A 129,653-nucleotide genomic window follows, 5' to 3' on the forward strand; every position below is an offset into this window, starting at 1 on the left:
TTCGACCAAGAGAAATATTTCTTTTATATGAGTATTAGGATTGTATGCATTTTGCTTTCCTCTTTTATTTATATGTTTAAACTATCTCTGTATCAGAGATTAGTTAAAATCAAATTGTAGGGCACCTGGGTGGCTCATTGAGCGACTGCCTTCTGCTCAGGTCAGGATCCTGGAGTTCCAGGATTGAGTTCTACATCGGACTCCCTGCTCAGCAATGAGTCTGCTTCTCCTACTGACCTCTCTCCTCTCAGGCTCTCTCTCTTTTTCTCTCTCAAATAAATTAAACCTTTAAAAGGAATCAAATTGTATTTTTCTCCCTTTCCTTGCTTATTTAAAATTCTATGTTCACCGAATTATGAATTCATATATATATGTATACACACACACATATACACATACATACATATGTATATAAATGACTCTATTCCCAATTTTTTCTTCTGGTCTCTTGATGTAGCACATGAATTTCATTGTAAATATCTGGGTTTCTTTATTATTATTATTATTATTGACTGCAAATACTTCCCTTGTCATTCTTTGCACTGGGCATGGAGGTGAGCTGCCCAGATTTCACTTCAGAAAAATCGACCGTGAGGTCCAGCACTCAAGAAACAAGAAGAGTCACCATTTTGGAAGGGGCAAATGCTCCTGATTAGCAAAGGGGGGTAGAGCTGTTTGTACACGATGACAGCTGTAAAGAATGTGCGTGGAACTGAGGTGATCCATGTAGGTTCTGCTTCCTACCCCCTTGTCCTCCTGTGACTGTGAATGAATACGTAGGCATCAACCTCAGTCTAATGAGCGTGATCACCAAGAGCTCAGCGACCCTTCCAGAAGGAGAGTTTGGATCACAATTCTAGGTAAGCAATCAAGAGCGGCAGAGCTAAGGGCAAGAGGGATGGAAATCGAACTAATGGTGGAGGAGGGAGATCGGACCATCGGTTGTGTCTAGAAGGCTCACAGCACAGACATGGACCGTAACTTGTCTTTTGCCCTGGTTAAGACTTATCTTCAGAGAGAGGCCCATGAAAACTATGGAGGACAAATTCCCTGAAGATGTGTGGATGTGTGCACAGACCAGGTGTGAGCGGTGACAGGTGCAGAAGTGCCCTGTTCCCATCTCCCTGTAAGAGAAGCTGACCTGAGAGGGGAATAGACAGTCTGCCTATACAGCACTGTTATATCTGTCTCACTGTTGAGGTCAAGGTCTCAATCTCCCTGAGCTGCTCCCTGGGCTGCAATGGGGGGGGGGGGGGCAGGGTCCATTGCCCAGGTTATTCCTCTCCAACGCCAGACTCCTCTGAATCTGTCATTTTGCTCAAGGGCATCTCACAGCCTGGCGGAGACTTTGTCAGAGTTTCACGTGAGAAGAAGCCCCTCTGGCTCAAATTTCCATCCTTTCCTCTCTCCTTTCACAGGTGTCCCCAGAGTCTCATGCTTTGAGGGGAACAGAGTAATCAAAAGGACCAATACATTTTGAGCTTGAACATTTTTATGTAAAAAAAAACAAAACAAAACTACAAGCAGTCAAAATAGAAGACAAATGGCAACTCGGGGAAGGATTTGCAACATTTGAGAAGGAGGCTAATAAAAATATTGAAGGCCAAAGTGCCCTGATTTTCGGGATGAAGCACAAATTTGGCTCAAACTTTTTATCAGCAAATGTGTAAAGCCAACTCACAGTGCCCATAAGATAGTAGCAGATGAACTGTTCAGGAGATGCACAAATATTCCAGTACTGGGGCCAGGATGAAATAACTCTTGAGAGTCCACATAAAGAGACCATTGTGTAACATAATCAACAACATTCTTACAGTTGACACAATGACGAATTTCATGTAACTGTTTTGTAGGGTGTCCTGCAAGGCTGACCAACAGCCTCAAACTAAAGAGAGATTCTAGGTTTACATAGGGAAAATATTGTATAGGTGGTCTTTGCTAGATACTTGCCTGACTTAGCTCTGGGGTACATTTTAAAGGATCTGAGGAGGTGACATAGAGAAAATCCTTAATGTTCCTTTATAAATACTGTGCTTCATACCCATAGCTAACAGATATTAGGTAGCTGGGAGTTCAATGCTGCATATCCCATACGTTAAGTTAGGCTGTTCTAGGGATCTAGGAAAAAAAGTGGTCTCAGTAGGACACTGAACTAGTGTAGGAGTGACATCTTTTGGGGAAATTTAAATCTAATGATCAGGAGTTTCTGAAGGAATACTATAGAGTTTGGCCAAGATTCTCTTTAGGAAAGAAACAACATTGAATATGCACTCTCATGCAGGCAGATGGGCCATTAGGTTCCAAATTTCTACTTAATATAACCTAGTCTTAATTAATATTTGTCTGGAAAATGTGTAAAGAAGGCATAGCTAGACATAGTGGCCATTAAACCCACCCCCTGACTCCCAAAAAGCATCCATAGAAAGCCTAGCTTTGAGTACTGTGATTTCCTGATGTTCTTCCAAGCTAAATTATTTGAGTAATGTACGTCAAGGTAGCTGAATGAAGTGACCTTCTGTATAGAATTAATCAGGAACCAACTGAAACTTGGAAAATATTTTGGTTTTTCTAAATTTCAGAAGCTCTCTATATACCCAAGATATTACTTTTTTGTCAAATACTCATGTTCTAAAAATTTCCAGCCTGTATTTTTCCTATTTATGTTTTTGGGTATATTGGTTTTAAATTTTTATGTAAGGGGATGAAGCAATTCTTCTTTTTATCCTTTGCTTTATTCTTAATGGGTCTTTTCTCATCTTGAGATATTCACTTACACTTTCTACTTATTTTATGTCTCTAAACCCATTACTCATCTTAAATGTCTTCCGGTATATCGAGTAAGAATGAGTGTACTCTTCCCATACCCACGGTTAAGCAATTGTCTTGGGGCTATTTAAAGGCTATTTCTACCTTTCCCCAGAAAGTGAAATCAAACTATTACCTTACCCAAGTATCTCCTGAATTAAAAATCTGTTTCTGTGTTTGCTATTCTGTCCATTAATCTATATATTGTGGCATCTACTATACCACACTGATACAGCTATAAACTTAATCATGTGTCTAAACATCAAATTGTCCGAGTTCTACCCTTCTCATTAGTCTATTTAAATTTTTTTCTTGGCTATTCTTGTCCATGTATTCCTTCTTTATAGGTTCCAAGTTAAATTTTGTAGTCTCTGAGAAAGGGCTCCAGCTCCATGTCCCGTGTGTGTGTGTGTGTGTGTTTTGAAAGTGCTGGGCCCCTCAGACTTCAACTACATGTTTTCTATCACAGGTGGAGATGAGATGGAAGGAGGTAAAGAAAAGAAGAGATGGCTTCTTAGTTCCAGTTTGCTCTTTCTAGACCAGAGCTGGCTGTCACTGCTCTTCTCCTGAATTACACAAGAGAAACATATCTTGCCCCTCCAGACATTAACTATCTTCTGAAACCAACCTCATGTATTCTCACAGAGGAGGATCTACTCCTTTAATTAGCAAGACTTTGATCTGATGACTTGTTAAACAAAACAAAACAAAACAAGAAACATAACTGGCTTGGTTATGAAAAAACTATAGTCAAAAATGAAGTACTTACTGTGATGACAGACAGGGCTATGAAGAGGGCTAAGAATGAAAAAACAAACAAACAAAACCCCATAAAACTGCCAGATACCGAACAGAGCTTTGTTTTTACTGTATGATAAGCCTTTAATAAGACAAACATTTATAATATTGGAGATATTTTAAATTTGAAAATTGTAAAAAGGGGAAATAAATTTAATTAGGACATTTTTCTTGCTTGAGATAAGAATCTTGATACCATCTTTTTACTAAGATGTAAATGTCAGGTTTTTCATTGTGATATTAAGTATAATTTTACCTTTGACTCCTTTAGAGACAAAGGATATGTGATTTCATTCAGTTTTATGGTCTCCCAAATTCTTCATAATTGTTACTTCTGAACATGGATAAAATACCTGCATACTAGTATTTATATTCTAAGGCCACTATTCCTAAAGTCTATGCAGAGTTCAGGTATTCCAATTTTGTCATGTTATTAATTATAACTTGATTCATATTAATATTAGCCTATAGCAAACTTTAAGACTTTTTTTCAAGCAAATTGATCAGCAATGAATCTGACATAGGTATGGTTCTGAATCACTTGGTAACCCTAGAATTTTCTCTGAACATACACATAAATATAGCCAAGTAGGTGGTATTATTGATACCTGGGCTCTCAACTACAATAGAAAATGCCACAAATGAACTTTTCATAAATTTTTCTGTAAGTTCTCTAGTGTACCTTGATATACTGAGGAAGATAAGAGTTTTTCCAGTTATCCTATTTTCAAAAGCTTATTTCTTCTTGGCATGTGATTTCTGCTTATTTCTTTGGGCATGTAATTTTTGCTACATTCAGTAGATATGCTTTTAAATGCTACCATCTGTTAAATGTTTTGATGAAATTTTTTCACTTAATATATATCTGAATTTCACAGCATTATTATTTTTAAATTTTTAATTTAAAATCAAGTCCTGTTGAAATGTCAGGCTCATTTAATTCATTAATCTTATTTTATTTATAATGGCACTCACATATACATTTCTAAGTACTGGCAATGGGTTTTACTTTAGTTTATTTTGCAATGAATTTTTAAGTTGTGTTCTTTGACACAGTTACATTTTGCCTATTAAACACAGAGGAATATTTTTGACTTTCACAAAAAGCACAATCTCTCTCTCTCTTTTTAAAATACATGGCTTTCTTACTTCGAATAGAGATATGAGTCCAAATAAATAATTCTCTACTACAAGAAATAATCATGTAAGTGCAATGGCAAAATGGCGGTTGACATATGGCCCCAGCATAAAGGAAGAAAATGAGGAATGACAGGATGGACCCACAGTGAGTAAAAGACTATATGGTATGGCTGGGCTCAGTTCTGCACGCGGTTGCAATGGAGGGCAGAAAGACCCCTACCTGCTGCCGAGTCACTATTTACCTGGCTGCATGAGTGAGTTACATTTTTTAAAAAAAATAACATTACGTAAATCAACATTCTAACAGCCAAAGGCAGTATATCTTTAGCCTCTTGTCCAAATGGCTAAGGAAAAGCTTTCTTCCCAGCTGCCTCACCCTTGCATGGCTGCCTACCTGCCTTAAGTGGGGTTAGCACTTGACACCATTTCTTGTGGAGTTCACGAATTCACATAGCAAATAAGTAATAGGCATTGTTCTAAGAATTGGGAATACCATGGTGAATAAAACAGAAAAATCTCTGTCCTCACAAAAATCCAGTTCTCACGGGGAGGGATAGAAAATAAAAAAATAGGTAAGCAAAAGGTATAAGTGGGTCATAACCATGGGGCAAAAAAAAGAAGCCATTACAGTATTCCAGGAAAGAGCTGGTGATCACATTGGAGGTGATGAAAAGTGGCTGAATTACTGAATTATGGATGTATTTTTGAAAATGAAGCTGCCAAGATGTACTAAAAGTTATGATGTTAAGGTGTAAGAAAAGAGGAGTTAAAATTGTTTATCTGAACAAGTTGAAGGATGTAGCTCCCATTTACCAAGAAGAGGAAGTTTGTGGTGTTTTTGTGATCAGTATTGGGAAGCTTAGTTTTGGTTTTGACTTGTTATGTTTCATATGTGTTTTAGACATTCAAATGAAGATGTTAAGTAGGCAGTTGGATATTTGAATCTAAATTGTAGAGAAGAGGTTTAGACTGAAAATATAAATTTGGTAGCCCTCAGAGTATAGGTAATAAAGACATGTGACTAGGTGATATCTCTAAGAAGTGAGTGTGGAGGTCTAAGGTCTGAGTTTTGGGGAACTGCAATTTAGAGGTTGAGGGTGTGAAGAGGACCCAGGGAACAAGACTGGAGGAATGGCTACTGAGGGGGGAAGACAACAGGAGAGGATGATGTCCTGGAAGCATAGAGAAGGTGGCTGGTCAGGCATGCAGTAAATCAACTGTGTCAAGTAGGTCAAGTAGGGTGAAGACTGAGAACTGATCATTGGATTTGGCAATATGGAGGTTCTCATTGATTTTGACAAGAGCAACTTGTGTCTGTAAGAGAAAATAAATGAGGCAGTAGCTCTGGGAACACAAGAAATAAAGAGGAGTTTTGTTTTTAAGATGGGAGAAATAAAGCCAGAATCCCGTGGCTGATGGTTAAGCCTCTATATGTCCACTTTGTGTCTAGCTCCTTATTAAACCCATAAGAAATACCCTCTTGACCCTAGAGTTGTAACCTTACCGAAGATTAGTGCTAGAATAGTTTTTTTTAAAAAGTAAGATAATGAAAGTATTGTTTTCACAGAGATGGTGGAGTTCAAATTCTTAATTCTTGAAGTAAGTTGGATTTAGGTAGACGAAAAGAGTGGGAACAAAAGAAGAGTATGATATTTGGGAATAGTAAGACTGTCCTGGCTGGAATTCGTATTAAGAAGAGATGAGGTGATAAACAGAGAGAGCTTTTACCAGTAGTTAATTCCAGCTTTGTTATTTTGGCAATGGAGAGCAAAAGAATTAAGTAATCCATCTGCAGCAGCTTTAGAATTAAAAAATAAAGTCTTGTTAATAGTTTTTTTTAGTGACTTTATTATTTGAAAATTCTCTCAGTGTTTTCTCAATAAGGAGTAAAAGCTAATAAAACTAGCTGAATTTTAAAATATTGTAATAATTACTTTTAAATATGAAGATTTTGCCCTCTGGAAGACAAAAATACCTCTAGGTAACCAAAGATTTCTTTTTAAAATGTTCATCTATCCCATTTTTATGCTCTAGAATGGTATTTTAAAAATAAGAAACAAGTAAGTCATTTCTAATTAAACCATTAGATGTTTTACAGTTCATGATATCAACTCTACTTTTGGAAAACAGTCTCTTGTTTATATAACTTTATAGATCTAACTTTTAAGTGAGTTGGGGGAAATCAGAGGCAGAGACAAACCATGAGAGACTGTGGACTCTGAGAAACAAACTGAAGATTTCTTGGGGGGTTGGGTGAACCTGGTGGTGGGTATTAAGGAGGGCACATATTGCATAGAGCACTGGGTGTGGTGCATAAACACTGAATTTTGGATCACTGAAAAAAAACTTAAATGAAAAAATATATAAAATATTTCTAATCTGCACAAGACACTAGAAGGGATTTCATTAGAAGAAAAACAAATATAGATTTAATGGAGCTTTTCAAACAGGCATATCTTAAGTTTTCACCAATCCTCAAAATCACTCTTAATAAAACCAGACTTAGTTTTTGAAATGTCTGAAGTAGTTGTCAGGATAAGTTCTGAAGATAACTACCTGAGTTATCTTTTACAAAAGAGAAGCAGTGAGGTTGAGCCATATGAAACTGCCATTATTTTATTTTTTAAAGATTTTAAAAATTTATTTACTTGATAGAGATCACAAGTAGGCAGAGAGGCAGGCAGAGAGAGAGGAGGAAGCAGGCTCCCTGCTGAGCAGAGAGCCCGATGCGAGGCTCCATCCCAGGATCCTGGGATCATGACCTGAGCTGAAGGCAGCTTTAACCCACTGAGCCACCCCGGCGCCCTGAAACTGCCATTTTTATAGGCTAAAAAATGACAGCGTTGTAATTAACAGCTCAACATAAAAATTCCAACTTGACTCTCCCAGGGTTTGTTAAAAGTTCCAACCTCAAAGTGGAGGGACAATCTAAAGAAGCCACGCATTGTCCTAGAAACTGCACATTCTTTGGAGAACTGGCTTTTATTGAGTATCTATTACATGAAGGTTCCACCCTTGGTCCTATAGTTTATTTATTTACATTAATTATAATCTAGTAAAAAATTAAATATAAATACAGATACACATATTATTAAATTTTACTATACTTACAAGCTTCCTATGCTAACATTTGAAATAATAAGGCACTTGTGGAGAAAAAAATCACTCACCTTTAAAATTGTAACTGGTTAACTTACCTTACAAGGGAATGGTAGGGTGCAAATGTTATTTTATACCAGCACCTAAAACAAATCATAAGATCTAGCTTAGAGGTACAGTGAATGAATGGTTTTAGGCAAGGCTATGTTGGCTATCCATAGAAATGGGAAGGTCTGGCAAAGGAAAACGGAAGGATCGTGGTAGGTTTGAGTCAAGCAGGTCCCTTCTGGGACCAGATGGTAGATGTCTCAGTGCAATCTATCGTAGGGAGGGAAAATCTGAGTTTAGAGAGTCTCTGTGGCTTTATCTCAATTTTAGTGTGTCAAAATATTCTGCTAAACATCTTTTTCTGAAGAATGGTATGAATGAGCAATGCTAGTTAGAATCTGAATCAATGCAGAAAGGGTATCAAAACCTGTATCATAAAGAGATGCTATCCTTACAGCAACTTCTACCACAATCACCTCTTACCCGTAATACTCATTAAGAAAATTAAATGTAAACAATATACTTTAATTACAAAAGGACTATATTGCAATTATTATATATAATAAAACAGTGGGGCATATTAAATGAGAGCACGTGATGAAGCAAGGGCTTGCTAGTTAAGTTTTAGGATTGAATTTGAATAGGAGAGAAAACATATTATTGGGCATCACTACTGGAAGACATAAGTGCTTCCAAAAAACAGAAATGCTGGTCATCTTTCTTTTTCAATTGTTTCATCACAAAGAATCTTTTTTAGGTGATAAAACTTACAAGCTAAATTAAAATGCACTCTACTCATTGGCAAGCCACACCAGCAAGAATAATGTGATCATGGTACTTGGAAGTTTTTGATTTATAACTATACTATCCTCTACTTATAAGGCTGCAGTCTAGGAGGCAGAGCAATGAATCATTACAATTGTCTATCTGGGAAATGTCAAAAGATTAAGTAAGGGCAGAAAAAGAGAGAAAAAGAAAGAACACACATTTCTGTCTGAGAATTATTCCACAATTAATGGGAAGAGATCACTGGCACATAAATCCAGTGCTAAATAAATAATAATTAAAATTTTAATATCTTCAAGTAAGACTTGAAGATATTTAATAAATAATTACTAATAAACCACAGTGCTTAAACTTCCTGGGTGGAAAGGCAGATTATCCTCTGACACCCTGATAACTAAATCATTCCTTATTCAACTATCACAGTGACCTCTCCCTATGCACAAAGAGTTTGGAAAAGCAAATTCAAGCTGAAGAAATAAATTAGAAATTTGAACCAATCATGAATGGATCCAGATTTTTAAAAAAAGGACACATACAGTTTAATCGATACTTTGCCCATACAAAAATAAGCATCCACAGAACGTTTATTTACTGTTTAAATTACTCCATATATTCATATACCATGAACAGAAAATATATTTTATCCCACACACAATAAGAGCAAACAAGTGCAATCTTTCAAACATTAAACGTTATAATCAAATCTGTACAACAGATAAATAAATTTATACCTCTAACAGCTTGTAACAAAACAAGACAAAAAAACATAAATTGCCCAAAGTCACCGGTTTACTTAAAATTCTACTTATGGTTATACGTCACAGTCAAAACAGCTTGAATCTTTACTACACTGCACCAGTTAGATTGATAAATATATATTTTTTAAAAACGGGGGGAGGGGAGGTAATAGGAAATACCAAAATGATTATAAAGAGCTTTCCAAACACTGGAAGTACTATACAGAAATTAATTAGTTGGAGGAAAACATATTAATTGGATCCACAGGGTAACTGGTATCACACTGGCATAGCTTAAGGAAAGGAAACAAATGGACGAATGTTTCGACTGGAAAGAAAATTTGGCCTTTTTATAAAAAGAAGTGACAACAACATCGAGAGTGACAAAACCCTGTCATGGAGCCTAAAACAACTCTGTGAGACAAAGTGTACAAAGATTTAGGTATACCTGAAAACCACAGTCCGGAAGAAAAACGATGTCAGGAAACAGGTAACATCAGCACGTGAACACATATAAATTAAAGGCATACTGTTCATCGTTCCACACCATTGCACATATGGTAAGAAAACAATACTGCAGCATTCTGGAGTAAGAAAGTTTTCAGAGAAGTAGGAAGTTCCATGATGAATACAGGTGTAGACAATCTAATTACCACAAATTTAGTAAAGATCAAAACACTCAGCGGTGCCACTAAGCTAATTAAATTATGTTTTTACTGGAAAGATAATTATTTCCCTGCCTTCGTGTTAACTTAAAATCATTTATAAATGGAAATACACAGATCCAGTAGAAAAGACGTTTCACATGCAATCCTACACAATGCACTCTGCTTCAACTGGTTTTCAGTATTTCACACTGGAGACGTACATTTCCGATATATACAACCACATATGTTCAACAGACGCCACCGAGCTGTCCTGTGCCACAAGCGTTTTTAATTTACATATACAATTATATCTCCAGATAGACGCTTTTCTCCTCTAGGTAGACATAAAATTAGCCTGAAGAGTTTTAAGTTTCTTAGGATTTTAGGAACCTAATGCCTTGACTTGTCTTGAATCGACGATAAGATGAGGAGTCCACAGAAAAATGCAGCTATACATGCCAACCTTTTCAAGAGAGATGAGTTATCTTTAGGAATAATAATCTGTGCAAGATCATTAGTGATCTGAGAAATTTCGTGCGCCACACAAACAAATATGAAAGTGCTGACAATGATGTTGAGCATAGGGTTTCCGGGTATGAGTACCAAGATGCCTCTGGTGTCGGCGGCCAGCCATATGTGATATTGGCAAATAAAGAGCTGGAAGGAGAGTATTTAAAGTTAGATATATACAGAGGGTCAACGACTACATCACAATTTTGCCTACTTTAAACATTTCCTAGCATAATTATGTTAGAAAGCTTTTTCCAAACCATTTACTTCTGTTCCACTCTTGGTCCTGACTGTAGTCTGCTCTTCAGAACTCCTACTTGCTGAAGCATGGCTTCAAAGTCCCCAAGAAATCACACAGGGATCTTACAACTGGAAAACACACACACACACACACACACACACACACACACACACACAGACACATTTTTAAAATTTTTTTTTCTTTTTTGCATGACATAGAAGACAGCTGACAGAAGGATTTCTGGACTCTGGTCTTTTGACCCCAAATAAAGAGTTACTATGGGTCTGTGCACATATGTGCATACTGCATATTTACACATATTTGTGAATATATTTCTTACGTGGATATATCCAAATGTTTCCAACTACATTTGCCTGTTCCCAAAGTATACTGCAACTTCCACGTGAGTATACATATTAGTTGACACCACTACAACTTTATTTTTCTTTCTTTTGAAGAGTGGTGGGCAGCAAAGCAAAGTTTATTGAGCCATACTACAAAGCTCCCGAAGAGGGAAGGGACCTCAGAGGTTGCCCTACAACTTTCAATGCAGTTACAAATGTGGTTCTTTCATCACATTGTTTCAAAATATCAGAGAGTAGAAAAATGCAAGCTACCTCTCAAATATGACACTATACAATTTTGGTATTTTACTAGAAATACCAAATTATAAATTCATTCATTAAATAAAAATGCTCATGCTCCTATTATTAAGGGGATAGCAAAACAAACATTCTTTTATTACTGAATGACTTGGTAAGTCATTCTTGGTTAATAATTCTAAATTCTATTCAGTCTCACTTATGAGACAAGAAAACAATAGAACATTTATTAAAGAACTCAGAAAAATTTATTTTCCCTATTTTAAGGACAGCTTAATAAATCTTATACTCTAAAATATATCTTTTTTTTTCCATTTTATTTATTTTTTCAGCGTAACAGTATTCATTCTTTTTGCACAACACCCAGTGCTCCATGCAAAACGTGCCCTCCCCATTACCCACCACCTGTTCCCCCAACCTCCCACCCCTGACCCTTCAAAACCCTCAGGTTGCCCCAACCTCCCACCCCTGACCCTTCAAAACCCTCAGGTTGTTTTTCAGAGTCCATAGTCTCTTATGGTTCGCCTCCCCTCCCCAATGTCCATTACTATGCAGCCATCAAAAGAAATGAAATCTTGCCATTTGCGACGACGTGGATGGAACTAGAGCGTATCATGCTTAGTGAAATAAAATATATCTTTTATTAAACAGATTAAAATCTGTTCTGTTTGCTCATTAAAATGTTCTACTTTGAATAATAGAGCTCAGAATATTCAGAATTTTTTTAAACCTACTTTAAGGTTTTAAATAAGTCATAGTATTTCATATAAAATGTAATAAGGTTAAGAAATTTTCCCAAATTTCCAATCATAATGGTGAATTTTATTAGGATAAGTATTGATAAACTAAATTCTAGTAATATTTAATTATGGAAATGAAGGACAAATCAAAATCCCTTCAGCTCAACTTCATTTATATCTATTTATAAATTTCATTTCAATCTATTTAACTTTTTTCTTTTCTGATCTCAGCAATTTAGTGCTTAAAAGCTTAAGACAATATAAAGAATATTTGAAAGTCATCTATATCTAGTTATTTAAATAAGCTTTTAGAAATATACTACTTTATTGCTGTTGAAAGTTGAGTTTCTTCTCTGTATTTCCATAAAGAACATAGCTTTGATTTTGTAAAAAAATGTATTTCAGATTTACACACGCACACACACACACACACGTAACACTTGGCTGTGTAAGGTCAAACAAAATATTAATGTACCAACCTCTAATGAAATTTTTCCAAACCAAGCAAAAAATGAGCTATAAACTGATCGGGCATATCCAGGGATATTCCTTATTAGGATGAAGGCTAAAATCTAAGGAAAAACCACAAAGGCAAAATAAATAAAAAATAAAAGCATTTGCTTTCCTTCAAGTGATAACTTTATTATCTATGTTCTTGAATTTGATATATACACATGTTTGGTTTTTTTTTTTTTTTCAATAGGGAAAATTTTAGCAAGTTATTTTTGTTCTAGACTCTGTCCAAGCTAGATTTCTCAACATGTGGTCTGTATACCGGGTATTAGTGCAGATTTTAGGTAACACACGGCTGAACAATTTTATGTACATTTGAAAAATTATAAATCCACCTGAGGCCCTTTGTGTAGAAAGAAATGATATCATATTTTTTGTAGGCAAATTTTAAAAATCCCATGATACAATTTGGCTTCTTCCATAAAGTATCTGCCTGATTGGCAGCAACATACTCCCCTCTTGCACTCCTCAAAAGCCCCTTCCAGTAACAGCCATGTAAATATGCTCTGAGAAATGGCACGACTTTGAAGGTGTCCTCATGTTTGCAGTATGTGGCCAGGCAGATGACATACTGAACTGCATTCACATGTCATATATTTTGCCCTTTCGATCTCTTCTCCCTAAAGACAACCTCCAGCTTTTGGGCACCTGGCCTTCACCCTTCTCCCACATCCTTTTGTACCAGATGGAACAATCCTGAGTTTTCTAAACCTTTCATTCAGTGTCACATTCAGTAACTAGTTTATCAAGCAAAGAAGTCTCTTTAGAATCTACTGTCCTTATAAAGAAGCAAGAAATTGTAAAGAAAAAACTGTTTTCGCCTTCACAGATACCTTTTAAAAACCTTTTTTCATAAAAAGATTGAAAAATCTATATTTCAGAGAAAAATCCCATATTTGGTGTTGATCACTCTGGGCATCTGGTCAAAGGATCTTGGAATAGGCCTCTGGGATGCATACAGGATGAGCAAGTAGGAGATCTGTGGGTCACTCTATCATTGGGAAAAAGGAAGCAAAGTGAACTACTCAGGTACTGTTAAGTTGAGTGACTTTCATGGGCAGCAGCGTCAAAGAGACTCAAGTTTGAATCTGGCCTTTGCCTTGTATTAGTTCTGGGACTGAAGGTGAGGTGATTTATTTACTCCCTTAGGTCTGTTTCCTCATCCATATGAAGGGATAAGATTTACTTTGAAGGTGGATGGGAACATTAGATGGGAAAACATATATAAGGTACTTATAACATGCATTGTGAGCCATTTAAAGAAACATATTAGGTAATTAACAGCAAAGGGGGTATACATAAATGGTAAAAAATCATAAAGGTGAGACCTAAATAAAGCTCTCACACATGAAACCCTTCAATGAGTTATTATTGTATTAATAATTAAGTATTATATTGTATTAATTAAAGTATTAATAATACTTTATTATTATAATGTATTGTACAAACTGTAAAATGCTAGAAGAATGACACAGATAAATACAAATCACTAGTCTGAGCATCAGAAAATCCAGGAAGAGCCCTAAGCAAATCACTTTCCTTTCTTCTAACTTTAATCTACCCTTTCTCAATGTGTACTTTCTTATATTCCAGTCTGCATTTCGTCATACACTTAGTAAACGATGTGATCAGGGGAATAGAAAAATCAAAGAAATGCTAGCCATGGAGAAGACAACTGGGGCTTAGGGAGTCATCATTATTAGCTTGATAATGAAATAATAACAACACTTAAAATTTGTTTAGCAGTTGTAAGTTGCTAGGTACTATGCTAGCACTTAATATATATTACTTATAGTTAACCACCTGTATGCTGTTCTACAGCAAGCCTTTCTGGAAATTTCTATCCAGACTGATGGGCAAAACTAAAAGGTCAGGATTCAAGGACTGATCTGTAAGAGTGAAACAGATAAAAGGGATTAAGAGTATACTACCTTTTTTTTAAGATTTTATTTATTTATTTGACAGAGAAAGATCACAAGTAGGCAGAGAGGTAGGCAGAGAGAGAGAGAGAGAGAGAGAGAGAGAGAGAGAGAAGCAGGCTCCCTGCTGAGCAAAGAGCCCAATGTGGGGGCTTGATCCCAGGACCCTGAGATCATGACCCGAGCCAAAGGCAGTGGCTTAACCCACTGAGCCAAGAGTACACTATCTTGATGAGCACTGAGAAGTACATAGAATTGTTGAACTATTATATTGCACATCTGAAACTAATATAACACTATTAACTGTACTTTTATTTTTTTAAAAAAAGGATTGATCCATAAGCAGGGCCAGGCTGAGAAAGCACTTTCTTACAAAACACTGGGAATCTTGTGCATGTTAAACTCCTAAGCCCCCTCAGATAAGTATGCTAAGGACATATAATCATATATGAATTTTTAATAATCACATCCATACCTACACTCCCACACCAACCTCACCTGTTGGTGTCTGAGAATAAGAGTGAAACGTGATAAGGATGTAAAATTTGGGGTTCCCTGGATGCCCTGATTTTTACAACAGGGGACAAGCACCCTTGAAAAGAAGTAGCTGCTGATAAAATTAGTGCTTGCTTCAATTTGTGTTCCCAGTCCATTCTTTTATTCTGCAACAGAGGACCTGAAGCCCTCGCTGGAAAAGTACTAAGGAAATAGGAGTGTGCAGAGGGCAGTGACTGGAAAGGAAGGTGATAAGGCTCAAGAGTGCTTGTGAGTTTTTCTGTATAGCCACTCTTTCCCTTAGCTCTCTTTCTATCACTCTGTACTGGTGCACTGTGAATGGTAACACCTCCCTTCCATCAGGAGTAACAGAGATGATATCACATGCATTATGCAAAAAGTTATTGGTGAGCACTACTACTGTCTACAGAAGTCATGAAAACACTACATGAATACAGTACAATGTTTAAAATTTCATTATCAATTGTATTTGAAGAGTCTGTCACATGCTTGGTTCTACGGACTATACAGAGGTTTGAGGGAATAAGAGTTCTGCAGTGCAGAGAACGTGAGACCTCAGAGCAGATCCTCTAGAAATCATCCTTGCTCCTCTTTACTGCTCAGTTTTTAGGTCTTGGCTTAGACACTGCTTACTCCAGGAACCCTGCTCTGACACCAGGGCGGGTTGGAAAGAAGTCCCACCTGTTACCAAAGCACCCGGTACTTAACTATCACCACACTACCACCATGTCCCATAATGAGCCACAACCAGAGGGACCTCTGCAAAATGCCAGGCTGATTCGAGCTGCTCCTTGCCTCTGGCCACCTCCCCAGTCACTAACACAGACTTCTCTAGACTCTGGTTCTCGGAGCTGTAGCCCAAACAGGCCTTCTTCAAATTCCCTCAATGCAAATATGCTCCCTTCCCCCACAGGGCCCGAATTCCTGCTGTCTGCCTTCATCCCTCCATTCTATACTTAATTTTCCCAGGGAAATAATTTCTGACCCCTGACCACACCTTGCTTCAACTCCAACTAGGTCAGATCCCCATATTAGATTCTCTTGTAATATCATGTACTATTAATCATTACACAGTGATTCTATGATTACTACTTATAACAGAAGAATGGAGGCTCTGGGAGGACAGGAACTAGGTCTGATTTGGTTACCACTGTATCCCCCCAGCCTGATATCTAGTGCATAGTAGATATTAAATGTTAAATGAAGAAAAAATGTCCGATGAATGAATGCTGATAGGTCCATATCCCTGTTAGAACGTAAATTCCATGAGGGCAGGAGCTGTACGCATCTTAACAATGACCTTCTTACACATGTATGTACATGTACATACAGCATGGGACTGAATACATTAATAGTTATGATTAAGTAAGTAAATGAAGAAATAGGAGTAAATGAGGACAAACCAAATATGAGCAGAACTAACATTTTCAAAGTGCCTCCTAAGTGACCAATACCAATCATTTCCATACATTCAATATAACAATTCTTTAAAAGAGATTTTAACATCCCTGGACAGTAAAAGAAGGTAGGGCTTAGGAAGATAAAGTAATATACCTACGTCTTATAGTTTGATCTCAAATCTCACTGCCTCTAAAGACTGCATTCTTATCAAGAATTAAGAAAAAATTTATTTTCTAAATCAAGACAATTACCTGCACCACAGACACAGATGGGTGGAGTTCATTGCACTCTGCTTTGTTTTTACAACTGCTAGCCCAGATGGAATAGGTCTAAACCAAAAAAAACATATGGATCAGTTCAAGAAAACAGTTAGGTCTTCATAAGGCAGCTTTCTCAGCATCTTTACATAGTTTTCTCTGCTTGTTACATTATACTCCATGATGCTATTTAAAAACTTCAGTAAAAACTGCCCACACGTTTGGTCATCACTTGGTTTGTTCAACTGCTCAAATTACAGAAAGCAGAGAAAGAGGAGCATAGGTCTGTGCTTTTCTGGAAAGAGTGATCATGACACAGTGATGGCTCATCCTGTCAAATATCTTACATTATATTTTTCCCCAAATTTATTACTACTTTAAAAATTTCTATTTCACTGAATCTTTAGTTATTCTTCATATTTAACTTATACATACATTTTCTTGGCATTTTTGTTCAATTAGAAAACTACGGAGAAAAAGGATCTTTAAAAGTAAAGACTTTCTATATTAAAAAATTGATTAAATTCCTATTTCTTAAAGTTGATTTTCTGTACAATTTAGGACTTTGAAAAATTACCAGATTACATTTTGAAACTTACCAAGAAAGAAACTACTGAAATAAACAATAGAAAATTGGAAATTTTGTTTGAAAAAAGAGGTTCACCCTTTCCTTCGGAAAGTACTTGACGCTTCTGTAAAGCCAGATAGATGAAAGCAAACAACATTCCATGAAAGACTACCTGAAAAATAGGAAGAGAAAATTTGTTTTAAATGGCAACTTTTCAGTAAATGGCATAAATATTTGGTAAATGGGGACAATATGTACAAAAATAAGTAAGTTAAAAGCTTAAAGGCTGAAAGTTTTGTTTTGTGTTTTTTTTAAAGATTTTATTTATTTGACAGAGAGAGAGATCACAAATAGGCAGAGAGTCAGGCCGGGGCGGCGGGGTGGAGGTGGGGGGGAGGTGGGGGGGGAGGAGGGGAGCAGGCTCCCTGCTGAGCAGAGAGCCTCATGCGGGGTTCAATCCCAGGACCCTGAGATCATGACCTGAGCCAAAGGCAGCGGATTAATCCACTGAGCCACCCAGGCACCCTGAGGCTGAAAGTTTCTATGAGAGACTTAAACTTCAAGAAATAACATAAAATCAATGACTTTTGGAAACTATCTGCAATGGGACAGCAAATAGCTCTTGCAACATATGAGATAAGCTGCTTCACTTGAGCAGTCTCAGCAGCAAGTGAAGAAATAAAGATAATTTAAAAAAAATGATAAAAACACAAGAAACAAGTGTTGGGAAGGAAAAGGAGAAAAAGGAACCTTTGTGCACTGCTGGTGGGAAAGCAGACAGCGCAGCTGCAGTGGAAAATAGCATGGAGGTTCCGCAAAAAAATTAAAAGTTGGACTTTCCACTACTGATATCTATCTGCAGAACACAAAAACACTAATTCAAAAAGATACACGCACCCCAATGTTTATAGCAGCATTATCTACAATAGCCAAATTATGGAAACAGTCCAAGTGTCCGTCGACTGATAAATGGATAAAGAAGATATATATATGCACATACATATATGTGTATATATATATACATAATGGAATATTGCTCAGGCATAAAAAATGCACTTGAAACAGCACAGATGGATCTAGAGGGTATAATGCTAAGTGAAATTTAGTCAATCAGAAAAGACAGATACCATATGACTTCACTCATGTGGGTAATTTAAGAAACAAAACAAATGAACAAAGAAAAAAGGAGATAAACCAAAAAACAGACTCTTAACTACAGAGAACAAACTGGTGGTTACCAGAGGGGAGGTGGGTTAGGTGAGACAGATGATGGGGATTAACAGTACACTTATGATGAGCACTGAGCAATGTATAAAAATGTTAACTACTATGTGTCAACTATACTGGAATTAAAATGAATAAAAGAACAATAACAACAACAAAAATAAATAAAACTATTATGGAGATGTATGATAAAATTTAAATGCTAACCCAAAATAAAACACATTTTAGGTTGGTCCTTTCAATCAAATAAATCAATACTACCACCACCAAGATCATGCTTTTAAGAAGGAGCGTACACACAGAAGAATGGAAAAAAAATAAGGTGGGCCAGAAAGTACATAAAGCTTCTTTTCCCTCTTCTTCTTTTTTTAGGATTTATTTATTTTTCGAGGGGCGCATATGCGCATGAGTGTGGTGGGAAGGACAGAGGGAGAGAATCTTCCAGTGGCCTCCCTTCCTCCCGGCCTCCCTGCTGAGTGTGGAGCCCTCCCATGGCCCGAGATCATAACCTGAGCGGAAAACCAAGAGTTGAACGCTTAACTGAAACCAAGAGTCGAACGCTTAACTGACTGAGTCCCCCAGGCACCCCAAACCTTCTTTTTTTTTTTTAAAACAAGGTCGTAAAGCAGACTATCATATCATAGTACAGTGTTCTAATGACAAAGTTGAGAATTTAAAATTATTTGATATCAAGCCTTTAGCAAAAGCTTTTTCTCGTCTGTGGTTTTGAAATGCCCTGTAGTACACTGGCAAGAACACACATATTAGAAACCAGAAATGGCACAGAACAGGCATTAAGGAAACATTTGTTGAATGAAAAAAAGGATGAGTGAAATATGGCAGACGAAGGGGAAAGAGAGAGGAGAGGTAATTAATATTTATTCAGTGTCCATTATTTTCTAAATGCTGTGCTAGATGTTTTACATTTTCTTGGCGAGGTGAATCTTTTTTTTTTTTTTAAGATTTTATTTATTTATTTGACAGACAGAGATCACAAGAAGGCAGAGAGGCAGGCAGAGAGAGAGAAGAGGAAGCAGGCTCCTGGCCAAGCAGGGAGCCCGATGCAGGGCCGATCCCAGGACCTGGGATCATGACCTGAGCCAAAGGCAGAGGCTTTAACCCACTGAGCCACCCAGGTGCCCCCGCCAGGTGAATCTTAACTTCCCTTTAAGATTAAATTCACAGAAACACCTATGACACTGGTCTCTCTTCTTTGCATGTTTCAAAATCCACATTGCATAATTTAGCACCTAATTATAAGTAGTAATCTTGGGTTTTAAAACTGATTGTAAGGCTTAGAAACCTGGTGGTATGTCCTCTTTCTCTACTATATTCCTCACAAAACCAACATTTAGAGCTTATATCAGGGCTCAATAAATATTGTGTTGAATGGCTGAAGCATATACATGAGGGATTTTTTTTTTAAAGTTTACTTATTTAAGTAATCTCTATGCCTGACGTGGGGCTCCAACTCATGACCCGGAGATCACTTCACCAACTGAGCCAGCCAGGCACCCCTATGAGGAATCATTTATAAGTCAAAATTAGGACTCAAACAAAGGCCCATTTATAGACAACATTTTTACAGTATTTTCCTGCTGATATACACACCCATGCACACACTTTCTCTGCTATAAAAAAAGACGGGAGAGCAGGGATGCTTTAATTTACCAAGTCAACATGTCTCCTTATTCTAAAACTAAAAAAAAAATAATAATTTTCCAAATAATTTTTTTAAGTATAATTTGAAATAGCAAAAGATCACAAGGTAAATACATACGTAACGGTCTAACCTCCATCTGAACCACCATTCATATACATTCCCTTTCAGTTCAAAACACTTGGACAATGGCCAAAGAGAAAAGATCTTCTCAAATGCACCCTAGGAAAAGGAATCCAGAACACAGATTAAGATGGTATGAGTTAGTACTTGTTTTCTAAATCTATTATAAATTATAGTTTTCTAAAGTTAGGATTATATGAGAGTCATTCACAATTTAAAAATTCTCTTTCATTTGAAAAGAATTTTATTTTACTAAAGGCTAACAAAGATGACTTAAAACTTTTTGTTAATTTACTTTCACTGCACATGAAAGGCTACTGAGACTGCAAAATAAAAAAAAAAGCAAGCCAGTAACTAGAAAATTCTTCCATTTAAGGTTTTTCATCTAGTATACAAACAGCTAATATTTACTGATCAAAACACCAAAATACAAAAGACCTTAGCCAATATGATATCAATATCCTAGAGAATGATGGTTAAGGTTAAAATAGGGTTTTTTCCCCTCTAAATGTTAATAATCTATAATTAACCATTGAGTTAAAAGAATGCTCTGAATTAGTCACCTTACTCAATCAACCATACCCAAATGCCATTACTAGCCTTTGAAACAAAGTTTACAATTTCACTGTGGTCAAGTTAGTGAATGGTACCCTCTTATTAATCTGACAAGCCTAGAAAATCTGGGAATGAAGGGGCAGAAGTCTCGGGTGCATTCCTGCACATTAATGAAGTCTTTCAAAGAAGAGAACAAAAACCTCAATTTCCAGACTAAAGAATGCAACAAACTCTATTAAGGAGCGCTCCATTATTAGAACTAATGCCACAGCATAAAAAATGTAACAGAACAGTTTTTTTTTAAAAAGGCTACTAAAAACCAAAAAAAAAAAAAAAAAAAAAAAAAAAAAAAAAAAAAAAGAAAGAAAGAAAACAGCATTGTATTTTAGGTAATGCTGAATCCTTAGGTTAGAAGTTTATTATTTTAATGAAATGCAATACTCTCCATTTAACCATTTAAGAATTTAAAATACTTATACCTTATTACATAGAGGTTCTATCAAAATCTATGCCTCAGAAAATGGAGGATGATTCTTCCTAAGAGTTGCAATATAAAGAACTTACAGATCATATATATGATATGTATATGAAATACAGAAATATGAAATATAAAATCAATATGAAACAGAAATATATAGTATCTATTAGAGATATATGGTCTTAATAGATTGAATATATGTGACACACTTATCATTTAAAATATTATTTCTGATTAAAAATTTCTTATGTGATCAATGGACAAGTATTTAGTGAGCACCCATTTTGTGCAAGACACTGGGCTATACCGGGCCATGTCTTTTCTCTCTTTTTCCAGTGATTCAAAGCTGGGGAAACCTTCTTAGTCTCGTTATTGAACCCCTGGTTCACCTTTCCTTCTCTCCCTCAGATGCACCTCAGTGTCTGGAATTTTAATGAGTAAATGTCAAGCAGCTGTTGCAGTTATCTGGCTATTTCTTCATACATTTGTTGTCATTTCCTTATTACTTTATAAATCTCCTGTAAAAAACCTTGGAATTCAGGCTGAAATAAAAATGCTTTATTTCTCAGTATGAAAATAAAGTATGAAAGCCTACAAAACAAACCAACAAAAACCAGCTAATAAAGATCACATATGCGCGCACAGACACACACACACACACACACACACACACACACTCACACACGTGATGCATATGTGGCATTTGCCCGTGACACAGTGAAGCCCAAGACAGGGAATGCTGGGATGGGAGCCAACTGCAGAATATGTCATAACTTAAAGGTATTCAAATGAGAATATTTTATGATAAATATCATGCTGCCCAAATAATCTGTTTGCCTGACGGATTGACCAGCAGGTAGCAGCCAGCCGGCCACCTTGCTTAAGTAGCAGAGAAAAACTCAACCATCATACTAGGGGGATAAAACAGCAGAGATACGAAAATGACCCAAAATTTTATTAAATTAAACATACTACATCTATACCAACCCGTTTGCTTCTAAGCTGGTTTTGCTAACGGCCCAAATTTTACTCTATGCTGTTACAGAAAAATCAAGTAACACTCTGATGCAATGAATAATGCACAAACCAAGCTGCAAATTCTGTCAGGAGAATTTTGATCTCCACTTAGAGTAGTGTCGTATAAGAGGCGTTCAATAAACGTCTGATTGATCAAAGTCAAGTAAAATGGATTCTGAACAATTGCCAGAGGAAGAGCTTTAAATTGCTCTTACAACAAAAACAGTGGTAACAAAAGTAGATAAGTCTCAAAAGAACTACACTGAGTAGTCAACTACAGAGTGACACTTTTATTACAGTCATTAAAAAATGAAGCTCAAAAAAAGCTCTGACTCTTCTCACATACTTTAATAGACTTGAACTTTAAAATAAAATAGAACAAAATATAAACTGAAAAGACTGTACAAACCTGAGAATATGCCAAAAAACATATACATAACAGCAAGAAGGCTAGTTTCAACAGTAAGCCAAAATGCCAGAAACAATTTCCTAAGAGAGAAAATATTTAATTTACTAAAAGGTATAAATTTACATTAGAAAACATATTAAGAGTCTCTGGTTAACATATGAACACCCTGCATAGTTCTTAAAATCATTGAAGGCTGCCCATAGGATACATAAACTATATGTAAGTGGTATAAATTATAAGAAGGGCCAGAAGGAAAAGCTGGAGCCTACTCACTAGGAAGGGGCCACAACCTACGCCTGACACCCTCTGCATCTCCTGTTCATCCACTGTTAGCACATCAGAAAATACCTCCTGGGTTCCACTATACCTATTTATTATTCGAGGGCACAACAAAATTTGGAACAACATGTTCAACATAATTCTAATATTCATGTTGAATATAGCTTAGGTAATATGGCTGAAACAATAGAGTTCCTAGGAGAGAGCTGAAGAACTCCCTAAAGGATCAGGGTTTAACCTTAAGATGTATTTTAACATACGCATATTTTAAGTTATGTGTTCACAGTTCATATGTATTGATTTCATTTGATTCATATGCTAGGTTTGTGTCGAGGGATTCAGTGACAGAGGCTGTTCAAAGATATTCATGGGCTTGATGAAAGGCTGGAATTCAAATCTTACCTGAAAAAGTTATTTGACATTATAATGGAAGTCAGTGGAAAATATTTCTAATATACAATATTTGGCTGAGTTAAGTTAAAAATGAGTAAAAACAACAACTTCTAATTTTTCCAAAAGAGGGAAGCTTTTATTTCAACGATATGATCTTGAGGGAAAGAAGCATTAAGATAAATGCACACGACCTCACTGTGAACATCATCAGTAACTGTCTGTGAGGAGTTTGAAGGTAACGACCTTCCGGGCACTTAGGTTTCCTTGTATGTACAACAGGTTGAGAGTAACTGTGTTAAGGGTGGTCTAGAAGATAAATTATATTAGTGCTCTTTAAACCTGGCTAACACAAAAAGCCTTTTTGTAAATGAATGCTTCTCCAAAATTCCCAATATAGGTAAAAAAATCAAAAAAGCAGAGCTGTCAAAGACTGGGGAAGGATGGAGGGGCCTGGAGCTCTATTTGGCTTGCTCTTCTCTCTTCTAGTGCTCTTCACTCTGGGTCTGTACAAGACAGTGTGAAAACTGTTGCATTAGCTGATATGTAAAATGACTTTGAAAATTTTAGATAAAAAAAAAGAACACACACAGACAGTATACATGCAAACTATTGATCTGCCCTGTTATATCACTTGAATTAGCTAGCTGTAACATTTTAAAAAAGACTGTTTACGAACAAAGTTTCAAATGTCAACACTACACATAAATTTAAATTGTGTCTCAATAAAAAATAGCCTTTAACAACTAAAAAGAAATTCAGTACATTAAAAGAATATTTATTAACAGTAAGAGAGTATATTTACCATTTGCTTTTTTTTGGATTATTTGTGGCCATAGGGCTAAAGTAACATATATGACCATGAACCATACAGTGACCAAGGGGACGAAATAATAGAATTGATAAGGCCGATCCATCACTATGCATAACACCACTACCAGGAAATTGAGACGAAATAAGACCTATTAAAAAGGAGAAGAGAATGGTTTTCATTCCAGGTATGCATGAACAGTAAAGACAGATTCTCTCTGACAGAGTATAAACATTTATTTAAGACTAAAGTAATAACTGTACAAGTATATTTTACTAATCCTTAAAATTACACTTGTTCTACAATCATTGTAAAGAGTTGAATATAAAATATTTATGCATCATTATATTAACTAAATCCAACCAAAGCATCAGCCTGAGCTGTCCTCTGGCTACAACTGCCATCTTGTTAAATGCTGGGGAAGAATCATAAGCCTCCTTCCTAGGGCTACAGTTTATAAGCAGAGATTAGATTACCTCAACAAAAGGGTGTCCATTTCATCTCTGTTTGATGTTGATTTACCCCATTTAGGATTAAATTGAGAGTTGTCATAGATACAAAATAATATTACTCAAATTAAAAAGTGGCTTTGGGACCCCTGTAACAGTTATTTCAGACAGTGTGATGTCATTCAAAGAGCACAGGATTTGAGCAGATTGATATTAGAGCTGTACCATTACTATGTGACCGTAGGCAAATTATTTAGCTTCTCTGAGCCTCAGTGTCCTTTCTGTAAACATGAAAACCACAACTCTGGGTTGTAATGCAGGGTAAATAAAATAATATTCAGACAGTGCCCAGCACAAGGTATAAACTTAATAAATATTAGTCCTCTTCAAAAAGAAAACGTAACATATTATAATAATCCCAGGTAGCTGTATATTTCTACAAAACTGAACCGAATTAGCAATGCTGTCCCTTGTGTACTGGTGCCTTTATTAGGCACTCATCTAAATTACATTTTTCCCTTCCCTCAGTAATAAATTATTTATCTCAAATTATTAACCACAGAACACAGAAATAACACAACTTTAACGTGTAATTTCATAAATTCAAATTAGTCGTGCCCTTATAATGACCATATTTATATTTTCATGCCAAAATGAAAGAAAAAGAGCTGAATACATTCCTACCTGACAGACTCTATGAATTCCAAAGTCTCCTTTGATCCAAAAGTATGAGAAATGCCCGTACCCTGTCTGAAAGAGGTATGCAGCAACCAGGACACGGATGTGCATGTATACAGGCAAAAACTGTTGACAAGAATAAATAGGAAAAGTATGTTGGCACTAACTATACTTTGAATTATCGTAGCCAATACATTTGTTTTTTTTTTTAAAGATTTTATTCATTTATTTGACAGACAGAGATCACAAGTAGGCAGAGAGGCAGGCAGAGAGAGAGGGAAGCAGGCTCCCTACCCGATGCGGGGCTTGATCCCGGAACCCTGGGATCATGACCTGAGCAGAAGGCAGAGGCTTAATCCACTGAGCCACCCAGGCACCCCCGTAGCCAATACATTTAATCAAGACAATGGATCACCGCTACCAGTTGGCATGAGCTCAATGAAAAGATTTATTTTTAAAACTTAGGCAACATAGCAAGAATTTAAAAAAAAATGTAGACTTTTGAATCAGACCTCATTCAAATTCTGGTTCCGCCACTTACTAGCTATGTGACTTTGAGTTTTCTAAACTGCGAAACAAGAAGGTTCTTATGAGGAATGCAAGAGTTAATAAACATGAAACACTCTGTACGTTTCCTCCACTTGGAATTAAATATATGGTATCCATAATTATTAATCACCAGATACGCTGAATACAAGGTAACTACAGATTTCCCATTTTCCCAATGAGAAAATAAAAAAACAAAACAGAAGCCCCACATTTTCGGCCCCCTCAAATACACAGACTTTAGATTTGTAAATTGTCATATAACTACTCACAATATATATTTAGCAAAAAATTTATATTAAAACATATGCAAACATAATTTAGAAATATTATTTCCCTCCCACCCTTAATTTATCAATCAATTTTATTTTACACTCCCACATCAATGTTTCATCATGACCAAGGCCCTTAGAATCATTTATGATGGTTTTTCAGAGCATCCTAGCTCCACTTGTAAAGTTAAACGAAATGTAACACATCTCTGATCTATATTTTATAGGAACCTCTGGCAATATCATCTGATTCATAAATCCTAACTCTCATAGCCCTCGAACATTGTGGTTCACCCTGTCCATCAGCCATTGGTCCTTTATGTGGATATTCATGATCGCCACAATACAACCAGTACTCTGTTTTTTAAAATGATCTTTAAAAGCCTTATTTAGAGACAACCAACCCTTGCAATTGTAAGACCATTCTTTCAGGGATAATCCCCAAGTCCACATAAAGATGTTTTGGCTTCCATTTTATAGACTCATCTGATTACCTCTGTAACCATCCAGCACTGACACTGCTTATGGCCACTTCCAGCTACTGTGTCTTCCCCAAGTGATACTTTGCAGGAAAAAATAACAAAGTAGCACCTAGATAGATTTCACAAGTCCCTGAATGTATGTATCTTTTACATATATCCTTGAATGCACCCTTGAGTGCATCTTTTTTCTTTCTTGAGAAGGCAAAAATCCCTGAATTTAGAATACGTTATCAAGTCTTCACTACTGCATGCATTCTAGCCAAATTCTTAAGATTCTCTGTCTCCCATACTGGCCCTTCTTGTGTCTCCCTGTCACCTTTCCTTTGTTTATCTCTTTCTTCTATCCTGGAATATTCTTCTTGTGATGACATTTTGCTTATTCAAATCCTATTTTTATTTTTATCCTATTTATTCAAATCCTATTTTTCTTTAGAGCCCTGTTCAAAATTCCCTATCTTTACTCTCAGATGAAAGTCATTGTTCCTTCCGTGGAGTTCTTAAAGCACTCACAGTCTCTATACCAAACATAGTTTTTATTTATTACCCTTCATCATTAGTTCTTTTTAAATGTCTAATCTCATCATTAAATCAGAAATTTTTCAGTGAAGGAGTAACATACTAGAATCACAGTGATGATGAAAGTAGCAAATGTCATCTTAAAATAACCTCAGGATTTATCTAATCTAAAACTATTACCTTATTTTTGAAAGTACTCTAAAATATTCCCTTCAAATATCTGAACTATTTTCTTAACTTCTTCTTCTTCTTCTTCTTTTTTAGAAGGTAGGGAAGGATGGAGCAGAGGGATTAGCGGGTTCCATAACCTAGCGTGGAGCCCTACACAAGGCTTGATCTCACAACCCTGAGATCATGACCAAAATCAAGAGTTGGATGCTTAACCAACTGAGCCACCAAGGTGCCCCCTTGAACACTTTTTAATAGCAGAAAACATACAAATTCCCAAGGCAATCCATTCCATTTTTAGCTGATCATTTACTACCAAAAAGGTTTTTTTTCTTTTTTTTTTTTTAAAGACTTTATTTATTTATTTGACAGAGATCACAAGTAGGCAGAGAGACAGGCCGCGGGGTGGGGAAGCAGGCTCCCTGCTGAGCAAAGAGCCCGATGTGATGTGATGCAGGGCTCGACCCCAGGACCCTGGGATTATGACCTGAGCGGAAGGCAGAGGCTTAACCCACTGAGCCACCCAGACGCCCCATAAAGTTCCTTTTCAAGAAAAGTTGAAATCTAACTGCGTAAAAGCCACCAACTTCAGGGGCACCTGGGTGGCTCAGTGGGTTAAAGCCTCTGCCTTCGGCTCAGGTCATGATCCCAGGGTCCTGGGATCAAGCCCCACATCGGGCTCTCTGCTCCTCGGGGAGCCTACTTCCTCCTCTCTCTCTGCCTGCCTCTCTGCCTAGTTGTGATTTCTCTCTGTCAAATAAATAAAATATTAAAAAAAAAAAAAGCCACGAACTTCAGCTCTGTAGGACAGTGCTATGCAACTGAAATAAAATGTGAGCCACATAGTACCTTTTTAATATGGCTACCAGAATATTTAAAAAACTAAAAGAATCAAAACTAATTTTAAAAAATACAATGTATTTAACTAAATATTTTCAAAATATTATCTTTTCAACATGTAATAAGCATGTAATAAGATATTTCATGTTGTTTACACAAAGTTTTTGAACTTAGTGTGCATTTATCACAATGAATCATACTTAATTGATATATCTTTTCACGTTCACAGAACATCTCAATACCAACCAGCTACACTTCAAGTGCTCAAAAACCACATGTGGCTAGTGGTTTCCATAATGGAGAGTCTAGCTCTAGAGCCATTTGTACACAGTCAATCATTTATCTGATTGTTCTGTAAGTATCTGAAAACATCTGTTCAACCTAGGCTAACTAGTCCCAGTTACTTTAACCACTGTCCATAAAACATGTTTTGAAATCCCTTCAGGACTGGGGCTGGGCCTACAGAGTCGAGACTTGGTTATTACATTTAAAACAGTAAACGCTATTCATTTAAATTAAACATAATCACAATAATCTGCCAAGTACTTGCCAATGTCGGATTATTACAAATTTCATGTACTACTTCTCTCAAGTTTTTATTTTAACATATTTTCAGACAACAGGAAAAACTGCAAGAACAGTACAATGGGCACCCATATACCATGCTGACCCATTTTAAAGAATGTTGTAGACTATATGACATTATCCTTTAACATTTTAGCAAGTATCTTTTAAGAAGAAAGAATAGTTTCTTACATGACCATATTATCATTATCATAACCAAGATTTAATATGAATATAGCAGCATCTATTGTACAATCTGCATTCAAATACCTGATTGTCCCAGTAGCACCCTTTATGGTTTTAAAAAAAATTTTTTTAGCAGTCTTGAATCAAGGATCACACATTGCACTTAGTTGTCATTCCTCTTTATTCTATTTTAATCCAAATTATTTTTCTTTTTATCTTTCACGAGTCAAGTATTACAACAAAATTTTAGTATTAAAATATATTTGGAGGGACACCTGGGTGGCTCAGTTGGTTAAGCGGCTGCCATCGGCTCAGGTCATGATCCCAGTGTCCTGGGATCGAGTCCCACATTGGGCTCCTTGCTTGGCAGGGAGCCTGCTTCTCCCTCTGCCTCTACCTGCCACCTATCTGCCTGTGCTCACTCTCTCGCATGCGCTCTCTCTCTCTCTGACAAATAAATAAATAAAAATCTTAAAATATATGTGTGTGTGTGTGTGCGTGTGTGTGTGTGTGTATATATATATATATATATTTGGAATTCCAATGGCATTATAATGAATAGCTAGACTAGCTTCTGATTCTATTCTTTTTCTAGTCCCACAAATTTTTCCTCAAGATCTTTTGTTCAGATTCCTTCATTAAAGTTACTTATACACTCTCAAAGGAAAAAAAAACCCACAGTGGAACACAAAATCTTCTACTGTATAAACCTAACTTGCTGTACTCTCCATATTAAATTCACAGTATTTTATCCATACTTCCTATAAATTATGTCTTAAAGGGATGTTTATACCAACAACTGCAATCTGCCAGACCATCTGGATTATTTTAATAATGCTCTGTAATTTTTTATGGTTTCTATTTTAGTATAAAAACATGGCACAACTAAAGTTTGACATATTTTACTCAAAATAAAAACACTGATTAGCTAATTAAAATAACTGTGGCAGTTAAGAAGAGTTTTTAATGAGGGTAATCCCTCAAATATCCAAAAATCAAGTCCCCAAAATACATTATAACCCATGCTAATAATGCTTTGCCAATGTAGATACAGGTAATTTTTAACCACAAAATCCTATTATATAAAAAAACAGGAATATGTTAATTAATCATAACAAATGGTCTGTTAATGAAAAGTACGTCCTTCCAGAACAGGGATTTTTAAAAATTGTAGTTTAGGATATATTGGGATATAGTCTAAGATATATTAGAATTAGAATGCTAGCTTGGCAAATGACTATAATAGAATGCCAAATTGCCTTCTTTTTATGATCCAAATTCTTTCTGGAATCACTGAATTGAGGAACTTAATCTGTCATTAATTCTTTCTATCTGATATTTTAAAATAGGAGTATCACCCTTTAATATGTCAGCAATTAATTATGTCTCTAAGTGGCATTTTCTTAAAACAAAGCCGTTTTTCCCTCTCCAATTAATCTAATCTTTATTCATATGTCGGAGATATTTCTAGGATTCAATATTCATCTCTACTTACTTTTAAGAGAATTTGACAGATATATCCTGCAAATTCTGAACTGGGCTTATAAACTAAATCTTACTATCCTTATCTCTCCTTGCCTCACATCTCTTCTACTGTCTGGGATCTTCTGTAACCACGTGAACACACATACTAGGTCCCCCTCAGCCGCTGTGTCACAGGAATTTCACTGTTGCCGCAAATACACTTATCAGAGCCATACAATTTCAGTATATACTTCATTCTTTTACCTTCTGCCCTTCAAACAAACCATCCATAAAATCACTGACAATTTTTGAAAATGATGAAAAGACTCGATGAAGAATAATATTACTTTCAAATTGTTAGAGATACCTGTTAGAGAAAAATTTTTAGAGAAAAAATCCTCAGTACTATTTACCTTCTTAACTGCTGCTATGGAAATTTCAAAATATTTCTGTCTAGACAACACTCCCCCTCTTACCTCAATCTATCATTGATTCAAATACTATTTACAGATGTGTGCTTATGTAAGCAATAAAAAACAGTTTGGTAGTTTCCTAATTATGAAAGAGTTTCTTGAATTTTCAAAATCCATTTTATAGACATTAGTTTGGTATCCTCACTATAAAACTTGTGTGAAACGTGGTTATTAGATAGCAGGGTTCACCCTCAAAAGCTTATTTTAACTGCAATGTGGCTGGAATGTTACAACTCAGAATACATTTTTCTACCCCTGACAAATCCAAGGTATTCCAAGACCATGAGAAACCTGTCTTTTAAGACACCTAGAGAAGGAAAAATGATTTTGTTCGGGTATAGAAGGCACTAGGTGAGCAAAGGAAAGGTCCTCCAGCTCGTGGAGGAGGGGATACTCAGAGAGTAGGGCACATTGATGGTGCAAGGGTAGTCCATTAGAACCTGAGTTCTTTGAATACTGCGGCAAAAGGGTTCTAAGGTTTTTAAACTTTAAAGGAGTTAAAACAGTTGGCCAAACTTCCTAAAATGCAAGTAAGGGTAGAATATAGATATAATCATCTAACTTGATTTCTTCTGATCGTAACTTATCTATTTGGAATCCTTTGCATCTATACAGTTTCTTCCTAAGTTAAAATGAGCTGTCCAACAGGGTGGCATGAAATAATGCCCTTAGGTTATCAGCTGTTTCTACTAAATTAAAATCAAGGCCAAGTATTACAAATAAACTATTGCCTTAAAACTATACCTTTTCAAAGAATCAGGTGGTAGGAGAAGAATGGGAAAGCATAAAGGTTGGGCGGGAAATAAAACAGGTCTCTAAATGATAGAGAATATAAAACACAAAACAGGTGATGCCCTGAAAGAAACAGTACAGTCCCACCGTTTCCCCTGTCCTCTGTAAGTAAATTCAAAATACTTACTGTACTTGCTCCAGAGATATGGTAAATCAGAATCACAAGTTGCATCCAGCCTTTCCACTCATCTGTTTGTTCTCTATTTAACACTTTAGTCTGTGGAAAAGAACCAAAATCTGTTTTAAAATTCATTATGAAACTATTATTAAGTAAATTTTTCTTACAGGATATAAAGAACCTGTCAAAAGAACCTGGGGGGAAAAACAATTAAAGACTGGCATTTGATTTGATAAAAGATATAATAAAACTATTTAAAATATGAAATTTGAAAATTTCATAAAATTATGAATTTGAAACTTAATATAAACTAAAAGAGAATTTAAATATTTAAGTTGCTACTCATGTTTTATATTAAGATTACATTTATACTGTGACAGATAAGTTTGTAAAGCTATAAAATGGCATTTTATAATTTTCTTTAAGAAAATCTTAGAGTTTCAGCTAGCAAAGACATTATAGTTCTCTTATACTTTATTGTGAAAAAAGGGTCTATTGGTATAGTTTATTTTCCCAAGGATATTCTTGCTGGAGATGAAAAAATTGATTAGTCATCCTCGTATGAGAGTTATTTCTTACAACAGAGTTTATTAATTCAAATAAATCATGTCTTATAAAGAAGTTGCACTAATACTCTAAGCAATTACAGTAATTCTAAAATAGGAAATTCAGAATATTGTAAGCAGTGCCCACATTATTATGTACATTTGAATTTGTGTGTGTACAGATCTGACTGTATAAATATGTAAATATAAAATGTGCATATAGGCATTTGCTAATTATATTTTTCAGTTACATTTTTTTCATAACAGTATCTCATGTTTGCAGATCATTATAAAATTGAGAGCACCTCCACTTTCTCCATCCCCAAACAGGCAAAATAACACTAAGTTATGACATTTTTTCACAGATCATTATTTACCAACTTTTCAACAATCTTCTCGGGATTTTTTGAACTTTCTCCGAACTGTTTCAAAAAGCAACTGTTTAGAGTCCACCAGGCAAAGTACAACTACAATATCCCTTTGTATTCTATATACATGCTAGAATATTCTGGCATGATAAGTGATACTATTTAATTCAGTGTTTAAAATGAAATAAAAAGGGTAACATTAGCTAAAAAGAAAATGACTCTTACCTCCTTAGCATTTTCATTGTAAAATACTCCCAAAACCAGGATGTAGATAATTGGAATAAAGAAAGTTGAATGTGTATAAAATTTGTTTTCCTTCATAAATAGATTTGCACGGTCACACATATAGAAGTAAGCCATTATCAGGCCAAGTTTGCAGAAAGACTGTAAAAGTATTTCTAACGGAGACACAGGAGTATTGATAATATTTTTCTTTTCCTCTCCACTTTCCAAATCAGTACATGGCTTATTCTTCCGGTGAGCATTACGATGGATTATATAAAAAATTAAATATCCGATAATAGATAAAGTGAAAAAACAAGCAGCTAGCTTCTGTATGAGAGTAAGAGGAGGCCGAGGTTGACAACAGGAACCATCTACAGGCTTCAAAATCTTATTGCAGTACACGTTCATAAGAATCATTGCACTCTGTGAACAAATCAAGTTATTTGGTTATTATCTTGTCAGTAATATATCTCACATTAGATTTTCTCTTGTGAATACTACTGACTTTTCAGCACTGAAACCAAAATGCGTTTGTACTTTTTGCTACCATTTCCCAAACACTCATGCTAATAATGGTATTCCTTCAAGCTGTAATAGCCAGTTCAGGGTTTTTCTAACTTCTTGGACTATGATCCAAAATGAGAGATTCATTTTATAATGTGACCCAGAACACATATATAAGAAACAATACCTCTTCTTACTATTTGGAATGCACACTGACATTTTCCTATTCTATTCTTTTAAAAAAAAAAGAAATAGCCATTTCATGGTGGTTAATGGGCCATGACCTTCGGTGAAAAAAATACTGACAGATATCAAAGTCCAAAGAATTTTAATTAGCAGACTTTTAATATGGAAGATACCAGGATACTTAAGATACAGTCCCTGTCTTTAGATGTAAAAAAAATATATAAAATTACTGGCAGCAAAAAATCACTTATTCCTAGCTAACAATATTTGTAATTTGCTTTTCATTTGGTTTACAGTTTATGGAACACTTAGGATGCTATTGTTTTAAGATTTCTAATGTCAAATAAAATGTGGAATCTTCAACATGATATCATTATAATAAAAATCTTCTAAGACAAGCTGCCAATATTCTGCCTAGTTGAAGTTCGGTCAATCTAGTTTCATAAGAATTTTATAGTTTAGGCAATTTTGGAACTTAAAATAATTATATTTTTTAAGCCTAAGCATTCAAAAAGACTCAACTATTTAGAAAACTCATTCTTTTAGCCCTGTGACTTCAGGAAGTTCTATACGTGGCACTCTTGAAGATACTAGCCTAAAAACTCCAACCTAAGGTTCTTAATCAGTTCCAGGGGGTCCACAAAACCCCTTTAAAGTATATGGAGAACCCAGCGGCTGTATATGCAAAAACACATTTTTCTGCAAGACAGGAACAGAATCATTGCCTTTTATTGAATACTCAGGGTTAAGTGATCCTCAGAAAGATTCTGCTTTATAAGAAAACAATAACTAAATAATATCTGTTGTACTTTGTGTGAAAATTTACAATTATGCTGTTCTCTTTCTTATTTAAACTAAAATCCCCTTCCATCCGTCAATCTGGATTTGTTCAGTAACTACTGTGTACCTTGGATAATACTTAGGGTTTAAGAATTATAAGGAAATAATAAAAATGATTCTATACATTTTTAAAATGTGCTCTTCACAGAAGCTTAATCTTATAAATTTAAGGTTTAAGGCAAAGAGAACATAAAGTAATAGTTTTTAAACATGAGCGTGCTGAGAACTTATAAGCTTCTTAGGAGATAAGGTATATTAAGAATGAATAGCACTCAGTAAATAAAGCTTCATTTCCTTCCTTGCATAACTACTTCCCCTTTGTACTAAAACTCTCACTGATATATTCAGCGAGGTAATGGAGAGCAAAATATGTGTAGATATATGTTTAGACAGAATAACTGCAAGTAATGAAGATTGCAATAAAATAAATTATTTGTTACCATATTATAGTGATGTATAGCTATAACTGATTAGCTATCATAGTCTCTATTTTCTGACAGATACAAGAATTCTTACAGTTTCTCTGCTTGATTCAGGGAGATGTAAGCCATCCAATGATTCCATGATGGTTTCTTGAGCAATTAATTTGGAAACACTAAACATCTTAACATTTGATTTAGAATTTCTGGTGCTACTATTCAAAATACTGACTGCTGCTTCATTGTAGGCATCTATCTTCTCATTAGTGATCATTTTCCTATTTTCACTTAATAGATCTTCATAAACAGGATCTGCACATGAAACACATGTTTTTAAAAACACATTTAAAAAAATCCCTCTTGGTAGAAATTGTGATCATGCAAGTTAGTTGACTGCATTTCATATTTTGTTGTTAAAGTTCAGATGCTTTCAATCAATCAATAACTCCTTCAAATTTAAAGAAGTTTTATCCCTTTTCTCTCTTATGTACACATTTTTTAGGAAACATTTTTATGTTCTAGCGTGTCTTAAGAGTTTAAAATTTGGGGATGCTGAGTTCTACTGGGCAATGGGAATTTAAAACTGGATTGGGGAAGACTCTCTATTTAAGAGTAGCAGTCAATCTTTTTTTTCTCCTGTCACTGCTTTGTTGACACAATTAGGAAGTAATCTAATTGAGGACCAAGGTCCTTATCACTTATCATAAATAATTTTTTCTCATTTTAGTAAGAGAAAGGTTAACAATGAGTCTATCAATAATATAGATTGCAGAACAGATTATTGCCATCCTTGTTGTTCCACTCAACTTGACATTCAATTTGGAAATAATCATAAGAATTTCTGACAAACAAGTTGAACTGCTAAAATATCAAAGGCAATTTCATATTATGCTAGGCATGAAATAATGGACATTCAATAAGCTCCTGAAATGACTTGAACTAATGTCAACGTTCTCTTAAAGAATTTCATTACCAAGTATAAACTAGATGGTATGATTTAAATATATTTTGTCAATTCCAAAATACATTTACTTCCAATGAGTCCAATATTATGAAACAGACTTAATAATTTTTTTCTATATTTCCCAATTATAATAAATATACTCTGTAAGAAATGAAATCAGAGCTAAACATCACATTTGCCTTTGAAAACTTATTCTCTTTGTTATATTCTACAGCCATTTTGTATGTGGAGGCTCCTTGAAGGATATTTTTGTTTATTTATTATTTATTTTTATTTTTAATTAGTCTGTTTGTTCCTTAAGTTCAAAAAGGAAAGCAAATAACTCAAATTATTCTAATTTTACAAACCTTATTTCAAGATTTATTCTCACAAAAGAGTAATTTTGCTTCTTGAAACACGAGACAATAAAAACCATACCTCAAAATATATACAAAATGACATTTGTTCATTACTCATTCCTTACCTTGTAAGACCCAATAAACATCACTAGTCTTTGCCAGTTTTTCTAAAAGTGGTGCTATGGAGGTAATGTTCATTTTATATTGGGAAAGTGCTTCATTGCTACCATTGTGAATCTTGATAGACCACTAAGAAGTAAAAATTAAGCATTAGTTCACTATTTATCATAGAAAAATTGTAATTTACTCTTTTGTAACAGAAGTTATTATTTTAAGAAAATTCCCATTTTTATTCAACATTAGACTAAAGTTTGGTCAAATTATTTCATGAGTTCCATGAAGGCAATTAGAAAAAGGTGATATAAAATTAGACAATGTATAACATTCAAAAAGAATGTAATTTCAGATGTAAAATAATATTGACTTTTAACACCAAGTTTACGAAGTTCACTCAGATTTTTTCATGAAAATTCATCAGCCTCACTGATTATAATAGAAATGGGAACTGAAATATAAGTACAATCAAGAATCCTATTTAACATAAATTAACTTTTTCTTAGCATGTCCTTAAGTATGAAACAAAAATCATTATGTAAGAATATAGATAACAACTTACTGTGGCAGCTCCTGCTACAATCACATGGGGCTTTGCAACAGAATCCTAAGGAAAGAAAATCTTTATAATAGTGTTCTATCCAGTTAAGGGAATTAATACAAGTAACATCACTTACTTTTTGCCTTAAATTTAAGTTTTTTCTTCCAAATGCATTTTAATTTTCTAGAGTTCCTTACTGTATTCTTGTTATATAACAAGATGCAACATCCAATGCATATCACATGGTTATGTGGTTAACAGAATGGCATGAAGCTGATACGTTTAATTCTTTGATGTTCTTAAAAAAACCCAAAACACATCACTAAAATCTAATGTGGCCTAATATTACTCTGAATTCTGAGTAAACTTTAACAGAGTAAAGCTCTAGTAAAAGTATGGCAGCAAATTAAAAAAAAAATTCATGGAAGCTACAGGGTACATGGTGTAAATGTTAATTAAGATACAAGAAATGTCATCTTTGAGAAAAATAAATCCAATATGTATTTAACAAAATAAACTGCTAATTATTATAGATCACAATGTGCAAAAAAAAAAAAAAAAACCATATAGGGAGAAATTTGGTAGAAATCCTCACCAAATGCAAATTGTTGTATTACTAATACCACCAATTATATAGTACTTAGTAATTTATTAAGTTACTTTAAATTAGCTCATTTTAATATAGATTCTTGCCACTTGTGACAAAGGGAAGAAGATACACATATCTTATAAAATTAAGCATACAGACTAGAAAAGTGTATAGGGTATTGCTGAGGCCTGGTACGGACAAAGCCAAAACTTAGGTCTTGTCACTCCTGAAGTGTATTTTCCACAACATCAAAGACCTGATATTATAATCATGTGCACAAGGAACAATTAAAAATAAGCAAGACATTTAATTTAATAAGCAAGAAAAATTTAATAAGCAAGAAAAAAAATCCGACTCATCCATAAAATAAAAACAACAGGTACTGTCTCTTTATAAAGGTAATACATGCTAGTGTAGAAGACTATGAGAGTGGAGAAAGAGTCACAAAATTTCCTTCATAGATATTCTTATTTCAGTCCAGTGTGCTTCATTTTACAGTTATTTTAGTGGAACTTTTCCTTTAGCTCTACATGGCTCCCTTTCTCATTCCTCACACTGGTTATCCCAAATCTTATTTCCCTTCTACAGGTCCCTCTTGCCTTCCTTCTCACTTTCAATATAAAATTTAATTCTCAAACTTCCTAGAAAAAACAGAATTCATCTGGCTTGTGTGCTCTAGCCATCTTTCCTCCATTCTTATAACCTCACCAGCCTATCTTCTTGGACAACAGAATCAAGAAATATCTCCCTATTCCTCCTCATGGCTACTCCTTACTCTGTGTTTCTATAGCCCCCCTCTTTACGCATAGGGCTATACCCATGAATGATCCATGTCCAACTTTCATCAATTTTGTCTTCATTCTCTAGTCTCTTTCATTCCCCCATCTATAAAATGCGAACTCATCTTTATCCTCAAAAACCTGCTCCTTCAACCCTGCCTCCTTCTCAAATCCTTCCCCCATCACACCTTTAACCAACAGATTACACAGAAGAGCATTTTGCCCTCATTATGATAATTTCTTTTATCTCTCATTTATTTCTTAATTGGTCATGTTCTGATTTGGGGCTTGACCTTCCCATTAAGGAACTATGGATTGCCACATTCTGTTAGCTTCATTCTACCCTCTAGTTCCTTGAGTGAGACTTCTGACTGTCCACTTTTTAAAACTCTTTCCTCCTCTGTGTGTTACAATTATTCTTCTGCTTTTCCTCTTTATCCCTTTACTACCCCTTCTCACAAGTTTCTGATCACCCATCATAAGCCTTCTTCTTTAGTCTCTAAACCCGCTGCCTATTCAATACCTTCTATTCAAATAACTTCAAATATGTACCCAGATTCTCCAAATCCACCTGAGTAGCTCAGACTTCTTAATGACTACCACCCACTTACAGTATTAAATCTAAATTGTTCGTTTTTTCCACAGGTGAGCCTAATTTTCCCACAACTACCCCACTATATGTCATTATTTTCTTGTTTAAATCTTTCAGAGGTTCTCCATTACCCTCTAGAAAAATTCAATCCAATATCCTTATTTTTAGTAAATATATCATGAAGTATTTAAAGTAATCAAAAATTGATAGACAGATAAAGTGAATCTATACCACACCAAAGAGAGCTTAGGATATTATTCATGAACTAATATCTGCTTACCTCATTTCTTATCAACTCTCACCCCAGAGAAGGCACATGAAATTAACAGCAAAACCAAACATAATTAAAGGAGCACTTTGAATTCAAGCTCCAGCCAGATTAAAACTGCTGGTAAGGTTCCCTGAATAGGTGGGGCACCTGGGTGGCTCAGTCAGTTGGGCCCCTGCCTTGGCTCAGGTCATGTTCCCAGAGTCCTGGGATCGAGCCACATGCCAGGCTCCCTGCTTACTGGGGAGCCTGCTTCTCCCTCTCTCCCCTGCTTGTGCTCTCTCTCTCAAATAAATTAAAAAAAAAAAAAAAAAAAAAGGATTCCCTGAATAGGCTACACTCTATCTTCAAAATCTTTGGATATAATATTTCCTTTGCATGAAACAACCCTCCTTTATCACACCAGGCCCTTACCCACAACCCCCCCCCCCCATTTTAAAGATTTTATTTATTTATTAGAGAGAGAGAGTGCATAAACAAGTGGAGTGGCAGGCAGGTGTGAGAGGGAGAAGCAAGTTCCCTCCTAAGCGGGGAGCCTGATGTGGGGCACAATCCCAGGACCCCTTGATTAGGACCTGAACCGAAGGCAGATGCTTAACTGACTGAATCACCCAGGCGACCTTGGACCCTCACCCTGAAGATCACTTTACCTGAAAACCAGTTTTGAAAACTTACAGTTAGTGCCTATTCTATATAATTGTCCCGCACTGTATTTTTCCCCTATTCTGGTACTTGTCACATCACTTTCTTAATTAACTCTATCTGCCACTCCTCTGGAAACTCTTTGAGGAAAGGAACTCTACTATGTTAACCAAGGTATCAGCAGTTTTTAGCCCAGTACCTACATAATGGCTGGTGATTAATAAATATCTGTTGAATCATAGTAAAGTTGTCTAAATTCAACCTTGCTTTTACGCCTGTAGGCTTCAATAACCCTATTTTGGTTAATAAGTGTAGCTTTCTGGCCCCACAGTTCTTCTGGAAATATTACCTTCTCTGTAAAGCTTTCTTAAACCATCACCTATATCTAACCAACCCCTGTACTCAGTGCCCCTATCCATGGTGGTTTCATGGTCCTTTGTGCTCAATTCTGTAGTTACTCTTCATATTACCTTATTGTTACTCATCACAAAGTGACTACTAGATACTGCAAATTCTTTGAGGGCGGAGACAAGAAGCTAATTTCTAGCCACACTCTTAATACCCAGTATAAAGCTACCAATACTACATAAATCATAAAAATATGGATCACTGTATTCTTAGGATCTAGCAGCTTACTACAAAAACTGCCAAAATAAATACATTAATACATGCATGCATACATACTCTTCAAATAAATGAAATCACTCAACTAATCAATCTTAGGTAAAGACACTGCCATTTCCCTAAATAAGCTGAATCTTTCCTTTCCCCCAACAGTCACATGGAGTTTTACAAGAGAAGCTAATGTTCCAAAAATCTAGTTTTAGCAAATTATAAGAACTGAAAATCTGGATCTGCAATGTATCTCTACATTAGTAAATTACAAAGGTCTTCTGTTATTTTGTAGGACTTATACATTATACTATGCTGATGTTTATTTAACTGTGAATTTCTACTGCTTTAATGGCTACACTTTAGGTCCAGTACAAATATAAAACATGTTTAAACCATTTGAAATATACAGGTAACACTATTCTATACTTTTGCAATAAATGTATCAACAAAAACAAAATACAATTATGTGAGGCTGCAATTTACCAGAAAGTTTAATTCTAGAAGTTGTTTGCATGTTTTGTTTTTTGAAAACTTAAACACATTTTGTCAAAGACACAAAGTTAGAAATGTTGACTACAAAAGTTTATTCAATGTATGAAGTGCCTGCCGTACTAAACATGTAATGTGAAAAGAAACAAAGAAAAATACCATTGCAGCAGAAGTAATTAAGCAAAACAAGGTCAACAAAATTGAATATTGCTTTACCTATCCCAAATGCAAACACGCGTGGGAAAGAATACAGGTTTAATTAGAGGACAGCCCCAGAGCTACATGGAGACTACTATGGAGATTCAAGAGTGGACTTGTGAGGACTTAGGGGTTTTCGAGGTTAATAGCATGTTGGTCCTTCTATCTAATTTATCTCCGAACATTATGAGCCAAAATACGCCAGGCGCAACTTCTAGGTCACAAGTATAATGATAAAAGGGAAGAAAACAGGCTGTTTAACAAAAAATAAGTTCCTAAAGAACCTGGGCATGAGTCAAGAAGAAAGTGGGAAAACACTCAAAAGAATGTATGTTATGCTGGGAAGAGGCCATGGGTTTGAATGAACTGAGCTAAGCTGTAACAGAAGAGTCTGTCTGGAAAGTGTGGCATCAGCATAATGGCTGTAGGGTCAGAGTGGTAGCAGCAGAGGTCTTGGATCAAAACTCCCTCCTCTCAGTAAAGTGACAGGATCAATCCAACACAATTCAGTTGCTACTAAGAAATCGGTATAGGGGCACCTGGGTGGCTCAGCTGGTTAAGCATCTGCCTTCAGCTCAGGTCATGATCCCAGGGTCCTGGAGTCTAGTCCCACATCAGGCTTCTTACGCAGCGGGGAGCCTGCTTCTCCCACTGCCTGCTGCCCCCTCTGCTTGTGCTCTGTCTCTCCCTCTAATATATAAATAAAATCTTTAAAAAAAAAAAAAAAGTCGGCATAAAGTACAAAAGAGTGGGACAGGTGAATAAGGGGGAGCAAAACAAGCATGTTCATGAGCTTTTAAAATTTGGTTGCTTAAAACCAGAAAGGCCTGTATTTTCAAATACAGACCTCAGTCCACACTTTGATACACTGTTTCATAGAACCATTAACTTCTGGGTGCCACAGAAAATCCTAAAAAAGAAACATGAGAAAAGAAAAAGTTAAAGAAACTTATATCCTCTATTCAAAATAAACACGCACGGGTCTTATAGGATACCTGATGTACACCACCACAGGTCCACAACACCTGCACTCCCCTCAGTTTCCCAAGGGTCTCATGATATTTCTTGTAACCACTTCTGCTTTCCTCTGAATTACTCTCTGTAGTAATCTTTTCAAAATCTAAATCTGGGGGCACCTGGGTGGCTCAGTGGGTTAAGCCGCTGCCTTTGGCTCAGGTCATGATCTTAGGGTCCTGGGATCGAGCCCCACATCAGGCTCTCTGCTCAGCAGAGACCTGCTTCCTCCTCTCTCTCTCTCTGCCTGCCTCTCTGCCTACTTGTGATCTCTCTCTGTCAAATAAATAAATAAAATCTTTAAAAAAAAAAAAATCTAAATCTGATCTTGCCACATTCTTGCTTAAATATTCAAGGACTTTCAATGGCCCTCAGAATAAATTCCAAAGTCCTTAAAACTGCTAAGGAGGTGCAAGATCTGGCCTCTACCAAGACATTCTGCCTGTTCTCCCGCCGCTCTCCCCCTCACACTAAGTACCCTTTTGGTTCTCCTTCAGCTCCTAGAATGCTCTTTGTGCTTCTTTTTCTCCAGGACTTTGCACGTACTGTTCTGTCACGATGCTCATAAAACTCTTCCGCTGAGCCTGACTTGCTCCTATGGATCCTTGAAGCTTCAGTTAAAACATCTCTTTCTCAAGGGAGAAACTTTTTAATTCCTTGTTTTGTACATTCCTAATGCCCCACTTTTTCCCTTTTACCACCTTACTCCACATTTAATGCATGTAGAGAACTATAATGATTTGCAAAATCTATTAGGTCTAGGACATCTTTGTCTTGACCCCCACTGCATTCTCAGTACCTAGAAGTCACTGCACCTAGAAATTCAGAAAATTCACATATATTCTTTTACTGGTATTAATCCTGAATACCTACTGGTTTCAAATTAACATACAAGATTATTTTTTTTTTCTGGATTAAAAAAAAATCTGAGAGACCAAATTTTCCATTTTATTATATATAATAGTGCATCCAAACATTTATTCAATCATTTTAGCTATTCTTATCTACTCTAAATACATTGAGATAAATTTAGTATACACAAAGCATTAGCTGATCTACAAATAAATTAACCAATGAAGTTTCCACACAACATTTAGCTTACTATTACAGGAACTTACCACTTTAACTGCTGCAATCTTGTCTTCAAAAGGAATGTTTCCATGCTGTCATTAAAAAAACACAGAACAGAGAAATAAATATTCATGTATAAATTAGTTTTATGTCAATAATTCTCCCTTTAGCTGCTTTTGTTAATTTATGCACCACATCTCAATTAACTACATTCAACCTGAAGGGAAAAAGATCTGCATAGAATACCAAAAAATAAGTGATACCACATTGTTTCTATGTGATTTTTAACACTTAAGATATAATTCAAAGATAAAACCTCAACTACGAATAAGCAAACAAATATGTAAACATGCCTACATAAATTACCTTTCTGCCAAGGATGCCACATTCCAGTTTAGTCCTTGCATTATTATCTATGACAGGGATGGTTTGCTCCTCTGCATTTCCTAGTCCCATCCCAGTCCCCAAGCCCCATTAGAAAGAGCCACATGACTAGTTCTGGCCAATGTTATGTGCTTAGATGCGATGTGGGTCACTTTCCACTTTCCAGGGCAATTCTCTAGTCTCTGGCTTAACCTAATGCTGAGACTGCAGAGGCAGAATGTTTTAAATGGTAAAACTAGAAGAAAGTACAAATTCCAACAAGCAGGCATCCCTGATTGAGCATATAGAGCAAAGCCTCTTGCCAGCCCACCTACCACATACAGCATTAAGTGAGAAAAGCATTCGTTAAGATTGTAGAGTGGTTTGTTGCTGCAACAACAACTAGTCTGTTCTCACCAGTATACTGGTAGCAGCTCTGTCTGAACAGAAGTACACATCTAGGACTCTAGGTTATTTTGGGTTTCCAGTTGAAGAATGGACATAAGTGGTCCAATTGAAGAAAAAAAATAAGGTTTGGAGACACCTTCTTGTAACCAAGCTGTTCCATATAAAGAACAGAAATTCTGGGGCACCTGGGTGGCTCAGTGGGTCAAAGCCTCTGCCTTCAGCTCAGTTCATGATCCCAGGGTCCTGGGATCGAGCCCCGCATTGGGCTCTCTGCTCTGCTGAGAGCCTGCTTCCTCCTCTCTCTCTGCCTGCCTCTCTGCCTACCTGTGATCTCTGTCTGTCAAATAAATAAATAAATAAATAAATAAATAAATAAATAAAATCTTAAAAAAAAAAAAAAGAATAGAAATTCTTTCAGAGTTAAAAATCCAGGGTGGGGTGGGGTGGAGGTGATAAAATAAAGAAGCCAATTCTCTTCCTAAAACTAAGGTTGAAATGTCTTCATTAATTTAAGCAGACAAATAGAATTTATATTTATATCTCTGTGAACTAAAGCTTGCTTTTATCTGCAGGCTAACATTTAAAATTCAAGCATCATTTCCCAAAAGGACTCTTGGGACCAATGGTACTTTAAGGTGTGTTCTATGAAAGAGCTTCCTTGGTCCCATATATCTTGGAAATACTGGGTCAGACAAAATCAAAATGTTTTCCTCCTACTATCCCATTCCGACCTTGCTGAGGTTTTTCTTCAGAGAACTAATATGTCATGAACTTTCTTTTTCCTCCTTTTGCATAGCTCAGTTAATTCAACTCAATCTCTCATTTTCTGTAACCATTTTAATGGAACATTTGATATATACCAAAAAATATGTCACATATGTAATCACAAAGCACGGTAAACATAAATAAGCACTCATGAGCCCATGGCACAAATCAGAGCATTACCAACACAGAGTGATCTACATGAATCTCTCCTTTTAATTCCTTGTTTCACCCAAGGGAACCACTACTTTGAATTTTATTTATATTTTGCTTTCTCTTTTTTCATATTATTTCGTCACATGGATATACATCCTTAAACGATATATTGTTTCATGTAACTGGCTTGCTCTCCAACTTTTAATTTTGAAAAATGTCAAACCTAAAAATGTCAAACTGAGAGCAAAAGTGACAAAATTATAATGAGCACCCCAATCACCCTTTATCAACTGTTTACATTTTCTATACTAGGTTCTTTGTCTTTCTCTGCACAGACATATACATTGCTTTTCTCTTACTGAACCATATGAAAGTAAACTACAGACATAGCATTTCACCTTTAAAGATTTTTTTAAATTTTAATTTTTATTTATTTCACAGACAGAGATCACAAGTAGGCAGAGAGGCAGGCAGAGAAAGAGAGAGAGAGGAAGGGAAGCAGGCTCCCTGCTGAGCAGAGAGCCCGATGCGGGGCTCGATCCCAGGACCCTGGGATCATGACCTGAGCCAAAGGCAGAGGCTTTAACACACTGAGCCACTCAGGCACCGCAGCATTTCACCTTTAAATACATAAAGCATGCATTTCCTAAGAACATAAATATTCTCTTATATAACCACAATACTATAATCCCACCTAAGAAACTTGACATTGATAAAATATTAATATATGGTCCACATTCAAATTTCCCTAATTTCAGGGGCGCCTGGGTGGCTCAGTGGGTTAAGCCTCTGCCTTCAGCTCAGGTCATGATCTCAGGATCCTGGGATCGAGCCCCGCATTGGGCTCTCTGCTCAGCAGGGAGCCTGCTTCCACCTCTCTCTCTCTCTGCCTCCTTGTGATCTCTGCCTGTCAAATAAATAAATAAAATCTTAAAAAAAAAATTCCCTAATTTCACAATAATGTCCTCTCTACAACTCTTCTATTTTAATCTAGAATTCAATTAAAATAAGGTATTTAGTTATCATGTCTCTTTAATCTTTTATAATCTAGAGCAACTCCTGGCCTTTTAAAACCTTCCTACATTGAGTGGAGGGCAAGCAAGATGGTGGAGGAGTAGGAGACCTAAATTTCGTCTGGTCCCAATTTTTAACTAGATCGTTATCAAACTATTCTGAACACCTACAAACTCAACAGGAGATCAAAGAAAAGAATAGCAGCAATTCTATGAACAGAAAAGCAACCACTTTCTGGAAGGTAGGACATGTGGAGAAGTGGATCTGAGGTGATATATGGGATGAGAGACTGTGGGGAGGGAGTCTCCAGTCAGCTGGCTCCGAGCAGTGGAGCACAAAAGTAGAACTTTTAGAAGTCTGCTCCAGTGAGGGAAGTCACTCTAGTGGCTAAGCTGGGGATGGAAACCTTGTGGGGAAAATATGGTCTCGGGCCCTCAGTGTCACAGAAAGACCAGGGTGCCTAAGTATGGCAGAGCTTCCAGGGATCAGAGCCAGGAAGCCAGCTGCAGATACAGAGCCGAGGAGTGGGCTCTCAGCTCGGAGTTGCCAAAACTGTGATCTGTGGCTCAGTCGGGACACTACTCGTCAAGCAGGGACCCCACAAGTGGCAGATCTGGGAAGACCCCCTCCTTCCTCATCTGGGAGGAGTGGCACAGGAGTGTGCTGCAGGAATCTCCTGGGTTTGGAGATTCCAAACGGGGCTGTGCACCAGAGATAGAAACGCTTGGTCCCAGGCTGGGTGAGCACAGGCACAGCAGGCAGAGACCAGGGAGATAGGAGTGACTGACTGCTTTTCTCTAAGGTTGCACTAAGGAGTGGGGCCCTGAGTTCTCATTCCCTCCAGGGCTAGAGATTGGGAGGCCACTATCTTCATTCTCATCCTCCAACGCTGAGTGGAAAGCCTTCAAGGAACAAAAGCTACCGAGAGCAAACCCGAGCAGATTGCTTAGCCTGGCCCCTGGCAAGTACGATGCAATATTACTATCCATCTAGGCAGTCACTGAAAATAGAAGGAGAGATAAAAAGCTTCTAGGACAAACAGAATCTAAAATAATTTGTGATCACCAAACCAGCTCTACAAAAATTGCTGAAAGGGGTCCTCTAAGCAAAGAGAGAGCCTAAACATAACATAGACCAGAAAGGAACAGAGACAATATACAGTACACACACACAGTCACCTTATAGGGAATACAATGGCACTAAACTCATATATTTCAGTAGTTACCCTGAATGTAAATGGGCTAAATACCCTAATCAGAAGACAAAGGTATCAAGTTGCATAAAAACACAAGACCCATCGATACGGTATCTGCAAGAGACTCATTTTAGACCCAAAGATACCTCCGGATTGAAAGTGAGGGGGGAAGAAAACAATTTACCATGCTAATGGACATCAAAAGAAAGCTGGGATGGCAATCCTTATATCACACAAATTAGATTTTAAATCAAAGACTATAATAAGAGATGAGGAAGGATACTATATAATAATTAAAGGGTCTATCCAACAAGAAGATCTAACAACTGTAAATATTTAGGTCCTTAACATGGAGCAGCCAATTATATAAGCCAATTAATAACAAAATCAAAGAAACACATCAACAATAATATAACAATAGTAGGGGACTTTAACACTGCCCTTCCTGAAATGGACAGATCATTTAAGCAAAAGATCAACAAAGAAATAAGGGCTTTTAATGACACACAGGACCAGATGGACTTCACAGATATATTCAGAATATTCCATCCCAAAGAAACAGAATACACATTCTTCCCTAGTGCATATGGAACATTCTCCAGAGTAGATCACATCCTGGGTCACACATCAGATTTCAACCGGTACCAAAAGATTGGGATCATTCCCTGCGTATTTTCAGACCACAATGCTTTGAAACTTGAACTCAGTCACAAGAGGAAAGTTGGAAAGAACTCAAATACATGGAGGCTAAAGAGCATCCTACTTAAGAATGAATGGGTCTACCAGAAAATTAAAAAAGATTTTTAAAAATTCATGGAAATAAATGAAAACGAAAACAAGTGTTCAAAATCTTTGTGAAGCAGCAAAGGCAGTCCTAAGAGGAAAGTATGTAGCATTACCAGCCTTTCTCAAAAAACAAGGAAGGTCTCAAATAACAACCTAATCCTACACCTAAAGGAGCTGGAGAAAGAACAGCAAATAAAGCCTAAACCCAGCAGGAGAAGGGAAATAAAAAAGATTACAGCAAAAATCAATGAAAGAGAAACCAAAAAAATAGTAGAACAGATCAATGAAACTAGGAGCTGGTTCTTTGAAATTCTTTGAAAGAATTAATAAGATTGATAAACCACTGGCCAGACTTATCAAAAAGAGAAAGGATAAATAAATAAAATCATGAATAAAAGAGGAGAGATCACAACCAACACTGAAGACATACAAACAATATATAAGAACATATTATGAACAACTCTTCACCAACAAATTAGACAATCTGGAAGAAATAGAGATGTATAAACTTCCAAAACTGAACCAGGAAGAAATACCTGAACAGACCCATAACAGCAAGGAAATTAAAGCAGTAATCAAAAATCTCCCAAAAAACAAGACCCCAGGGCCAGGTGGCTTCCCAGGGGAATTCCACCAAACATTTAAAGAAGAATTAATACTTATTCTTCTGCACTTGTTCCAAAAAACAGAAATGGAAGTAAAACTTCCAAACTCATTTTATGAGTTTTTTTTTTTATTTTATGAGGCCAGCATTATCTTGATCCCAAAACCAGACAAAGACTCCCACCAAGAATAATTACACACCAATATCCCTGATGAACATGGATGCAAAAATTCTCACCAAGATACTAGCCAATAGGATCCAACAGTGTATTAAATGGATTATTCACCAAGACCAAGTGGGATTTATTCCTGGGATACAAGGTGGTTCAACACCTGCAAATCAGTGTGATACACTACATTAATAAAAGAAAGGACAAGAACCATATGATCCTCTCAATAGATGCAGTAAAAACATTTGACAAAGTATACTATGCTTTCTTGATTAAAACTTCACAGTGTAGAGATTAAGGGTACATACCTCAATATCATAAAACCCATCTATGAAAAGCACACAATGAATAACCTTCTCAATGGAGAAAAACTGAGAGCTTTTCTCCTAAGGTCAGGAACATGGCAGGGCTGTCCACAATCACCACTGCTCTTCAACATAGTACTATAAGTCCTAGCCTCAGCAATCAGACAACAAAAAGAAATAAAAGGTATCTAAACTGGCAAAGAAGAAAGCAAACTCTCACTCTTTGCAGATGATATGATACTTTATGTGGAAAACCCAAAAGATTCCATCCCCAAACTGCTAGAACTCATACAGGAACTCAGTAAGGTGTCAGGATATAAAATCAATGCACAGAAATCAGTTGCATTTCTATACACTGACAGAGAGACAGAAGAAAGAGAAATTAAGAAGTCAATCCCATTTACAACTGCACTCAAAACCGTAAGATACCTAGGAATAAATCTAACCAAAGAGGCAAAGTATCTGTACCAAGAAAACTATAGAATACTCATGAAAGAACTTGAGGAAGACACAAAGCAATGGAAAAGCGTTCCATGTCCATACATTGGAAGAACAAATATTGTGAAAATGTCTATGCTACCTAGGGCAGTCTACACATTCAATGCAATCCCTATCAAAATACCATCAACTTCTTTCACAGAAATGGAACAAATAATCCCAAAATGTGTATGGAACCAGAAAAGACCCCACATAGCCAGATGAATACTGAAAAATAAAAGCAAAACTGATTGTGTCACAATTCTGTACTTCAAGCTCTATTATAAAGCTGTAATCATCAAGACATTATGGTACCAGCAGAAAAACAGACACATAGATCAATGGAATAGAGAGCCCAGAAATGGACCCTCAACTATATGGTCAACTAATCTTCAACAAGGCAGGAAAAAATGTCCAATGGGGGGGGGGGGGGAACCTGTCTTTTCAACAAATGGTGTTCGGAAAATTGGACAGCACATACAGAAGAATGAAACTGGACCACTTCCTGATACCACACATAAAAACAGACTCAAAATAGATGAAAGACCTAAATGTGAGACCGAAATCCATTAAAATCCTTAAGGAGAACCCAGGCAGCAACATCTTTGACCTCAGCCACAGCAAATTCTTCCTAGAAACATCACCAAAGGCAAGGGAAACAAGGGCAAAAATGAACTACTGGGACTTCATCAAGATCAAAAGCTTTTGCACAGCAAAGGAAACAGTCAACAAAACCAGAAGATAACTGACAGAATGGGAGAAGAATATTTGCAAATGACATATCAGATAAGGGGCTAATATCTAAAATCTATAAAGAACTTATCAAACTCAACACCCAAAGAACAAAGAATCCAGTCAAGAAATGGGCAGAAGACATGAACAGACATTTCTCCAAAGAAGACATCCTAATGGTCAGCAGACACATGAAAAAGTGTTCAACATCACTTGACATCAGGGAAATACAAATCAAAACCACAATGAGATACCGCCTCATACCAGTTAGAATGGCTAAAATTAACAAGTCAGGAAACAACAGATGTTGGCAAAGATGCAGAAAAGGGGAACCCTCCTACACTCTTGGTGGGAAGGCAAGCTGGTGCAGTCACCCTGGAAAACCGTATGGAGGTTCCTCAAAAAGTCAAAAATAGAGCTACCCTATGACCCGGCAATTACACTACTAGGTATTTACCCCAAAGATACAAATGTAGTGATCCGAGGGGGCACATGAACCCCAAAGTTTATAGCAGCAATGTCCACAATAGCCAAACTATGGAAACAGCTTAGATGTCCATTGACAGATGAATGGATAAAGATAAAAATATAATGGAATATTATGCAGCCATAAAAAATGAAATCTTGCTGTTTGCAATGATATGGATGGAATTAGAGGGTATTATGTTAAGCAAAATAAGTCAATCAGAGAAAGACAATTATCATATGATCTCACTGATCTGTGGAGTTTGAGAAACAAGGCAGAGGATCACAGGGGAAGAGAGGAAAAAATGAAACAAGATGGAACCTGAGAGGGAGACAAACCATGAGACTCTTAATCTCAGGAAACTAACTGAGTGTGGCTGGAGTGGAGGGTGGTGGGAGAGGGAGACTGGGTGATGGACATTGGGGAGGGTATGTGCTATGGTGAGTGCTATGACAAGACTGATGAATCAGAGTCCTGTACCCAAAACAAATAATATATTACATGTTAATTAAAAAAAAAAACCTTTGTACGTCAATTTATTATATTTATATATATCAAATATTATGCTTATTATTTTTATAGCGTCTATTATTTTTGGTGCTATAATGCACCAAATCTGATTTTAAACAGCATTGTTTAAAATAGTTACCTTCTTGTATATGTTTCTTAATAAATGAATAATAAGAGTTTCCCTAATAATACTTCTATAGGTTCACAGGCTATATAAATGTACACCCTCAGATGATAATGGACATTATTTTCTGAACTGTTTGTAACAATTTATACTCTCACCAACAGTTTGAGATACAGAATCTTTAATAAATCTTGTCAGACTTTTTTTTGCCACTGTAAAATTTAATTTCTGTCACTAAAGTAGGTATATAATGGTATCTCACTACAGTATTCATTTGAAATTCCCAAATTACAAATGTTTAAACACCTTCCAGATTTACACTAGGATTTATGTTTCCTCTTCTTTGAAAAGCCTGGTCATGCTTTTCTTCTTTTGTTTTCTACTGGACTGTTTTTTTTGTTTTTGTTTTTTTCTTAAATTTCTGAATCCTTGTATCTTTTGGATATACGTTATATCTTCTAGTTTGTAGCTTGCTTTTTCTTCTGTAAGGTATCTTTTTTTTTTTAAGATTTTATTTATTTATTTGACAGACAAATCACAAGTTGGCAGAGAGGCAGGAAGAGAGAGAGATGGGGAAGCAGAGAGCCCGATGCGGGGCTCGATTCCAGGACCCTGGGTTCATGACCTGAGCTGAAAACAGAGGCTTTAACCCACTGAGCCACCCAGGCAACCCTGTAAGGTATCTTTTGATGAACAGATTCTCTTAATCGTAAGGTATGTAAATTTATACATCTTTTATTTTATGGTTAGCCCTTTTTGTTTCTTATGTAAGAAACTTTTCCCTACTCGAAGTAATGAAGATATTCCTGCATATCTTTTTTTTTTTTTTTTTTGCTAAAGGTTTAAAAATTTTAGCTTCCATATTTAAGTCTAAATTCATCTAGATGGGGCGCCTGGGTGGCTCAGTGGGTTAAAGCCTCTGCCTTCGGCTCAGGTCATGATCCCAGGGTCCTGGGATCGAGCCCCACATCGGGCTCTCTGCTCCGCGGGGAGCCTGCTTCCTCCTCTCTCTCTGCCTGCCTCTCTGCCTAGTTGTGATTTCTCTCTGTCGAATAAATAAAATATTAAAAAAAAAAATTCATCTAGAAATTATTTCACTTGACGATGTGAGGTAGGGGTTCCAATTTCACCTTTTTCCATCTACATAACTAATTGCCTCAGCATCATTAAGTGGACAGATTTCTTTTTCTCCAGGGATCTTTAATGGCATCTCTGTTATTTATTAAGTCTTTTTATACTCATGTGTTTATTTTATGTTTTTTAAAGACTTACTTATTTAGTTGGGGGAGGGGGAGAAATCTGAAGCAGACTCCTACTGAGCATAGAGCTTGATGCAGGGCTCAGTCTCAGAACCCTGAGATCACGACCTGAGCTAAAATCAAGAGCCAGACACTTAACTGACTGGGCCACCCAGGTGCCCCGCGCATGTTTATTTTAAAGCTCTAGATCACGTTCCATTAGTTTCTTTGTTTAGCTCTACCAATACCACACTGCCTTAATTACAACAGAGTTAAAATAAATCTTGATATTGGAAAGTAAGTCTTTTCTGCCCTTTTTCTTCAGACCTGTTGTAGTTATTCTTGGTCCACTGCCCTTCCACACAAAATTCAGAATCAACTGGTAAAGTTCCATAACATATCCTATCAGGATTTTATTCAAATATAACATTAGGTCTATAGGTCAATTTAGGAATAATTGGCATCTCTACAATATTGACTCTTCCCATTCCAGAATATAGTACATATTACCCATTTATCATTTTAAATTATGCTAGCATAAAGTTTTATGATAATTCTACATACAGATCTTCCACAATTGCTAGGCTTATTCCTATGTACCATATGGTTTTGTTAATATTGTACACGGTAATTTTTAAATGAGTTTGAACTCTATGTTCCTGGTGTGTAGACAAGCACTTCATTTTTAACAGCTTTATTGAGTTACTACAATTAATTTTTGTAGGCTCATCGTAGTATCAGTTATCTAGTTAAAATTTTTAATTTATCTAGTAATTTTCTATAGATTCTTTGAAGTTTTCTTTGTAGATAATTGTGTCATATGAAATTCTGAGTCTATCTCTTTCCAATCTTTACATCTTTATCTTTCCTCGGGTAAGACCTCTAATACAATTTTGAATAAAAGCAGAAATAATGGACATTCTTGTATTCTCTTTAAATTTAACATAAGTATGTCTAACATTTCACCATTCAGACATTTACAGTGGACTTCTAGAATTTTTATCAGGTTAAGTTATAAAATAAAGGAGCTCATCTAATAGAGAAAGGATGATACCACTTCTCTGATGCTGTTGAGGCTTGGTTAATAGTCCAATATGTTGTCATAAAGATTCCACATGTGCTTTGAAAAAATATACTCTCTGATTTTTTAGTGTATTCTTTAAGTATTGAGCTGTTAAGTTCATAAAATCAGCATGTTACTAGTCAACTATATGCTTAGTAATTTCACTTGTTCTATCATTAAATGCATGAGGAGTGAGCAATTCTCTCACTTTGATGGAGGACTTGTCAACTCTTCACTGTAATCGTATTAATTTTGCTTTATACATTTTAAGGTTAATTTATTTCATGACCACGAGTTTAAAATCTTAGTGATTTGAAACTTTTGTCATTAGAAAGTATCTGTATCCTTAATAACACTTTTGCCTTACAATCTATTGTCTTATATTAATATGCTTTATCTTTCTTTAGTATTTGTCTAGTAAATCTTTTCTCATTTTTAATTAAAACCTCCCATAGCTTTTTGTTTTAGTATGTCTTTTTAAGCAGCTGAAAGTTCTTTTTAAAGCCAATCAGAAAATCTGTGTTTACGTGACAAGTTTAGACTACTTGCACTTATTTTGATTGTTTTTATCATTGTACTTTTTGATTTCTATCTCCCTCACACAGTTTTTTTTAAGTATATGTGGAATATATATATAAAAAGTGATTTTTACATGTACATATATGGTTTTGTATAGGTAGATACAAACGCATGTGTATGAGCATATTCATATGTGTGCATGTTATATATGTGCGGGACATATATTTGGCATTAGAGGAGTTTGGTTTTGTTCAATTTTTTTCTTCTTCTGGTTTGGAATTCATACATCCTAATTCTATCCTTTTAGCCCTTGCTGTTGATATTTTACTATCATCTTTAACTTAAGCTCTAAAGTAAGATAATACCTAAAAGAATAAAGGGAAACTTTAGAAAACTTTGTGATCATATCCCTCTGACTTACATGCTATTATTAGCCAGTTCTTTAATACTGTCTTTTTATAAAGATATTATCATTTTATACAGACACTTTCGATTTACATACTTCCTTAGGATTTTCTTCAACCACTGCTTTTTGTATTTCAGATCATTTTTTTCTGAATTATTTCCCTTCTTCCGTTTACGCTTTAGAAAATTCTTTATTATAAATCCATCCAGCAGTAAACCCTTACTGCTTTTGTTTATCTGAAAATGTTCTAAATTTTGAGAATAGACATTTGTATGCTAGGTACACAATTCCAGATTGAAATTTCCTTTGTCTTAGAAGTTTAAAGTTACTATTCTAATGTCCTCTGGCTTCCAATATTACCACTGAGAAATCTGCTGGCCCAAAGCTTCACCTTCTACATACAAAGCATTGCAGCCTTTGGCATCTGTCTTCAGGCCAGCCTGAACCTCCACTGAGTGCCTGCTATTATTGTTCCCATCTCTGGTTTTCACTCATGGTTCGTTCCTTTTCTGGGGAGTGTCTCCCATTTCCTCAAAGTCTAGAAATACATCAACAAGTATATATTTTTTAATATAGGATCTAGCTGGTCTGAGGTCAAAGGGGCCCCCAGAGTATCTAGTTTGCCCTCTGGCTGAAAGCAACACAAACAGGGCTTTTTTTGTTTGTTTGTTTTACTGCAAGACTTCTCAAGTTTTTAATATCCCAGCCTTAAGTAAAACCATCTAAAAGAGAGACATGATGTCCAGCTCTGCCCAAATTTATTGACCAGAGCTTTTTGCAGAACTAGTCTTCTACAAAATGGAATTTGAGAAAAGAGTCCTGTTCTACAGCTTAATTTTTTTTTTTTTTTTTTTGCCTCAACACGGAGAAGAAAAATTCAAATAAAGAATTATCCTCAATACTCCAACTCTTCCCAAGGAAACCCATACCAAGGCTAAAATAATAATAATCAGCCTCTACAATATGCCAGGTTGTGCAAGACACAAGAAATGTATTTTAAAAATAATAATGATAATACACAATCTCTGTCTTCAAGGTGTTTAGACAATGGAACTAAGTAAAATACATTTTGGCAAATGTTCCATCAGCAGTTTGAACTAGTTTCTCAGCAACTGTCTCTCTTAGACTATGACAAACTGTCTTTGTTTCTTTTTTAAATGCACATAAATTTAAATGTATCTTGTTTGATAATTGTGGGTTAACTGAGCACCTCTAGAAAATAAAGACTGGAAACCTAGTGTTATAACCAAGGCTCTGAAACAATGTACCATATTGTACCTACTTTTGGCTGTAAACTAAATCATAGTTTTTTTTAACTAACTGCTGCCAAATCCATTATTCCAATTTTCAGAAATTCATACTAGCCTAGAAATATTAAAACTGCTTCTTTGAAGTTAGAAATCTCTCTACTTCTTACAAGTTCACCGAAAGTATTTTACTTTGAAACTGTGATAATCTCATATCATTAAACAGTTTCAACCCTTCTGTATAGTTTTTTGTATATAAATACAAAATGAAAAATACAATTACAGATATCAAAATAAATGAATAGTGGACTTTATCATCTACCTTTGTTCAAATTTAAAATCTATACTAGCCTTTCCTAGTGGACAGAATCTGGAATAGCCAACAGACTCTTCTCACAGGAATAGTTCCCAAGGATGTAGTGACTATGTTGACTAGATACATACTTAGCTGGGAAGTCCCTCATTTTTCAACTCCTTACCACAGGGCAAACTGAGGGGAACAAGCAGATTTTCATCAAAAAAATCATTACCTATTCCCCGTACAATTCTAAACTTTCTTGTATTTTACATTTCTCTCCCTGCTATCACCCACTCCCAATCATCTACAGTTGAAGACAGGGACTGGAATTTTGGATCACTTTAAAATGTATAAAAAGAAAGATAGCATGAGATAATCCACAAAATATTAACCAATCAACAAATTAACAAATATATGTAGAGAGATCCATTCCTGTTAGTTTTCAAAGACAGATACATTTTTAAAATCAGAAATTTTCTATAAAAAGAGCAGAAATTTGTCACATTGTTGTTTTACGTATATAGTATAATTGCCCAGTGCCAGCTAAGCTGCAGAAAATTACGTCCTGATGGACATTGCTAATAGCAGTGTAAATTAAAATAGTTTAGCAATTTAATCAGTAGTTTTTAAAATGTTTGTATTCTTTAACCTAATATTTGCGTTACAGAGATTCAATTCTACAGAAATAATCTAAAAAGCAGAGTTTTCATGCAAAGATGTAATCAAGAATGTCCTTTTTTTTAAATTATAAAATTAAGAAAAAATAGAAAATTGCAAAAAGAAAAGAGAATTATATAAAATTATACATCCATCCACTCAATAACACATTGCCATTATGAAGATACTTACATTGATTATGTAATAATACGGTGAATTATGGTAAGTGGTGGGAAAAGAAGCAAGACATAAAACTGTACATGCTAAAAGATTACAAGATTATTATCACTTTTTTAAGCAACTAAAAAGAAATACGGCAAAATATGAAAAGAAGAATGAGGGATATTTGCTCTTAGTTTTGTTTCTAAGGAATTCTAAAATGTTTTTCTACTGAAAGAATTTACTATTTCTGAAAATTAGTAGTTTACGGTATAAAAGGTTTACTAATACCTTATCCACCACTTCTCTTGTGTTCTCCATTATGTTCCCCATTGTGGTTACCATCCCTTTTTCCCTCCACCTTTCCCAAAACCAAAGTAAAACTTTTATAGTTCTCTTTGTTAATGTGGAGAGGCATATTCCTCCTATAACTACCCAGTTGGTTAGCTTCTAAAACAATACCCTAATGGAGAGAATAGGTAAGTTTTACCTTATTTCCTTCTTCTTTGAATTGGGGATTGATTATTTTTACGAAAGAATAAAACAGCTGACGAATTCTTGAATCGCCAATAAATGCAATATGTTTATCTACAAGACAGTTCTTTGCTTCACTGAAATCAACAAGGAAACATTAATTGCAGTAATAAAATCAGCACGTTGGCATTTCAAAGCACATAGTTTGTGAAGAAAGTAGTACAGGATTATCATACACACACTTACGTTGCTTTAGAGATAGGTGGCCAGGTTTGTTTAACCAAACAGCCCGTGGACGATTAACTCTACAATGATCAATAATTACAACCCTCATTTATTAAGTGTTTAAGAGGCACTCTAAATGTATCAAGTGCTTTATATCTGTCATCTCAGAATAACTCCATGAGATAGATATTCAAGCCCTAAAGCTACAGTCCTTCACTCACAGGCTACTTACTGCCTTGGGCCTGATTCTCTCTCACGGAGTTAAAGAAGCTTGGACAATTTATTTCCCTAATGTTTTTGGCAGGAATCTTCATCTGGGCTTGCCCCCACCTCCACCCCACCCCCCACTCTGTCAGCAATTCTCTACCATCATAGAGAAAAGTACAATATAGTATTTTCTTTGCTTCAGTAACCCCTCTCCACTAGATATTAAGACCCATGCTAGAAAAGAAAACAAGCAATAAAATGAAGAAACCTTACCTGATTTTGTATTTATGCATCATACAACTGTGAGGCTGCCAAACTTTCTCTCCAAGAAATCTGCCACTTGAGAGAAGGTATTCACATGAGTCATTGCCTGTAATGGTTCAACAGTGTGGTAAACAATAGTCATATATTTGTATGTTGATTATCTGACCTCATGTAAGCTTTCTGAGATGAAAAATTACAAAGTTTTCTATGCTTCACTATACCTTCTAGGTGGATATTACTCATCTATGAGAAGCACAGTAAATATCAATACATTAATATTCAAGAGGATAAAAGCCACTGATGACAGATGCTTCACTGTAGAAGGGACTCCTAATTTTTAAATGCTATATTCAGAACTGCCTTCTGCTTCAGGTCTTTTTCCAGGGACATGATCTCAAACTATTCCTTATATCTGTTTACCACTCCTGGTTGAAAAAGAAAAGTTTAAGGAATAAAAAAGAATGGCTTCTTCAATTACTTTATTCAATTACTATAATGTATAATCCATTTGCACAACTGGAAAAGCAGTAATGAAGATATTTTATATAAACCTATTCCCTGATTTTCACAACTTCCCTGTAAGGAAGTATGCTAGCCCTATTCTGTAAATGTGCAAACAGAAGATTTATTTAAGAACTTCCTATTGAGCTTACCAAAATTTCACCCTGTTACAATTTACAAAGATAAGACTTAGAACTATGTCAGCTACATGGTGGCTGAAGGGATATAGTATCGGTATCAATAACAAATATAGATTTCACAGTTATTAATATTCAGCCTCTCTACTTCTCTTGATGCTCTTGCCTTCCTTTCTGCTCATCAGCCAGCCAACTCCTCCTAGTTTGGTTGAGGCTGTCACGGTTTCATACAGAAAGTTCCACACCTGGGAAACCCTTCAGTTTTGTATAAACGGGAGAGATGGTCCCCCTATTTCCTTTGGCCATTTTATTGGGCATTAGTTTACATGACTCAAGGAGTTTAAAAGGGAGTTGGAGGCATTAAAAAAGTCCAAATACATCAAATGGATAATGGAAAAACAAGATACTTAGAAAAGCCATGGGCTTACAATAAAATATACATATTATTTAAATTACTCTTTAGTTCTTTATTAAAAGTCACAAATAGTTAAGGTCAAGAGAGAGGAACACTATGGCACAAAAATGGTACTGAACCATTTAGGGTTGGGACAGAGAACACCCAACAATATTTAAAGTAGAAAAACACTTCTCTTTTCTCAGCTGGTTATCCATTTATCTGGCCAATGTACAGATAAAAGGTGGTACAAATACAAAATAGGTATGCATAAATAATGAACGTGCTGTTATTTCAGTGTCATAAATGTAAGAGAGAACAGGAAGACAAAGTGAAAATACTGCATTGTTGTGTTGGTAGAAAACTGGATAGGGAAAGCAAAAATATAAATTATTAAAATTTCGCAATTATATATATAGCCTGTGCAGGTTTTTTTGGGAGGGGGTATTTCAAAGATTTTTTAATAACATCTCTGTAAGAAAACAATAAATAATCAGTTCTTAATTCTTTCCAATTATTAAAAACTAATTCTAGTTCTAAAAAACAAAATTAAGATACATAAATAATCAAGAAGGAGTAAAGAAAGGACTATAACAACACATAATTAAGTTTTTTTCCTAAGAACATCCTTCTGCTTCATTCTTTTATAATGGTTCTATATTAAAAATCTAGTAAATGTTTAAAATTAGAATGAAAATTCCATACTTATAGCATTTCTAGCTCTTTAAATACATCTACAAACCAAGCAAAAAGTTAGTAATTTGTATTTTCTAAAAAACTTAATAGAAGTTGCAAATAACTAGGCATTAATTCTGTGGACTTTTTCTTCCATCTCCCTTCCTTTTGTTGTTGTTATTTAATTTTTCTTTTTTTAATATAATTTGAAACAGAAGCACACATTCAGTATGTGGAATTCTATTATTTGTTAAGTATCTACAGGGTTTTCAATACGGTTTTATGAAGATGAAAGTACAATACCAACATCTTAAAATAACCAGTCTTTTCTCTACCAGAAAATGTGTTTAAAAATGCAGAGTTCTTTTTTTCCTCACTACTACCACTCGCACATTGTTTTTTAGTAGTTCAGCTAGTGGGGAAAAAAACAGCTCTAGACTGACGAATCCATATTGCACCCACCCCCTAAACAGATCTGTGGAGTTGCCACTAACCAAAAGGCACTAGAAACATCGTATTTTAGAAACCACTGGTCTTGGGACACCTGGGTGGCTCAGTCAGTTAAGCGTCTGCCTTCAGCTCAGGTCATGATCCCCGGGTCCTGGGATTGAGTCCAGCATGGGTCTCCTTGCTCAGGGAGGAGCCTGCTTCTCCCTCCGCCTGCCGCTTCCCTGCTTGTGCTCTCTCTCTCTCAAAATAAATAAAATCTTAAAAACAAAACAAAACAAAACAAAACAAAACTACTGGTATTTCCAGGAAAGAAACTTTTAATTTGCTAATGAATGCTAGCTGATGATGATGCTTCTTAATATATTTTATGATGCAAAGTTTTTTGCTTTTTTTTTTTAGTAACCTTTGTATCTGAAATCGATAGCCTCTGTATAGTATTGATTGAGGTTCTGTCAGAGGACAGAATGTTTATCAGCTATTTTAATAGATAGAATCTAATATAAAGAACTCTTAGAAAAGTAAAAGAACTGCTAACTAGACAACCGAAAAGGCAAGAGACTTTCTTATACTTGTCTGAAAAATAATATAAATAATGGTGATAGTAACTACTATTTAAACTAATTGAAAACAAATTAACCTAATCTAAAAAAGAAAATTCCCACAAAACTCCAGGCTCTGAAACAAGCTCCCTTTTCCTGAGACGTATTTTTGGACCAAATCACTAAATGTAATCTAGATGTTAAAATAAATTTAAGTCCCATATCTTTATCATGTATACTAAGTATACATAAATATCTGCTGGCACATATTTTCCTTTCAAAATCTACCCAGAAAAACTCCAAACAAAAGAAAACAAAAAAATCCCAGTCATTATTTTCATTCGTCTCATATAATTTTGATAGCTAGTTTAAAACAACCAGTATGAGATGCAAGTTGCCAAGTGCTCGGATGAATCAAGCTAGAAACAAAACAAAATAAAATACAAAAAAAACTACACACACATACAACTAAAGGGAGAGAACTATCTACGCCAGCTATCTCCAATACTAAGATTATCTGGATGAATGGCTGTCCTCCTCCTCAGTCTATTATTTTAACCATAAGCATTTTGTTTGTCAATCCAAAGTCTCAGGTTTTTATGTATAACTTTTCTATAATAGAAAGATACTAAAAACAACCCGGACCCGGACCCCAGCAGCAGCTCACTCCAGGCCCAAGTAAGTAAAAAGACAAACACATGTTTTTTAAAAAAGGCTGAAAAACAAAATATAACAACTAAAGAAAACATCTAATGTGTTAAGTAAACCATAGCTTGTTTTTCCCTTTGAATAGAATACCTCTGGCATTCTGCACCTTAGACTGGCTAAATCATCCTACCAAAGCTATCTGTTTCATACTACCAACCATGAAAATGTCAGACCATAAAGTTTTTAACGTGATTTGTGTAATGTTTTGTTTGCCTAAAATTCAGCAAGGTCACACTTTGGTCTATGTTGAAAAATCACCTTTTACATTTTTCTTTTGACAAACTAGGAGTGGCCTCTATTACAGATGCTGTCATATAGATCAGAATCGTTCTGGCAAAGAGAGAAAAGGCTAAGAGACCAAGAGTTGCTTCCTTCTTACTTTAATTTCTGAACTTTGAACTCACTTTTCTCCCAAACATGCAATAATATTTAATATTTGCATTTAATATGCCTGGTGACAGAAAGGAATTAGATCTCAAGAAAATTAAGGCATTTGAGACAAATTTACTTTATCAATTAAAAAATTAAAATTTATCCAGATTGGAACTACACTTAAAGCTATAGCTACTGGCCTCTTGTCACAGAAATGATGTTTTTAATCCGTAATCACAATATTCATGGACATTTTGTGATTTAGTAATGTTAGAGATTGAGAAAATTCAGAAAAACATAGCTAAAAGGATTTTTTTTTTTAGATTATTTATTTATTTATTTGACAGAGAGAGAGATCACAAGTAGGCAAAGAGGCAGGCAGAGAGAGAGGAGGAAGCAGGCTCCCTGCGGAGCAGAGAGCCTGATGTGGGGCTCGATCCCAGGACCCTGAGATCATGACCTGAGCCGAAGGCAGCGGCTTAAACCACTGAGCCACCCAGGCGCCCCTAGCTAATAGGATTATTATTTAAAATGTCATTCTACCACTTTATATGAAAGTAATATTAATAATAAAGAAACCCCTTGGGACATCTGGGTGGCTCAGTGGGTTAAAGCCTCTGCCTTCGGCTCAGGTCATGATCCCAGGGTCGTATGATCAAGCCCCACATAGGGCTCTCTGCTCTGTGGGGAGCCTGCTTCCTCCTCTCTCTCTGCCTCTCTGCCTACTTGTGATCTCTGTCAAATAAATAAATAAATAAAAAGATACCCCTCTATCTTCTAAAGTTGAGATCAGAACATACTATTAGAACATGAAATTCAATGAAAACCAAAAGAACCAAATAAAAGGAGAAAAACAGAAGGAAATAAGGACTTTGAGAATCTACTTATCCAATTATGCTTTATGGAATTCCTTCTGTATGTTAAGCTCAGACGATTTAAAGGTGCATAAAATGCCCTTGGAAGCTCACAGTTTGTGTGGGGAAGATGGATACAAATTACTATGATACAACGGAAGTGTGTACTAATTGTTATAGAAACACTAGATTCCTAATTCTTTTTTCTGTGGTGGTGACATTTGAATCAGACCCTGAAAGAAAAATCTGCACTTCCTTTTAAGGAGAGAGGTCACTGCAGGCAGAGAAAATTAGGTATCTGTGAGATGTGTAAAAAGGCAAAGCATATTGAGACTGTGAGACTGGAGTTTAGAAAGAAGGATAAAGATAAACATAGGTAATAAAAAGTAAGCTGGTCAGATTTTGAAGTTTTACAAATTCAACTTTTAGAAAACCATTTTACTTGAAACGGAAAACTCTTGACTGGTACTGTGAGGCTGAATTAGTGTTTCTAAATGATTTAATTCATGTCCCTCTGGAAAATGCTTTCTCACTCCATCTTCTATACATCACCACTGTCTAAGGAGCTCTGAGAAAGGCAGTCTATAACCTAATGGCATGAGGCGGACTAACTGGGTTGTAAATCCTAGCTCAATCACTGACTAATTGTGTGTCCTTAGGCAAGTTAACCTCTCATGGCTCATCTTTAAAATGTAAATAATACTGTAATTCGCTGGATCTAAGACCACTGATTATAAGACACATCACTATTTTATGTAACACTAGGAAAAAATGTTATCAATTAAACTTTGACATGCAATAAAGTTTTAAGAATTTGTCCTGATTACAGAGATGTCAAAAATGGCGGGGTGGGAAGAAATATGGTAATTTCATCTACCTCACAGAATGGTTGTAAAGACAAAAAGAGTTCCAGCATGTAAAAACCTTAGTAGAGCAGCATCTGGCATATAATAAGTACTCAAAGTTAGCATGTAGTGTTTACCAAGCTTTACTTTCTTTGGTACTTAATTCTTTCTTTCCTTTGGATAGTTTGTAAAGCAAGAGATACTGAAGATGGGTATTCAAGCTGCATTCACTCTACCTTGCCTGAGGCGTCTGCACACCCACACACTGGAGATTTTTTTTTTTTTAAGATTTTATTTATTTATTTGACAGAGAGAGATCAAAGTAGGCAGAAAGGCAGGCAGAGAGAGTGAGAGGGAGCAGGCTCCCTGCCGAGCAGAGAGCCTGATGCGGGACTCGATCCCAGGACCCTGAGATCATGACCTGAGCCCAAGGCAGCGGCTTAAACCACTGAGCCACCCAGGCGCCCCACACACTGGAGATTTTAACATAAAGCATAAACCTCTGTATCTAATGTAAAGTCCTTTCTTATTCTAAAGATTTATGATAATGTGATTCAAGTATAGGGTTATCTTTGTGTGAAGAACATTACATCTCACTCAGTTTGACTCTGCCAAAGCAGGAGGATGTCTAAAAACTTCTTGGTAGGATCATTATTTTTCCCAAACAGTCTCTGGCTCAAGTTCTTGACATTCAGTCTGGGCAAGTACACACACCAGGTGTACTGCTCTGCACTGAAGACACCGAAGCACCTACGGAAGCTGATGACTAGCTTCTGGCGGAGGATTTATAAACAACCCCAGATTGCTACACTGACTCATAAAGTTCCATCTGACATTCTGTTTTCTCTGCTGATGACAGATCTTGAAAGGATGAAATACAGAATCTAACTATAATAATTAGTACCCAAGCTTATCAAAAGACAAAAGCACAATATAAAAAGAAAGGGGGGGGGACCAGATATTTATCTTTAGCACTGTAGCACCACAGTTAGAACATTTACCTTCACATAAACAAATCAAGTTGGGTTACTGTCATCTTATACCAAACTAACATAAAATGATTAATAGTAGTTAGGAAATTTTCTTCAAAACAACCTCGAGTGCAGGGGCACCTGGGTGGCTCGGTGGGCTAAAGCCTCTGCCTTCAGCTCAGGTCATGATCCCAGGGTCCTGGGATCGAGCCCCACTTTGGGCTCTCGGCTCGGCGGGGAGCCTGCTTCCTCCTGTCTCTCTCCCTCTCTCTCTCTCTGCCTACTTGTGATCTCTGTCAAATAAATAAATAAAATCTTAAAAAAAAAAAAAAAAAAACAATCTCGAGTGCATCAACATTGCTAGTTTCACTTTACATGTGAGAGTGTCTGGTTTCTGTTAGATCCACCCAGGATGAACCAAAGCCCAGCCAGATCTATGGCTGTGACCTAGGGGAGGGTGAAAGAGAAAGGCCAAAGGGTATAAAGAATTTAACTTTTAAAATCGATTCAGTGCATTTATATACAGAGATATTCAGCCAGTATGGTACTAAAGATTTTTAATCCTCAAGAATTGCAGGAAAATAAAAAAACAGCAAAACTGCTCAAAATATCCTACACTTTGAAAGATCTCCTGGGATGAGAACAGAGCTCAGATTCCAATACCCCACTTACTGGATATTTTGCCAAAGTGGGTGTGAAGTTTAATGGGAATAGCGTTAAATGTGCACCTGTCCATTACACATTACATCTTGACCAATTAATCTCATAGTCACCCAGAGCTGTCCAGAAAATGGCTTCGATAATACTAAGAGCCAAAAATAAAAGATTCTATCATTATTAATTTCCCTCAGCTTGCTAGCCTCTCTGCTAGTGGCATTTTAACAGAGAAAATTAAAAAAAAAAAAAATCAATCAACAAGGACAAGTAAATATCTCTTGATTACTGAAAGATAATTCGTTTTGAAATAAGGTCATATTTCCTTTTACCCTTCACACCAATTTCAAAACCCACACGAAGGCCTCCTTTCAAACTGCTTCCATCGTAACTTCCTTGCCCACCTCGACTCCTGTCAACCCGTAACTTTTCTATCTGCCCCAGTGCCTTTACTTTGTAAAAAGTGTGCAACCAGAACCCTTTAAACGTTTCTGAATCACAGAGGCTGGGTGATACCTCCTCCATTTGGCCAAGGGCATCTTTTGCCAGCTGTCGCCGGGCGGCAGAGGAAAATGGGGCGGCCCTTGCCGCTGTCCAACAACAGCTCGGCTCTGCAGTACAGGGCAGAAGCCGGATTAAACAAAAGCCAAAAAGAGCCTAACCCCTAGGGCTCAGAATCGACGACCCCAACTCTGGCAAAGGTGCTCCTGGCCTGGCGGCCTCCGCCTTCGGCGTCCCCGGTTGGCCCCCAGGTCCGAGGGTCCGACCTGGTGCACTCGAGGCCCGGGTCTGGCGCGGCTCCCCCGGCCCAGCTGGCGCAGGAGCCCGGACCCCGAGAGCAGCTTGCGCCAGGCCCGGATCTGCTGCCCGGACCGCTGCGCCGGCGGCTCAGGGGCCCCAGGACCACGGGCCCTTTTCTCGGGGCGGCCCGCACTGGGGTCCGCTCAGTCGGCCCAGGGGCGCCCGGCCCGCAGCCAGGGCCACCTGGGGGCACGTGGGGGCACCTCCTCCCCGCCGGCCCAGCGCGCGGGCTGGCGGGCGGGCGGGCGAACGCGTGAGCGTGGGCGTGTGTTGGGCGAGGGGGGCGGCCTCCAGCCGCCGCGTCGCCTCCTCCCCCGGCCAGCCCAGGCAGGGGGAGGGCCCGCTCACCTCGGTAGCGGCGGGAGGCGAGGTGGCACGCTGCGAGGAGCAGCACGGCCACCAGCGCCAGCACCTTGGCGCTCCTCACGCTGAAGTAGTGGTTGATCTCCCGCTTGCCCAGGTTGTAGGCCAGAGCCGCCATCTTGGTTCCTCCATGACAACAGTGCGCGGCGGAGCGGGGAAGGGGCGCCGCACAGGGGCAGCACTGGGGCTGCCGCCGCCGCAGCCAGGCGAGGAGCCGCAGCCAGTCCCCGCGGCCGCCACCCGCGCCTCCCGCCGGGGAGCCTGACCCCACTGCCGCGGCGCCCCGGGCCTCCACCTGCCCCTCCTCGGCCGCGGCCGCCTCGGCGGCTTTACCCCAGCTTCCCCACCCCTGCTCGGCAGTGCCGGTTCCCCAGGCGCCCTGGACGCCTGTCTCCTCCCCTTCCTCCTCCTCCCCTTTAGCCTCCTGCCTTAATAGCGGCTGCGCCTGCGAAGGGGGTCCGGATGCCCAGTGCTCTGGGGTCGCGGGCCGCAGACCGCTCTCCGGGGTCACGGGGTCATGGGCTCTGGCGGGCGGCGGCAGCGGCAGGGACATGAGGATGTGAGTGGAGGGGACAAGGGGTCCAACTTAGCCCAAAAGCGAGCCCTGGGGCTTTCTCCTGTCTTTCTGGCCACTACCTGAGCCCAGGTTGGAGGAAACAGAACTACGGGTCACGTTATTCTACTCCCCTCTTCCCCAAGAGATCCTTTTCCTTATCTTTCTACGCCCCCCCGCCCCCCCCCCGAACTTAACCAGGTGGATGTGATATTCCTGGCGTCTGGTCAGTCTGGCTGATCCTACACGCTTGCCAGGTGTTGAAATTGCTGATAGCCCGAGCACCCAACCCACGAAGAAGACTAGTGAACTCTTAAACTTACTTTCTTGGCCCATTTCTCTTGAAACTTAAAAAAAGAAAAATTGCCCAGTTCCAGTGGGCGAAGGTACACCAAAGTGCAGAGTAGAAGGTACGGAATGAGCCTAGTTTGGTGTTGGTGTTGAGGGGAAAAGATCTTCGGTCTTCATTTGTATTTATGTCAGGGTTGGCTAGGTGGATGCGCCAAACATTAAAAAGTGTGCTCATGACAATCATTCCTGCTCCTAAAGTTGGTTAATGTTTTGTGGTTATCCATAAAGCAAGCATGCCTTTGCTTTTATTAAGCATTAGCCCTCACCCAATTTTTTTTTTTTTTTTTTTTTTTGGTCTCTCCTGTGCTGCCCTCCAGATGGAAATGGTTATTTACATAGCTTTCCTATCTATTTGCCTTGTTTAAAGTGAGTCACTGGTTAGGTGGGGTGTTTTCAAGTATTCTTGACAACTTTCCCATTTAGCCATTCCTGAACTTGTGTTTATGAACCCCTCTTAAAATTATAGAATGTAAGATTTGAAGGGACTATTGAGTTCTTGTCATCCCAACTCTTTTCATCCAAGAACTCCTTTTATTATGTTTTCATCCGTGGACCCCATATCTTGAAAGATTTTGTCACTTAAATGAAATCACATACATCACTGTCATGGATGTAATGCTAATAAGCAATAAAGTTAAATAAGTGTACAAACACTAGGCACTGTTCCCTGGAAATGGTCGCTTAATTTTGGCTGTCACTCTTCTGATCCAAGGTTGATCACATGCTGGAGGAATTAAATCAGATATTGTAAAAACCAGATAAATAACTCTGCTAACAGCATATGGTCCGCCAATAACATCCTAGCAATTTCTATGATGTCATCAACAGCAAATTAGAATTTCTGATCAGCGTGTGATAACCAGTGTTGGCCCGCAGGATTGATTTAATGCCTGCCAAAAGTAAAGAAACTTGACATTTTATTTAATTGCAATTTCCAGAAGGCTTTCTGAAATATTGTAAATAGCTTGTGGACTTCGTTCTTCCTTACCCCTAGTTTAAAGCTAATCCCTCTCCTCTGCTCTAAATCTCTTCCCATCCCTTTTCTTGGGGTGTTGATGACTCCCATCAGTCATCCCTATGTCAATCATCCTTCTCTGTGTCTTCTTTAAGTCTCCCTCTCTCCTGGCTGTTTCCCTTCTACCAATACGTTTCTCCTTTTAATGAAATATATTCATGGACTATTTCTGTGTGTTTACTGCTACATTTCTCTTTCTTCTCTGACAAGTATCTAGAAAGAGTAATTGACTTTGAGGTCTCCACTGGCTCCACTCCCTTTCCCCCTTCTAAATAACTCTCAAATATGAGGTCTGTGCTCTAGCCTCTTGCTGTTGCCTTGGTTAAGGCATAATTTCTTGCCTGAATTTCCTATTCCTTTCACTCATCTTCCCAATTCTGGCTCAAAAATCCAATCTCACTGCTTCTCTGCCATATCTCTAACCAGACTGAACTTTTCAAAGCTCAAATCTGATGATGTTAAAAACTCGATAGTGGTTCCATGTTCATTTGCCTACCCCTAAACCATCCAGAACGCTTACTAATGCTCTGCAGGTTACCTCACCCCCTAATAATCTGATAAAAAGAGAAATCATCTCATAGGAACACTTACAGATGTGCATTACTTAAACACAAAACCAGAAACAACTACTACATTTATCCCTCTTCTTCTAACCAAATATCTATTTCTCAATTTACCACAGGAGGTCATGATAAAGAGGACAAGAAAAGGAGACGAAATGGAGCAGCCAGAACGTTAGGAGGAGCACAATTTTGAGGTGAGACTCTTCTGGCATAAACTGTTTCTGTTTCAATATATCCATTCATTAGTTTATATTGATCTACTTTTTTATTATGGTATAATTGACATCTAACATATTAATCTTAGGTGTGCAATGTAATGATTTGACATATATATTTATATATGAAGTATTACACAATGATCTAGTTAATATCAGTCACGATACATAATTAAAAGATTTTTTTCTTGTGATGAAAACTTTTAAGATCTACTCTCAGCAACTTTGAAGTACCCAATACAGTATTATTAACTATTCTTCTTTTCAGATTTGAAAAATTCCTTTCTCTTCCTAAAGCTGCCTCTTTCATCTGTGTCTTGGTATATCCCTGTTTGAGAACTTGGTCTCTTAAGTTTCCCTTCTTTATTTCTATCTTCTATTTATTCCTCTTCACTGTTTGCCCTACAGATAAGCTCAAATGTTTCCAATTTAAAACACTTTTCTTAATTCACTACACAATCTCTCTTCTCCCTATCGAACTTCTTTTTTTAAATTATTATTATTTTTAAAGATTTTATTTATTTATTTGACAGATAGAGATCACAAGTAGGCAGAGAGGCAGGCAGAGAGAAAGAGGAGGAAGCAGGCTCCCTGCTGAGCAGAGAGCCTATGCAGGGCTTGATCCCAGGACCCTGAAATCATGACCTGAGCCGCTGAAGGCAGAGGCTTTAACCCACTGAGCCACCCAAGTGCCCCCCTATTGAACTTCTTGAAGGAACAATCTGTGATTACCCTCTTTTCCTTTCATTCTTTTCTTCTCTTTCCTTCCTTCCTTCCCTTCTTTCTTTCCTTCCTTCCTTCTTTCTTTTCTTTTTTCTTTTCCTTTTCTTTCTTTCCTTTCTTCCTTTCTTTCACTGCTTAATTGATTTTTAAGAACTTGAAAACTGACTTCTCCTCCTATTACTTTACTTAAACCACTTGTTCAAATGTCATCCACATCCTAAATGACCAAATCCAATATCTTTATCATAGCTTTATCCTCCTTCCCTAAGCAGCGTTGTTGGAATATTTGCTTTCTTAAAATCTCTTTTTTTTTTACTTCTATGACACTACAGCCTTCTCTCTCTCCTTTCTCACACGTCTCCAAGAAAAATCCTCTTGCTTTTTCAAATCCTTATATGTAAGTACTTTTCAGAGTTTGCTTGTTTGCTTACTTTTCTTCTTGGGAAACCTATGTTACAAGTTGGCTTCAACTATCACTTTGGATCCATGCATGCAACTTCGATTCCTCTCATGTGCTCTAGACTTCGTTCATATATCTCAGGGATAGCTTCACTGAGTATCTCCTGGTACCTTAGATTCAATGTGTTGGAAACCAGTTTTATATAACTTTGAAACCCATTCATTCTATTATGTTTACCATTTAGTTTACTGATACTACTGTCTTCAAGTCATGCCTCCTAATTTTTGACTCATCTTTCTCCTCTGCCTCAGCAAGTATGGGTTTTTAGTTGGGTGTGTGATCACAGATTAGCCATTGGAGAGTCAGAACAAAGTATAAAACTTTTATTTCTAGTGAATTCCTGTTAAAAATGATTTTAAAAGATAATTTAGGTGATAAAAACAAACTTCACTTTACACCTTATGAAATGGATAGCTCCTTTCACAGAACTGCAAAATGTGGTGGAAGGCAAGGAATTTTTATTGGATAAAAAAATAAAGAACCAAGGAAGAGAAAAAGAGACAATATCTAATTGGCTGGCGTCACATAGTCAATTTGGGAATGAAAAGAAACAAAATAAGTATACAGTCCAGAGCTAGCTTGGCGTTTACATATTGGCTCACTGCATTTCTGGTTAAGTGGGGGCATTTACAGAGACACAAAACTTAGACAGTTTTTGATTTGCTGATGTGGCATGTCTGGGCAGGAATGGCTTATCATAGATCTAGGAAGTTATTTCAATATTCCTAACCACAATAAAATAAGGTTTTATTACTATTTCATGTAAATGCTTCCCTGGTACTCTAACTTGTTCTGTAAGTAGAGTCATGTCAAGTGCACATGGAGAGGAATCCTGAGGGGAGTGTGGGAATTCACATTTGTGAAGAGATCAGCAATAGCTCACTTATTTGTTGACTTTAAGCATATTGTACCTACAAGCCTAGCAAATGGATTGACAGATTGTATTATCTACTTTTATTTAAACTCACAGAATAGAAGATGACTTAAAAATCCCTATGGTAAATGTGAACTGAAGATGATTCTAATTATAAAAGCACTAGTGGGGCACCTGGGTGGCTCAGTGGGTTAAAGCCTCTGCCTTTGGCTCAGGTCATGATCCCAGGGTCCTGGGATCGAGCCCCGCATCAGGCTCTCTGCTCAGCAGGGAGCCTGCTTCCTCCTCTCTCTCTGCCTGCCTCTCCGCCTACTTGTAATTTCTGTCTTTCAAATAAATAAATCTTAAAAAAAAAAAAAGCACTAGCAAACAAGAATGTATAGAATGGAATCTTCTGCTAATAACAAGCTCTTCATCAACTATATTACTTGTTTTAAAAAAAAGTCTGTTTATCATATACATACATATATCATATACACGTACATATATACATACATATATATGATATATATGTATGTATCATATACATACATATATATATACATATATACATACATATATGATAAACAGACTTTTTTTTAAAACAACTAATGTAGTTGATGAAGAGCTTGTATGTCAGATATATACATAGATTATGTATCATCCATGACATACATAGACATGGATAACTTAAATCTATAAGAAATAAAAAAAAATTTTGAAATTATCCTGATTATTTGAAATGAAAATTTACATTTGCTCATTGTAAACCATAGATCTTGCTATAAATCTGTGGTGCTTGGAGGTGAGTTACTACTAATATGAAGCCATGGAAATTAACAAGACATTTAGAAGTTAAGCATCCAAACACAAATTAAACCACTTTCTTTAAGACCAAAAAAAGTTTGTGAGCACGTATGAATGTTTCAAATTACATGTATTATATTAGTTTATTAATAGACCAGTACATTTTTTATGACTAAATAAATATGCATTAGTTGGAGGGGTGTATGCTCAAATTTTAACTAATATTGAGTGCACAGTCAAAACCCCAAATCACTTAATTAGTGAATTACCGTATGCTGCTTATTCTGGCTTCCTTAGGCTCCTTCCTTTTTCCAGAATGCTCTGGTTCAGGCTCCAACTTGACCATTGCAATAGGTTCCTACTGCTCCTTTTTCTTTTCTTTTTTTTTTTTTTATTTTATTTTATTTATTTGACAGAGAGAAATCACAACTAGGCAGAGAGGCAGGCAGAAAGAGAGGAGGAAGCAGGCTCCCTGCGGAGCAGAGAGCCCAATGTGGGGCTCGATCCCAGGACCCTGGGATCATGACCTGAGCCAAAGGCAGAGGCTTTAGCCACTGAGCCACCCAGGCGCACCCCCCCCTTTTTTTATATATATACTGCTCCTTTTTCTAATAGCTCACTTTTTTTAATTTTTTTTTTTTTTTTTTTTTATTTACTTGACAGAGAGAGAGATCACAAGCAGGCAGAGAGGCAGGCAGAGAGAGGAGGAAGCAGGCTCCCCGCGGAGCAGAGAGCCCGACACGGGGCTCGATCCCAAGACCCTGAGATCATGACCTGAGCCGAAGGCAGCGGCTTAATTCACTGAGCCACCCAGGTGCCCCTTTTTTTTTAATTAGTCAGAGAGAGAGAGTGAGTGAGCACAGGCAGACAGAGTAGCAGGCAGAGTCAGAGGGAAAAGCAGGCTCCCCGCCGAGCAAGGAGCCGGATGTGGGACTCGATCGGAGGATGCTGGGATCATGACCTGAGCTGAAGGCAGCCGCTTAACCAACTGAGCCACCCAGGCGTCCCTAATAGCTCACTTTTTCAGTCTCTCTCTCTCTCTTTTTTTCTTTTGCCAATTGCTGCTAGAGTTATTTGTCTGAGGCTTCTGTTTGCTCTTGTCATTTCCCCGCTTAAAACTTTGGGGGTTCCCTGTCAGTACACACAGAATTCCCAGCCTCTTATATTGAGGGTTGTCTGTGATTTGGCCTAAACCACCATGTCTTCTGTTTAGCCTTCATTTCCTTCAACCATGCTAACCTACAAGCCAGGAACATTATATATCTATCACGTTGCTCCTCCTCTAACCTTTGCTTAAAATACTTTTTTTCCCTGCACCTCACATTCTGCTTTTTTAAAACCTGTTTTCTTTTTTCCCTACTTCAGCTCTATTGAGGAGTGATTGACAGAGACAGTTGTTTATATTTCTAGTGTTCAATGTGATGATTTGACCTATACAGTCTGTGAAATGATTACCACAATCAGAAGAATTTTCTCCTTTAAAGACTGCCCCATTTTGCCTCTTCCATGAAGTAAGCTCATGGCTCCTATAACTCTTTCCTTTCTCGGATTTCTCATGGTACTTTGTTTCTGTCTGTGCTTAAGTATGCACCCAGCACAGGCACCCTCCAATCAGAACAGATATCTTCTGTGCTTGTGCAGATTGTGTGTATTGGGAAATTATCAGCTCAGTCTTTTGGGATACATCCCACTGTGCTTTATAATCCATTCAGTTATTATGTTTATCTTTGTCTTCTTCATTCCCCTCCTTCTAGATTTTATGCACTGGAGCACAGGGAGTTAGTACTTTTTGTATTTTGTAGAGAAAACTGGTGAAAGACTTAGAAACGGTCCAAGATATTGTGGTTGTCTTCAATGGGAAAGTGGGCATTGTCCAGATTATCTGATTCTATCGGGTCTCTGAATCTCTTATTGTGTTTGAGTTATTTTACATTGCTCTAAGTTATATAATACTTATAGTAATGCAAATGATTTTTGTCCATAGAAATGCAAATTGTATCTCATTGGGATTCAGTTGATTATTGCTCTGTGGATATTGAGCAGTTTTGAAGTTTTACATTTGTTAAGCAAATTTATTTCACCATTCCTAATGCCATATACGTGTGGTTCTTTTAATTCTCCTTTGAACCAATTGTAATATCTTCTGGTTCCTTCATTAATTAATGAATTAAATAAAAACAGACACATGTTCATTTTATATCTGTATGAAAGTCATGCTGTATCCTCTTCTAAAAATTCTTTTGATACATGAATATGCCTTGAACTTAATAAATAATGCTTTTTAAATCTAAATTAAAGGTCATTTAATGAAGAACACTGGAGAAAATTGATACACTTTTCTTCTAAAAATTTTTGAGACTATGGGATAGATAAATATTTTCCAAACTGAATTTTGGCATGTCTGGTCAAGTGAATAATTTCCTATGGTAGATTTAAAACTTACTTTTATTACAGTGAATTCGAATATTGGCATTTGGATTCTGTGATTAAGTTGAGTGGACCCAAAACAAAACCCAAATATCCAGTCTGTGTTTACTCAAGTATTCAAAAACTGATACAAAACTGAATAAGAAATTCTAAACTATTCCTCAGTTACCTTATCATATATTTTTAGTTGCATTTTTTTTTAATCTGGAAGATTTCATCTTGAAAAAAATTATACAGAAATCTCAGTAATCATTTGGAAGTTGTATAAGGTAAAAGTTTCAAACATGATATAATAGTCTTAAATATAACAAACACCTCGTGAATGCACCTTACGTTTACATCTATCCTTGTTTTCAGACTGGGAAATGTGTGAGAGGCAACCTCAGGTTTCTGGGCGCATTTTTGTCTAAATTCTCCACATACCCCAGTTGTGTTATCTTTCTCCTACTTTTCCAGCTTCTATCTTCTTTCCTTCTGCTCCAATTGTAGTGTTTCCAAATGTCTGTACTTATGAGAAAGCGCTTTACTACTTGTCCTTGGATTCTCATTTACTTTCCTGGTTTCAACAAGGGTAAAATCAGAGGAAATGAGAAAAAGGTGGACAGATTAGAGACAAACTTTAGAGGTAAAATAAACAACATTTGCTGATGGTTTGTATGTGGAAGATGAGGAGGAAGAACCAAGTGTGACTTCTGTTTCTGGCTTGAGCAACTAAGTGGTGGCTTCAGGGATCATTCCCAACATGGGGGAAACTGAAGTGGCAACAAGCTTAGGAAAGATTATCATAACATTGTTTTCAATGTCTTCTTGTTTACACTGAAGTATGTTTAAAAATTGAAACCCAGAAAATACAGTACATACTAAATTTTCATGTGTGAAATTCTGCTGCAGCCACCACTCTCAACACCCTTTCTCTGGGGCACAAAAAAATGCATCTCCCACTCCATTCCAAGTTGCACACTTTTTTTTTTCAGGTGAAATCAACATTTTTTGTGTAAACAGTTTTTAAAGATAAAGGGGGGAGAGGGATGGTAGTGTAACAATTATTTTGCCCTAGGTCTTCCTCAAAGGCTAATACAAATTCTCCTTTCTGTAGAAGAGTAGTTTAAATTAGCTGGAAATTCACAGTTTACTGCTTTTTAAAAGGCACCCTGTCCCTTAGGGAAGGAGAATATGAATATGTCCCACTGTTTCTAAAGTGACGGATGTTAACCATTGATCAGATCAGAATGGAGCAGCTTGATGGGGAGAAAAAAATACTAACCGACCTGCCTGGTTTCACAGCCTTCTGGCCCAAATGGTACTGACATTTTCATTAAGCAGGTTAAGGAAAACAATAGAGGTTAATTAACTTAGTGGTGTTTCAGCTGAAATGGCCAAAACTGCCCTAGGCCTCAGGTAAGTCTAATGTTGTTAGTAGCATCCTGGCCTTCCACTTTACACTGTATCACCTTTGAAGGTCTGTAAACAAATTAGAATCGCTTTTTGTGTGGGGCTGTGTAGCTCACAGGGATGTGTGAAAATGTATTAGGTAACGTCTGTAAAGCACTTTAAATGATTTATTCTTGAGCCAGTTTTTCCCAAGGGATACTTTGTCTCACACGCTTCTAATTGCCATCTAGCTAGATGATGAAGAGCAATCTTCAACGAAACACTTAGTGGGTTGCAGGAGATGACTCATAGATCTTTTACTCTATGCACACAGAACATATACTTACATTTCCCATCATGAAATTCTGCCTTTTTAACTATCATATTTTTCTTTTTGGTGACATTTAGATATCGTTTTTGGTTTGCAGAAGTGGCAGGTCTAACTTTGTGGTCGCTTGGAAAAAAGTTTTTACTACGGGGGTAGAATAATGTAAAAGAGCGTAGGTTTTGAAAGAATGTTCAGGGCTTGACACCTGGCTTACCATTTACTAGCTAAATAATGTGGCAAATCATTTGCCTATTGAACTTCAGCTTTCTTACTTGTAAAATGAAGATAATAATACCTATCACTCAAGATTGTTTTTATGAGTAATGAGTAATGTATAGTTTTTGACACTTAGGTGATGCTCAGTAAAAGATTCTTTCTTCTTTCAAAGTTCATTGTCACTGGTAAATTCACAAGCCATTGTTCTTCAGTTTGCACTCTACCAGTCAATATCTACCACTTAAGGTGTATGTCACAGAGACCAAGTGTTTAATAGAAAATAGTCAAGCACAGATACCTTCCTTTAGATGATAATTAAATAATACTTGATTTGATCTGTTAAGTGGTACCCCAGTACATTATTGAAAGGTCCTGCCACCCACCTTTTTGCTTTATTTCCAAGTTTTAAATTATTTTGCTTAATAATGTACTCTTTTGATCATAAATAACCTTTAGAGGCTGTTTTTCATCACACACAAACACACACACGTCTGGTTTCGTTATGTTTGTTTACATAGTTCAGCAAAAGGTATTAACTACCCATATGTGCCTCCTTGAGCATTCACTATTGAGCAGCTATACAGGGCAAAGAACTAAATTCTGCTGAATAATTTCATTAAGGGATATAGGATTCAGTCATTTAAAAGCATCTTTTTTTTTTTTCCCTCCTGTCCCAAGATTTCATCTTCATTCTTATAGATTCCAGAGAACTCCTTTCTATTTGAAGTCCCAAATACTGTAGTTCCTGGCCAGCCAGTGAGTGATGCTGCCCATGATCTGTGAAGCTTTAACCAAAACACAGGTATCAGACCAGTGTTCTTGGGTGGTACCTGGTTTATGGTTTCTTGCTTTTACACATAAAGTACACTTGCTCCTTAATGATGGAATTTTCATAACTGATAAAATGTCACCTATTTTCATATATGACTCTCCGGTTAGGACCTGGTGTGATGGTGTCACAACTGAAGGCAGTAAAACTCTCTGTTGGGGTAACACATAATTTTTTTTATAAGAATTTGATACTGGTGAAAGGAAAACAGTTTCTTATTAACCCTATGCAGGTAACTTTATTTTGATGTAAAATATAGAGGCTCAGTATACATAATTGGTTTTAAATTCTGAAGGAGGCACTAAGTCTTAGAAGCTATTTTTAAAATATTTAACTTGATGTTGAGAGAGAGTTAGAGGTAAGTAAAAGAAGTAAAAGAAAGGTAAAGGAAAGTAAAAGTAAAAGAAAGGACTTCTTGGGGCGCCTGGGTGGCTCAGTGGGTTAAGCTGCTGCCTTCGGCTCAGGTCATGATCTTGGGGTCCTGGGATCGAGTTCCGCATGGGGCTCTCTGCTCAGCAGGGAGCCTGCTTCTCTCTCTCTCTCTCTCTCTGCCTGCCTCTCTATCTACTTGTGATCTCTCTTTGTCAAATAAATAAATAAAATCTTAAAAAAAAAAAAAGAAAGGACTTCTTCATACAAGTGTCAGAAAATAGATAACAAATAACTACCATCAGTATTCCAAACCAAGGATCTATGATTAAATTTAGTTTGTTTTGTTCATTTACATATTTATTACTTGTTCTGCTACATGGTGGGTCATCAGGCTGCTTTCGTGATGTCATCTGCTTCTGAAGTAGAACAGGTCTTGGAGATCCCAACCATTCCCACATATACCTGATAACTGTGCAGGCAGTGTTATCTTTACGCTCTGGAGTCGAAACTCCTGAGCCAATTGTTGAAATCTCAACAGTTAAAAGAACACAGTACAGCCCTTTCTGTGAAATTCCGAGATTGTCTTTCTTTGGTGAAGATACAAATGTTAACTTCCATGCCTTTTGGCAAGTTTCAGAAGATAACAGGAATCACGAGACTAAGGGATTACGGTTATTTTACTGTGGTAATGAACAATGCCAAAATTGAAACGCGTACAATCTGTATTGAGTGCAGGACATAATTTTTTGTAATAATATGATTAGTATTTTTCCCAGGAATAAGATTGTATTATGAACAGTGAGAGCTCTGACAGATCTCTAGGACCTTTTAATTCATTCTGTTATATGTACAATCTCAGAAACATGTATATGAGTCTTATTTTATCTATAAAACTTACCCTTTAATTTGACCGCGATTTTGACTAGTTCTTACAATAGTGTTGAGCTAATCAAGGAAATACAGAACATGTCAAGAAAACAACTATTTGGGGCATCACTTCTTTTATAAGGCAAAACAACAAATCTTCATGAACTTCTAGGATGCTTATGGGAAATTTTCAAAGAAGTTTTACAACTAAAGAAAAATCCTGAAATTTTAATTTTTCCGGGATATGATCATGGGAAAGCAAAATCAAAAGAGTTATCAGAGCACTTTAGATCACCGATTATGACAGGATCAGGTGTGCCTGAGAAACCATAAGTTGGCTACCTCTTATTCAAAGTGACAATATAGTATTCTAAATGACAAGAAGGTAACACAATTGAAAGGAATCTTAGATTTTTCAGAAATGAGGAACTTTATGTTCTTGTTGCTTAATAATCAAGGGCTTAACAAAGTCAGCACAAAATACAGAAAACTGTTTTGATGGGATATGGAATTTCTGCCATGCAGACAGATCACAGAGAATGTGAAAGAATAAGTATTTACTATCCCTTGTTAAGAGAAGGACAAATAGTTCAAGATAAACTGTCATTTTAATATTTAGAAAACCAAATTCTAGTTTAGCATTAATATTCTATTTAGCAGTAAAGGATTCATTAATTCCCTGCTCTACTTTTTAAATTATCTTACAAATAAATCCACCAAAACTGAGTGAACTTTGTCAAGCTTGAATACATTTTATTTTTTTCAAACTCCTAGCTTGCAATTCGAGACAAATAGTTTGTTTTTTTTTTCTGCCAACTATAACTTTCTATATCAAATGTTTGTATCACACAATCCTCTTTTACATTCTGGAATTTTTTTTTTAAGATTTTATTTATTTATTTGACAGAGAGATCACAAGTAGGCAGAGAGACAGGCAGAAAGAGAAGGGGAAGCAGGCTCCCTGCTGAGTAGAGAGCCGGATGTGGGACTCGATCCCAGGACCCTGAGATTATGACCTGAGCCGAAGGAGAGGCTTAACCCACGAAGCCACCCAGGAGCCCTGGAAGAACCAAATTTTTTAAGACAAAGCTACTCTCCTTTCCTCAAATACAAAAACACCTTCCATTGCCTTGTTTTTGGTTGTTTGTTTGTTTGTTTAGGATCTTTTTTTTTCCCCCCAGTGTTCCAAGATTCATTGTTTAGGATGTGGAGAAAGGGGAACCCTGTTAAACTGTTGGTGGGAATGCAAGTTGGTGCAGCCACTTTGGAAAACAGTGTGAAGATTCCTCAAAAAATTAAAAATAGAGCTACCCTATGACCCTGCAATTGCACTACTGGGTATTTACCCCAAAGATAGAGATGTAGTGAAAAGGGCCACATGTGCCCTTCCGTTGCCTTGTATTCATAGTTGTAGTTTTCTGTGACAATTGCTTTGGTCTGGTCTTTGATTACCTATATGGATGATAACTTTCAGTCAAACTAGCTAACTTATATTTTGTAGAGAAAACTGGAAGGGAAATGTAGAAGTATCTATCATATACTTTAGCAAATTGGCAAAACTCCTGAAGGCACACATAAAACTCTCTAGAGTCACATACACTTATTTTTACATTTTAAATTAGCAAAATCAACGCAAGCATTAACATGACCAACAAATATACCCACTGTAAGAAACAAAAGCATATATATTAAAAATACGTTGACTGACCACATTTCAGTATTATAGTTCACCTAGAAATTGTCCGAGTTTCTAAGGTTAGGTATTAAATAACTTCATTTAAGAGTAGCCCAGGATTTTAAACTTAAATAAGTATCTTGCTTAAGTGGACATGCTACAACTTAGAGAATCATTTATCAGAATTAAAATTTAAGAATTTAGGCCCTTTATATTCACAGAGCTTGTGAGTGAGAGCTGAGATTCCCTGTATCAATTTGACTTAATAATACTTGTTCCAGGAAATTTTTGCTCAGGAAGATAAAGATATAAACCAATAAACAATTTTACTATTTGCTTTAGGAAATTCCTGAAAAGCAATTTATCCATATGATTTGTTCATCTGGCCAAACAGCTCTGTCTCCTATCAGGATAATAAATTGCTCACTTGGCCAAATAGGTAGCTTATAAAAAAAAACATTTACTTATTAAGACTCATGTCAAGAAGCAGACCTTGCTATATTTCTCAATCCTAAACTATTATGTCAAGGACTGTCCCGGTGTCAATTAGTTTTCTGTCTTGACAAACTTGCCTTCAACCACTTAAGTCCAGATCCCCGAGCCCTATAATTATCCTCCCCTAATTTCCCCATTTTGAGACATTACTGGGATCTCTCAAGGTGGTGTTATCCCTTCCTGCAGTAGGCCTAATGAACTTAGCTTTGATTGATCAACAGAAACTGTGAGTTAATAAATGTGTATTGCTTTAAGCCTAGAAGTTTGTGATAATATTGTGATGCAGCAATAGCAAACGAATACAATTGCACTGATAAAACCAGTGGAGAATCAGATAGCTATTTTCAAACCAAAAGTTATCAAACTCACCTAGATTTTAGTAAAAGATGCAACTTTATTACATGAGCTTGTGACAAAACTGCTTCTAACCTTGAGGTTCCTGTGAAAAATTTTTAAGGCTAGTTTTTTGTGTCCATTTTTTAAAAAAATTTTCTGAGAAACTTGGGAATATTAGACTTACATGAGTGTTTATTTTCCCTTATGAACCAATTAGAATGGAGCAGTTTGGATTTGAGAGACCTTATTATTTATTTACATGCACCAGAGGTAGGAGAACATCAAACACACAGTGAGAGGTAAAAGTTTTTCTCGGTTAGAGGCCCGGACTTGCTGGGAGCTTGCAGCTCGAGCTCTTCCACCTCAGTCCTAGGTTAATAATAAACACAGAACCACAACAACCCACAAGTGCAGATCTCAAAGGGATGTTCTACTTTCAGTGAGAATAAAATGTTTTCTTGACTGACTGAGTTCACACATAAGAAACACAAACCAAAAAAAAAAAAAAGGGTTAACAAAACAGATTTTTTATCATCTCTCACCTAAGAGATCCCCATTATGTCCAGACAGAATCACCTAGCAGTTAGATCATAAAACCAGATTCCCAAATACTGCTATTATCAGTGAGGAATAACGTGTTGGCTGTACAGCAACCGGACTTACATATACACAGGGGACTTTCTTAACCATGAAATTAAGACTGGCCCAGTGGTCCAATGCACCCAGTGGTCCTTGGGTCTAGCTGTGGAGGTAGGCAAGACCTGAACAGATGAATAGTCTTGGCCAAGAACCAGCAAAAGGAAACAGAAACTCCCACCATGTACTCATAATGATTTAGGCTATTTTAGTATTGATGAGTTTACATGGGGAGTAGGATGGCTAAAGGGACCATATTACTGATGACCTTGAATGTTAAGAAGTGACAGTGTATCATTGTTTGTTGTAAAAGAAATATACTTTTTATTTTTTAAAATATTTTATTTATTTGACAGACAAATCACAAGTGGGCAGAGAGGCAGGCAGAGAGAAAGGGGGAATCAGACTCTCTGCTGAGCAGAGAGCCTGATGTGGGGCTTGATCCCAGGACCCCGAGACCATCACCTGAGCTGAAGCCAGAGGCTTTAACCCACTGAGCCATCCAGGTGCCCCAAAATATACTTCTTTTTAAAAAGGTAAAATCATAACATCATATAGATATAAAACTGAGTAGATGTTAAAGATTTTATTTAACTTATTAATGAAACTGGTGCGTCATAAGTTCAAGGGGGAATTATTTAAAAAAGGACATATTCATGAATCAAGAATATTGAAAAAAAAAAAGTAAAAATGGAGGTAAAACTGGCCTCATGGTGGGGGGGGGGGGGGTGGAAATTGACTCGCACCAGACAGAATTTACACAAGTATGGATGGTAATTATTATGCATTGTTCTTGGTTATTTATATCTTACAAAATTGTAAAGTAACTCAAGAACTAGAATCAGATACTTGGAACAGCATGACTAAATAGTTTGGGGTTTTTTGTTTTGTTTTGTTTTTTGTACTGAAGCATAATATCCCCCTACAATGAGACTGACTGACTTGATAATAGGAAGTGGGCCAGACCTGAGACATGCCTTAGGAATAGAAACTATACAATTTGGTAGTTGCTTAGATGTAGTGAGAGGGAAGGAAGATTCAAAGATCATTCATTTTAAGTGTGGCAGCTGCCAAAGTGGTTAGTGGTTGCTTCATGTGGGCTAGGATAATGACCAGCGTGGCACTGGGGACGCAAAGGGAAAATTGAGGAAATATTTTAATAAGAGATCATTTTAGAAACTCTAAAATGGGAGGGACGGTTGCCATCCACTCCCACTATCATTAGACCCTGCTTTTTAATGGTTCCCTCAAGTAGTTCCGCAATCTAAGTAAAGTAGTATGCTTGCTTGGCCTGATAGCCCCTGGATAAGTCCTTTGGCTTTGCATTTTGGAATTGACTTAAAATATATCACCTTTTCTGATGCACTTGATTAGGAATCATTTGTGAACCTGCAGATAAAAATCAGGAGGGAATTTAGGAAAGTCCTGAAAGTCAGTATTCTTCTTTCCAGTGTGAATTTGATTAGAGAATATTCTGAGTAAAAAGAAAGAGGGAGAGAAAGAAAAAAATAGGTGTAGAAATTAGAGAAATATTATCCTCTATTCTAAAAGTTTGGGTGAAAAGGCATTAACATAACCAGGGATCTTTTTCAAATTAAAGATATGAAAAAGAGGGGCACCTGGGTGGCTCAGTGGGTTAAAGCCTCTGCCTTTGGCTCAGGTCATGGTCCCCGGGTCTTGGGATGGAGCCCTGCGTCAGGCTCTCTGCTCAACAGGGAGCCTGCTTCCCTTCCTCTCTCTCTGCCTACTCTCTGCCTATTTGTGATCTGTTTGTCAAATAAATAAATAAAATCTTAAAAAAAAGATATGAAAAACATGGTATTTCTTGTCTATAGACATGTTACTGTTTGCTTAGCTTAAGGTCCTTTGAAATTCAGTCCTATGTCAAATTTCTGCTCTAAATTAGTTAGCTTGCTGTTCTGGCTTTTCAAAATTTCACCTTAATATATCTCCTCTGTTTATCCATATGTGGAAATGAGGTAGTCTATTGCTTTGTTCCTTGCTTATGAAAGAAGAGACCGAGGAAAGGAGGAAAGGAAAGAGGAAAGGAGAAAAGGACAAGGGACAACAGGAATGGAGGAATAAGGAAGAGAAAGGGAGAGAAAGAAAAGGAAAATGGGGGGACCCCTAATTCTAGTTATAGTTTGGTCACTAGCTTGTTATAGCAGTTAGTCTGGTTACTATTGTATTTTTTTTTATTTAATTTTTTTCAGTGTTCCAAAATTCATTGTTTATGCACCACACCCAGTGCTCCATGCAATACATGCTCTCCTTAATACCCACCACCAGACTCACCCAACCCCCCAACCCCACCCCTCCAAAACCCTCAGTTTGTTTCTCAGAGTCTACAGTCTCTCATGGTTCGTCTGCCTCTCCGATTTCCCCCAACTCACTTCTCCTCTCCATCTCCCAATGTCCTCCATGTTATTACTTATGCTCCACAAGTAAGTGAAACCATATGATAATTGACTCTCTTTGCTTGACTTATTTCAGTCAGCATAATCTCTTCCAATCCTGTCCATGTTGATACAAAAGTTGGGTATTCATCCTTTCTGATGGAGGCATAATACTCCATTGTATATGTGGACCGTATCTTCTTTATCCATTCATCCCTTGAAGGGCATCTTGGTTCTTTCCACAGTTGGGTGACTGTGGCCATTGCTGCTATGAACATTGAAGATGGCTCTTCTTTTCATATATCTGTATCATTGGGGTAAATACCCAGCAGTGCAATTGCAGGGTCATAGGGAAGCTGTATTTTTAATTTCTTAAGGAACCTCCATACTATTTTCCAAAGTGACTACACCAACTTGCATTCCCACCAACAGTGTAAGAGGTTCCCCTTTCTCCACGTCCTCTCTAATACTTGTTGTTTACTGTCTTGTTGATTTCGCCATTCTGACTGGTGTAAGGTGGTATCTCAATGTGGTTTTGATTTGAATTTCCCTGATGGCTGATGATGATGAACATTTTTTCATGTGTCTGTTAGCTGTTTGTATGTCTTTTTTGGAGAAGTGTCTGTACATGTCTTCTGCCCATTTTTTGACATGATTATCTGTTTTGTGTGTGTTGAGTTTGAGGAGTTCTTTATAGATCTTGGATATCAGCCCTTTGTCTGTAGTGTCATTTGCAAATATCTTCTCCCATTCCATGGGTTGCCTCTTTGTTTTGTTGACTGTTTCCTTTGCTGTGCAGAAGCTTTTGATCTTGATGATGTCCCAAAAGTTCATTTTAGTTTTGTTTCCTTTACCTTTGGAGACATGTCTTAAAAGAAGTTGCTGTGGCCAATGTTGAAGAGGTTACTGCCTATGTTCTCCTCTAGGATGTTGATATATTTCTGCCTCACATTGATGTCTTTTATCCACTTCGAGTTTATCTTTGTGTATTGTGTAAGAGAATGGTCGAGTTTCATTCTTCTACACATAGCTGTCCAATTTTCCCCGCACCATTTACTGAAGAGACTGTCTTTTTTCCACTGTATATTTTTTCCTGATTTGTCAAAGATTAGTTGACCATAAAGCTGTCACTATTGTAAACTTGGGATGTCTTTTCTTATTCTGTGCATGGGATAGTAATAAAACCCCCAAACTACAACTTTCCTTAGACTCCCGTTATTCTCTCATTATACTGTCAATCACTCAATAATCAGCCCCTCACATGTGCCAAACCCTATACTAGAGGCTGGAGATATGGTAATGAATTAGGGCATTCTTGCCCTCTTTGAACTTTTCCTCGGGTGGGAGGGCTAAAAATGTACACACATAAGTAAAATATGATTTAATACAGGATCCTTATAAGGACCTTTTTCGCTGGTTAGAAACTCCTAGATTGATGGCAATAACCAAATCTGAGGTTAAAACATGTGCTTAGTATTCCAGATTCTGAAGACAACAGCAAAGAAGTGGGACAGACATCCCCGAAAGGCTGTGGTTGCTTAAGTTAATTCTCCCAAGTGTCTGGCCATCTCCTCTTTCCATTTTCATTCCACTTCTCTTAGAGAGGGAACAGAGAAAGAAAGAATCAATTGCCTGTAGTGAGAGTGCTTGGCTTTTCCTCTACTCCATTTGTTTCTACTGTACTTAGCAGAGTTGGGGAGACATCCCCTAAAAGTCAAGTGAATGTTTGTTTAACCCCAAAAGCCAAGAGAGGGGAACTTCAAGATAGCCATCTGGAGAGATTGGGGGTATCTGCAAGAAAGCAAGACTGCATCTGGTTTTCTGTTGGGTCAGATGTTTGTGTATGTCCTCTCTGATCTGCCTCTCTGCTGTTTCTACATTGTGGAAAAAAATCAGCAACAAATGGCAGAATAGAGAAAGTGGCCTGTCCTCTCACCTTGGCATGAAAAATATATATATTCCCCAGCTCACATTGACACTATAACTGTAGATGGACTCAAGTTGTCCTCCCGGTGACCTTACCTGGGGAATAGATCTTGACAACCAAGAACTTTGTGGCATACCTCCAGGGTAGCTGCTTTGGGAAAGTTGGAAGAAGTGAGCCAGAATGGGACTGCCTATGCCAGGGATCACTCAGAGTTTTCTGAGGAACCAGCCTATGGAGGCTTGCTGGAGGGAGAACATCAAAGGCTAGATGGTGTTACCTAGAGAAGCCTCTGTGACTGAGAGAGAACCAACAACAAACAGACAGTTATGTAAGATCTTGGCTGTATTTTCTTCCTTTTCATCCCCAATTCCAGAAGCCCTAATACCAGAAGAATTGGAGAGGAATAGTGAAGGAAGATGCTGGGAAGAGATATCCTGAGAAGGAGGATGAGACTTGAGGTTTATAAATGAGCGGGTCTAGATTTTTAATAACTGAAAGTGACCCAACAGCTTTGAGAGCTGCCTGAGTTATTGTTAAAAGGCACGAAAGGAAAATTGAACAGTGCAAGGTTGAAGGCAATGGTTAGAAAAAAATAATGTGTTTTCATTTGTTTTTGTTCATGTTTTTCCCCCATAGAGTACTAACTATAAGTGAACGGGTTACAAATGGGTGGGATAATTGTATTTGGGTCAGTGCCACGAAGCCAGTGGAGGACTGAGTAGAAAGTAACTCTGAAGAAGGCGGGGAATAGGAGGCTCCCTTAGCTGTGGTGGTCTGGGAAGCTCTTTGGGTTGAAAACTTTCATGAGAAAGAGGCACTCATTCCAAATTCTGGGATAAAAGTTCTAAGATAAGATGAAGAAAGAAGGTCAGTGTAGATGGAGTTTAGCGAGTGAGGCTGGAGGTGATAGAAGATACTTTGGGCAAAGGGCAGAGGCCAACTAACAAAGGGCCTTGTAGGCCTTGGTGAAATATTTTGATGGTGGCTTTGCTTTTCTCAAAAAAATTTCAAACATTTTTTTGGCCCTAACCTCCTATAGATATGTTGACCTAATTTAACTTAATGGATTGCATATACCATATAATTGTAAGTAATTCTGGTCTCAGAGGTAAGAAACTACTAAGATATCTTCCATCTGTTCTCATAACCTCAGTGCTACTACTATATCAAGACAGTTATGAAAAGTTCCTTTGTGTTATTCCAGGTTTTCTGTCACTCAGCTCTTCATACCCAGGGATTAAATCCTTGCCCATCAGGGGAATGCCCGTACTTAAGTAGTTGTAATTGACATCTAGATTCTAGATGATATATCTGCTTGTTATAAGATCAAAGTTATAGATTTAAGTGTTGTTATTAATAGTTTATATTAAGGGGCACCTGGGTGGCTCAGTGGATTAAGCCGCTGCCTTCGGCTCAGGTCATGATCTCAGGGTCCTGGGATCGAACCCCGCATCGGGCTCTCTGCTCAGCAGGGAGCCTGCTTCTCTCTCTCTCTCTCTGCCTGCCTCTCTACTTTGTGATCTCTCTCTCTGTCAAATGAATAAATAAAATCTTAAAAAAAAAAATTAAAAAAAAATAGTTTATATTAATCATGCCAAAAGAAAGAACAAACTATTAATTTTTTTTAATTTATTTTATTTATTTATTTATTTATTTATTTATTTACAGCATAACAGTGTTCATTGTTTTGGCATCACACCCAGTGCTCCATGCAGTACGTGCCCTCCCTATTACCCACCACCTGGTTCCTCAACCTCCAACCCCCCCCCCGCCCCCCCCGCCGCCCCTTCAAAACCCTCTGGTTGTTTTTCAGAGTCCATAGTCTCTCATGGTTCATCTCCCCTTCCAGTTTCCCTCAACTCCCTCTCCTCTCCATCTCCCCATGTCCTCCATGTTATTTGTTATGCTCCACAAATAAGTGAGACCATAAGATACTTGACTCTCTCTGCTTGACTTATTTCGCTCAGCATAATCTCTTCCAGTCCCGTCCATGTTGCTACAAAAGTTGGGTATTCATCCTTTCTGATGGAGGCATAATACTCCATTGTGTATATGGACCACATCTTCCTTATCCATTCATCCGTTGAAGGGCATCTTGGTTCTTTCCACAGTTTGGCGACCGTAGCCATTGCTGCAATAAACATTGGGGTACAGATGGCCCTTCTTTTCACTACATCTGTATCTTTGGGGTAAATACCCAGCAGTGCAATTGCAGGGTCATAGGGTAGCTCTATTCTTAATTTTTTCAGGAGTCTCCACACTGTTCTCCAAAGTGGCTGCACTAACTTGCATTCCCACCAACAGTGTAAGAGGGTTCCCCTTTCTTCACATCCTCTCCAACACACGTTGTTTCCTGTCTTGCTAATTTTGGCCATTCTATCTGGTGTCAGGTGGTATCTCAATGTAGTTTTAATTTGAATCTCCCTGATGGCTAATGATGATGAACATTTTTTCATAGAACAAACTATTAATTTGTTAGCATAGAAAACATATGCAAAGCAATGAAAACATGGCAGCTAAAGGTTCTGCTCTATGATATTTATGATTTAAACCCCAGAACAGGAAATCTTTCCTCTTGGACTGAACTTTAAACTCCAGAGATGGAAATCTCTGGCAGGAGCAGTATGCATTGTGTCTCACTAGAGTGCAGCTTTTCTGTAACCACATTAAAGAATGCACAGACAGCAAGAGACGTGTGTTCGGCCTTCTTACAGCAATGTTCCTGGCTTCTTCTCTAATGTGAATTACAGACCTCTCAGCACAATTCTTAAACTTCTCCCTGCGACACTTATGCAAATAGTCATTCCGAATCCAACATGATACCTTTTGGTTAATCCTGGAACGTTAAGTATTGCAGCTGTCTCATGGAAGAAACTGAGAGAAAAATTTCTGTTCAGTATGGAAATAATTCTATAAAGCTCATGATAGATGAAGGCTTATGAATAGTATATCAGTTATTGCAGTCATCATTATAGGAGTATATTTCCTTGGGTTCTTATGGGAAATTACTTTCTTTGGCACATTCTTGGGAATTATTTCCTGTGTTCCATTAGCTCCGCGGGATGACATCCTAAAATGACGGATGCAGTTCTATTGTTTTGTTAGAGTGCTCTGTAACTGCTCTTGGGGCTCCTTGTTTGAATGCACGTTACATTCTCTTTGAATATTATCTGAGAATATGATTCATAGTTTAGTCTTAATGTTTCCAAAAAAATGACTTAATGAACAAGAAGGAAGCCCATTCTGGTGGAAAGAGTAATAAACAGCAGAGCAGGTAATCCTTGCTCTAGTCCTGATCCCACTGCTGAGCATGTGAACTATGGCAAATTGCTTTAGCCATAGGGTCTGTTTCTTTATCTACAACTTCTTCTTTAAAATCCCCTTCAGCTTATGTTTTCTGCTCTACTAACATTTTCAGCACTTAGTAAATATTAACTCTGTGACTAAAATCCTGCTGGGGAGACAAAACTGAAGTACAAAAATTATGGGAAAACGTACAATTGAGTACTGACTTCTATAATATGTTCGTAAGGGATATCAGTTGCACACAACAGAAGTTCACTGACGAAGCACAATTGAACTTACTTCAGAAAGTATCAGGGAGCTCTCAAAATTAGTTGGAGGTTAGGTGGAGGGCCAGGCTTGGGAATGGAGAATATTCCAGAGAGTTCTGTAGAGCAGAGAAGCGGGAAGTACAGCCAGCATAGCACGGCTGAAACAGTCTGGTCAGGATTCTGTTAGAGGGACACTGCTGCATATGACTGTCACCCATTCATTTTGTCCTTGCCTCACTTGCTAGCTTCAGAGTGTAGGATGAAAACATTCAATGGATGACCCTAGGTCATGTGCCCACCCTCCAGCTGTCCTTAGAGTTGGGAACCCAGCAGGGCAGGCACCTGTAGTTACCGTCCAACAACGATCCAACAACGATTGTACACCAAAAGGGGAAATCGATCCCTAAAAGGACATTAGAGTGCCTTGAAGTAGAATGGTTAATGATAATTGTCCTCACGTATATTCAATCACAGAGACTGGAGCAGCTAGCTTAGTTTATACTGAAATTATTGAGAAACTTTATGAATAAATAGAAGTTGAGGTCTGTGGAGAGAGATTAAAAATGCTACACCAGGGGCACCTGGGTGGCTCAGTTGGTTGAGTGGCTGTCTTCGGCTCAGGTCATGATTCCAGGATCCTGGGATCGAGCCTGCATAGGGCTCCCTGCTCATCGGGGAGCCTGCTTCTCCCTCTCCCTCTGCCTGCCACTCTACCTACTTAAACTCCCTTTCTGTCAAATAAATAAATGAAATCTTTAAAAAAAAATGGTACACCAAAGGAAGAAAGAAGCAACAACAGCAAACACACACATATACACACACACATACATACACACAAGCAAAATTTATCTAAGCCACCAAAATTCAATCTATGGAACTTTCAGTATTCTAGTCAGCAATATTGCACCTTTTAGTTCTCAGAGACTTTATGTTCACTCCTGGGAAAGAGAACAGTGTAACTCTTAGCACAGTTTATTCACCAAAACCTTGCAAAATTCCATCTGCTCATGGGAGAGCACACTCCTTCTTTTTCCAAAGGCATCCTGAAAATGCATTCCCGGGACATTGTCCCAAGCCACTGAGACACTGAGGTTCCTCAGTCTCCCTAACGCATTCAGAAAATACCTCATTTTCTACATTACAAAAACAGTAAGCACAAAAATGTATTTAAAAAGAGCTAATACAAAAGATAAGAAATAATATACGTTTGTTACGGTTATCATTAATTACTTGTGGGATGTTTTTCCATCTCCCATTACACCGGCATTTTTTTTTTTTTTAAGGAGAGAGAATCTTTTTTTTTTTTTTTTTTTAGATTTTATTCATTTATTTGACAGACAGATTACAAGTAGGCAGAAAGACAGGCAGAGAGAGAGGAGGAAGCAGTCTCCCAAGGAGAAGAGAGCCCGATGCAGGGCTCAATCCCAGGACCCTGAGATCATGACCTGAGCGGAAGGCAGAGGCTTTAACCCACTGAGTCACCCAGGCGCCCCTTTCACCGGCATTTTATTGATGAATGGAAATAGGATTGTTTATATGTTGATGGCGCTGAGAGTTTCTAGCAGCGAAGTGTCCTCTCTTCCGACAGGACTGTGTGGCTGTGGGGGGCAATAGCCATCCCTGTTTACCGAGTTTCAAAGGCTACTTATGATCTGTGGACTACACCTAGACTTCTGTGGCTGAGATGTCCAAGTTAAATTTTAATTCCCCTTCACCCATAATAGAGTGAGAACTGAGGCTTATAGATCTTATTTCACTTTTCACAGGAAGAGGAAAACACACTTTTTATGGTAGCAACAAGAGTGAAAAAATGAAGACCCCCACCTGTCTCTTTCTCAATCTCAACACAATTTCAAATAAACACATAAAACCTCCCTCAAATATAGCATTTTCATGAATATAAACTTGGGGATTTCTCTGTGCTGAGCATGCATATTAGGAACTCAATAAATATTGGTTGATTTAACTCAAAATACATCTAGAAACTGATGGAGAAGTGCTTCTTCATGTTGGCTGTCATGAAATTACATTACTGTTGTTTGTGGTAGTCCTGTGAAGTAGAGCTCTCACTTTTCCCCAGAAACAGTAGGAAAGCAAACAACTCTCTAGATAACATGGGTAAACATGAATAAAATATATTTACAGTATCCTACCTTGATGATGGATTTGCAAATCTGTCTGCTTTCAGATGTTCAAGACAGAGAAAAATTGCACAGGAAAAAAATCATGTATTTCCTTATCAAAACCAGTGAAAGTAAACATGTATAGTAAATTGGAAAAAGCCTGTAAGTCCAGAATATTTTTTAAGTGTTATCTTTTGTGCATTAGCTTGGTGCTCTTGGTGGTGAGATGAGGGCAACGATTATCGACTTTCCCTTCTTTAATTTCGTTTTTTTTTTCTAAAAGTGAAATCAACCATTGACACAAGTGGGACGAGACAACAATTGAAGTGTATTTTCCCCTCAGTGAGTTGTAAGGAATGTGTTCCGTTTGTGGTGCATTCCTGCACATAAGGCTGACGAGGATGCCAGCAATTGATGGGTTGCTATGGTTAACATCAGTGCACAAAAGTAATAGAAATGTGAAGACAGGCCCCGTCTGTGAGAGGTACGTTGTCAGGGCCAAGCTAGGGGCTGGCTTTCTAGACACCTTACAGAACCCTATAAGAAGGCTTTATTTTGGTGAATTTATCACAGTAAGTGATCTGGCCCTGAGCTTGTCTAGGCTTGAAGCCCTGAAGTTTTAGTCAAATCAACGAGAATGGATGCATTTCTCAGTGACACATCGATGTAAGCCAAGCTCGCAGGTTGATATCTAAAATTGAATGCCAATTTATTAATTTTTAATGGGAAGTATAGTTGTCCCACCAACCAGAGAACTCTAGTCTATGACCAGTCCATTCTATCTCTGTAGATAATTATGTGATGCGTATGAAATCAGAACACAGACAACAGGTTAAACAAACATTCTTTAACTGTTAGCACACTCAGGACACAGTCAGCTATTCTTTTCTCCTTCATATCTTCAATTATTAGTCATAACGGGCTAAGCTTAACCATTTTAGGGCCGTCTTCCCTCATTTCCCAGCCTTAAGGAGAACTTTAATCCTTCATGTACTGAGTTCAGGAGAATTCTATTTTCAACTTTTCCTCTAGTTGGGGTGTCATTTATAAGGCAAAAATTAAGATTACAGGTGCAGTTTTTAAAAATGTGTATATGGACAGCACATAGAAGTCACAAGTATTCTCAGAAGGCTGAGGAAAAATTGAGGAATACCGAATCTCTGAAACAATGCATTCGTTGTTACCCATTGCTAAAGCAAGCCAGGAAGGTGTGTCCAGTTGTGGACCAGGAGAGAGGCCTGAATCTGAAGATCTTACAAATTCCTGTCTCTAAAGAAGTGTTCTATGGTGAGAAGACTTCATCATGCCTCCTCATAAACTGGACAAAATATCCATAAACACCGTGCAGGTAATTCTCCTTGGGGTCCAGGCCCTCACATACCTTGGTAGCAGCAAAAGAGGTATCCTAAACTGTGCAAACTGTGGTAGGAGAAATTGAACTCTGCTGGGGGTTGTGCCTGATGGGCTTCTGACTGTTAGAAAAGTTCTATTTCATACGTGTACCCCATCCTCACTTTAATTTTCCCTTACGTGTTCAGCAAAGACTGGCATGAAGGCAGAGAAAGAATGTGAAGAACTTGAGGATGTTCAGTGTCTGTTTCCACATTTCCTGTCCCCAGAGGCACAGATCCTTGTGGCACCGCATGCGCAGAGGAGGCCTGCAGTCTAGGTGTTCTAAGTCACTCTGGATACTTGGCCACACCCGGGTCATTTTGAGGGGTGCTCTAGGTCCTAGACCTAAACCCAAACTGCCAGGTTGCACTGGTATTACTAACAAAAACAGTGTCTATCCCTTCCATTTCAAAATCACATTTTAAAAGAATTTTTGTCTTTTTGTCCTGGCTTTGCTGCTTCCCAGTCCCAAGTGTTTTTGTAGATGGGATTCCCTGAAGATATTCGAGGGGAAACAGTTGATTGAAGAGGAGTCTCTGTCTGAGAGGAAATAGTTTCTGTTCCAGTTCAAAGAATTCTTGCCTCAGGTGAGGGAGAAGAGAGCAAGTTAATATATTTCCAAGAAGAGCAAGAGCAAGAAGGAGGGAACCTATTTGTTGAGAGGGAAACTTCCAAATGTGGAAAGACCTCGTGCTTTTAAGTCCCACAACCCTGTGTTTGAATCCCAGATGATCACTTACTGCTTGAGTGATTGTGGACGAGTTACCCAGTGTCTCTGCTGTAGTCTCCTGGGTCTCATGAGGGAGAAAGACATCTACGTCACAAGTAAGATCACAGGAACAAAGTACGCATCAAGGTGCGTTGGCCACTGTGTGTTCAAATGCCATTTACTTTCTTCTTAACCCATGATGTTTAACAGTGACCAGGTGAAAAAAAAGAGTACTTCCCGGATAATAACCTTTTCTTCCTAGTTGATTGAAAGTTTCTCTTCCCATAATGTGATTGCCCTGGTAAGACCCAGAGAAGCGCTCTTTCACGCCTTGTCTGCAGACATCCCCGCCAGCAATCTCTTTTCCTGATTCACTTAGTGTACTTACCCTTGCTGTGATCACCCATAAGAGAGGAGATTGGTTCAATTCAGCAATGAAGAGAATATGTCACTGTCCCACAGCGGCAGTAATGGCCCTTCTGCCCTTGGGGAGAGAGATAATAGGCACTACTAAGTTATTTGAAACTTTCATCTATATAGTTTTGTCCTTTTTCACTTTTGCCCATTTGATCTTACGCTTTTTTTTTTTTTTTTTTTTTTTTGGAATACTTGATACCATTCAGTGCTGGGGTTTGGAAGTAGTTCATTGATTGTTATATTCTCATTTGTTTTTTGGATTTTTCAAGATGTGTTCGGCTATCTTAGCTTTTTCATTTTTTTCAAAATTAAGTAACTTCCTGGACCCTTTGATTCTTAGAGTTCTTCACCTTCTGTATGTGCCTCAAATGCCAAAACTACAATATTACAGTAAGCCAACATTTTCACCAAGGAGAATCAAATCTAATCTCACTAAACTTGTTTTTCAAATATAAGAGCCAACACTGTGATTACCTGGGGGGTCCAAGGCATGAAATGGGAATAAGAAAACAAGAGTATAAAATAGGGCAGATTGTTTTCCAACAGGAATATAGACATATAATTAAAAGGATTTTCAACCTACAGACACAGCCTAGATTTGACTCTACATGGGATGGCCAGGGACACAATGAATACCTTGTTTCTTTGACTAAGGTTGAAAACATCTCATTAAAAAAACATTTTTTCAACAGTTATATCCTAGGCTGCAGAGCCAATCATCTAAACAGAGGATATTTGGACAGAGTATGGTTACTATGTGTCTATAAAGAAATCTAATTTGGAAAATGCTGGTTATCTGATTTAAATAGAAAAGCTAGTAACTTGCTAAAGTTGCTACAGAGACCTCAAAGAAGCCATTGTATTTTTGCAGTTGAATTTAAGTTATAGAAAATTCTGGTAAAGCTTTTTTTTTTTTTTTAAAGATTTCATTGGGGCGCCTGGGTGGCTCAGTGGGTAAGCCGCTGCCTTCGGCTCAGGTCATGATCTCAGGGTCGTGGGATCGAGTCCCGCATCGGGCTCTCTGCTCAGCAGGGAGCCTGCTTCCCTCTCTCTCTCTCTGCCTACCTCTCTATCTACTTGTGATCTCTCTCTGTCAAATAAATAAATAAAATATAAAGAAAAAAGATTTTATTTACTTTTTTGACAGAGATTGCAAGTAGGCAGAGAGAGGGGAAGGGAATCAGGCTCCCTGCTGAGCAGAGAGCCTAATGCGGGGCTCGATCCCAGGACCCTGGGATCATGATCCCAGGACCCTGGGATCATGATCCCAGGACCCTGGGATCATGATCCCAGGACCCTGGGATCATGATCCCAGGACCCTGGGATCATGACCTGAGCCAAAGGCAGAGGCTTTACCCCACTGAGCCACCCAGGCACCCCTCTGGTAAAGCTTTTCAAGTTGTATTTACTACATTGAGTGAATCAGAGGTAAGAAATGTTCTAAATCAATAACCAGCATTCTAACGTGACTTTTATAGAATTCTTCAAGAGGACATCTAGGATACCCAATGCAATGTGACTTCTAGCCAAGCCCAGACAACTTGCTGCCCTGTTCTCTCAAGAGAAGGATGAACATGTGGGGATGACAAAAGGCTACCCACTTCGGATCCTATTGATTTTCATATGTTATTTTCCTTTCTGCTTGCCTCCCCCACCAATTTCTCACTCCCTGATATTTCTTTCACTGCCTGCATGGCAAGGAAAAAAAAACTGTGGTTATTGGTACATGTTGGTGGATATTGTACATATTGGTACTTTGAATAAGATTTTCTATTTCTGTTCACAGTGCAAGAATGCACGCAGAGCAGGGGAGTTTTCCTACAGTCCTAATGGTCCCTTTGGTCAGAAACTGACTGATATCCAGATGGATTTAGAAATTGTTATTTCGAGTGGCCTTTAAATGTTGCTTTATAGGTAATTAGGACTTAAATTAGATTTCAGAGAACCACCATAGCAAGTTGATTAAGGAATAAGCTCTGGAACAGAATCCCGATTCTACATCTCAGTAGGTAACAACTTGGGCAAATTACTTAACTTCTTTGTGCCTCAGTGTCCTCCTTTGTAACATGACACTAATCATAGTGCTTGCTGGGATAAAATATTTTGATATATAAAGCACTTAGAACATTCCTGGCTTATGATAAATGCAATTTGGCTGTTTGCTATCACAGATCCACAATCCTTTATTTGCCATTCTAAAATTGAAAAGTGGGGGAAAAAGAGTTATAGAAAACTCCTTAAGTGGTTAAGATCTGCCAGCTGATCTGTGGCAATTTATAGATTTTATTTATCCCACTTTATGTGAATATTCATGTGTATGATTAAAGAATTATTAATATGTTGATTGCAAGCTAACTACCCCCCCCCCCGCCCGGGTTGTTACATTAAATACTATCTGCAGCTTTTTAAAATTGAAGGTGTCCAAAAGACATTATCCCAAGAGTTTTTCGAGGCTCTGTAAAGCAAGTACAATAAAACAAGGTATGCCTCTGTGATAGTGTACTTTTGAATTGACTGTTTAAAAATTATATTTCTATGTCTCTATTTCTAGTTATGACTTTTTGCCTTAAAGATTACTTAATTGGATCTCAGTGTTTTTTTTTTATGGTTAGTGTTTGCATTTTACTACTTTTTCCGTATATTTCCTCCAACTTTTGTTGGAGCATACAGATTTTTTAAACCTCTTGAACAACTTTGCCCTTTAATTGTAGTGGTTAGTCACATATTTGTGTTTAAATTTACTATATTAGGCTCGATTTTATTCCTTTTGCTTTGGGTCCTTCTTTTGCTTTTTCCCTAACTTTAATTTGAATTAATAAGCATATTTTATTATTTTCTTTCTATTTTGTAGCAGTGCATTGTTTTGGGGGCGCCTGGGTGGCTCAGTAGGTTAAAGCCTCTGCCTTCAGCTCAGGTCATGATCCTAGGGTCCTGGGATCAAGGCCCTCATCGGGCTCTCTGCTTGGCGGGGAACCTGCTTCTTCCTCGCTCTCTGCCTGCTTCTCTGCCTACTTGTGATCTCTGTCAAATAAATAAATAAAATCTTAAAAATATATATATTGTTTTGGGGTGCCTGGGTGACTCAGTCGGTTACACGTCCAACTCCTGATTTCGGCTCAGGTCATGATTTTGAGCACCAGGTGCTTACTGGTCATTTGTATGACCTTTGGAGAAATATTGTACTTTGTATTGGAAGTATTGAAAACCTTGACCCATTTTACTGTTGTGTTATTTTCTTAATTGTTGAGTTGTAAGAGTTCTTTACATATTTAGGATGCATCTCTTATTAGATATATGACTTGCTAATATTTTCTTCCATTCTGGGAGGGTTTTTTAATTTTCTTGATGAGATCCTTTAAAGTTTGTACTTTAAACATTTGTACTAAAATGTGCTAAAACATTTTAATTTGATAATCTGATGAAGTCCAATTTATCTGTTTTCTTTTGTCACTTGTGCTGTGGTGACTTATCTAAAAAACCATTGCCAAGTCTGAGGTCTTCAAGATTTATACCTGTGTTTTCTTCTGAAAGTTTTATGGCTTTAGGGTCACACAATCCATTTTGAGTTAGTTTTGAGATAGAGGTTGAACTTTATTCTTTTGCAGGTAGATATGAGGTTGTCTCAGTGCCACCTTAAAAGGACTATTCTTTTCCCATTGAATTGTCGCCATTGAATTTCCTTTCTGACTTTTTTTTTTTTTTAAAGATTTTACTTATTTATTCGACAGATCACAAGTGGGCAGAGAGGCAGGTGGGGGAGTGGGGAGCAGGCTCCCCGCTGAGCAGAGAGCCCGATGCAGGGCTTGATCCCAGGACCCTGGGATCATGACCTGAACTGAAGGCAGAGGCTTTAACCCACTGTGCCACCCAGGCGCCCCCCTTTCTGACTTTCATGTAGAAGTCTTCTAGTTCCTCTCTTCCAGTTTATTAATCTTTACTTTTGCCTTATCTGCTTTTAAACGTATGCATTGAATCTTTAATTTCAGTTATCTTTTTCAGTTATATAATTTCAGTTATCTTTTTCAGTTTTACAATTTCTGCTTTATTTTTGGTAGATTTCTTTTTGTAAATTCTTTGTTTTCTCTACTTTCATGAATATATCGAACATTGTTATTTTATTTTTAAAATTTTACTCAAGTATAATTAACATACAGTGTTACTTTAGTTTCAGGGGTACAATATAGTGATTCAACAGTTCTGTGCATTATTCTGTGCCTAACATGATCACTGTACTCTTAATCGCCTTATCTATTTCACTCATCCACACTCACCTCCCTTCTCTCAACCTCCAGTTTATTTTCTGTATTTAAGAGTCTGGGGTTTTTTTGTTTGTCTCTTTTTACTTTGTTTTGTTTCCTAAATTCCACATGTGAGTGGAATCATGTTATTTGTCTTTCTCTGACTGATTTATTTCACTTAGCATAATACCCCCATGTCAATCTGTATTGTTACACAAGATCTTATTCTTTTTTGTGGCCGAGTAATATTCCCTTGTATCCATATCATATCTTCTTTTTGGCTGAGTAATATTCCATTGTAGCTATATCATACCTTCTTTATCCATTCATCTATGGATGGACACTTGGGTTGCTTCCATACCTTGGCTATGGTAAATAATTCAGTAAATATAAGAGTACATGTATCTTTTCAAATTAGTCAGGTTTTTTTGTTTGTTTTTTATTGTTTTTACAAAATACCCAGTAATAGAATTGCTGGATCACATTATAATTCTGTTTTTAATTTTTTGAGGAATCTTCATGCTGTTTTCCTAAGTGGCTGCACTGATTTGCATTCCCACAGAAGTGCATGAGGTTTCCTTTTTCTCCACATCCTCTCCAACACTTGTTATTTTTTTTATATTTTTGATTTTACCCCTTCTGACATATATAAGGTCATATTTGATTGTGGTTTTGATTTGCATTTCCCTGATGATTAGTCTTTTCAAGTGTCTGTTGGTCATCTGTATGTTTTCTTTGGGAGAATGTCTGCTCAAGTCGTCTGCCCATTGCAATTGAAATTTTTTGGTATTGAATTATACAAATTCTTCATATATTTTGGTTATTAACCCCTTTTCAGGTATATAATTTGCAAATGTCTTCTTTTATTTGGTGGATTGCCTTGTTGTTTTGTTAATGTTGATGTTTTGCTTCACTGTGCAAAATCTTTTTTTATTTTGGTATAGTCCCAATAGTTTAATTTTGCTTTTGTTTGTGTTGCCTGAGGAGACATATCTAGAAATATGTTTCTATAACCAATGTCAAAGAAATTATTGCCTATGTTTTATTTTAGGAGTTTCATGGTTTCAGGTCTCACATTTAGGTCTTTAATTCATTTTGAGTTTATTTTTGTGTATGGTGTAAAAAAGTGGTCCAGTTTCATTTCTTAGCATGTAGCTCTTTAACATTGTTATTTTAAAGTCTCCAGTGATAATTCCAATATCTGGGTCATCTCTAGTTCTACTTCTATTCTCAAATGTTTCCTAAATTTTTTTTTTTTTTAAGATTTTTTTATTTGTTTATTTGACAGATCACAGGTAGGCAGAGAGGCAGGCAGAGAGAGAGGAGGAGGCAGGCTCCCCGTTGAGCAGAGAGCCCGATGTGGGGCCCTATCCCAGGACCCCGGGATCATGACCTGAGCCGAAGGCAGAGGCTTTAACCACTGAGCCACCCAGGCACCCCTGTTTCCTAAATTTTTTGTTTTACGTTCCAACTTCTTATTTTTTGTATTAATATGTGATGAGTATTGGGCATCCTGAGTAAAAATTCTTAGTGGTCTTTCATGATGATGTCTTTCCCTTTTCATTTTGACAGGAAGATAGATACACGGAAGATCCCCTTAAACTGGTTGAGAGTGGGTTTTCTACTCTGATGGGACTGGTCTACTTCTAATTTGCCTTCATTCCTAGTACATAGATAGCCTTATTTCTAAGGCATAGCCTTTCTATGCTCTCCAGTGTATCATGGAGTTATGTCCTACATCCCTTCTACTTTTGTGATCTGTGAATTATAATCTGTATGTCCTCAGTAACACCATACTGCTATGTCAGCTAGGTTCCTGGGAGTCTTCCCCTGTGTTTGTGCATTTTTTGAGATGGTGAACTCTTTTCAGGGAAATTGCATGCAGGATTTCAAGCTCACTTTTATGTATTTCCTCTTCTTTTTCAAGCCTTAACCCCATTGGCTGCCCTCAACTACATAATTCTGTCTCTTCAGCCCAGTAAACGTGCTGCAATTCGGGTTTGTCTTTCTGTTTAGCATCAGTTTCTGCTACCAACCTGCAGATGCCTGGAGGGGAAATGGCTCACTTCACTGTGCTTATCTTTCCTGCAGGACTGCTCCTTCTCAAGTCCTGCCTGCCATCAGGAATCTCTGCTATTGTCAAACTCTTGTTTCATGCATTTGGTAGTTGATTTTGGCAAGAAGAGTATTCTGATGTATGCTTTTCTATAATGTCTGGAAGCAGAGTTTCCCTATCTTTCTTTGGAAAAAAATATAAGGAAATCCCTATATTTTGCTGCAGTATAATTCTGTCATATCAGTAAGTAATGTTTTTAAGAAAAATCAGATACTTTCCTGGTGTTTTATTTTAGGGTTTTATGACCAAAAGACTTGGCACCAAGTAAATCCTAAAGAGAACCCCCCCCCCCCAAATGAATGCTGTAACATTTACACAGATGTGATAATTTAAAACTGTAAAAATAGCTCTGGGTTTCTTTCTGCTACACATACATATGCTACTTTAGCATATGTGTGTGATATGTAATATATTCAAGAAAAACCTTATTATATCAATATGTTGATCCATAGTTAATATGGTGGTTACCACTAGCATTTAGTTCATTATACGTTTGTCTTAGAATGCTGAAAGTATTTCAGGAATTATAATTTGGATAAACTAGGTCTCTTTATAATGTTTCCAATAAAGTTTGAACTACTTGCTACATTTTCCTCTCAGTAACCTTTTTCAAGGATTAACAGAATCCTTTTATTGATCTCTATTCTACCCAGAAATATTACAACACATATAAAAATATTTATTGACATTGCTGTTGATGACTATCAAGATGTTTCTTCTACTGAACATTATTTTTAAAGTAATGATTGACAAAATATTTTTCTCTCCCTTTATCCTTGCCTAAGTTTTTGCAACCCGTAAGTATATCTAGTAAGTATCAGAACAGGAACTAATCATTTCTGCCTACTCACTGTCATTGATACTTTGACAATTATCAAAAAGCCTTGACATTTATTATACACATGAATGATGAACATTTCTTTTAAAACAGAATCCTCAGCTTGACTTATAGAATTGCAGAAATAGCTGTGACAGTTTGAAAATTATACTCAAGTAATACTTATAAGGGGAAATTTAAGACTTTGGAATAAGCAAAGAAGACTTCTGTCTATATAGTCAACACAATACAGAGCCTTTGGTGATTATCTGAACCTACAGGAATATGCAACCTTGTCTCTAAGTTATTTTACAACTCTGTACAGAGTAAAGTTAAGTTGTAGAAAAATGGCTAACATTGCAAATAATTCTTGTCTGTAGACATGCACAGAAATTTTGTATATAGAGGGAAAACATTCTTTCTCCTATGGAAAAGCCAGTTTTGCAAATTCCTGTCAATATTATTCATGATTCATGAACGTGTCTTCCTTGTGGTCTCCTTTTGAACCTATTGTAATGGGTCTCTCATTTAATTAACAAGTTAAATAACACCTTTGGCATATGTTAATTTTGTATTTGTATGAGTGTCGTGGTTTTATCTTCTTTTGAAAATTATCATCTAACATAATTCCTCCTTGGGCTTGCTCATTTATGGAAACTCTTATTTATTTATTTTTATTTTATTTTAATTCCAGAGTAGTAATTTGGGATACAGTGTCATATTAGTTTCAGGTGTATAATATAGTGATTCAGCAATTCCATTTATCACCCTGTGCTCATTATGACAATTGCACTCCTTAATCCCCATCACCTATTTCACTCATTCTCCCTCCTACCTCCCTCTGGTAACCATGTTTGTTCTCTATAGTTAAGAGTCTGTTTCTTGGTTTGTCTCCCTCTCTCTCTTTTTTTTTGCTTGTTTATTTTGTTTTTTAAATTGCACATGAGTGAAGTCATATGGTATTTGCTTTTCTCTGACTGACTTATTTCAGTTGGTATAATACTCTAGCTCCGATCATTTCATTCCAAATGGCGAGATCTCATTCTTTTATTATGGCTAAATAAAATTCCACCTCTTCTTTATCTAGTCATCTATTGATGGACACTTGGGCTGCTTCCATTATTTGTCTATTGTAAATAATTCTGCTAAAAACATAGGGATGCATGCATCCCTTTGAATTAGTGTTTTTCTATTTTATGGATAAATAACCCATTAGTGCAATTACTGGATCCTCAAGTAGTTCTATTTTTAACTTTTTGAGGAACCACTGTACTGTTTTTGCACAGTGGCTATACCAGTTTGCATTCCCACCAGCAGTGCAGGAGCGTTCCTTATTTTCCACCCCCTCACCAACACTTGTTACTTGTGGTTTTGATTATAGTCATTCTGGCAGGTACAAGGTGATATCTCATTATAGTTTTGATTTATGTTTTCATTTATGGAAACTCCTAGGGCATTCAGGTGTTAATGGGAGTTAGGCATATTTGAGTGGGTAGAATGATGGTCTATGAAGGTGTGAAAGATAAGAGCTTGCCTCTTGTGAAATTTAAGATATAGACCTAGTCAACATGGGAAATAAGTCCGAGGGGCGACTGGGTGGCTCAGTTGGTTAAGTGATTGCCTTTGGCTCAGGTCATGATCCCAGGGTCCTGGGCTCGAGTCCTGCATTGGGCTCCCAGCTCAGTGGGGAGCCTACTTCTCCCTCTCTCTCTGCCTGCCTCTTTGCCTACTTGTGATACCTCTCTCTCTCTCTCTCTGTCAAATAAATAAAATCTTTTTTAAAAAAAGGGAAATAGGTCTGTAAGATTGTAAAGGTTGCCTGGGGTTTTGTTGTTACTGCTGGAGTTTGTTTCTTTGTTTTAGTCGTGCCTGTACAAAATCTGTTATTGCATTTAATCTGTTACACTGCAATTATATTACTTTATTTTATTTTATTTTTTAAGATTTTATTTATTTATTTGACAGACAGCCATCACAAGTAGACAGAGAGGCAGGCAGAGACAGAGAGAGGAGGAAGGAGGCTCCCCACTGAGCAGAGAGCTTGATGCGGGGCTCAATCCCAGGACCCCAGGATCATGACCTGAGCCAAAGGCAGAGGTTTTAACCCACTGAGCCACCCAAGGCGTCCCACTGCAATTATTTTTGATATGATTTCTTGTACTTTTTTTTTCAAAATCTGTAAATTGGTTCAGTAGCTAAAACTGCCCACACTTCTGATAACAGCTATCAATAAAGAGATGTTGAGATAGCTAGGGCCATAAGCTATTATGTTTCCAAATCCTTCACCTGTAGGACAGTCTTTTAGGCTACTTACAAAATGAAGTTTTATTCATTTCTTTACCCTTTCCCCTGCAGTGGAAATGCAGGGAATAATTTCCCCATCATTACTACTATACTAGTTGTCCAGGATTTTATCTCTCCCATCTTGGTTTTAGAGAAGTCCTGGAGTATCATACTCAGGAGGGAGATTTCCTGAATGGGTTATTCAGTAAGAGATTAGTAGAAGTCTATAACCCAGAAGGCAGCATCCCTGCTTAAAATCAGTTGGTGAAATACTGGGTTCTAATTAAGTCCTTTATCTTTGCTAAAGAGAGGATCAGCTGGAGTTGTAACATTCTCACTACAGAGTTCTGCTTGCTTCTCACCTTCCATTCTTTTCTGGGCACTAGAATAGTTCTCTTGGCAATAGTTCTTAATTAGATCTACCACTTGTTTTTCCCATGTGGCAAGCTCTTTCGTGGGCTGTAGGCTGCTAGGACTCCTTCTGGTACTTCCTTTCATTTACTCACTTCTTTCCATCTTCCTTTTAGCCAGGGATAGGGAGAAGGTGGTGGAAAACCTACTCCTCTCTATTTAGACTTCCCTCACAGGCATCTTCCCTTTCCTTAAATGTAGTTCTCCTGTTTTCCTGCCTCCGGCTCCATAAACTCTGATGACTCATTACCCTTGGAGGTTGAATCATTAACAACCAAAATATTAGTTCTTTTTCTTGATATCAAAACCCTGCCTCTAAGTGAGGGGAAGTGTTCACATTCCATCATTCTCCGCATAAAAGAAAAGAAAGAAAAAATTAAACAGTTTGAGTTTGCATATTATAATGGCCATAAAATTGTAGTCTTGCCACAGAAAAATGCTTGATTGGGAAGCTTTAGGAGGTGGAAAAATAGATATTGGAACTAAGCAGCTCCCCTCTTTATCCCTTTTCTTAGGTTAAGAATGCAGAAGAAATACTGTACTGGTCTGTATTTCCTGTAAAAACCACTTGAGGTCTGATGTGTGTTTCAGAATTCAAAAATTTTTAGATTTTAAAATGGTACCATAAATCCATATACTGATGGGTCCGTAATCAAAGGAGCGAAACTGATACAAAGCACAGGTCAAGCAAAGCTTTATTTTGCGCCAAGCATCGAGAATCAAACCGACCGGCTGGGGCCATGCCTCTTACAGAGAGGGCAACCCCTCCCTGCCTTGCCAACTAACTTTCAAAGGGCAAAGGCCATGTGGTTGAACCTGGCCACACACAAGTGGCCAATGGATTGCAACACACAGAGAAAGCTGTATAGTCATGCTAGGTCACACACAAGTGACCAATTGAATCACAATTTACCCTATAGTAGATATTTGAACTAGCCTATCACCTTGGTCAGAATTGGTGCCAAAAAGGCGCCCAAAAGGCGGGGCCCATACTCCTTGGTAGCTAGGGAGACAGTATGCACGCCCCACTGATTGGATGTCTCCACCTGGCCTGATCCGCCCTTGTATTTGGGCTCTGTTACCTGGGACTGGTTTCCCGGGCTTGCTTTTAAGTAAGTCCCCTGGGGTGGAGGGGGCAGGGTCAGTTTAAGTTTTACTGCATAAACAACAAAATCACTGTTTAACCGGATGGAATCGCTCTGACTAAATAGATCCTTACAATACCACATGTGAATTTATGATGTAACTTCTCCCAGAGGGACCTGGGTCAGCACTGCTTACTCAAAAATATGATTTTTTTGCCACTAACATAGGAATATGTTGTCAATTTAGATCTGCTTTTGCTACTAAATGATTTCAGATCAGATTCTATTTTGACACCCAATGAATATAAAATTGCTTTAGATTTTCAGAGGTTTTTGGATGATGCAATTTTGAATAAGAGATTTGGGCTTATATTTCCTCACTCGTAAGATGCCACCAATTATGCCCTATCCATTTACTGATAGTTGTGAGAACCAGAAAATAAATGTTTCATTTACTATTATTTTATGTGTTCTTATTTTGTTTTTTTGCCTTAGTTTCTATATCTAATTTCATTGCATGTAGGCAGTGAACATGGTGTGCATAATATCAGGGCTTTTTTTTTCTTTTTGTATTTTGTTGAACCTTTGTGGGTAGCACATGGTTATTTGTTGTTGTAAACTTATTTATATTAGAAAAAGAAGTTAATTTTCTGTGTGTAATGTGTGTTTGTATGTATACATATATATACACTCATACTCATATATATGTATATATATCATATTTAGATTATATATACATGTAAGCGTATAATAGATATACATGTATATAATTATATATATTAGCAAATGTTAATTGTGTTATTCAGACATTGCTGATACTTATTTGAATCTGCTGGATCTGGGCACTCCCTTATGTTCATTGTTAGCTACTAGAGTGCCGTTGCTCCTAGAGTCTCTCAGTAGAAGGTAGAAATATATATGCATATATAAACATGCACACACAATATTATGATACATACATCTCTATATCTGTGTATCTACCCACATAAATATATCAAACAAACAGAAGTTCACATTGGTTCCTCCAATTTCAATTTCACAGCTCAGGCCTCTTTCTAGCCTTCCTCCTTTTCATATTTATAATTCACTTCTCTAACACTGTTAGATCTAGCTCCTGTTATCCTTAATACTGTTACTCTTTTCCCTCAACCCTCCTATATGCAACTAATCTCTTGACCACAGGAGCCATATCTTTGGCCTTTAGCTTCACCATCATCCCCTCATTACTCCCTTTTCCCTGTCCTCATGCATACGTGGTTTCTGTCTTCACTGTACCTCCTCAAATACATTGCGGGCCCCATGCTCCAATCACCTCTTCAGCTCCAGGCCCACTACTGCCTCCTGTGCCTTTGGCCATGCTATCACCTCCAAAGAAAGAGAAGTGGAAGAAAGGAAACTAATTAGGTAACGGGAAAAGAGGAGAAATAGAAGGGTTTACTTCTTATCTTTCACGGTCTGAAATTTTACTCTGAAGTTTCTAAACTTGGATTTTTTTCTTGTTGAATTGTTTTTCTGGTAGCACTTGGTGAGCACTTTTAACAAGGAAAACTCATCACTTAGTTCTTAGAAATTCTTTGCCTCTGTTTCTCCAAGCATTGCTCTTCCTTTTTGTCTTCCGTCTCCTCTTCTGAAAATTTTTTGAGTTGTTAGAACTTCTGAATCTGCTATATCTCCTAAAATTTCCTCCAGAGTTTACATCATTGCCTCTCTTTTATGTTCTAGAAGAAATCCTCAGCAATATATGATAGCTCAGCAATTTACTCTGCAGTAAATCCAGTGTTATTCAGTCTGTTTATTAAGTTGTATATTTTAATGAGGGAATTTTTCATTTTAAAAACCTTTAACTGATTATTTTTATTGCTGTTTATTCTTGTTTCATAACTATTTGTTCTTGCTTGTAAGGCATTTGATTAAATTTCCTGCTTTATTTCTCCTATAGGATTGAATGTTCTATTAACTTTCTATTAACTCACTTCCTCAGGTGTAAGTTCTTTCTTGTGAGTTGAGGGGCTGAGCTTGTTAGCGGTCTTTCATGGTGTTGCTATGGGATTAATAAATCTCATTTAGACATTTATCTTCCATGATAGAATTCTCCTGCATATATGTTAGGCTGTGGCACTCTCCTAATGGTATCTGAATTGACTCTCAGTTTGGTTGATGTAGTTCTCCTGATAGAACATGATGTGGCTATAGCAAGGGCAGTATATCCTTTCAGGATTACTGTCTTAATGCCTTAGCACAGCAACTGTGACATGCTCCAGATGTAGAGGGCCCAAAGATTTTTTGGCCTATAATGATTTCCAATTATGATGACTTCCAACGATAACCTGGATGCCTCCTAAACTTACGGCTGTAACTTTTGCTCATTGCAATAGCTGCCAGTCTCTTTCAGTGATACCTCACCGGCTTACACCCACCAAGAGTTTCCTTTCTTATTAAGGTTTCCCTCCATCTCTCCCTCCCTTCTTTCTGTTATTCTCTGGTTTTATGTGTGAAGAAGAGATAGCAGCATGTGTTAGTCCATATCATAGAACCAGAATCTGTCAATAAAATTTAGTACCTGTATGTTAGTTTATGTAAACAATGATATTTTATGTCTTTGGCTTCATAGAGATTGAGTCTATATATTTGGAGTCTGAAGACTCTTCTGAATCATTCTCATCTATGGACAGTCATATGGAAAACACTTCCTAGGAGACTAACTTCTTTAACATGTTTAGGATCGATTACATGGGCACTATAACATGGGAGAGCACTAGGATTTTGTAAGCGTTACTATTTGATTAAATTCATACATTCTTTTTATCTGTAATTGAATTAAGCATTTCTAGAAGTTAAATAACCTCTCTTTAAAGTCAGCCAATATTTCTAACAGATAACTATTGGAGGCCTGACTACGATTCTTTATAAGCATGTATCGTTTGCCCCAATCTCTCCTAGCTTTGAAAATTTGATGATTTATTAAAAAGATTTGGCAATTTCTGTCACCTTTAATTGCGTTGCCTGACTTCTGCCAGGTAATCTTTATCTTCTGCTATTGCAATGTTTCGTTTCAGTGCTATTTCATAATGGAGTCGTTTTGAAAGTATTTTAAATGAAGATTTGGAATCTGAATTTGTCATGTGCAACTGTATAATGTGTGACACCAGTGCAAAAAAAGATCCCAACTCGATACAAGGCTCTTCTTTTACTTAGATAAGTTTTGTCAACGTGCAGGCAATGCCAGCTACATCATCACTTCTCAAAGTTTCTTTGGTTGTAAAGTATGAAAAAAAATAGATACTTTATTTAGTCCAGGAAATTTGGTATTTTTGTTAAATATCTAATATACTGAATTAGAGAAGGGAAAAAGATGCAATAGTCACAAGGTAAGAAGAAGCAACTAAATTTGTCTATCAGATAGGTGTCCTCTGATTGTGTGGGAAGGGAAAGTTAACTCCAAATAGCTTAAGAAAAAGAACATATTGGCTCATGGAACTGAGAATCTTGGGGTTTGATACAGGACTCAAATGATATCATCAGGGCCTAGTTTTGCCATGTCTCTGAAATCTGCTATCTCCTGGGCTTGCTTTATTCTCAGGGTAGTTCTAGACCTAATTTCTCCAGCATTCAAGTCCAGAGGAGAAGCGAGAGTGTCTCTTCTCTGGCAGTTTCCTCACAAATCCCTGGAACCATTGTAATGGTGGGACTAACTTGGGTCATGGGATCCCCACCCTATCTTCTGGGGGATCTGTTGCCCTGATTGGCCAGGGACCAGGTATACAGATTGATTGTTGAGAGGTAGGTAAATAGTTTGCCACAGAAAACTGTGCAGTTTACTTGAAGAAGTAGGATATGAATATTGGGTAGTCAAGACCAACAACAAAATATCTTAGAGACATGGGGGGTAGAACATGCAACTCTTGATCTCAGGGTTGTTGGTTTAAGCCCCACCCTTTGGGAAGAGATTACTTCCCACAGGGAATAAGAGATTATTATTTTATTTTAAAATAAAATCTTGAAAAAAATTATATAGGGATAAAACAGAAAAAAGTGAATGTTTCCTTAATTGATCCAGGTGCACTTATGACTCATTATTTAACAGGATGATCTGGAGGACTAATTGCATTGCTCCAATTGTCTCTGGTGAGTAGGGAAATCGTAGCAAAAATTCTCTTGGCTAGCCATCTAGAGGTAAACCACACTATATTTTTTGTTTTTCTCATAAATCCCAAATACAGTATGTTGCTTCTGGTCAGAACGTGATTATTGTTGTTTACTGACCCACTCAGTAGCATAAATATATGTAAAATATGATTGTAATGTTGTATTCCAGCCTCAAAGCTGATCTACTGCACCTTCCTCTTGAGATCTTAATGCAGACAAGCAGAACAGCCAGAAAATAAGCAGCTACTCCCTTTCATAACCAACAACACTCTTGGCCTTTCCTTGTCGCTCTGCCTCTCCTGCCCAACACCAGTGGGACCAGATAAACACGTGAAACTGAAATGTTCTCTTCTCCTATCATAAGATCATAAGTATGCTTGAGTGGTATCTTTAAATGTCCTAAGGCTTTGTGCTGATAGGTAGAAGGTGTGGTCTGTCTTAAGGGTATTTGCGTTACAAAAGGAAATTCTCAAGGACTCTAAAGAAGCCCTAGGAGCAGTAACTGGAATTGTGGAAGGAGAGGTTCTTTGGGGGAGATGCCCCAACCCCAGATTTTCAGTGGAGCAGCAAACATAGGCTAGGTGTTTTTCATAGAGTTTCTGCCTATAGATTTAACCTCACTGCCTCAAAGTGCATCCACTTCTGGGCCTGTGTGTGTGAATGACCTAAAGATACTAGAATCCTTCCCTCTTCCAGTTGGTGAGAGAGTGAATAAATAAAGACTTGGCAGCCATTTCACAGAGGCTGCTGACACCTGCTCCGGACAAATCCCAGGGCAGTGTGCTTTCCATCTTCATTGCATGTTGTGCACGAAGAAGTAAACTTTGTTTATCCTCCATCCAGCTAGAGATTATATTTCATGGCCAGCTGGTTCCCTGTGAGGCAGAATTTGGCTCCTTAAATATAGTCCTTGTCTAAGTAAATGTTTAAGTTGTTAAAGAACATAAAATCACTTTTCATTTTCATTACTCTAATAGGGATCATTCATATGTTTATTGACAAATTTGTTTTGTTTTGTTTTGCTCCCTGCCCTCAGAACAGTATAAAAAGTCCAAACATTTTATTACTGTGGAAGGAATTCTTTCTACTTTATCATTATTTACAGCACTGTCCTCCTGAGGCTGGGAATACAATCATAATAGGCATGGAGTTGTTGGCATTCAACTAATATAAATATTCTCAGTTAATGTTGGGGGAAAGCTTTTTACTTTTTGGTGTATTTCTCTTTGGTGTTATGTAGTATCTTTCATACTCACGTTTATTGTGATAGCCTTGCATGCTTAGGATTAAAAACTTAAGTCCCAAGGGAAAAAACCTTAAGAAGTATATGGGCTTCCAGAGATCCATAAACATCTCCCAGAGCCCCGTCGTGAAGACCCGTAGTATCTCTTGCACACATGATGCAGCCTGTCATGCTTGTTATTTGAGTGAAAAAGATGTAAATAGCTTTGAATTATCTACATTACTATCCCCAAATCAAAAATAGATCATAATATTAGCTCTTCTCGCACATCTTCCGTTGTGGGTTATTTTGATGTTTATGCTGCTCATTTTCACGGAGCGCTAACCTGCCAGCGTGGGCCGGATCCTCATGAACGCAGTGGACTCAGATGTGACAAAGCTTCAGACTGTTTCATTATGTCCAGTGTGCCTGGTTTCACATAAAAAAGGGAGCCTAGAAGTGTCAGTCCCTGAAGATCAGAAAGCAGCCACCATGAACTAAGCTAAATGAGACACCTCTGATTTTTCGGGCATGACTGAGATACCGACGGCGCCACAGCTGCAGAGGGAGAAGGCGCAGCAGAATGGAGTCAGGCTGTCTATGTTCAAGAACCAGCTCTTCCCAGTTACAAATGTGTACTCTTGGATCAATTATTTAACATCTCTAAGGCTCAGTTTCCTTGCTTGTGAAATGGAGATAATAATAGTGTCTAACTCACAGGGTTGATGTGAGGATTAAATGAGATCATGCTACTGAGAGAACACGGGACAGAGCCTGGCACCAAATAGACACTCAGTGAATGTTAGCTGTTAAGTCCTGTCTGCTGTAACTGCTTCTGGACTCTGAACTACTAAAGCTCTTGGAATCTGCCATGCTCCTTGTGGCACTTGATCTTGCATTAATTCATCTATCACCATCTATTGAGGTGACCTTTATTCCCAGCGGAGTGCTGAATGTGCTTCACATAGTGTTTAAGTTAGCAGATTGCCTATTTTAGCGCTGTTCACATCACATTGACCTCTGATAAATATTTATTCAGAGCTCTAAGTCAATACGAAAAAAGCTAAAGGAATATTGTGTTTTATTAAAGCAGAAAAAGGGTCCTGTTTATAGAAGCCCTTCTTTATTCCTCATTGATAGGATATTGGGTTTGATTATGGTAAGCTATACCCTGAGAGTAACACTGGTAATCAGAAGCAAGTTGGGGGGCGGTGCGGGGAGGCATCTGGCAACCTTACATTGTACGCGAAGTGGTGGAAAAGACTGGATAAGGAAGGGAATAAAAATGTCTCTTTTTTGCTGTTTGATACTAGTGGAGAGGTTTGCAGTTTTTAGATTTCTGTTTATAGTCACTTTTTAATAGAAATCCCCGAGGCTGGGTTGGGGGTAGTTACCATCAAGAGTCACCACACTTTAGGGGTGCCTAGGTGACTCCGTGGGTTAAAGCCTCTGCCTTTAGTTCAGGTCATGATCCCAGGGTCCTGGGATCGAACCCCCTCATCGGGCTCTCTGCTCTCTCCCTTCTCTCTCTGCCTGCCTCTCTGCTTACTTGTGATCTCTGTCAAATAAATAAATAAAATCTTAAAAAAAAAAAAAAAAGAGTCACCACACTTTAGAAGCCCGTACTTTTGGGGTGCCTGGGTGGCTCAGTCAGTTAAGCGTCTGCCTTCGGCTCAGGTCATGATCCCGGGTCCTGGGGTCCAGTGCCACATCGGGCTCCCTGCTCAGCGGCAGTCTGCTTCTCCCTTTCTCACTCTCCTTCTGTTTGCTCTCTCTCTCTCTCTCATAAATAAATAAAAATCTTAAAAAAGAGAGAAAAAGAAAAAAGAAATCCTTACTCTTGCAGCCACTATGGCTTTATTTCTAGGTCTAGGTCAGCTTCATTGTCCTTCCCTTCCCTGCCCCCCAGAGTGCTCCTTAGAGGCTCTTCAGTCTTTGCCCAGGGAGCACCTAACCAGTTTGCCAGAGGGGCCCTCAGCATTGCTGAATCCTGAGTCAGACTCCCGCTGTGCCCTGCTTCCCCCCAGCTCAGCAGGTTCTAAAGCACTGGAGTCTAAACTAGAGGGAAATTGGAACTAACAGACTGTAGATAGCCAACGGGCCTGGATTCCTGGTCAGGAAACGAGAACTGGGTTGGACAGAGTGGATTCAAAGCTCTGTCTTTTTGAGTTTGGAGACACATCCTTCAGCTTTGCCACAGAGCCCTATCCTCAATCTCAGACTGCCTAGCACCTTGAAGATCCCCGCCACCCCCACCCCACCTCAAGTGATTGTGCTATATAGGTCTGTTTGCTGTTTTATTTTTTTAATCATTAATGCAAAAAGGAATATGTTTTTTCTACGAAATTAAAAAAATTGCCATATTTATGCTATATTTGGCTTGGAGGCTAAGTATCTAAATGTGTTGGTCAAAACTATCAATGGAAGTACCAAGAACTGCTTTTTTTCGTGATCTGATGTTGGGGATCATTGAATCTTGCACCTGAAAAGCCAAGTACTTTGATTTTCTGCTCATTTTTGTTTCTGAAATCAGAGGTAAGTGTGATTTCTGGCGATTACTTCTAAGTCCATCCCCATGTGGATTCTTCCGCCCTTATAAGCCTTCTACCTTCCTGACTACCTTTCATGGTGGCTCAACTGTGTGTTTGGATGTTTCGCCAATAACTCAGATTTGCTGTTTTCCCCATCACACTAATATTCTCCATTACTTTTTGTTTTGTTCTGTTTTTTTCCAGCAAGAGTTGTAATTCGTGTAATTGTAGGATGTTTGTTCGATGTAAACTCTTAGTCCTATCTGGGAATATTTAAAACACTGTGTTTGGAAGCGCCTAAAGAATAATATTTTAACACATAGCTTTTATTTTCGCCAAGCCCTCTTTAAGCCAAGGTAATTTTGTTCCATGTTGTGTAATGTTCTCACTTGTGATTATTTCTGCAGGTTTCTTGTTTTCTTTTTTGGATCACAACAACTAAAGGGCAACAACAGCTGCTGGAGTTACCTTTGTCAGACATTTTAGGTTAGTTTTCCCCTTTGCATGAACGGGTTCCATTACCATCACCAAAGCGGGTATATGTTGAGATTGCCACCCGCTGGTGAAACAGAGAATTTTCATTTTCACCAAATAAGAAAACATACTTGTTTTCTGTTTTTAGAGTATGGGCTTATACATACAGGTTCTTTAAAAAATGTATTTCATACTCCATTAAAAGAATAAAGAATTTTATTATTATGAAACAATTTAAAGTCTTATGGAAAGAACAAAAAAGCCATTGTTATAAAACCATTTAGAAACCTTTATTTACATCTCTCATAGCCTCTACAAAGTGGTGAAGTGGGTAAAAAAAAAAAAGCTTAGAATTAATTATGTCAAAGTGTTATCCGTGGTTGCTGTTGAATACTAAGATTAAGAGAGATTAAACTATTTTTTGTTGCTTCTTTATACTTTTATTTAGTTTTTTTTCTGCAGAAAGCTTGTATTGATTTAACAGAAAATATAAATCTGAAGAGGAAAAATAACTATATGTGTGTATATAAATCGAAATGTAAGCCTTCAATAACAGCACTTTATAGAGTGTTAAAAAAAAAAAAAGCACCACCCTAAATCAATGCCACATTTAACTAAACAGATACAAAAGGAACAAAAGCTCTGAGATTGAACTGCGGCTTTCATCACTCCACTAGCACAAATTTTAAATTCAAATGCATACATAAGAATTTATTATGTGATAAAGATGCCATTTCAACTTCATGTGCAAGGATGCTTGGTTACCTCACATCATTTACCAAATATATTCCACATGTGAAAATTAAAAACATAAAATAAATTTTAAGATACAGAAATGAATATTTAAACTAAGCAAAAATCCAAAGGAAAAATTATAAAGGAAAATATTGAAAACTTCTGTGTAAGAATATTACCATAAAAACAAAGGAGAAGCTGGGAAAAAATATTTATAGCATATAGAACTGACAAAATAAATATTTTTTTAAAGGCCTATGAGCATTTGAAAAAAAAAAGTTAAACTTCATTACTAATCAAAGGATTGTACATTTTTTTGAAATGAAAAATTTAGCTATAAATTGGCCAAGATTTAAAAAATACCAGTGATGTCAACTATAGAGCTATTTTCTATTTAAAATTATTCATTAAAAAGGTATTAAATGACATGGAAAAATGCCCATATCAAATACAGTTTACAAATAATAATAAAATAATAATGCAGTTTATAGCTCGCCAGAAAAATATTATTCCAAAGTTTTAATAGTAATTTTTTGTAATACTAGAGTTATTGGTGATAGTATCCTTCTTTGTGTGTTTCTGTATTTTTTGACTTTTGGCAGCACAAATTACAAATATACAATATGCTCATTAAAATTCACTTGAGTACAAAATAATACAGGTAGTTTGATTACTAATTAATAAATATAAGAGCATATGTATATATATACATATCTATATTTGTAATTCATCTATCTAGATTAAAATTGTTTTAGAGTTTAATAGTGATTATTTGTATGGTTATTTGTTTATATTTCTATGGTTATAGGTGATTATTTCCTTCATCATTCATTTTGTAATTATTTTACTACTGATAACAATGTACATTGTATTACTGAAGATCATCTTTAGGACAATCAGGAAAGACATGGAAAACATTCATGAAAACTTCATAGTGAAACGAGGGAACATATATGTAATACAGTAGTTTGGTAGAAGTAGAAGCATATATCTATTTTATTCATACATATATATGAATAGATTTTTTAAACTTGGAAGGGCAGTGTTTTAAAGGTTTAATGGTGATTGTATTACTATGAATATAGTCAATAGTTTTCTTATCTTTTTGACTTATTAACTAGAAATAATAAAGTCCATCCATATATATCAAATATATACATTGAATTTTATACTTTAAATATGTTCGGTTTATTGTGTTGATGATACTTCAGTAAAGTTGTTAAAATATGTAGTTTAAAACTGCTCAGTAACAGAACAGAAACAGTTCTCATCTTTTCTTTCTGAAAAGAAAATTAAATGTTTAAAAAAAATGTAGCATTACTTTTAACTAGCCCAATGTTTATTTCATCCCATTTGTAGATAATGTGGAATACTCAAGACATTTAAAACTATTTCTTCGCTGGCATTTGGCACAGTAATGAATCAGCATTTTAAAACCGTTTACACAAATTTGGATCTGCACATTCTTTTCTAGGGTAGGGGGTGTGGGGTGGAATATCTCTGTATTATCAAGATAATGTTAATCCCTATCATGTGCAAGGAGCCAAGTACCTTGTGGAAACAGTTGGCTATTTTTCCATTGAAAGAAGGTGATTTCTTATAATTAACAAACTTGCACAAGCAAACAAACATGATTTGACTTTTCAGAAGGAAACAACTTACTCAGATATTAGAGTCTCATTAACACATCCTGTGCCTCAGCAGTAATTTTATTGATTATGTGAACTGTTAAATAGTCCATCTGCAATGCAAATGTAACTTTAAAATTAAAAACCTGATATCAATTTATTTTCCTACAGCAACTTCAGAGCTAAATTAAATAAAACCCTTGATTTGAGGCAGCCAGCCTTTTCTGATAAAGCTTTCAAATATCCGGCATGTTAAAAGTGTGTTGCTAGGTACGTGAAAGATGATACTAGACAAAGAACGACACTGTTTCAATCATTTTTTAATAAAGGAAAATATATAACTCTCCTGTGCACACTGCACACTGCTCGACTGGTGGGCAATACTAATATGTGTCCAGAGATACGATGATGTATCTGCTAGTCTTGCTGAGCTCTGCTGAGACCTCTTGTCCTGACGCTCCTGTGTGACAGCTGGCAGTGTCGTCGTCCATTCTGCCTTACTTGTAAGGTTTGCATTTGAAAACCCAAGCAGCTAATTTTAAAATAGTAATGCATGGCACAGGCATAAAGAATGAATGAAAATACTCATCCCTGAGGCATGTCATGGGTTGATTATAATAAAAATTCCTTAATTATTTATTAGTAGTTGCTTTATAAATCACTCTGGCTTTGCTGAAGGGAATAAACCGTGAGATGGGAGAGCAGAGCTAGAGAGGTGAAATTGTCAGGGGACACCGTAGTGAAGGGTTTCATATACCACACAGATGCCTTTTGACTTTATCCTGTAAGTGATGTGAAAACAGAAATCTCTTAACAGAAGATTGAAAGGTCAGATTTGTGTTTTCTCTGTGTGATAGCAGATGGATTTGAGGGAGACAAAAAGAGAGGCAGGTAGCACTTAAGGTGAAAGACCATGAAAGCCTCAAGTTGGAACATGGGGGGGGGGGAATGAGAGGAAGCACCAAAATATTTGAAAAGGAAAGCATGTCGGAAAAACATTCAGAAGGATTTAGTAGTTGAGTGAATATGGGGGCCAGAGGTAAAGTCGAGGAAAGAATTGAATTTTCTTCTTTGTATAACTGGGTGATGGTTAACTCCCTTATCTGATATTGAAATCACAAGAGCTGATGGTGATTAGAAGGGGGAAACATAAGTAGCTGGTTGACCTACTTTCCTAATGGAGACATGCAGTCACTCAAATTTTACAAGAGCAAATTGTATAGACAGACATACAATAAACAATGACAGTAAAATTACAGACAAAATCCTCCAACTAAATCACAAAAGGCCAGGAAAGCATAAGAACCTTTTTATGAAGCTGATGTCAGAGACATGAACAAAGATGGAACAATCAGATTGCATTAATTGTATTTGTTATGTTGCAATGGCAATGATTTTACTCCAGCAATAATGAGGTCTGTTATAATGGGCATTCACCTTGTATCCCACCTATTCATTCATTAGAATGAGTTTTTCCCCCCCTTTGACAAAGTAAATACACAATAAGATCAAATAAATTTTGATGATTGCCAACAGATGGTGAGGGGCTCAACCTCAGACCATCTGATCTTTCGCTTTTCAGTTCTTTCCGGCTGTTCTTTCTACTTAATTACCTTCCCCTCACTTCCTAATCCCTTCCATGTAATTCTACACCAAGATTGGGTCTAGCACTCTCTATTAATTTTCCACAGCCTACACTCCTTTCTGATAAGATATTCTTTCTTTATAGCTGTGTTGCTAATGGATCTAAACAGTCTGGTTTTAGCAGAACCTTTCAATCCTACTTGAACCATGTCTTTGCTCAATTTATTAATTCAGTTTAATGCTGAGAATTTAAAACCGACTCTTACAGTTTAATCTCATTTCACATCTGACACAATGGATCAACGACCAGTAATTTTACACAATCAAAGAACTATTTTAACTGACCTGTCTTTTAAATCCTTCTCCTATGAGACATTTATTTTTTCCAATCACTAAAACAGACTTACCGGAGTGATATATGTGTTTTCGGTGAGAAATTTCCTTTATTACATGAATGCGTCTATGCATTTTTTATGAATGGAGCAGAGAGTGTATTGCTATAATAAGTATTTTAATGAAATTTTAGGCAAGTGCATAAAGGATAGGAATTCAGGGACACTCAGAAGGCATCTCCTAACATAATTTACTATAGACTCTGCATATTTACATAATCCATATCTAGACAGAACCTTCTTTTTTCTTTTGACAAGTACATTTTAATGTCTAGTTCAATATTAGGAGGCTGCTTCAGTGTCCTGTTCAATAGTCCCTAATAACACTGCTTTCCTGAGGTAGACTAATAGAATTCTGTTGATTGAGACTTCCTGCCCTCCACGTATGTTCTCATGTTTCTGTTGTGTTTAGCAGTAGTTTGTTTCACCAAGTGCTTGTTCTTTTGATACAGAGATTGTGCATCAAATACTATATACTGCTAAGGATTTGTAATAGAATAAGGCTTGGTTTTAAAGATAGCATCTATGTTTTGTGAGTGCCAGTTAAAAACAGTCACTATTTTTTTTCTGATAATGAAAGCAATAAATGTTCATTTAAATTTTTTTTTAAATACAGAAAAGAGGAGAAAACTCTGACAATACCCATCATCTCTTTAGAGATGATGGCTATTCAATTTTTGCATATACTCTTTCTGGATCGTGTATGCATATCTGTATAAAATGAAAATTCTAAAGCAGTCTTGGACTTGTAGATAGTGATTTTATACAGATAACCATTACACACATTTAACTTACGTGAATTTTACTCTGTGTGCTTCTAAGAGGACAACAATTTAAACAGATTTTTAAAAATTTCCCCTTCATTTTGTTCACGAGTATATGCCCCAGAATAAGCACGAGATGGGTGATAGGAACTTACTGTTTTCTTAGTCTCTGTGTCTCAATTCCTGTGTATCTTTTATGGTATGTGCATCTTGCTACAGTGACCATGACTCCAGTGGTTAAAAATACATATTTTTCCTACAACAAGGTCTAAACTCAGACCAGCTGCTTTGATGCTTAGTCACAGACACAATGACCTATTCTAATGCTAAAAAGAAAAACTGTGATGCAGTTATGGTATTTGCTCTCCAACCTGGAGATTTTCAAGGGTAATGTTAACTATATGAGATTTTTTTTTTCGTGATGTAAAAACCTATCTCCTGCCTGAGAGGCAACTTCACTGTAATCTACTTGTTTGTTTTAGTATATAGTTATTAATTCCCCCCATATCACTAAGTATCCCTGGAGAACATTCTTCATAACCGTACTGCAATCCATCAGATGGATGTGCCATATCTACCCTAACCAATCCACTATTCTTAGATATTTGGTTAATTTCCAATCTTTTGCTCTACTAGGGCCATGACAACTGCTGCGCCTGAGATATGATACGAGAGTCGATCATTATTTTTGTGCAAGGACTTATGCTGTTGTAGTGTCTTCCCTTTAGGCCCGTCTATCACGTTCATGCTGATAGGATATAGGAGGCGGGAGAATGTGATTTCACCATAGCCAACTGGGGATCAACTTCAGTGGAAGAGGAGGTAGTCAGACATACATTTATGAGTACAACCTTTTGGTGTTTCTTGGAGACTCCTTACCAGGACAGCTTCCGTTCAGACGGTTGGATTGGTGCTAGGCATGCGAGCCAGTTCAAAGGGTGGATTTGCTGTGGCTTTTTTGAGAGCTCCAGGGTTCTGGTTCCTTCTGTCAGCTTCATGCTGCAAATAGCCTGGCATTTCTCAAAGTTTGAAGACTTCTGTGATTCATGGGCTTGTCTTTCACACCAGTATAGCTCTCCCTCTCCAAGCTTAGGTTGCTTTGGGCAGCTGCATGAGAAGACAGCTATATGCTTAGACTTGGACAAGAGAAGAAAACTAGAGTCTTACTCTTCATGCAAACTCTGCTTGTTCAAAAGTCTTTAGAAAAATTAAGGATTCATTTCCTAGTACATTCCAGGGTGTGGAATAATAACTGCTCAAAAGTATAAATATATTTTTAAGGCTTTTGGTACATACTGATAAATTGCTCCCCAGAAATTTTGTACTGATTTATACTCATGCCAGCTGTACATAAGACTGTTATTTTGGCTAAAACACTATTATTTTTAAAAGAAGGATAGCCATTGACAAGTTAAGATCGTACTTTTTGTATATTTAATGACATTTTGTCCTTTTTTTTTTTTTTTTTTTTTTTTTTTCAGAATTCATGTTCTTTGTCTCCACCACCCAAGTGTTTTTGGTACAGGTACGTGTTTTTTAATGTCTAGGAACTTTTTCTGTTTTACATACTTATCTGAAGACAAAGTACTCAAACCACATGAAATAAGATACATATTTTTCAGGAGGAAGTAGTGCCAGGAAAAGAGTGAGAGGATAGATAGGCTGCATACCTACAAATAGAGATGTTATTTATGGCCTTTCATGCCCTTGCCCTCTTGAAAAATCACCCCACCTGTGGCTTCTGATGCCTAGGTGGCCAGGTGTTATACCACATGACTTTAATGATCGCAGTTGATGGGATGTCTACTCAAAGGTCATCAGTTAGTAGGCTGCCAGGGGATTTATGAACTGCACCAAAATCTCTTCCTAAGGAATTAGGATAGCAAGGGGGGAAAAAAAAGCTGCCAATTAATAGTAGATCTAAAAAGACAAACATGTGGAATATGAATGAACCAGATTAGTGGGAGAGCTGTAGAGAAAAGGGTCACAAATTCCTGCTCCTGAGATCTCTAAAGCCCCCTTAAATAAAGAGGCGTTTTTCAGCTCCGGTTTCAGCAAAGCTGTTTACCTTTCCCACTCTATGTCCCTGCTACATGATCTTCCCTGAGTCATCTCTATTATTCACAATTAAGTGAACTTGAAGAAACAGCATGATTCCGAGGCAAAGTACTTATGCTACAGATTTAAAACTATCTCAGTTAGAATTCCATACATATCCCAGCAGCATCATTTTTTAGTTAATTCTTTGATTTAACAATTTGTTCAACATAAAATCATTGAGCATACAGTCTATATTAGGTTTTGGACTAGGTGATAAAGGAGATACGGAGATGAATCAAACAATCTCTGTGATCTTGCAGTATACAGTTCCATCACACTTTTCTACATAGTGTGGTCTTTCATTACTGCAGAATGTCAGATCAATGGCGACCAACTAGTTGCTAGGCAACTTGAAAGATAGGAATACAGATCTGAGGCATCTCCATTCTGATATGTATTTTTCTTCAAAATGTTTGTCAAGAACTGTGGAGGGTCTGAAATTTTCTCTGCTTTAAAGCTGAGATGTTAGCCAGCCACAGTTTAACAAATGCTGGCAGAAGACATGCAACTTCTAGATCAGAGACAAAGGAGATATTACTCACAGCAAGGCAAGCAACAGAAGCTTTATGTTTGCTTCTGGTTCCCTTGCCCCCAAGGCCTGTGGGGGCAGTGCAGAGCAACCCAGCTGGACCCGCCACAACAGAGGAACACAAAGCATAGGGAACCTGAATGTTTTGCAGTGGGCTGCAAGCGAACCTGCCAGACATTTGCCCTGTAGGGAGACATGATCTTTATTACATTGGACAGTAACCTGTTCTCCACTCTGGAAGGAGACACTGTCTCCCTCTTTCAGGGCTGTTCATTATCACTCTACAAACCTCCTTGAGAAGATAGTCCAGAACAAATGTTATCAGTACCTTTGTCTGCAAGATATTTTGTGGAATTGTCTCCTTACAATATTTTTTCCCTGGTTAATGTTTTCAGGCCATTGAAATTTCTGGTTCTTGTTTCTACTAACTCTAAGTATCTGTTTACTCTAAGATAGCCCTACAGTCCTCTGTTTTTGCTGTTCACTCTATATTCTGTTTACTAGGTGTATGAGTTAAAGATTTTTGTTTTATGTAATAGAAATTAACTTTCCTCTAACTCAAGTGAGATAGATAGTGGAAGGATACTGGGTTATTTCATAATCCAAAGCACAACCCAAAACCTACTACGGTTCTACGATCTCATCAGCACAAGTTTATGGCCACCCCTAGAGTGCTGTCATTAGCATGCCTCAACTTCAGTGGCTCCCAGTCTCTGTCATTCTCCACTCCAAGTTTTACATTCTCAGGAAAAAGGAGTCAAATGGCCCAGGTGGCTAAGGATCTGCCTCTTCTATTTTTTTAGTTATGGAAGGGGAAAGGGCCATAAAATCATAGGCCTAGTAAATCTTAGCTGATCCCAAATTAGGAGAGATCATTTCTTGGGAGCTTTGGAAGCCGTCCCAATTGCTTTCTACTCTGTTTGGATTTGTTTTGATTGATATTCCATTGCTCGTAAGAGAAATACGGTTATTGTATGCAATTTTTTTTTAATCAATTAAATACAGTTTTGCCTTGCCTGTTATTTTCTTGGCCATCTCCTGCCATTTCTCAAAAAAAAATTTTTTTTGAGTCATTTTCTAACCTGATCTAAACCAGTTTAGTGATTCAGGAGCTTTAGATAAATATAGGTAGCTTCTAGTGGTTGGAGACCAATTGGACTATCTGTCTTTTCTTGTCAATCTTATTATTAAGTGGCAGGCTACTAGTAGAGCAAGGCTTAGCTCAAATTTTGTTACTATTAAATATTCATTAAGTAGTCATTTATCTTAACCATTATTTCAACAATAAAAATTTACTTTTCACATCTTTTATGCTAATTAATATATCCCCTGATGTAGCTTTCAGCAATGCCCAATTGAAATGGCACAGCAGCCGCCTCTAAAGCTTGGGTTTTCCTAAGTAGGTATCTCCAAGTTCACTCATCAGCCCTGGAGTGTGGACTAATGTTACCTTATGCCTACACACACATACATACATGAGACGTCCTGTAGAAGTATTTTTTAAAGTAAGTTACCAGACCACAATATAAGAGGTCAGAATTTAGGCATTTAGTCATGCACTCATGCTAATTTCCATACTCCTTTGTAATTAACATTCCTCCTGACTGGACTAATTGGGTTTGCAATAAGTAATCACATTTATAATACTGCAACTGTTCCCAAATTAATTGCTCACAAGTTCAATGAGCCATTACATGTTCTCATTTAAAGCAGCTTAGAGCCCATGATTTTAGAGCTGTGGCCCTAAACATTTCGGGGAGAGGGTCACAGAATCATCCAAGAATATGTCAGTAATACAGTGACACAACTAAACCAGTGGTTCTCAAACTTTGAGAATACATGGGAATCACCTTAGTGGTAGTCATTGAAAATGAAGATACCTTGACTCCTCCCAGCAATTCCTATTAGGTAGATACTGTACGGGCTCTGGAAAACCTTTAAGTATTGCACACCATCTTCCTAGAAAAAGGCACATTTGCACCCACTTTCAGCTTCACCAGTGATCTTAAGGGAGCGTTTCAGAACCTGGTGGCATTAGTCGAGTACAGTTTTCCTTAGCGCTGGCTGCATATTACAATCACAAAGGGAGTTTAAAACAATATTTCAGACCAATTAAATCATAATATGAGTGGTGTAGGGTGACTAAACTGTCTGCATGGTTTTCTCCCTCAACCCAGAATGGAGATTAGAGGTTTTCCCCAATGTATCAATCTATTTTACTGAATTAGACTCACTTGACAGATACCTAGCAAAAGTGATAATAAAAAAAAGCCCACTTACCCTGTAAATCTTACAGAATACACAGTTTAATTTGTGTATTGGTGAGAAGGCCCATCCTTTTTGGCACTGATTTGTCTTTCTCTCGTCAAAGGTTCAAAGGATTTAGTGGACTTTGTACTCTGTTTGATAGATAGCCCTCCCAAGCTTGGGAGAAGAAAAGCAAGACTCTTTTTATAATTTATGGTGACAAGGTGAGTGTTTATTGTGATATTTTAGTTGAAGACAATCTAAGAATACATGCGGAGCTTCACATTAGCCAATGTGAATATACTATACTGTAATATTTAATGAGAAATAAATATTCATTATGAATAAACCCAGAGAAAGGGTTATATAGACAATTTTCTAGATGTTATCTGAGTAAAGTCTTTTTTTTATTCTTTTGATTAGGAACATATCTTATGATGAGCAAAGTAGTTGATGGAAACTTTAATTTAGTGACACTGATAAGGCTTAAAAATTTTTTTTAGATTTTTGTATTATAAGGAAGAGGAGACCTATAATCGGTGATAGAAAAACCATGTTGGAAATGTCTATAATCCAACTTCTTTGAAGGATCCACTTATAATAATACTCATATAGACATTCAAAGCACTGGCTATAATAGGTGATTTAATGATGTTTAAAGCCCTTGATTAAATTCATATAGGCCAAGAAACTTCCCCGAGGATATGGATTTAATAATTATGATCATCGCTTGTGCTGATAACTCTTGAGTTAGAATTTCTGCTGCCAGAGACAAAGTTTTAGAAACTCGAATTGTGGAAATTAAGTGTCAGGAGTTTGGCTAATTCAACATGTATGTATGAGTTGTAGTCCATTTGTGTACAAGAACAGGCTTCCAAGCAAGCAAAGGGCCGTTGTCTCTGCTCAGAAAGCTTTGTCTCCCAAATTGGATGAACCTACTGGCATATGGCAGGACCTAGTTGAATTAGAAAAAAGATTTTTTTCAGAAGTTTTACTTTGCGTTTTTACTGTTGAGGTGGGATTGTTTTTTTCTTCATAAAAAATTGAGAAGATTTTCAAGCTTCTAATAAAAGCTCAGTACTTTTTTTTTTATTATGTTATGTTAGTCACAATACAGTACATCATTAGTTTTTGATGTAGTGTTCCATGATTCATTGTTTGCTTTTTTATTGGATTGTGGGGATGGATTCACCAGAACTGTGAGGGTTTGGAAGTTTACTGGAATCCGTTTGTTGTGGGGAAATGGAAGTGTCACCGAACTGTAGATGTGGTCGCGGTTTAGGCCACGGTCCTCAGAGAAGCCGGCGCTCCTGGAAGGGTGAGGATAGTGCTCCGGGCTGCAGGGAAGATGCAGCCTTGCGGGGACTGGGGCCAAGGCCACAGCGGTGCTGCCTGCTCACTGCCCACCCGTCCTCGAAGCCGCTGTGCCTTCCCGTTTCCGATCCCAGCCATCCGGTGGGCAGTTCATCGTTATCCCCATCTTACAGAGGAGGAGATGGTGGAGACAGGGCTCGTAGGCAGAGAGCTCTGCCACCCAAACCCCTGTTCTTTCCATCACATCCTGTTGTGTCCATTCGGTGTAATCCCCAAGACTCCTTGCTTCACTCCTGGAGTTACTCACTGCATTGTGGGGCAACGTTAGTAGCGCTGGAAATCTCTAATCACCCAAAGGCATTCTCCCCTTCTCCCCTTGAGCTTACATTTGCCTACTTGTGACTTCCATTTTACCAGCTCCACAGGAAAGAGATTAAGGATAGATTTAAAAGGGTAAAAAAAGGTGGGAGCATTGAAGACATGAAGGTAGGCTGCCACAGAAGCTGGAGGGAAGGCTGTATGTCTGGGGCAGACAGGAGATAAGCACAGGAGGCCATTCTATTTTCTCCTCTGCAGTCTGAGTTTTCCTTCTTGGATGGTGTGCATGTGGCTGCAGTCGAAGATGGGGGTGTTCTATTATCCAGTCAGCAGGGGGAGCAGTGAACTCAATGTGACATCCCGTAGGGAGAGAAAGGTCATCTACTCAGCACGGTGGTGTATGAGTAGGTGTTCTTATTCTGCCTGGCATTAATAGAGTCCATTAAAAAAAATTGTTTCTGCTGCCCACCCCCCATGCTGTTGATGGTTAGTTAAGTCATTGGGCACCAAGAGCAATGCTACACTAGAAAAATTTCGTTTTAGTGGCATTTTGTGTTTGTGAATTTTTTAAAATATGTAATGAATTGCAATTTTAAGGATGCCATTCTAGAGTCCATGAGGTTTTATTAATTCTGGCCAAAATTCTTATAGCTGGGGGAAATAATAGCTCTGTTTAGAAAGAGCCAGATGAGGAGGAGACATTCGGTTCTGGGGTATTTGAAGGTCCCTGAAGGACACGTTCCAGTTATTGTCCTTACAGTCTTTTATCCTACCAGGAATTACAATTTCTTTGTGGTTAAACTTCTTTTAAAAAAAATTAACATATGCTTATTTTACCTAAAGAGAATAACTCATTAATCAGTCTCCATTATTGAATTTGTTTGTTCTTATTTGTTTGTGGACAGGTTGGAAAGTCCAACTCTGGGTCGTAAAGCATCTGCCAAGCCTTGTTAAAATGTGGGAGAGAGGGCCCATCATGGCAGGGAAGTGGAAGAATGAAAGACAACCCTCAATTTTATTTTTTAAAAATTTTTTTCAAAGATTATTTATTTATTTGACAGAGAGACACAGAGAGAGAGGGAACACAAGCAAGGGGAGTGGGAAAGGTAGAAGCAGGCTTCCCACCGCCCAGTAGGGAGCCCAGTGTGGGGCTTGACCCCAGGACTCTGGGGTCATGACCTGAGCCGAAGGCAGATGCTTAACAACTGACCCACCCAGGTGCCCAAATCTCGATTTTAATGTGGGTCGGTGCTGGTTGGTTCTCCCAGGCCTTAGAACAGGAGAAGCAGCATTTTCCAGGTGTGAGACCCAAGACGAGATATGAAAGTCATAGTTCAGGAAAGCCCAGGGTTTATTAAATAAGTAATCTGCCTTTATGCAGTAGTTCATAACATGATTTTTGGTCATGAACCTTTTTGAGGTATCTGAAAAAAGTTGAGGATCCATCCCCAAGAAAAAGGCACATACACACAAAATTTAACACCCTATTAAATTCACTGATGTTCTGCCCTCCCCCGAATCCCATCGTGAATCCTTGTTTAGGGCACTAGTCTCTCTAATAGAGGGTAGGAATGGGCATGCCGGTGGTGTGTGAAATGATCCATTGGAGTATGGAATTTCCTATTTGTATTTATTTTCTCTCTTTTAAAGGCTTTTCCCCCCATGGAGGTTTTACACTGCACATCGTATATTAGCGCTGTAGTACCTAGTACGTGCATAACGTTTATATATAAATAGAGTAACAAAATTAATTATAAGGGCTCACATTTTTTACTGACAGGGAGGCATGACTCAAAATTGATGGATTACCAATTTGAAGAGTGGTGCTGATTGAATTTAAATTTTCGACTCTACTCTCCCTACATTGGAGGGCCAGGGATAGGAGATTAACTCAAGAGGTTACTGGAAATTTTGGACCTAATGATGGTGCGTAACATTTGCTCCCACTTCACGAAGCACATTCGCGTCTGCTCCATGCGGTCCTCCCGGTGGTTCCGTGGGCTAGAGGTAGAGCAGACGCACTAACGGAAATCTCCAAGAGCAAGCATGTTCACCAAATTTCTTACAGAACTTAAGAGACTTTCCCATGTGCCCTTGGCCAGTCGGTGGTAGAGGTGGTGCACATAACCTCGGCTGCTGACCACAAATTATGTGCTTATTTGGCCCAACAGTAGGGATAAGTCAATCATTATGGGCTGTCGATGGCCCCAAAGCTGCTGTTACCGCTGCTCCCTGCAGACACCGAGTTGTTGAGTCCCTGGCTGATCCAGGCACGGGGACAGAAAGCACATTTTAGCTACTTGATCAGAGGCCCAGGAAGCCGAGCTAACAATTCAGCATTAGCTCTCTCCTGTTGGTACTGTAATACCAACATATTTCAAAACAGATAGAGGGCTCTGGAAGGGTTTAGATACATCTATGTACAAAAAAGATTTACAATGGGTTATTAAATGGGAGTTTTGAGGCTGGTTTCTCAGGAAGTGCCAACCACTCTTTCTCCCAAATTTCCCTTGGTGCCACTGTCAACGGCAAAGTACTCATCTAGATGGATTGTTGTTCTGACCCAAAACGACATTTCCAGCTTTTCTTATATATAATCCAATTTCTGAACTTCTTTTTCGGTGATATTAAGTGGAATAGCAGAAAACAGTATTTTGGCATTAAAGATAATAAATGTGTCCTGCATTGGTCAGGTGTCCTTGCTCTTTGCCAATGCATTAGCTGTATTGATTTCAGAATTTTAAATGACCCTTTTTACCAGACTTGATTAATGTCTCATCCTCCAATCTTGGCTACCTGCTCCTTCCTTCTCTCATACACAATCTTCTTCCCTCTCAGACTGGCACGAGTTAGAGGCGGCTGACCTTCATGGGACCAAGGGTCAGGAAATGTCATGAGCAGGGTCCCTCGGGCCTGGTGATTAGCCTCTAAAGACAGGGGGCTGGTCATGTAAGGGTCAAGCCTTCAGTGCTCGGCCCAGGCCCTGGGAACATTCACAGTGGACCTCCTGGCTTGGTAAGTACCAGAGGGTTCTAATATGTGGCTTCCAGAGAAGAAGCCTCTGGCCAGATAGAGGGTTTGAAAGTAAAATGAGCTCTCTGGCAAAAGCTACCCAGCTAAACCCAAATGTCACTGTTGCTGCATGAAGCTAAGTTTCCATTTTCTGTGATTCCCTCTCATTAATTGTGTCCCCCGCTATCCTCAGAGGACACTTTGTTTAATACTGTGTTCACACATTATTTTATTCTCTCTCTGCAGCCGTACTGTGGAACCCCCTAAGGGTACTGCTGCCTGGAACATATGGCTTTGTGCACCCCTCCCTGGGGCCCCACATGTGGCCGGGTCACAGTAAGTGATAACTCGGGGGCTGGGTTTTTCCTTCTCTTACAGAAGAGAAGTGGCTGGGAGGTGGACCACGTTTGCCCTGGAGATGGCCACTCCTCAGCCACGGTTGTTTTCACTTGTTTGCTGCTTATTTCATTTCATTATATCTTAAGGGTAAATTTGTTGTAAATGATGGTGATATAACTACATTAGAGCAAATTTGGAAAGTTTAGGCATAAAAGTCGTTCCTATCATTCCTCCATGAATGCACCTACTCTTAGCATTTTGATCTGCATGTTTGATAGATTTCTAATGACAGTGTACCTGAATGTGATATTTTAAAGACTATAACATTCCATTCTAAGCATGTTTTTTGTTGTTTAATCATCCTCATAAATTTTATTGGGATATCAAGATAGATTTCACTCTTTTCCTATTGCTGTCTATTAGACATACTGTTATTTATTCCTTTTTAGTATTGATTGGATATACCATCATTTATTTCCTCATTGTTATTTATCAGATATGCAGGTATGTATTTATCAGATATACAATATATATTGTTTTTTGAACTATTTTCCTGTAATCCTACACTCAGGATTAAGTGATTATTAATGCCTGTTGGCTTAAGAAGTCTGCCTGTTTGGATTCAGTTGGACAAAGCATTAGTAACATCTAGTGTAGTGTAAGTTTGCGCTGGCCATTTCAGTTCATTTGTTGGGAGCACTCATATTCTGATTACAGGGTTTTGTTTTCTTTGTGTCGTTTGGTCAAGAATATTGCTTCCTTCTTGCCCGATACAAACTGTTAGAACTTTGAAGGGCTGTGGAAATCATCGTATCTAGTGGTTTCCCAGTGGATGGATGCACAACACAATTTTGCAAGGTGCTTAAGAATGTGGATTCCTTTCCAAATCGTAATTTGGTCGTCGAAAACTGGGAATCTGCATTTTAAAAAGCATCCCTGTGTTCCGATTCAGGTGGTGGACAGACCATAATCTGAAGTTACCATTTGGTTAGTAGACCTTGCTGACTTTTTAGAGCTGATGTTAGGTTTTCACCATGTTCAGTCTTTTGCTTTTGAAATTAATTGAATCTTGAGATGACTTATTTCAGGAGGCAAATATTACAATCACAATTATGTTCTGCAACAGGAAATAAGCTCTAAATGAATCTTAACATTTTACTTGACACGTTACTATGTTTAAGTGTATTAAAGATGTCATTGAAAGGTGCACGGGAGGAAAATGAACTTGATTTGGCAGGTAGGTGTTCATGGTACTATTATCCACAGCTGTCTCTGCTGATTGACGGCACACACATTACCTCCTCACAGGCATTGTACTCACTTGCATCAGATTTAGGTGTATGGCATTTTTACTGAATATTTGAAACTGTTTTAGTTAATAGTATTAATTGTACATAGACCAACTTTCAGCCACTGTTTCAAAGTGCTTAATAGATAACAAACCAGAAGGTTCTGTGGATCTCCACATGAAATAAACTTAGGTCTACAATACCATTTGCTTAAGTCTTAGTATTTTGAGTAAGGCAAATATTTTATAGTTCGGA

At 37.4% G+C, this 129,653-nt stretch overlaps 1 protein-coding gene across 1 annotated transcript; it reads right to left on the reverse strand.

The window, feature by feature from the left end:
* Positions 1-9,219: 9,219 nt before the first annotated feature.
* Positions 9,220-66,568, reverse strand: CASD1 (CAS1 domain containing 1). Its single transcript, XM_046021426.1, has 18 exons — positions 66,200-66,568; positions 57,960-58,056; positions 57,271-57,391; positions 43,170-43,214; positions 41,885-41,947; positions 36,887-36,931; positions 36,336-36,459; positions 35,006-35,220; positions 32,960-33,382; positions 31,831-31,920; positions 25,407-25,526; positions 24,268-24,424; positions 22,794-22,873; positions 20,332-20,433; positions 17,359-17,499; positions 16,754-16,831; positions 12,633-12,725; positions 9,220-10,717 (listed from the first exon to the last, which is right to left on the reverse strand). Exons 1-18 carry the CDS (start codon positions 66,330-66,332, stop codon positions 10,451-10,453), a joined length of 2,394 nt encoding a protein of 797 aa, XP_045877382.1. The 5' UTR covers positions 66,333-66,568; the 3' UTR covers positions 9,220-10,450.
* Between the last annotated feature and the right edge of the window lie 63,085 nt (positions 66,569-129,653).

Source organism: Meles meles, chromosome 10 (genome assembly GCF_922984935.1).
Source record: "Meles meles chromosome 10, mMelMel3.1 paternal haplotype, whole genome shotgun sequence".
Classification (NCBI taxonomy): Eukaryota; Metazoa; Chordata; class Mammalia; order Carnivora; family Mustelidae; genus Meles; species Meles meles.

What these genes read in the sequence shown, in the direction of transcription:
- CASD1 (XM_046021426.1), bottom strand. Translation starts at nt 66,332, where the DNA reads ATGGCGGCTCTGGCCTACAACCTGGGCAAGCGGGAGATCAACCACTAC. An exon ending in AATCCAAAAAAAAGCAAATG is followed by an intron (nt 22,874 to 24,267) that starts GTAAATATACTC and finishes TTTCTCTCTTAG; the next exon opens with GAAATTGTTTCTGGCATTTT. An exon ending in GTTTTTTGGCATATTCTCAG is followed by an intron (nt 20,434 to 22,793) that starts GTTTGTACAGTC and finishes TCCTTTTCCTAG; the next exon opens with GGTGCATTTGAGAAGATCTT.